Source organism: Hibiscus syriacus, unplaced genomic scaffold, assembly GCF_006381635.1.
Source record: "Hibiscus syriacus cultivar Baekdansim isolate YM2019G1 unplaced genomic scaffold, ASM638163v2 tig00110418_pilon, whole genome shotgun sequence".
Taxonomy (NCBI): domain Eukaryota; kingdom Viridiplantae; phylum Streptophyta; class Magnoliopsida; order Malvales; family Malvaceae; genus Hibiscus; species Hibiscus syriacus.
Genome location: NW_024062730.1, coordinates 1 through 144,179, shown reverse-complemented (window position 1 = coordinate 144,179; position 144,179 = coordinate 1). Strand labels below are relative to the sequence as shown.

Here is a 144,179-nt window from a genome sequence, read left to right as displayed (position 1 = left end):
CTAGGATGAAAATCGCAATCTCACACAATTCCGACAGTGAATCGACGACAACTACGGTGACATATAAGTAGGATGATGGCAAGGACTACGTTGGTCGCGGTGGTCGTGGACGAAGAGGGAACCAATGAAGGATTAAAGTTAGGATTTGGGATTTTGGAGATGTTTTATAATATAGGAAAAGTTAGGGATCTTTTTTATAAATATAATAATATTTTTAAAAAAAATAAATTTCAAAATTACCAAGTTGTGACACGTGTTACTTAATGGGGAAAACTAACGGCGTTGACGCCCGGGCACCTAAAAGGTAACGTTTGTAACGTTAGACACCTGGATAGGCCAAAAAATGTAGGCACTTATTTGACAGTAAAGATATAGTTTAGACATTTATTTAGGCATTAACCCCCTTTTTTAAAATAAAATCCATGTTCACGTACCAAATTCAGAAACATTACCCAATTCCAGTATCAGTTTAAATGAAGTGCTTAATAATTTTCTCTAACATTTGATTTTTTTTAAAAAGAAAATGACTTTTTTCAAAACTATTGGTACTCTAAACTTTGAAAACCTTCATTTTAACCCCTATACCCCTATAAACACGTTACAAATCTTTTTTTCAACTTAAGTGCTTAATAATTTTCTTTTCTTTTTTTAATTAATTTTACTTTTATTTTCACCCACGTTTGAGCCAACTGTATTCATGAGTAAGTGAAGACAAAGTAACATTTGGGCCGAGATTTAAGAATTTATTGGAATGTAATGCTTGAGATATATTCTCATATTAAACTTAACCATGACATGGGCTTGTACCATCTTCTTTAGTGGGTAAAATAGACACAATAGATCATGCTGGTAAAAAATTGATCCATTAAATCATCTCCAAAATTAATTTGAGATCCATGACAAATTCTACAATGTTGTGTAAACTCGTGACGCCCATACGATGAATTTTTCAAAATAATTTTTTTTTATTCAAACTCATCATATTGATGTGATAAGTTCTCAAAAAGATATTTTTATTAAAATATTGTCATATCAAAGTGACAAATTCCAATAAAAAATATATTTTATTGAAACTCGTCATGCGAGTCATGTTCACATGAAGAGTTCTAAGTCAGTGTAATAAATATCGTAATTCTCGAAATAAAATATTTGATACTTTATTGAAGTGAATGATTAAACCGCCTACGTTATTGGGCCGGAATTGCCTTCTTTAGTGCGCTACAATTCAAACCATTATTTGTTGATGTTGTTTTAACTGGATTTTGATTCAACATCATCATTCAATTGTTTAATCTATACTTTATACTAATAAATTCAACCCTAAACAGTCCATGGAAAGTTAGAGAACTGAAAAAGATAAAGTTCCTAATGAGGCAGCAGCACTAAATCCATGGTTTTCAGAACCAAACCGGCCGTGTTACCGGTTCACTGGTTCAACCGACGAACCGGTCAGATCGGTCGGAAGAATCGGACGACGTGATAATTAATTAATTATTTAAAAAATTAAATAAAAATACCAAAAATATTTAATAAAAAACAATTTTTATATCACAGGTCATATTCAAAGCAAGTTATAACATATATAAGTTAAAAACCATAAAATCAAATGAAACAAAATGATTCAAATCAACTACAACATAATATTTAAGGTAAAACATATTAAATAATAAATATAATTATATAACTATAATCAAAAAATAAATTTGGGGCTAAAAAAATCATAACAAACGATGTCGTTTGGTTTAATTTTAGAAAAAAAATCTCACATGGTTAAGAAATATAGAAGAGCGTCATAAAAGTCTAAAGAGTAAAAATATGAAAACAAAACAATCTCACATGGTTAAGAAATATAGAAGAGCATCATAAAAGTCTAAAGAGTAAAAATATGAAAACAAAACAATCTCACATGGTTAAGAAACATAGAAGAGCATCCCAACTGACTTCTATAAATAATAGAGGTAATTTGACATTCAAAATCATGGAGCTTTTTGGTGAGCATAGAGCGAACTATTTTTTCGCGTCAATCGAGCTCGAATTTCAGGCTTCAATCGAGCTTATAATTTTTTTTTGAGTTTGAGTCTTTTTGAGTTCAAGTTTCAATATTATATTTCGAGTTCGAGTTGAACTTGATAATTTTTAGCTCGTGAGTTTTTGAGTCGAGTTGAGCTTACTTTTAAAGTTTTCGAGTTCGAGTCGAGCTCAGCAATACTCGAATTCGACTTGTCTATCAGTTTTCAATCGGTTCACGGTCCGGTCCTGTTTGAACGATTCATAGCCGGTTCAGCGGTTCCTTCCGGATCATTAGTAGCGTTTTAACCGGTGTAAAATGAACCGATCCAGGCAATAATTCTCAGTTAATCCGGCCGGTCCGATTTTTAAAACACGGACTAAATCAACAATTAGTAGTCAAGTTGATAAGCGAAACAGCAGTGGTGGTCTGCCGAAAAATCTAGTATGATCCGAAAGGTGCACACTATAAAGGACACCCGTTATCCATTTTAAAATTAATTTTTTTAATAATCTCCATTATTATAAAATAATATTTATTTAAAATTTTTATAATTTATTGACAACTTAAATAATTAAATTATTTGAATTTATAATACCTAAGAATTCAGATAGAGAAAATACCTCCATATACATATATAAAACTCAGGTCAGTCAAGCATAAAAGCTAAACAAAGAAAAAAAGGTACATAAAGGAAGCAAGACCCTAAAAACAAAAACAACTCCCTCCTGGGAATTATTATTCTTTGTCAGTCCACTTCACCTATTCAAAGTAAAAAGTAAAAAATAAAAAATAAAAAATAAAAATTACCCCACCCCCACCACCTGTAATTCTTATCTATGAGCTCATTCCATGCCAAATATTGGCGTCTGCAACACTGAGAGACTTGGCTTTGCAGTCTGATAAGAATGCAATGGTTGTGCAATGTTCCACCTATGGTTGATGCCACTGCCATCGTTGTTTATTACGAGCGGTGTAGCGAATGGAATCGATGGAGTCGAAGTACTAACATTGTAATCACCTCTGTTGTTGATGCTCTCGGTGACTGCCGAATTCAATCCGAAATCAAAACCGAAGCCGGCCGGACTTTGTTGTACCGTTGTTGTATCCGAAGATATTGGACCAATAATCGGAATGGTCTTGCTTGATGGGAACTGCTAAGCTGCTGAGATCGGAGCCTGCAGCAGAAGAGAGACCTCGGTTGTCGTTTCCGTGACCGTGGTGATCTTAGCATCTGAACCCTTGGATTTGACGCTAAGGCCACCGATGGGAAGATTACTGTTGGGAATGTTTTTTACGTCGTACCGGCTCATGTCGAAGTTCGTCACCGCATTTAACCTCCGGAACTTGATTGCAGCGATATCATAGGCCTCAGCTGCTTCTTCTTGGGTGGCTGCAAAACAAATTCTTGAGAAAATAACATAAATCAGTTAATAAATAAATAAAAGGAAATAAGAAATCACTCACTAAATGTGCCCAGGTAGAGATCTTTGTTGCCTGCAACTCTTCCAATTCTTGCCTGCCGCCTCCCATGTTGATGATGCCTGAAATATAAGAGCAAGACATATTAAAATCTCCTTTAAAATGAATAATAATTCAGTATATATAATAAATGAAGAACCTTGTGACCCCTGTGTAGATCGAGGCACCCCTAGAAAATCCACTGCTTTTCCTGGGAAAATAAAATTTAACCAAAAAGAAAGTTCAGTCTTTGCTAATGCAAAATCATTATTTAAATTCGTCTGTATACACGGTTAACATTTACCTTCGTAGTGAAGCAACAAACTCTTGCCTGGCCATGTTCTTCATCTCTTCTAGTTCCTTCTCGTAGTTAGAAATCTGAAGAAACAGGATAAAGTTTTCGATATAAGATCGAATAAGTGAACGATGAAGTTCGAGTCGAGATCCGAGAAACGGTAGTGTTTACCAGGAAGTTTGTAGTGGTGGTCGGACCCTAGTCCTTTAGAGCTGCAAGATCATAAGCTCTTGCTGCTTTCTCTTCCTTGTCATACCCCCCTAATTATATATAAAAAAAGGGAACCAAAGTGCTTATGATGAGAATCTATGTTATCCATGCAAACCAACAGAAGTTCAATCTCTCGAGTAATTATTGTCACAGTACGTGAAAAAACCAAAAAGGAAAACGATGATGTTTAATTATAGTGTGGTTAGAACTTGAAACTCACCCAGATAAACTAAAAGGAGACAATGATGAAACGATTCGAGTATCCATCGATGGCAGTAATCATTCGTTACTCGTCGTGTAAGATGCCAACATATTAGAATCCTCAACCATTCATAATATAACATATTCTCAAAGTATTTCAAGATTGATGATATCAAGAACTTGTTATCATTTACCTTGCCTTCCTTTCCTACTTTGGCCTTCTCTTCTGCAACTATTGTCCCACAGGTGAGCTTCATATCTTCCGGTCCATCTATGTCTAATAAATCAACCCAAACCACAAAAAACGGAAACGAAAATTAATAAATTCTATAGTTGCACTTTGTATCGTATGATTTGGTTATTTACCTGGTGACTCCTCGGTAGATAGATGTACGTTGACCGAAACTATCAGTAGTTTTTCTCGGTGCCGGCTCAGCCGTCGGCACCGTCTGTTTGTTGGAAATAAAACACTCACACAAACAACTTTTATTGAAACTCAAAGAAATATTACAAGAGTACTCTCACTCAAAAACAAGAACTACAACTCACTCTTATAAGACTTTGCTTCTTCACTCACTTAGAAGCTCTTAATTTTTTTCTTGATGCTTAAAACTAAAATGGGAAGGGGTATTTGTACTACTCAAGAACAATCCTACACCACACAAATAAACTAATTTAAACCATTACAAATTCAACAAATATCTAACTCTCACCTAACTAAATTGATGTAAGCAATGACATCATTAATTAAATGATGTAAGCAATGACATCTTTAATTAAATGATGTAAGTAATGACATCAATTTAGTTTGGGTTTGGGTTTAGGCTCCCATAATGGATCAAGTTTATGATCCAACACCCTCCCTTAAACTTGATCTCGTGACCCCTAGTAGGTTCCTTAATCTTAAGAAGTCTTCGCTGGTCAGTGGCTTGGTAAAAATATCAGCAACTTGATCTTGTGACTTCACATATTCAACTTCCACATCTTTTCTTGCAACACACTCTCTTATATAGTGGTAGCGAATATCAATGTGCTTGCTTCGATCATGGAATACTGGATTCTTCGCTAAGGCAATGGCTGACTTGTTGTCGACACAAAGCTTGGTAGGCTCTTCTTGTATCAAACCAATCTCCTTCAATAGATTTCTAAGCCAAATTGCATGACAAACACATGAGGTAGCAGCAACATATTCCGCTTCACAAGTGGACAATGTGACAATCGGTTGTTTCTTTGACATCCATGTGAATGCAATATCTCCCATGAAAAATACGAATCCAGTAGTGCTCCTTCGATTATCTATGTCTCCACCCCAATCACTGTCGCTATATCCAACAAGCTTGTAATCATTAGAAACTGAATAGAACAAGCCAAAGTCAATTGTACCTTTCAGATAGCGAAGAATTCTCTTTGCGGCTTTAAAATGGGTGGTTGTTGGGGATTCCATGTAGCGACTAACCAATCCAACTGCGTGAAGAATATCGGGTCTCGTGCAAGTTAGATAGCGTAGACTTCCTACCAAACTTTTGAAGAATGTTGGATCTACACTTTCGCCTTCTTCATATTTGGTCATCTTGATCCCGTATTCTGCCGGTGTGCTTATTGGCTTACAGTTCTCCATCTGAACTTCTTCAGTATCTCCTTTGCATAGCTTTCTGTGAAATGAAAATTCCATCATTTTGTTGCTTAACTTCAATGCCAAGGTAGTACGCCATGAGCCCCATGTCTGTCATCTCGAATTCTTTCATCATCACATCCTTGAATTCATTAAACATGCTTGGGTTGCTTCCAGTTAAGATCAAATCGTCCACGTAGAGGCACACGATCAAAATATCTTCATCTTTGATCTTGATATATAGAGCATGCTCGTAGGGACATTTGTTGAAGCCATTCTTTGGAAGTACTTGTCGATTCGGCTATTCCATGCCCTTGGTGCTTGTTTTAGCCCGTAAAGAGCCTTCTTCAACTTCAACACCTTGTCTTCATGCCCTTTGACTTCATAGCCTGATGGTTGCTGAATGTAAAGTTCCTCTTCAAGAACTCCATTTAGGAAGGCGGACTTTACATCCATCTGTTGTATCTTCCACTTGTTTTGAGCTGCCAAAGAAATGATTAGTCTGATAGTCTCCAATCGAGCAACAGGAGCAAATACCTCATCATAGTCAATTCCAGCCTTTTGACTATAGCCTTTAGCAACTAGCCTCGCCTTGTGCCTTTCAATCTCTCCTTTGGCGTTTTGCTTTGTTTTGTACACCCATTTGACACCTATCGCCTTATGTCCCTTGGGAAGTGAGGTAAGTTCCCATGTGTCATTCTTCTCGATGGCCTTGATTTCTTCGTCCATCGCATCTCTCCATTTCTTTTCTTGTACCGCTTCTTGAAAGCTCACTGGTTCACAATCGGCAAACAGACAAAATAATGTAAGATTATCTTGTCGTTCAGTTACCTCATAGAGATCTCTAAGGCTTCTTGTGCGTTGCACAACTCTTTCACTTTGACTCCCACTTGACGATGATGAAGGTGATGAGTCTCCTTGAGTGGTTGATGTTGGTGAAGTGGGTGGAGTTGCAAGCTCTTGTTGAGATTCATCTAGTTGCTCCCTCATTGTCTGCTCATCTTCTTCAAACTGAGGAAAGAAATTGAAGTCATCTGTATGAGAGTTAAAATCCCATTCTCCTTCTTCGTTGAAGACCACATCTCGACTAATCACAAACTTCTTATTGTCTGGATTGTACAACTTGTAGCCCTTCGAATTAGCATCATAGCCGATGAAGATAAAACTCTCGCTTTTATCATCAAGCTTCGTTCTTCTCTCGTCTGGTACGTGAACATGGGCTATACTTCCAAAGGTTCTCAAGTGGGGAAAGACACCGCAAGAGGCATGGAGTGGAAGTGTCGGAACTTGGAATGGTGCCATACCATTTGCCATATCTCTCAATATAATGAGATTTTGTAAAATCCGATTGCACGGATGAATCCGGAACGATGAAAAAAAAACTTTGGAGGGACTTGGACAACTCGGTCAAGGGCTCCAACTCGGCTGAATCGGCTCAACTCGGTGAGTCAACTCGATTTTCTGGCAGCAGTCTTCCGGCGGTGCGTGGCGGTGCGTCAGAACTCAGATTGAGAAAATTCTGGCGGCGTCGTATTCCTCTCGTCGAGACCTTCGATCTTTCCAACTCGCTCTGATGCCACTTTGTTGGAAATAAAACACTCACACAAACAACTTTTATTGAAACTCAAAGAAATATTACAAGAGTACTCTCACTCAAAAACAAGAACTACAACTCACTCTTATAAGACTTTGCTTCTTCACTCACTTAGAAGCTCTTAATTTTTTTCTTGATGCTTAAAACTAAAATGGGAAGGGGTATTTGTACTACTCAAGAACAATCCTACACCACACAAATAAACTAATTTAAACCATTACAAATTCAACAAATATCTAACTCTCACCTAACTAAATTGATGTAAGCAATGACATCATTAATTAAATGATGTAAGCAATGACATCTTTAATTAAATGATGTAAGTAATGACATCAATTTAGTTTGGGTTTGGGTTTAGGCTCCCATAATGGATCAAGTTTATGATCCAACACTGTTGTGGTTTATTTTGAGATGAAAACCCTCGAAGGAAGCTAGCAGCTATGGCTTTAAGCTCGGAGTCATATATCTCGTTGTTGGAGACAGTCACGGCCACGGGTGCAGTACCAGCGCCGGATACGGTGGAAGAACCGCAAAGAAAATCCTCGAGCCTCGGGCCTTTATCGAACACGGTCGTGCCTGTGCCTGCACCTGCACCTTGATGTTCTTCAAAGTTGGAAAGATAGAAAGCCAGCCAATTCTGAGTAGAAAAAGAATCGGTGTTGTTGTACTTGTGGTTCCCCATGTTCATATCCATAAAAAAATAAAACTTGGGGTTAGCTTAACCATACGGTGCCTGGTGAAGATGGAACAAACTACTGAGAGAAAGAGAATGAAGAGAGAAGTGAGAGGAACATGACACATATATAGGTGTTTTTGAATGAGATTGAGATTAATTAAAGCTAAAAAAACATGAAAATTATAATTTTACCTTATATATTTAGAGATAATTTTACCACATGAAAATTCAGATTTTATCTCAAAAATTTCGGTTGAATTCAACTAGGGTGGAAAGCCTATATTTTTCGGTCGGGTGGACCGATATTCTGACCCGACCCATGCCATCCCTAAACGTAACGCTCCAATCCTTTTCCTTTGATTTGTTGGGTCATAGTAACGGTCCAACTCGTTTTCTTTGGTTTGTTTGGTAATAGCAACGTTCCAATGAAGCGGTTTGTTTGGTAATAGTAACGCTCCAATTCTGGTTTTTGGGACGTGACAGCAAGGAATATTTTAATATGACCCTTACACTATTAATTTGTTACATATTTTTACGGAGTCGTTAACTCTCGTTTCATATATGATATGAAATGTTTACAACTAAGGTTAAATTTTAATATGACCCTTGAACTATAAATAAAATGTCAATTTAGTCAAAATGTTAAATGATAACGACATATATAATGACTGCACAATAAAATAGACAACTAAAATTTTACGTGGAAAATCATTTTAAAAAAATTATGAGTAGAAAAAGAGAGTTTTTACCAATATAAAAAATAGAAGAATAAAATAGGAATCCACATGAACAACTTGACATCTAACCCTAATATTCAATATCTTCTTTTATAGGCAATAACATGATTACAGATGAAATTTGCATAGCAAGAAATTTACCCTAACTATGTTTCTTACTCTCAATCAATAAAAAATAGAGTAGACTTTAAAATTTCAATCAAATTAGTTTTCTTTCACCCCAATTAATTCGAGTCAAATAGATTTCGAGTCAAATTCTAATAATCTCCACCTTGATTCTAAAAATTCAGTTTGAAACAATTCCAAATTTGATGAAACACCCAATTTAGCAAAAATCAATTCTTCATATCAACAAATAGATTTTCCATCTCGAGAATATATTCTTGACCTCTTTCACAAAATCACTTAACAAGGTATTATTCATCAATGATTGTCAATTGAATTCAAGTCTTGCCCAAACCTAGATTTAGAGTTTTACAATGGTAAGATCATCACAAGTGTCATTTTTTCTTACAACTGTATCATTATAATTCGTTATATTCACGAAATTGAATCATATTATGTTTCTTAATATTATTATATATATGACTATTTTGTTATATAAGAAATCATATTATGCTTGATTCAATTAAGATATTTTCTCTAGTAACTCTATTATTGAACACAAACGAGGAAACAACAGATGCACCATCTAAAATTGTTGAATATTGCATAATATAAAATCAACAATCTTTCCATGTCCTTTTAGAATGAAAGATTATTCACAAATTTTCATAGCTCCACCTTCATTGGAGAATTTGTACCTTTCATTGGAGAATTTGTACCCATTTGAATTTAGAGTATCTAACGAAATTAGATTCCTTTCAAATTTGTCCTAACTTGAATATGGTGTTGTGATCTACTATCGGGATTTCACACTTCAAGGAAGTTATTATTGTGATAAAGACAAACAACCTAGATGCCCTAATTCCAATTTATTAAATGATAACATATGCATAGTAACCATACAATAAAATAGACACACAAAAATTACGTGGAAATCCCTCTTAAAAAACGTCAAAAACATAGATTTTTCATTAATGTCAAAAATAGAAAAATACAAGAGGAATTTATGTGAAAAACTTGATTTCTAACCCTAATTTATTTTATATATTTAAAGGATAGTTGATTAATTACAAAGACAACTTGTATAATAAGAAATCTAGATTATGTTTTTAATCTCAATCAACACAATTACTTTCTCAATCAATTTGAGTTAGACTTAATTCAAGTTAAACTTTAGTACAAAAAGTCAAAGTATTAATTCTTTTTGTTCAGTTTCCTCGGTTTAAACTATGATGCTATTTCTAATGATAAAAAGCCTCTAAAATACTTTGCCCCTAATACTCCTCATGTTTCTATGTTCAATTTCCTCCTAATTTTTTAAATTTTAGATATTAAATTTTGATTATTTTTTATTTTCTAAGTTATGATCTAAAAATCTGATTACTTTCTTTGATCAAAATCAATATTTAAACTACGCCAATGGCCATTAAAAAAGTTATTTTGTTTCTCAAGTGAATTAGTTATATTTTTGGCTTAATACTAAAATAAGTGCCCAAGCTATATCACTTTTCCCAAATAGATGTCTAAACTATTTTTTGGCTCATGCAGGTGCCAAACGTTATAAACGTTACCCATTTAGATGTCTGGGCCGTAAATAGTATTAATTTTCCCCGTTAAGTGACACCTGTCACAACCTGATAATTTTCAAATTTTTATTTAACATTAAAAAATTAAAATTATATATATATAAAGGAAACACAAAATTTGAAATAAATCTAACACTTTGAAGACCTTCATTTCAACCTCTAAAACCACGTCAGTCGCCGCCTTCTATCATCGACGAAGCTCCACCCGACGACCAAACCCCTATGAAATCGTGATCGATCGAAGATGAATCAACGTTTTATAACTCACGAACCCTAGGATGAAAATAACAATCCCACACAATTTCGACGGCCAATCGACGAAAACTACGACTACATATGAGTAAGAGGATAGTAATGACTATGTCGGTGGCGGTGGTCGTAGCCAAAAAGGACGACGACAGAGGATTAAAGTTGGGATTTGAGATTTTGGTGTTGTTTTATAATACAAGAAAAGTTAGTTTTTTTATATATAAATATCATAATTGTAACACCCTACACTAGTACGACACACAGTCAACCCATGAGAGTGCCAGACGGAACCACTTGAGTGTCTAACCAAAATTTTTCTTTGATATTACTGAAAATAAAACATTCATTTATAATTACTGATAATAAAATAAATGATAATATTTATACAAAACAATTTACAATCGGGAGCTCCCATATATATAAATCAAAATATACAGACTTTGATTTTAAAACATGTTACGACTCGATATACAAAATAAGGGTTATAAATATACATGCCCTCTAAAGAACTTGAGACGTACTCTGCCTTGGATCAGGTCTGGATCAATGCTGGTAAAAAACTCCTCTACTGATCATCACCTAATTTGTTTAAGAAAAAAAAATTCCAAACACTGAACTAACTAGCCAGTGTCACACAAACAACTAAAATATACTAAAAGGGATTCATTATTAACATGCTTTACAACTGATAAAAGAATGTACAGTAAATCTATCCAATACAATCATTAGTGAGTATCCTCGTGATACTCACTCTCTATACTATGGTAGACATCATGGTGCGACTGAGGGATTTTTGCATCTCGGATCTCACGCACCCTCTAGTCTACCGAGGATGTGGCCATCAGAATCTCTGCATCAGATACCACACCCCCAACTAGCCCACCCCTTGCGAGTGTCAGACCTTGCGCCCTAACTAGTCGGTTTTAAGGGTTTTGCGCCCTACCTAAGGATATTGGGTCTGATTCTATACTTTGACACCCTGAACTAAAGGAACTCGGGTGTCCGAATCATTTCTTGATCATCAAGCAAGGCTAGTCTTATTTTTCCCTAATTATTTTCATTTCTATGTTTGATTATGCTTTATTAACGTTTCCACTTGTAGTTTTATTTGAGAATAATAATAAAGTTCTTGGGAACCTCATTTCCCTATAACAAACCCCTTAAAATCCATATATTAAAAATTACGATGGTACCGATACTGACATTTTAGTATATGTACTGACCCTTTAGTATCAATACTTTGCCTTAAGTATCGATACTTCACTCTATTATCACATGTTTTGAAAGGGGATGGTACCGATACTCACCGTATAGTATTGATACTTCATGGCTAGGGTACCGATACTAAATCAGGTATCGATACCAATTTTTGATTCGATGTTTTGAAAATAATATCAGTATCGATACTCCTATGGAGAGTATTGATACTCTATGTAATACCTTAGACCCGATTGGGCCCGAAGTTCCACTTTGGGCTACTGAGGCAACCCTTAGAATTTCTAAACTTGTTTATTTTCTTTTAAAACATACTTAATGATATCATACAACATATAAAATAATTATTAAAACATTTTACAAAATCAGAGCTCCATGACTTACAATTTAAAATCAAAATATACATCTCACTATTTGATAACACAAATACACAAGTAAGGTTCTTTGAATACACATGCCCATTAAATCTACATTATAATACTTTGATGAAGATGCCGAAAATCATTATGGGACAATGCTCCACGAGCTGCTCAACTACTAACCTGTCAAAAAAAATATCTGAAGGCTGAGCTTACAAAGCTCAACAATATAATCATTAATCTAGAACAATATTAAGGGTTACATAAACATAAGTGTGCTAATGACGAGGTACTAAGAAGTAAGTACATACATGATATAGCTCAGCAATATAATCGCTAATCTCGAGCAACATTAAGAGTTACATAAAGAAAAGCGTGCTAATGACGAGGTACTAAGCAGTAAGTACATGCATTATCTAGGTCACATGTTACTTACTTAAGGCTTAGATGTCCTAAGTCTGAGGTAAGAGTCTCGTACTTTCTTATATCCTCTATTAAGTGCTTATCTAGTAGTAAACTTCTAAAAAGTCTATAACTCTAATAACAGTGTCTACTATGCATTATCTAAATGAAAACATAACTCTATTGGGTATCACATAAACATATACATAGACATATAGACATATTTGAGGTAGGTATCATGGTGCGGATGAAGGGCTACATCTCGTAGCTCACGCACCCCTCTAGAATACCTACTATTGTGCACACACATAAACTGAAGTAAGAATCATAGTGTGGCTGAGGGGCTATATCTTGGAGCTCACACACCCCTCTAGCTTACTTACAGTACTATGCGACTCACGAGTTGGGGTAAGCATCAAGGTGCAGTTGAGGGGTTACCTCTCAGAGCTCACGCACCCCTATAGCTTACCTAAGAACCGTGTGTAATTGGGGTGACATCGAAAATTACATCGAAAACGTACACCCAGTCTACTTACTCGGTCAAGTCTTGAGGCATCTACGCCCAGCTGGCAAAGAAGTGTCGTAGCACTGACTAGTATACCTGGACATAATGACATACAAGACTATCGCTCTACTGCTAAAGTAGCTCGGGTGTCATGGTTGTTCCCCAAGTGTCATATAAAGGCTAGCTTATGATACTTATCTCTTTAGTTATCTAAGCTATTTCTGATTCTTGTTTACTGCTCTTTCTAGTGGATATTTCGCTCGTTCCCTTATCTATAATGTTATGTGAAGGCTTATTAGTCTATTATTGTTGTTATTAATAGGCATGCTCTATTTCAGTTATTTGATACTTAAGGGTATTTTAGTCAATCTCTGTCTTTAGCGAGGTCTCTACGCGTTCGCGGCTTGCAGCTCGTTGATTGTACTATTCGCTAGCCCGATACTTGACTCGGATTCAATTCTGAGTAGCGACACTCTGATTACTCATTTTAAACTTCCTTTCAATACCCTTGGATTAAAATGACGACTTACACCTCTTAGGTCCATTGACATTCAAGTTGCTCCTGTTACGTTTCCCTTTAACTTATATTGAAATAGTAGGCGAATGCATAACTACCATTCAAAGTGAGTAATATCGATAATCTACTTGTAGTATCAATACCCTCGGCTCAAGTATCGATACTCCTATGAGTATCAGTGCCAAAAATGCATTTTGTATATGAAATTGAGGCCCAATATCGATATTGCTACCTTGAGTAACGATACTAGAGGGGCAATATCGATACCCTCCTTAGCAGTATCAATACTCCCAGCTTGAAATCCCTACTTTAAGCCACAATTCATCTAGTATCGATATTGTTCATCCCAATATCGATACTCAACCTCGAAAATGGTTAGTTTAGGCTCAAAAATCACTTAAATTTTACCCTAAATGACTTGGTTTGGTTTCCAATCTTATTTTGAAGCTTTAGGAAGTTTGTTATGGTCTTAAAGTAGCAAAGAAACATCTTTTAAACATCTAAAACATAATTTAATTATAATATCAAATATAAATCCTACTTAAATACCTAAATCATAACAAAACTTTATACTTATGATAATCTTAATACTCCAAAGGATTATGTCGAGTTAATCGATTGACGGAATCGGCCAAGAGGGGGTAAATTGGCAATTAAAATTTTGGTGGAAGCTTTTGTAAAAAAATTGAAAGTAATTGCACATCGATTTAGAGTGGTTCGACTTTATCAACCAAAGTCTACGTCCACTACCTTAGCTATCCACACTAAGGTTTTTCCATAAATTCACTAATTTGTCTTTCTTTTGAGGACAAAGAGTAACCTTACAAACCCTCAAGAATTATACCCCAAATTCTTGAGAACACTCTCTCCCAAAGAGAACAATAAAAATTTGCAAACTTACAAGGAAATCCTCACAAGGTAGATTGTTTGCACAATTCTAGAACAAAGAGAAAAACACTCAAAAATGAATACAATTGAGTACAATAAGTGTTCTTGAAAGCAAAATGAATATTGAATGAAAAATAGGCTTGAAATGCTCAAACTTGAGGTTTGATGCTTTCTATTTGATTCTCTCTTGATTCTAGTTGCTTGATGTTTCTTGTTTTAGATCAATGGCTTCTAAGCTTGTTTAAATACACCTTGAATCTCTTCTGAACGTTGGGGATGATTAGTGAAGTCAATAGTGCCGTTTAAGTGTGAAAACAATTAATAAATTCAGCTGGGAGCGTCTCATGCATCATTGCATACCCTAGGTGCATCGGTGCATCAAGTGTAAAATTCAAATATTTTGACCGTTGGACTCTCAGTGCATCGGTGCACTAAGAGTGCATCGATGCATAAAATGCATTCGATGTTTTGAAAAAGCCTGAGTGTATCGATGCATGGTCTTGTGCATCGATGCATCAAATGCACTGAGTGCATCGATGCAAGGTATGTACATCGATGCATAAAATGCATTCGATGTTCAAGAAATTAATCGATGCATCGATGCATGGATTGGTGCATCGGTGCATGCCTTTGAAAAATTGATTTAAGGCTTGATTTTGGTTCAAAATATTTTGTGAAAATTGTTTCAAAAATAGTTTAAGTACAAATCACAATTTTACACATTTAGTAAGGATTAAAATTGATCTTGAAAGACTTGGAGTAATAATTTTGATATTCGATTAATTCAATCGAATATACTTAAAAAATCATTTGTAAAATCTTAAAATTCATTTAACTTAATTTGTTATATCGAAATATCAAAATGTTTTCAACAATCTCCCCCTTTTTGATATAACAAAACATTTGTGTTATTTTAAGATTTTCTAAAATTTGAAAACAATTTTGAAAAATTACTCCCCCTTACTATAACACTTCTCCCCTTTAAAAAAAACATTCAACACTTAACATTTCTCCCCCTTTTTGTTAAATCAAAAAGCTTCAAAACGTATTAATCAAGTTATTGAAAAACATAGTCAATTGATATTATATATATATATATATATATCTTAAGCTGCTAAGATCACAATCAAAAGAGAGATTAACCATTAGTTTCATAATCAATATTCATAATTATAAATGGATAATTGGTCATAATGCAACTAATATGATGATGATGTAAAAATTAATAAATATTAAGCTCAAAATGAAAATTCAAACCAAACTAATATATATTAAGTAAAAATCCATAAAACATCCAAATAATATATCCAAATAAAGTCAAGCAAGTCAAACAATAATCCCCAAAACAAAATATTTTAACAATAAACGTTCAAGACAATCCAAAAACCAAAACAAAATCTAGTCGTCCATAGAAGGATCAGGAGGAGGCGAAGGAAAACAGGCTTGCATCTCAAGCGAGAGATTATCCATGCGTGCAAGCATCTCCCGTTGAAACTCCATCTGTCGAACTTCCAAAGTGTCTAAACGTTGATTTACTGCTTCATGAGTAGCAGTCAAGTGTGATTCAATGGAAGCATATCGTAAATCAAATGTCTCCAAGAACGATCGAAAATATGGAGGCATTTGATCCTCTTGTGGAGTTGGTTCCGGTGCAGGCGCGTCATCGGGTACGTGATCATCGATGTCTTGCATAAGATGTTGAAATTCAGGATCATCTCGTGAGGAACTAGCTCCCAGAGTTTACTTACCGGGTCTAAAAACCCATTGACCGGTTACCCCGTCTTGTTTCCAATCAACTTTCTTCAAGGATGTGAGATTGATTGGGTTTTGGAGATGAATAGGATTGTCAAGAGAGACATCCAGACCGAGTTTGATAAAAAGATTGCTAAGAAGACAACCATAAACCAGTGTTTCAACGTGTTTGGACGGGATAATGTTTATGGTATCGACTAGCACACTAAAGATAATATGTGGAAGATTTATTTTGATCTTATTCTTAATACAATACATCCACCATAAATCCCTAGCCCGAAGAGTGGAGTACCTACCCGCGGATGGTCGAAACCACCACGAGATCATTAAGTGAAGAAAGCGATCGTGATGAGATCGGAGGGTACTAACACTAGCGTTTGGGAGATATGGATATTCCACAGTTTCTTTTTCGTCATAAACACTATCGTCATCTAACCCAAATTTGGAAGCTATAGTTGAGGAATCAACAAGAATATATTGTCCTAGAAGGTAGGATCTAATTCCTATAGTTCCACTTTGAGTTTCATTTTGAATACATACCGCATTAGAATAGAAAATGCGGACTAATTGATGGAAAACGACAGGTTGAAGACGAAACAAATTATCAAACTTCCAAGTTTGAAGAATTGGAAGGTATTCAAAATCAATGTCTATCATGGCTTGCAGTGAGGGAATACGTTCTTCCCGAATTCTATAGGATTGGAAAGAATTTTTGTACCTAGAGTACAGTTCGTCTCTACGACGCTCATGCATATTAAAACAAGATCCTAATAGACTAGTTGGTGGAGGAGGAACGGGATTTGGTGGTTGGTTTGAACGAGAACGACTAGACGAAGTTCTAGGACGTTTGGGATTAGACATGATTAAATGAAATCGGAATAAGGAATATCACCTGCAATTTGAAACACATGTATGCACAATCAATCCCAAAACTCAAACGAGTCCTCAATAATTCAAGGTTCTCTAAACCATATCCTAATGGCATGTTTTGAAACTATAATATTTGATAATCATAATATAGTTTTCATGAAAACAAAACAATAAAATAAAAAATATTTAAAAAATTCAAAATCAATTTTTTTTAATTTCGAAATTTAAAGAAAAAATTTTGAAAAAATTGTTTGTTTTTGACGAAATTGGTAGTAAAATATAGTTTAGAACCAACAAACAATCAATGCCCGATATAATGTACATTTTAGAACTAATTAAAACTAGTTCTAAAATCATAAATTTGTAAAATAGAGGTTTTTAGAAAAATACCTTGAAAATTCGGATTGAGATGGATGAGGAGTTGTTTTGCACGATTTAATGATTGAAGCAGGTTTGCAAGTTGAAAAGCTTGAAGATTCCAACGAGAAATCGTTGATTTTGAGTAAGAGGAGGATTTAGAGTGAGAGAGGGATGAACGGCGGGAGAGTTTTAGTTTTAGGTTTTGAGAAAATGAAGAAAATGAGGCATTTTAACCCAAAACCCGACGGATGCATCGATGCACATTCAAGGCGTGCATCAGTGCATCAATATGATGAATCGATGCACATTCAAAGGAATGCATCGATGCATTGTTAAGTGCATCGGTGCATGAAGCACAAAAATGTCAAAAATCCATTTTAATTACTCAAATTGTTAAATTAATTTTCTCTAGTGGTATTGGAAACTCATATATTGAAAATTAATCATGTTCAAACAATCAAATTAATCTTTAAACTATATTTGAACATAAAGTTAATTTTCATCAAGAATCATGAACTCCCCTTAACTAATAGCAATGAATGCAATCAAAAATTACCATTCTAAGCATTTTTCATTTAGTCTTAAAAGTGCTAAAATTATTTTAAACACTAAGTGAAGATAGGTTGGTCAAACCTAATTCTCTTCTAAGTGTCCAAAATCTTTCCTTGTCTAAAGGTTTTGTAAAGATATCCTCTAATTGGTGCAAAGTATCAACAAATTCTAGAACTACATCTTCCTTAGTGACATGGTCTCTAATGAAGTGATGTCTTATTTCAATGTGCTTAGTTCTAGAGTGTTGGATGGGATTTTTAGTGAGACAAATAACACTAGTATTGTCACACTTGATAGGAATAATACCTACTTCAATTCCATAATCAAAAAGTTGTTGTTTCATCCATAAAACTTGTGCACAACAACTACCGGCTGAAATGTATTCCGCTTCAGTAGTAGATAATGCAACACAATTTTGTTTCTTTGAAAACCAATGTAGTGTCAACCTTCCCTTTTGAAAAACCTTTTTCAATTAAAAAATTTGACAATCTTTCATACCAAGCTCTAGGAGATTGTTTTAAACCATAAAGAGCTTTTGTCAATTTAAGAACATGATCTAGAAATTTTGAATCTTCAAAACCTTGAGGTTGTTCCACATACACTTCTTCCTTTATAAAACCATTTAAAAATGCACTTTTAACATCCATTTGATATAATTTGAATTCATGAAAACATGCAAATGTTAATAACATTCTAATTGCTTCTATCCTAGCTACGGGAGCATATGTTTCATCATCGTCTATGCCTTCTTCTTGAGTATACCCTTGAGCAACAAGTCTAGCCTTGTTTCTCACTATATTACCACTCTCATCAAGCTTATTCCTAAATACCCATCTAGTACATACAATAGATTTATTACTAGGCCTTTCAACTAATGTCCATACTTTACTTCTCTCAAATTGATTTAACTCTTCTTGCATAGCCATAATCCAATGTTCATCATTTAATGCTTCTTTAATATTCTTAGGCTCTATGCATGAGATAAATGCAACATAATTACAAATATTTCTAAGAGAAGATCGAGTTGTTACCCCTTTGGATGGATCACCTATAATTTCACCATCCTTAACATAGTTGTACTCTCTTGGATAAGATGCTTCCCTTTCTTCAATGGTTGGATTTTCAAGAGGATCATGAGTTTCCTCATTTTTTGTTTCTTCCTTTGATGATGGTTCTCCAACGTCATGCCTAACGTCATTTGTATTTATAACACCTACATCATCATTCACACAAGAATCCTTCCTTGGAAGGGGATTATAATCGAAAACAACATGTATAGACTCTTCTACAACTAAAGTTCTTTTATTAAATACTCGATAAGCTTTAGAATTTAAGGAATAACCCAGAAAAATTCCTTCATCACTTTTAGCATCAAATTTGCCAAGGTTTTCTTTACCGTTGTTTAAAACAAAACATTTACATCCAAAAGGATGAAAATAGCTAATGTTAGGCTTTTTATTTTTGAAAATTTCATATGGAGTTTTCTTTAAAATTGGCCTAATCATTACTCGATTTACAACATAACAAGCGGTATTTGTGGCTTCCGCCCAAAAATATTTTGGCAAATTATTTTCACAAAGCATGGTTCTAGCCATTTCTTCTAAAGTTCGATTTTTCCTCTCAACAACTCTATTTTGTTGAGGGGTTCTAGGTGCTGAAAAATTATGGCTAATACCATTAGAATTACAAAACTCAATAAATCCAAAATTTTCAAATTTAGTGCCATGATCACTCCTAACACTAGTTATAGAGTAACCTCTTTCATTTTGGATTATTTTTGAAAATGTGATGAAATGTTCTAATGCTTCATCTTTAGTACTTAAAAATAGAACCCAAGTATATCTAGAATAGTCATCTACCAAGACAAATGCATATTGTTTTCCACCCAAGCTAGTAGTCCTAGTTGGCCAAAAAGATCTATATGGATCAATTGTAATACTCTACTAGTTGATACGTCATTAATGGATTTAAAAGAAACTCGGTTTTGTTTTCCTTTAGCACAAGCATCACAGATTTTATCATTATCAAATTTAAGCTTAGGCAACCCTCGAACTAAATCACCTTGAATTAGCCGTTGCAAAACACTCATACTAGCATGTCCTAGTCTCTATGCCATAACCAACTATCATGTTCATCTTTAGCAACTAGGCACAAATTAGTCATATCAATAGAATCTAAATGCACCATGTATATGTTTCCTATTCTATGACCAACAAGCATAATCTGATTAGATGCAATGTCAATGACTTTACAACCATTAATATCAAACATGACATTGAATCCTTTATCACAAAATTTACTAATACTCAATAAATTATGCTTTAATCCATTCACATATAAAACATTCTTAATTTGTATAGAAGAAGTATTACCAATAGTATCAATACCTTCAATGTGACCTTTTGAATCATCACCAAAAGTCACTTCTCCTCCATTTTTGGCGTTAAGCTCAATGAACCGGTTTTTGTCTCCGGTCATGTGTCTTGAGCATCCACTATCAAGGTACCATGAGTTTGAATTTGTTTCCCGTGCCTTGTAGCAATGCTCCTTTTTCTACAAACATAGATTAATTTCTAATTTTTGGTACCCAAATTCTTTTGGGTCCATATTCATTAGTTTCCAAAATCCTAGTCCCCTTAGGTATCCATTTGTGTAGGATATCCTTATCTTTATTAGTAATGAGCTCTTTAGAACCCATATACTTCTAACGAATTTTACATTAGAGGTTCATTGGGGACCTCTATGATTGTAGTTTTTAAAACATTTTCTAACAAAGTTGGATTTTGAATTTTCTCCATTTTCAAAACGTTTTGTTCCAACTTTATCAAAAGAAGCTTTGAGATCATCAATTTTCTTTTGATGATCATCATTGACATTTGAAAGTAAATTTTGCAAATCTAAATTTTTCTTTTCAAACTCTTCTAGTTTGATTTGCAAATCTTTGATTTTACTTTCAAGATCGTTGTTGGTTTTGGATATGAGTTTATTTTCATTTTTCAATTTTGAAACATCATTTTATATTTAAAAACAATTTTCATAATCTGAAGCCAACCCATTATATTCCTCTAGTAGCTCATCATAGGATAAATCATCAAAATCAGATGAGTTAGAGGTTACCTTAGAATCTTCCCCGAATGCCATCAAGCACAAGTTTGTTACTTCTTGTTCCTCTTCATCGGAACCTTCTTCATCGCTCCATGTAGCCACATGAGCCTTGCACTTATTCTTTGATTGACCATTTCTCTTCAATTGTGGGCAATCATATTTGACATGCCCCGGCTTTTTGCATTCATAGCAAATGATCGGGTCCTTCTCTTTTGGTTCATTTTTTAGACCTTCATTTCGTTTGAATTTTCTTCCTCGGTAAGGTCTCATCATTTTTCTGAACCATTTGGCAAACAATGTCATTTCCTCGTCATCATCATCGTCATCTTCATCCGAATCACTCTCATCTTTTGTGGATTTGAGAGCAACTCCAATGTTTTTCTTCTTCTCCTTCTCCTTTGGTGTCACTTAAATCTTATCAAGGTTCGCCTCATCTTCAAGCATCATTTCATGAGTGAGGAGTGAACCGATTAGCTCTTCAAGAGTTAAGGACGTTAGGTCCTTAGACTCGATGATTGTCGTCTTCTTTGATTGCCACGATTTTGGGAGGGAGTAGACTAACTTCCTCACAAGCTTTTCATTTGAAATGATCTCTCCATATGATTTGATACCATTGACAATCGTTGAAAATCTATCTGTCATAGCTTTGATATCTTCATTTGGTTTCATCCTGAAATTTTCATAGTTATGCGTTAGAATACTAATTTTAGATTTCTTTACCTCATCGGTACCTTCATGAGTGACTTGAAGTTTGTCCCATATTTCTTTGGTGGTTGTACAAGATGAAACTCTTCCGTATTCATCTGGTCCAAGAGCACAAAATATGATATGGATGGCTTTGGAGTTGAGCTGGAACATTTTGTCTCTCCTTCACTCCACAATCTTGGATGAGTGAGAGGCTTGATGTATCCTTCTACTACGACATTCCATGCTCCTATGTCACTTTCTTGAATGAAGTACATCATCATATTCTTCCAATAGGCATAGTTAGCTCCATTGAAGAAAAGAGGCTTATTGACGGGCATCGAATCGAGACCGGAGTCGAAATTTGAAGCGGAGGCCATTGATAACTTGATAATCGATGTAACTCTTCCGAATCGACTCAAGAGGTGATTAAACATTCAAATGAGTTAGGCTCTGATACCAATTATTGAGTTAATCGATTGACGGAATCGGCCAAGAAGGGGGTGAATTGGCAATTAAAATTTTGGTGGAAGCTTTTGCAGAAAATTGAAAGTAATTGCACAACGATTTAGAGTGGTTCGACTTTATCAACCAAATTCTACGTCCACTACCTTAGCTATCCACACTAAGGATTTTCCACAAATTCACTAATTTGTCTTTCTTTTGAGAACAAAGAGTAACCTTACAAACCCTCAAGAATTATACCCCAAATTCTTGAGAACACTCTCTCCCAAAGAGAACAAAACAAATTTGCAAACTTATAAGGAAATCCTCACAAGGTAGATTGTTTGCACAATTCTAGAACAAAGAGAATAATACTAAAAATGAATACAATTGAGCATAATAAGTGTTCTTGAAAGCAAAATGAATATTGAATGAAAAATAGGCTTGAAATGCTCAAACTTGAGGTTTGATGTTTTCTCTTTGATTATCTCTTGATTCTAGTTGCTTGATGTATCTTGTTTTAGATCAATGGCTTCTAAGCTTGTTTAAATACACCTTGAATCTCTTCTGAACGTTGGGGATGATTAGTGAAGTCAATAGAGCCGTTTAAGTGTGAAAACAATTAATAAATTTAGCTGGGAGCGTCTCATGCATCGATGCATACCCTAGGTGCATCGCTGCATCAAGTGTAAAATTCAAATATTTTGACCGTTGGACTCTTAGTGCATCGGTGCACTAAGAGTGCATAGATGCATAAAATGCATTCGATGTTTTGAAAAAGCCTGAGTGTATTGATGCATGGTCTTGTGCATCGATGCATCAAATGCACTGAGTGCATCGATGCATGGTATGTGCATCGATGCATAAAATGCATTCGATGTTCAAGAAATTAATCGATGCATCGATGCATGGATTGGTGCATCGGTGCATGCCTTTGAAAAATTGATTTAAGGCTTGATTTTGGTTCAAAATATTTTGTGAAAATGGTTTCAAAAATAGTTTAAGTACAAATCACAATTTTACACATTTAGTAAGGATTAAATTGATCTTGAAAGACTTGGAGTAATAATTTTGATATTCGATTAATTTAATCGAATATACTTAAAAAATCATTTGTAAAATCTTAAAATTCATTTAACTTAATTTGTTATATCGAAATATCAAAATGTTTTCAACAGATTAGAAACACACTACCTTAAAGCTAGGATCGCAAAATAAAGCTCTTTACTTAGTCAAGATTTTTCCTTGATGATTTTGGATGAAACCTACACATTTTCTCTAGCTATGAAGAATCCCATGACTTTAATTCAATAAAATAAGGTTACTGGAAGGATTTAGAATGAAACTGAATCTTTAAATAGGTTTAAAACTTACTTTTGAATCTTACTCTTTGAAAAAGAAGAAGAGAAAGCAAAGAAGAATAAATGAGAAATGAAAAAAGAGAAGATGAAATGGAAAACCACGTCCAAACACTCCTTAAAAGCCAAAAATATCTTTATATTTCTTTTAATGGTTTAACGACTCTTTTAGTCCCTCAACTTTTACTTTATAATTCAAAACCCTCTTTTGTTTATGGTCAATTATACCCAAAACCAACCCAATTAAACCCAACATCTTAAATTGGAAAATTCACGGGGTCCACTTACCTTTAGGTTAAACCCGAAACTATTAACCCGGACTTTGAGGTGTTACACTCTACCATGAGTATCAATACCAAATTTAGCTTCGATATTTTCAAAAATGCCTAGTACCGATACTTACATCTGACTATCGATACTGTAACATCCCAAAAGATGAGTCAGTGACTTAAATGCAAATTTTGAAAACTTAATGCTCAATTTCGAAATAAGTTAAAAGTTCAAAGATTTAATTGGATAATTTTGATGTTGTATTTAATAATGAAGTTTGAAAATAATAAGGGTAGTATGGTCATTTTGTAAGGAAGATTTTTATAATTCTTTTATAAGGAATTAACTCACGTGGAAGAGGAAATAAAGGCCAAGTTGATTCCAGAGTTTCCTTCTTCTCCCTCTTTCTTCCTGAGAGCTCAAAGAAAAGGTAAGTTTTATGGGTAATTGATTATTTGTTGATTTTAAGAGAAGGTTTTGAACCTTAGGTGATACTTAAGCTTAAGGAAAGCTTAAGTCATCTTAAAATCAAAGAATGAAGAAGTTATAAGAGATTAAGAAAAAGGAGTTTTTAAGTGAATTATTGAAATAGAAGGTTTAAATGAATTTGGAAGTTAAATTTGACTTGTCATCTATGAGAATAAGAAGTTATAAGAATTAGAATTAAGTTTAGATAACATGGAAAATGGGGTAAAATTCTTGGTTTTAAGGTTTTGAGAAATATATGGAAGAAAATAAGGTGTTGGAATGATAGAAGTTGGTTAAACTGATCATAGTTAAGTTTGGTAGCATAACTAGGGTTTAATACTGGAAAATTGGGTGAAGTGTTGATAATTTTTGGGTAAAAACAGCCGATTCTGGGAAGGTGCATCGATGCACTATGAATGTGTGCCGATGCACTAAGAATAATTTTGAATATGCATCGATGCACACTAGAATGCATCGATGCATGGTAATTTTGAAGCTATTTTGTATACCGATGCACGGTACACCCCTAAAAGAAAAAGTGAATATTGGTCTGTTAAATTCATTCAAGTTATTAGCATCAAATTACAAGGTGTATATATGATAATTACCTTAAAATGTATATTTATGTAGATATCGAGCACGAACAAGTTCCGGAATGATTATCAAGTTATGATTCGATCGAAAGAAAGGAAATTATAAAAGTGGATTGGAACTTAATGAGGCCAATGTGAGTGCATATTAGATAGCATATAATGTTTAATGGAAATAAGACTTGCAATAAGTCTATTTCTTATAGTGTTATGCATGAATTCATGAACCTGAGCATGTATTTGCTATGAGTGTCTGAGCTATATGTTATTGTATGTATGTGACATGATTTGAATGAATGATATAAATATGTGATATACACGTATAAAAGATTAAGTGAATGAACCTAGATGATAAACATGATAATATATATGTTTTGTAATCCATGCAAAGTAATATGAGCTATGTGATATGAGATATATGAAAGAGAAAGTACATATGATAGGTGAATCATATGAAAATGTTCTACATGTAAGTGAACCATGTGTCTATATATATATATGTGATATGTGAGTTATATGACAGTGAGCTATGTGAATGAACTATGAGGCTACGTGTTATGTGATAACATAACTATTACTGCCCATGTTATGTGACATGAGAGCTAGAGGTATAGTTGGCATGTTAAAGTCGAGGGTCTACGCGGTCCTTCGGGACATATATGTATTCTTTGGAACATGTGTGAGGTCTTTTGAGACACATACTTGATCATTGGTATATGTATATGGTTCTTAAGGAATTTTCTACGTGGTCCTTAGGGACAATCTTATATGGCACTTCGGTGCATTTCTACGCGGCACTACGGTGCAATTCTACGTGGCACTTTGATGCATTTATACGAGCTGTGTGACATCATTAGTGCACAACCTCAATAGACTCACATATCTATAGTTCTCACAGTGTGCATGGGCTAATCAAGAGATAATAACAAATACACTATATGTGATATGTATGTTTGGTAATGTTAAAAAAATCTCATGATGATACGTTTGTTAATTGGTATAGTTATATATGTGCTATATGATGTGTATGCATGGTGAGCAAAAGGTAATATGATTAAAGAAATCAATGATAATGATAAGAATTATAATAAAAATAAATAATTGATATGCATATGTCTGTAGTTATGTTTGATACATAATGCATTCCATAGTTTATGAAGTCTACATGAAGTATGCATAATAACAATTAGAAATGGTATGCTATAGTAAATTTAATTATGCCTCACTAAGTCATAGACTTAGCGTGTGATTGTTTCACACGTAGGTTACAGAAGCGAGAAGAGAATCTAAGAGGAGCAAGACAGGTCATCATCTTCCTTACAATGTTTCAGATCAGAAAAGAAATGTTTGATATGTATTTGATTCTTTTAGATATAGTTGGCATGTAATATAAATGATTTGAATAGTATATGCTCTGATAAGTTTGTAAACTTTTATGATGATAATATGAAGTTTTTTTTACGAGAAATTTTCATTCTTTTAAATAAGTAAAAGTTTTAAAAGTGATGTGACACCTCGGACTCAGATCCGGGTCGGATACGGGTTGGGGTGTTACAGATACTGGACCCCGATTATCGATACTTCTTTGATAAGTATCGATACTCCTTTGATACTTAATCAAATTCTACTCTGCTGAATAACAGTATCGGTACTGACTCATTTAGTACCGATACCCCTGCTCGAGAATGCCCTATTTAGGCTTGAAATATACTCTAAAACTCACCCATATTACTATTATGAGGTTCTTAAATGTTATCAATGTCTTATGTGATCAATAAGGGTCATAAATAATGTTTTATTGCATGCTATAACATTAAAATACATAAATCACCATGGAAATCATCTCATCATGCTTAACTAACTTTCAAGCAGTTACTTCTTCTCTAATAACCCACAATGAGTATGAAAGGGTTGTAAGCATGGATACCTTAAGGTTATTGGCTAAAAGCAAATCCCAACTCACTAGTTAGGAGCTTTCTCTTTCTCTTTAGCCTTTGAGATTTCACCAACTTCTTTCACTTGTCTTAACCAAACTAAGATTGGAGTGCTTGAAATTATTGATTTGGGGGTTTCAGTTCACATACAAATATATAAAATGAAGGGGAAATTTTAAACTTCAAAAAAAATGGGTAAAGTATACTTTAGGTCCCTACAATTTCAAACCCATAAAATATCATTACATTCCATAAATCTTTTGGGCCTAACTCGGGCCAATTTCCAAATAAACTTGTTCAAGCTAATTTAATAAATCTTTTGGGCTCTAAAATGGATCTCGAGTTGACCCAAACTACTGATCCGGGTTTCGGGGCGTTACAATAATATTTTTAATATTTTTTTAAAAATAAAATTCAAAATCACTAGATTGTGACACGTGTCACTTAACGGGGAAATTAACACCATTGACAGCCCAAGCACCTAAATGGGTAACGTTTGACTTGGATGAGTCAAAAATAGTTTAGGCACCTATTTGAAAAACAATATAGTTTGGGCACTTATTTTAGTATTAAACCTTATTTTTTATATTTTTTCTTTAGTACAATACTATTGGTTTTACTGATATTTCTTTTTTTTGCTTTCTCTTATTGAATGAAATTATTCATGATGTGGTTGATGTATTATCTTATGATAATAGAGTAAACTCTATTTTCAGTAACATCAATCAACATCGAGTTTATATTATTTCATTTCAACTATTCACCCCTCATCCACATTGTAACACCCCAACCCGTATCCGACCCGGATACGAGTCCGAAGTGTCACATTGACTTTTCAAACATTTATTCGTATAAAATAGTGAGTAATTTAAAAACTTTGATAACATTTAACTTATTCAAAACGTTTACAAAATATATCAGAGTTCATACAATTTATATATTTAAACTACATGCCAACTACACTCTATAAACAGTACATATATTTTCTGATATGACATTTGGTAAGGAGAACTGACCTGTCTTGCTCCGCATTACTCTTTACTCTTCCCGAAACCTACGTGTGAAACAATCACGCTAAGTCGAAGACTTAGTGAGGCATAACAACTTATAATGCACTTTAACATATATCAATACATGCATGTTATGTTCTATCATGGTATACCAATTCCATGCATTCTTCGTATTATATAAATCATATCAGATTAACTACAGTAAATACATATATACACATAATTCATCCTTAACAGTTTATCATGTAATCACATATTTTTATGGTTAACCTTTTCAATCAAACACTATACACACACAACATCATATCATTTCTATAACATTTATCATACCACTAACATATATTTGTTCATATCTCTGGATTAGCCCATGTACATATGTGAGAACTATCGATATGTGAGTCTATAGAGGTTGTGCACTAATGCTGTCACCACAGCTCGTATAAGTCCCACTGAGTGGCATATGAAATTTGTCCCGAAGGACCTGTGAATTTGTCCCGAAGGACCTATGAGTTGTCCCGAAGGACTTATGAAACCCTCGACTCTTGGCATGCCAACTATACCCCTAGCTCTCATGACACATAACATGGGCATTATCATTTATTTCATTTCAAATATTCACATAAACATGTAATTCACTTTCACATATCACGTATCATATAGCTTCTTTTCATATTATCACATAGTCACATAGTTCACTTGCACGTAGATCATTTCCATATAATTCACATGTCACATATCTCATGTTCTTGTATAATTTCTATCATTTCTCACCCAATCACATTTATTCATGTAAACATACTTATCATATCTTGTTCACATAAGATCATATACTTCATATAACATATAGAAACACCTAGAACACTTTTACGTAGCTTATATCAATTTTCAGAGTCCTTTCATATTATCTGATGACATATATCATATAGATATATAATAGCTGATATAATATTATCTACCTTATGCTCCATTTCTTTGTATCCCCTTTTTCATATCAGCATACATTTACATATTCTTATATGTCCTATCAATATCCTATAAACTTACTCATATTCTCATATATCATATTTTAATATAATTTGAATAGTAATACTCTATAATTGCATCATATAATGATTTTACCCAAGTAATCCTTTATAAAGTTTATATTACATGTTCAATTAGTCTCATGCTATCTTATAAATAATTTCCATTTATTTTATATCATTTACCTTTTCCACTCACATAAACCATCTATTTATTTAGTTCCATTTCTCATGACTTCCTCAATACTCTTTAATAAAACTTTGTAGTTCTTCACTATAATACATAAACCATAGTTTCCTTTAATTTATCAATCTTCCCTATATTACTTATGTATCCTTATTTATGCCCTCGAATTCATACTATTCTCTTAGAGTCTCCTAACATTTCTCGTATAATTACTTATACCATATCATATAACTTATACTTGATTATCTTATTCTCTCATATTCATTTCATTTCTTATGACTCTATCATAACTTATTTCATGTTCTTCCATTATTACATATTAAAGTCTTACATACATCATATAACATATACAAGCATATCCTTATCTTTAGTCATGCATACATACAATCAATGTAATACAGATAATCACATATAATTATAACTACACATAATCATGTCCATGACTTCATGCATATTACTCTAGGAAATAGACTCATCACAAGTCTTATTTCCATTAAACACTACATATCACTAGTATGCACTCACCTGGGCCTCGTTGTTTGAATCAATCCTAATCCTTAGTTTGTTCCGGAACAAGCTTTCATTCTATATCTACATAATAATACATTAATACTTATCAGTGTACTGATTGATATATTCTAAACTATCACTCCTTAGTCTCAAAGAAAAGCCAATTTCATCTTTTAATGAAGGTATGCATCGATGCACTACACCATGCATCGATGCATAAATCCTATTCGATGTTTGTATTTAATGGGGATGCATCGATGCACTCCTTATGCATCGATGCATAAATCATATTCGATGTTTTCTATTTAAATTCATGCATCGATGCACTGCATGTGCATCGATGCACCTTAAACAATTTTTGGTATTTATCATCGATGCATCGGTGCACAATGAATGTGCATCGATGCACATTGCCCAGAACTGACATTTTAGCACGTAAATCATCAACTCTTCCCTTAATTCTTCTATTTTAAGCCCCTCTTATGACATTAAACTTAACTACTATAACTTGAACCAACTTATATCCATGTAAATCATATTTAACCTCAAAATCCTATCTTCCTTATGAGATTCAAGAATCATACCAAATTTTCTATATGATCTACATACAATTCTATCACTCCAAATCTCTTAATTTAACCATTGACAAGTCAAATTTAACTTCCAATCTAAGAAATGAACTTTATTCCAAGATTTCATTTGTAAACTCTAAATCTTTAATCTCTCTTAACTCCACCATCCTTTGCTTTTAAGATGATTTAAGCTTTCCTTAAGCTTAGTTATCATCTAATAATTAAAACCCAACCTTAAAATCAACAATTCAATTATAAACAAAGAAACTTACCTTTGGCTCTTGTCTTCCACGTGAAGAAGAAGAAGAAGAAAGGAGAAGAGAAATCTGGAGAATTCTCTCCCTTTCCATGTGCCTTTATCCTACCAATCCCATATTTTTATTCATTTCTTGGTCAATTGACCCTTTTGCCCTTTATTTCCTTTACTAATTACTAAATAACAATCATCATATATATCCAATAATCATTGAACTATTTCATTCTTATACTTTAGTCACCAAATTCTGAAACTTTACAATTTGGTCACTAACCCGATATTGCGGATGTTACAAATCTCCCCTCCTTTTAAGAAAATTTGTCCTCGAATTTTCACTGGACATTTTGATAGAACATATCTTCTAAGGTTCTCATGTTGCTTCATTTAATTAATCTTTCTTGTCATCATCAGAAACTTACTTTTCAATCCTTTAGCTTTTCAATTACCTTTTTCCTTTATATATATATATATATATATATATATATATATATATATATATATATATATCATATCAGGTCACTTATCATTTAAACAACGAAGTAACTTTAATCCATTTATGTCTTCTCTCTCCTTCCTTTATGCATTTTTCCTTAACTTTTCTAAAATTCCATAAATGTCACTCATCACGTTGACAGTACATCCATCTCATAACTCTATATCATAAATCTATCTATTTATTCATAACTCTTTAATTACCTTATAACCATACCAAACTTGTATTTCGTCATCATTTGACCAAAACACAACTTTAAATCTTCTTCAATATGATTAAACATATACTTTAAGGAGTCAAACAATATTTTCACATCACCTTGCACACTTGTCTTATTTCTATATCAAAATTGTCCTCTGTACTTCCATATTTATCGTATCTGATCCTTTAAATCAATCCCTTTCATTTCTTTATTCCTTCTTCCTTATACATAAATCATATATTTCCTTTCGTATTCACATACTCTTGTCTTATCACTTATACTCATCTTTATGTACCAATCTTCATTGCATCCTCATTACTCTAATAACCCATTTCTTATACATAACTTCATTCTTTATCATTTCTTATACTTGTATTTTCTTCCTGAAGGTTCCATGCAAATACTTATCTCAGTTTCTACATCATAGCTATCTGCTCAGAATATACAACTATATTCAAATTCACATCATAATCAATTAATTCCACTTTATTTTTCCTCCAATCTTATAACTCTAGCACCTTTACTCTGACAGCTAGATAATAACTTTCGTTCAATCTAGGGCACAAGCCCTATTATACCAATCCTATACATCCTTTCCAATCTAAATTATCTCAACATTCGCTTACTCAACTTATCAATTTCACATCAATTCTCATACATCCTGAAATTTCTTTTGCTCAAACTCAACATTCTGACTTCCTGTGTCCTATAATCTGATCATCGATATACACATTCTCAAACTCTTCTTATCCATCCTCAGCTTTACTTAAATATACAAATTCTTACTTCCTTTTCCTTTACTATACCACATTACTATGATCCAAATATGCAACTATATCCAGATCCATTGCAGATCTGGTTATCATATCCTGACAATATCTTATAATCTTATAATTCCAATACATTTTTATCACATACTCTAGTTAGCCAATGCTAACTCTTTCCATCTTAACTGCAAACCCTTATCATAAACATACTCTTGTTTATGCGCAATATATCACTTGTTTCAAACTCATAAGCTCTGACTTTATACATCTTATACACTTGTCACTGATGCACTTATCCTTGAGTTCTTCTATACGTAGTCATCACGTCATTAGATCTTTTTAACATTCTTATGGTGACACATGTTCACCATATTCTATCTTATCCACATAATAACAAAACTACTCTATATCGTTTTTCCGATTCCAAACGATGAAAACTTTCTATCATTATTCAGATATGATTTCAGCTTTCTGAAATCAACTTTTGATCTTACTAGGCATTTCCTGAGATGTCCGCTCTTCCTCCTGCCTGGCCAGGGCAGGTGAATAGCTATCACAATCAGGAATATCACCTTTCACTTACTTCGAAATTATCACGATCGGATTTCTACTGTATTAAACTATTCTTATTCTATTAGCAAGACAACATACTCCTTACACAATCAGATCAGAAATTTTCAATCTAGGTTGGCATGTACACATTTATGACACTTTGGACTTCGGTTTATGCTGAGAATCGGCTAAACCTTAGCTCTGATACCATTAAATGTAACACCCCCAACCTATATCCGACCCGGATACGAGTCCGAAGTGTCACATGACTTTTCAAACATTTATTCGTATAAAATAGTGAGTAATTTAAAAACTTTGATAACATTTAACTTATTCAAAACGTTTACAAATATATCAGAGTTCATACAATTTATATCTTTAAACTACATGCCAACTACACTCTATAAACAGTACATATATTTTCTGATTGACATTTGGTAAGGAGAACTGACCTGTCTTGCTCCGCATTACTCTTTACTCTTCCCGAAACCTACGTGTGAAACAATCACACGCTAAGTCGAAGACTTAGTGAGGCATAACAACTTATAATGCACTTTATAACATATATCAATACATGCATGTTATGTTCTATCATGGTATATCAATTCCATGCATTCTTCGTATTATATAAAATCATATCAGATTAACTACAGTAAATACATATATACACATAATTCATCCTTAACAGTTTATCATGTAATCACATATTTTTATGGTTAACCTTTTCAATCAAACACTATACACACACAACATCATATCATTTCTATAACATTTATCATACCACTAACATATTTGTTCATATCTCTGGATTAGCCCATGTACATATGTGAGAACTATCGATATGTGAGTCTATAGAGGTTGTGCACTAATGCTGTCACCACAGCTCGTATAAGTCCCACTGAGTGGCATATGAAATTTGTCCCGAAGGACCTGTGAATTTGTCCCGAAGGACCTATGAGTTGTCCCGAAGGACCTATGAAACCCTCGACTCTTAGCATGCCAACTATACCCCTAGCTCTCATGACACATAACATGGGCATTATCATTTATTTCATTTCAAATATTCACATAAACATGTAATTCACTTTCACATATCACGTATCACATAGCTTCTTTTCATATTATCACATAGTCACATAGTTCACTTACACGTAGATCATTTCCATATAATTCACATGTCACATATCTCATGTTCTTGTATAATTTCTATCATTTCTCACCCAATCACATTTATTCATGTAAACATACTTATCATATCTTGTTCACATAAGATCATATACTTCATATAACATATAGAAACACCTAGAACACTTTTACGTAGCTTATCAATTTTCAGAGTCCTTTCATATTATCTGATAACATATATCATATAGATATAATAGCTGATATAATATTATCTACCTTATGCTCATTTTTTGTATCCCCTTTTTCATATCAGCATACATTTACATATTCTTATATGTCCTATCAATATCCTATAAACTTACTCATATTCTCATATATCATATTTTAATATAATTTGAATAGTAATACTCTATAATTGCATCATATAATGATTTTACCCAAGTACTCCTTTATAAAGTTTATATTACATGTTCAATTAGTCTCATGCTATCTTATAAATAATTTCCATTTATTTTATATCATTTACCTTTTCCACTCATATAAACCATCTATTTATTAGTTCCATTTCTCATGACTTCCTCAATACTCTTTAATAAAACTTTGTAGTTCTTCACTATAATACATAACCATAGTTTCCTTTAATTTATCAATCTTCCCTATATTACTTATGTATCCTTATTTATGCCCTCGAATTCATACTATTCTCTTAGAGTCTCCTAACATTTCTCGTATAATTACTTATACCATCATATAACTTATACTTGATTATCTTATTCTCTCATATCATTTCATTTCTTATGACTCTCAATAACTTATTTCATGTTCTTCCATATTACATATTAAAGTCTTACATACATCATAAACATATACAAAGCATATCCTTATCTTTAGTCATGCATACATACAATAATGTAATACAGATAATCACATATAATTATAACTACACATAATCATGTCCATGACTTCATGCATATTACTCTAGGAATAACTCATCACAGTTATTTCCATTAAACACTACATATCACTAGTATGCACTCACCTGGGCCTCGTTGTTTGAATCAATCCTAATCCTTAGTTTGTTCCGGAACAAGCTTTCATTCTATATCTACATAATAATACATTAATACTTATCAGTGTACTGATTGATATATTCGAAACTATCACTCCTTAGTCTCAAGAAAAGCCAATTTCATCTTTTAATGAAGGTATGCATCGATGCACTACACCATGCATCGATGCATAAATCCTATTCGATGTTTGTATTTAATGGGGATGCATCGATGCACTCCTTATGCATCGATGCATAAATCATATTCGATGTTTTCTATTTAAATTCATGCATCGATGCACCTTAAACAATTTCTGGTATTATCATCGATGCATCGGTGCACAATGAATGTGCATCGATGCACATTGCCCAGAACTGACATTTTAGCACGTAAATCATCAACTCTTCCTTAATTCTTCTATTTAAGCCCTCTTATGACATTAAACTTAACTACTATAACTTGAACCAACTTATATCCATGTAAATCATCTTTAACCTCAAAATCCTATCTTTATGAGATTCAAGAATCATACCAAATTTTCTATATGATCTACATAAATTCTATCACTCCAAATCTTAATTTAACCATTGACAAGTCAAATTTAACTTCCAATCTAAGAATAAACTTTATTCCAAGATTTCATTTGTAAACTCTAAATCTTTAATCTCTCTTAACTCCACCATCCTTTACTTTTAAGATGATTTAAATTTCCTTAAGCTTAGTTATCATCTAATAATTAAAACCCAACCTTAAAATCAACAATTCAATTATAACAAAGAAACTTACCTTTGGCTCTTGTCTTCCACGTGAGAGAAGAAGAGAAAGGAGAGAGAAATCTGGAGAATTCTCTCCCTTTACACGTGCCTTTATCCTACCAATCCCATTTTTTATTCATTTCTTGGTCAATTGACCCTTTGCCCTTTATTTCCTTTACTAATTACTAAATAACAATCATCATATATATCCAATAATCATTGAACTATTTCATTCTTATACTTTAGTCACCAAATTCTGAAACTTTACAATTTGGTCACTAACCCGATATTGCGGATGTTACACACATCCACCCACTCTAACATATACAGGAAATAATTTTTCTATTCAAGACTCTGATACAAAATTAATATCTTTCTATTCAAAACCCTAATATTATAAATTCATTAATCTTCCTTAACACATCTATGAATGATGTTGGTTTCTTTTGTTCGTCGTTCTTTTAACCTTAAGGTGGAGTTTGGTTCGCGAAAAATAACATTACTAAGGGGAATAATCTTTTCCAGAATTGCATTCCTATGTTTGGCTCACGGAAAAAATTATTACCAGGGAATAATTTTTCCCAATAGTAGCATTTTTTTGTTAAAATGGTGGAAATCTCATTACCTTCAAATTCTTAAGTATTTGACAATTCACACCACTTTATAATAATGCCCCTAGACTAACGAATTCTTTTTATAATGATCTTTTTCAATTCTTTTTTTGTACTTTACTCAAAATCATAAATATAATAATAATATACAAAGAGTTTAATTTAGTAAAATATAAATTTGAATATTTAAATTATTTTATATTTTTAATTTAGTATATTAATTATTTATAATTTTACGAGGTAAAAAAATATGATTGTAAAAGTATAATTATTTAAAATAATATGAAACTTTAAGTTGTTAAAAAATAGATTTTATACATTGAAAAATAATATCATTGTCATAATATTATCTTTTCATATTATATTTATTATATATAAATAAATATGATGCTTATAAGAAATATTTAAAAATATAAGTTTAATACACTAATTATATATTAAATATATTTTCTCAAAAGTTAAATAGTATAACGATTAAAATATTTCTATGAATTATCATTCAAATTGTAACCCCCTAGACCCGGCCTATGCGTTTCGACTAAGTCTAGTGGATCACATTATGATTATTAAAGACATTTTCCGAAATCGTTATTCTATCAATATAAAATCACATTAAATAACATGAAATTATAAACAAATTATACTATCAAAATCCAACTCGTAAATATAGTACCAATAAATAATAATTTAATTTAAAACATGTCTTCAAATTCAAAATCACAATAAACCGAGCAGTACTAGCAAAAGAGTCATCATTATAAAATCCGATATTTAAAATAAGGTCCATGTCACCAAAATAAAGTCAACTTGCAAGATAAAAACATTACAATCTGATTTACTTCAAGAGATATATTGATCCTCCAAGTGCTCGAACCGAGTATCTAACCAACAGTATCTGAAAGGGGGAAAACATTTTCAAAAGGTGAGCTAGGCTCAGTGTGTCCCAACATTTCCATAAAATGTCAATAGGTACAAATCATAGTCCAGTAATCTCACAAATTCGTAAAGAGTTTAACTTTTAAAATCATAGTTTAAACCATTTTCTGGTACACCATCAGTAGTTCTCAAAATTATTTTCCATATAGCTTACTTTATGCACATAGCAAAAAGAAAGCCGACTTAAGGATAGGCTCTGAAGCTTGTATCCTTAAGCCCAAGTCAATAAGTCCATATAGCTTACCCAAAGCACAGCAAAGGAAAGCCGACCTAATGAAACATCTTGGGGCCCTCAAGAGTCACATTAGGCCCATTTAGCTTGATCAGAGCTATTCCATCGTAATTCAATTCCAAAATTCAATTGCACCGTGACATAAATTCCATAAATCCAAAAGCATGGTAATCATATACCATTTCAAAACAAAAATTAGATAGCAGCCATATTCCATAAATTGTCACATTAAATTGGTGCATCCATAAAACAATACCAATGAATTCGGTGTACCATATATTAAAACCAATAAAACAGTTCAGTAATAAGTAGGGAACACACCTCGACAATAGGTTCAATAGCAAATCTACTGATTGCTGGTTTTCACCACGCTCTGCTACCGTTTTCGAACGCGTGAATAATGGCACACGTGGTTTAACTGATCTAGAAGAGCTGGGTCGATTTGTCGAACGATCCGGAGAGTCTCTTGTACCTTCAAACAATAATAATCTATCAGTCCCAAATCCTATTAATTGTTCAAAACTAGACTTCTTAAGTATATAAGCATTTTTCGGGTGTTTGACTAACAATTTGGGGTATTTCAAGTCTGAATTTGGCCAAACGAATTGCGGAATCGGAATCAGGACGTCAAAAAACATAAAGTATGACTTTTCAAAAATTCAGATTCTTGGTCAAAGTCAAAGTCAACTATTTTGACCGTCGATTTGGAGTCCTTCAGGTTCGAATTTGACAAAACGGACAGCGGAAACGGATTTGGCACGTCGAAAACTATCAGGATAGGTATACTCGGAAAAGATTAACGGTCGTTTAATGCTCGGTCAAAGCCATTTTAAGTTTTGGTCAAAGAAAGTCAACGGTCAACGGTCGGGTCGGGTCGGTCGGTCGGTCGGGTCAACGGTCGGGTCGGGTTGGTCGGTCGGTCGGGTCAGACCGGTCAAACCGGTTCGAACCGGTTTCCAGCAGCAACTCTCCCTGCGGCGGCGCGTGAGGCATTCTCCGGGGCCCTAAAAATCCCGGAAAAATTTCTAAAAATTATTTTGAGCGATTTCGAGATACTTACAATGATCGGTTCAAATTTTTGAATGGCGGAGAGCTCGATTTCAAATCGGCCGAATCTTTGACTGCACCACCTCCTCACGCGCCGCCGTCTACGGCGGACAAGGTTGCACCGGTGAACTCAGAACGACACAAGGAACACGATGGTACGGGAGGTGTCGTAAACGGAGAATTGATCAGCGGTGAATTTAAGATTTTCTCGGCGATAGAGCTAACAAAACCGTCGCTACTTTGACTGGAAATTCCCGACGTTTGGCCGCGTTTTGCTTCAATTAATTTGAAGGGTTTTGTTCCTCGCTCGATGATGAACACAACGGTGGTTTCAAAACAACGATCGGAATTCAGACGGCGTCAGAATCGAGTTTGGAAGTTGTGTGCGTGAGGAAGGATTTGTGAAATTGATTTCTGTTTTTCAAAACAGAAATCACGCATATAACAATTGCCTGCCGACACTCCAAGGTTAAATTCAGGGCTTGGTCCCTAAATTTTCTTTAACTTTAAAACAAGCTCCAAGTTTTAAAATCTTTCAAATCAGTCCCAAATTTTTGCCAAATTTTCACAATTAAACACTCCAATTTCAATTAAATATTATTTTGAAAATCGGGTTGTTACAATTCTCCCCCTCTACAAGAAATTTCGTCCTCGAAATTTACCTTATGAGAATAGTTGAGGAAACTGAGCCTCCATTGACTCCAATGTCTCCCAAGTAGCTTCTGAGGGGCCTCGATTACTCCACTGAACTTTAACCATTGGAATTCGCCTATTCCGAAAACTCGTTCATCTCTCTCTAAGATCTAATGGGCTCCTCTTCATATGACAAATCAGGTCTCAGCTCTACTTCTTCAACCTGAATAATGTGACCTGGATCTGGACGGTATCTCCTCAACATTGATACATGAAAGACATTATGAATACGATTTAGCTCAGAAGGCAACTCAAGCTGATATGCAACAGGTCCTACCCTCTTCAAGATACGAAATGGTCCAATAAATCTTGGACTCAATTTACCCTTACGCCCGAATCTCAATATTTTCTTCGAGGGTGAAACTTTCAAAAAGACCCGATCTCCCACTTCAAACTGTATATCATTCCTTCTTTGATCTGCATAAGATTTCTGCCTATCAAATGCCTCTTTCAGACGGTCACAGATTAATCTAATTGTGTCCTCCGTCTCTCGCACTAACTCAAGTCCCAACGTTTTCCTATCACGCAACTCAGTCCAACAGATCGGAGTGTGACATTTACGCCCATAGAGCGCTTCATAGGGTGCCATACGAATGCTGGTCTGATAACTATTATTGTAAGCAAATTCAATCAACGGTAAAAAGTTCTCCCAACTACCATGAAAATCGATTACGTAACCCCGCAACATATCCTCCAGAATCTGAATTACTCTCTCAGATTGACCATCAGTTTGTGGATGAAAGGATGTACTATAATCCAATCTTGTTCCCAAAGCCGTATGTAAAGCCTTCCAAAATCTCGAAGTAAATCTCGGATCTCGATCAGAAATAATAGACAATGGAACACCATGCAGTCTGACAATCTCTGAAATATACAATCTTGCCAGCTTATCCAAAGTATAATTTACTCGCACAGGAATGAAGTGAGCTGACTTTGTAAGTCTGTCAACAATCACCCAAACTGAATCTTTTTTCGAAGGAGTCATAGACAAGCCAGTAACAAAATCCATAGTAATACGCTCCCATTTCCATTCAGGAATCTTGATAGGCTGTAACAAACCTGATGGATGTTGATGTTCTGCCTTAACTTGCTGACAAGTCAAACACCTAGCCACAAAGTCAGATATGTCTTTCTTCATACCAATCCAATAATACCTCTCTCTCAAATTCTGGTACATCTTATCTCCTCCGGGGTGCATAGCATATGGACTACTATGAGCCTCAGTAAGGATAGTCTGCCTCAACTCAGCATCATCAGACACAATATCTACCTTTAAAGCATAAAACTTCATCCTGATCAATTGCGTAATCTGAGTTTGTCCCTTGCTCTACTTGCTCAAAGATGGAAAGCAAGGAGCTATCAAGGGGCTGCTTAGCTTTGATCTCATCAACCAAGGTCGGCTTAACTTGTAATTCTGCTAACAAAGTGCCATCGTCATATAAATTCATCTTGGCCATTAAAGACCTTAACTCCGATACTGTCTTTCACTCAAAGCATATGCTACAATGTTAGCTTTACCAAGGTGGTAATCAATCACGCAATCATAATCCTTTAGAAGCTCTAACCAGCGACGCTGTCTCAAATTAAGTTCCTTCTGGGTTAGAAGATACTTTAAGCTCTTATGATCTGTGAAAATGTAACACTTCTCTCCATAAAGATAGTGTCTCCAAATCTTCAAGGCAAAAATTACTGCTGCCAACTCTAAATCGTGAGTAGGATAGTTACTCTCATGCGGCCGCAGCTGACGGGATGCATAAGCCACCACCTTACTTTCCTGCATTAAAACACAACCAAGTCCTGAATGTGAAGCATCACTATACACTGTAAAATCCTTCCCGACTCTGGTTGAATCAACACCGGTGCTTGAGTCAAAAACGCCTTTAATTTCTCAAAGCTCTCCTGTTGTGCCTCGCCCCAGTCAAAAACACATTCTTCCTTAACAACTTTGTCAAAGGAGAAGCAATGATCGAGAAGCCCTAAACAAAACGTCGATAATAACCAACCAAGCCCAAGAAACTACGGATGTCAGATACGTTCTTAGGTCGTTTCCAATTCATAATAGCCTCTATCTTGCTGGGATCAACCTGAACACCTCGCGCAGAAATAATATGCCCCAGAAATGACACTTCTTGAAGCCAAAACTCACACTTGCTTAGTTTCGCATATAGACGATGCTCTCAAAGTCCGCAGAACGATCTTCAAATGCTCGTCATGCTCTGCCTCAGTACGAGAATAGATAAGAATATCGTCAATGAAGACCACCACAAATTGATCCAAATATGGTCAGAACACCCGATTCATCAAATCCATAAAAGTTGCAGGAGCGTTTGTCAAACCAAAAGGCATCACTAAAATTCATAATGACCATATCTAGTGCGAATGGCCGTTTTTGCAACATCAGATCCTTTAACTTTCAATTGATAATACCCCGAACGAAGATCAATCTTAGAGAATACAGTAGCTCCTCGCAATTAATCAAATAAGTCATCAATCCTGGTAATGGGTATTTATTCTTGACTGTCATCTTGTTCAATTTCCGATAGTCATACATAATCTTAGCGACCCATCCTTCTTTTTCATGAATAGAACTGGAGCTCCCCATGGTGAAGTACTATGTCGGATAAATCTCGATCGAATAATTCTTGCAATTGGACTTTCAACTCCTTAAGTTCCTTTGGAGCCATACGATAAGGTGCCATAGAAATAGGTGAAGATCCCGGATAAGTCTCAATCTCGAACTCTACCTCTCTATCAGGAGGTAACCCAGGCAACTCCTCCGGAAAAACATCAGGAAACTCGCTAACTGTACGAATCTCCTCGATCGTGGACAATGCACCTTTGGTGTTCAAAATACAAGCAATTAAGGTCTCATATCCCTTCCGGATCATATGATCAATTTCCATCGCTGAAACTATATTGAGAGATAACCACGCCGTTCACCAATTAACACAACAGTCCGCCATCTGAAGTCTTCAGAGTAGCCCGCTTGTATTCGTAATCCAGCTTTACCTTGTGTTTATTCAACCAATCCATTCCAAGAATTAGATCGAACTCCCCTAAAGGAAGTTCCATAAGATCAGCGAGAAAAATTTCTCCCTGAACCTCGAGAGGACAACGCCGAAATACTTTATTCACTAATACCGCTTGTCCTATTGGACTTGTAACTGTAACAGTATTTTCAGTGTTCTCGATCGGAATCTGAAGGTTTCGAGATACTGAGCTCGATACATAGGAGTGAGTGGAGCCATTGTCCAATAATGCAAAGTATGGGGTAGAATAAATAGTAAATGTACCTGCAATAACCTCAGGCTCATCTCTGTCATCACGACGTCTAGTTGCATAAACTAAAGCTGGCTGTCTAGCCTCAGAAGCTGTTGGCCCTCTATTTTGCTAAGGTCGGGCTCTACTGTCTGTCCTGGACGCTGATTCTTGAGTCTTTCCTTGACTACGATCTCTAATTGGGGTCTGTACTATAGTCTGCGAACGCACAGGAGTTTGGGTAGTGGTCTGCTCAAATGAAACTAACTGAGGACAATCCCTCCGATAATGACCACTAGATCCACACTGATAGCAAATACCCATCTTCTTACGACACTCTCCTGAGTGCTGTTTACCACAATACTCACAAAGGGGCCCATTATAATACGACGAGGAACCGCCTCGACTGACAGCTAAAGGTGAGGATGTTGCAGGCCTGAAACGTGTATTGCTTCTCTGAGGGGCTGAAGTACGAGTCCTCTTCCCGGACTGTGCTGATGACTCCATGGGCCTGAAAATTTCTTAGATCGATCTTGATCAACACGCTCTCTACCAGAAGCTAAAACATCTACCTCTTCCGCATCTTTGGCTCTGCCCACCAGCACATCAAATATCATCCTGATGGGTTACAACTTGCCTACGCAGCTCGTATCTGAGTCCAAGGGCAAATTTACGACATCGATCTCTCTCCGTAGGTACCATAATGAATCCATACTTCAGTAACTTCAGGAACTCGATCTCATATTCAGAAACAGTCATGTCTCCCTGAACCAGGTCTTGAAACTGTTGTCGTCTCTGAGCTAAGTAGCGCTCTCCTAGAAAACGGCTCCGAAAGCGATCCTTAAAGAAATTCCAGGTCAAACGATCGGTAGGAACACTACTGGTCACTGACTCCCACCAAGTGTAGGCATTGCCATCTAACATCGCCACAGCACCCTGATATCTCTTAGTTCAGTCCAAACCCAATTGATCCATGCGTCTCTCTGTATCCTGGAGCCAATCCTCAGCTTCAGTAGGAGCTCCACCTATCTGTCCCCCAAAAGTTCTAACTCCATTGGCAATCAAAGTCTGTGAAATAGGAACCTCAGATACAACACCAGTAGCTCTGACTGCTCCTTGTATTAACTGCAGAAATTGTCTACCAAAATTCTCATCCAAAGCAACTCCATTAGACTCTGACTCAATATCGGTCGCTCCTATTATCGGTGTAGTCATGCCAATACCAACGGCAGGAGGCAGATCAGTTGGGGTCGTAGGAGCATGATCACCTATCGGAGGTGGGGATCTACCCGTATCTCATCGATCGGATTTGCGAATCTAGCCACTCGACCTCGTCCACGGCTAGTTTGACGACCACATCTAGCACTCATTTTGATGAATCTCAAGTTTACTACAGAAGATAAAACTTAGGGTTAGATAAGCACTTGGAGTCTCAAACATAGTTAAAATCTTAATAACTTTGTGACATGACCTTAGTAACTCGTTTTGTAAAATATTTCAAAACCGTATTTTCAATGTGGACTCATACACAGTCCGAGGGTTAAAAACCAAAAGCTCTGATACCAATAAATGTAACCCCCTAGACCCGACCTATGCGTTTCGACTAAGTCTAGTGGATCACATTATGATTATTAAAGACATTTTCCGAAATCGTTATTCTATCAATATAAAATCACATTATAAATAACATGAAATTATAAACAAATTATACTATCAAAATCCAACTCGTAAATATAGTACCAATAAATAATAATTTAATTTAAAACATGTCTTCAAATTCAAAATCACAATAAACCGAGCATTACTAGCAAAAGAGTCATCATTATAAAATCCGATATTTAAAATAAGGTCCATGTCACCAAAATAAAGTCAAATTGCAAGATAAAAACATTACAATCTGATTTACTTCAAGAGATATGTTGATCCTCCAAGTGCTCGAACCGAGGTATCTAACCAACAGTATCTGAAAGGGGGGAAACATTTTCAAAAGGTGAGCTAGGCTCAGTGTGTCCCAACATTTCCATAAAATGTCAATAGGTACAAATCATAGTCCAGTAATCTCACAAATTCGTAAAAGAGTTTAACTTTTAAAAATCATAGTTTAAACCATTTTCTGGTACACCATCAGTAGTTCTCAAAATTATTTTCCATATAGCTTACTTTATGCACATAGCAAAAGAAAGCGACTTAAGGATAGGCTCTGAAGCTTGTATCCTTAAGCCCAAGTCAATAAGTCCATATAGCTTACCCAAAGCACACAGCAAAGGAAAGCCGACCTAATGAAACATCTTGGGGCCCTCAAGAGTCACATTAGGCCCATTTAGCTTGATCAGAGCTATTCCATCGTAATTCAATTCCAAAATTCAATTACACCGTGACATAAATTCCATAAATCCAAAAACATGGTAATCATATACCATTTCAAAACAAAAATTAGATAGCAGCCATATTCCATAAATTCACATTAAATTAGTGCATCCATAAAACAATAACCAATGAATTCGGTGTACCATATATTAAAACCAATAAAACAGTTCAGTAATAAGTAGGGAATACACCTCGACAATAGGTTCAAATAGCAAATCTACTGATTGCTGGTTTCACCACGCTCTGCTACCGTTTTCGAACGCGTGAATAATGGCACACGTGGTTTAACTGATCTAGAAGAGCTGGGTCGAGTTTTCGAACGATCCGGAGAGTCTCTTGTACCTTCAAACAATAATAATCTATCAGTCCCAAATCCTATTTAATTGTTCAAAACTAGACTTCTTAAGTATATAAGTATTTTTTTGGGTTTGACTATCAATTTGGGGTATTTCGAGTCTGAATTTGGCCAAACGAATTGCGGAATCGGAATCAGGACGTCGAAAAACATAAAGTATGACTTTTCAAAAATTCAGATTCTTGGTCAAAGTCAAAGTCAACTACTTTGACCGTCGATTTGGAGTCCTTCGGTTCGAATTTGACAAAACGAACAGCGGAAACGGATTTGGCACGTCGAAAACTATCAGGATAGGTATACTCGGAAAAGATTAACGGTCGTTTAATGCTCGGTCAAAGCCATTTTAAGTTTTGGTCAAAGAAAGTCAACGGTCAACGGTCCGGTCGGGTCGGGTCGGTCGGTCGGGTCAGACCGGTCAAACCGGTTCAGACCGGTCAGAACCGGTTCGAACCGGTTGAAACCGGTCAAACCGGTCAGAACCGGTTGAAAACCGGTTAAACCGGTTTCCAGCCCACTCGCCCTACGACGGCGCGTGTGGCGCGTGAGGCGTTCTCCGGGGCCCTAAAAATCCCGGAAAAATTTCTAAAAATTATTTTGAGCGTTTCGAGATACTTACAACGATCGGTTCAAATTTTTGAACGGCGGAGAGCTCGATTTCAAATCGGCCGAATCTTTGACTGTACCACCTCCTCACGCGCCGCCGTCTACGGCGGACAAGGTTGACACCGGTGAACTCGGAACGGCACAAGGAACACGATGGTGCGGGAGGTGTCGTAAACGGAGCAACGATCAGCGGTGAATTTAAGATTTTCTCGGCGATAGAGCTAACAAAACCGTCGCTACTTTGACTGGAAATTCCCGACGTTTGGCCGTGTTTCGCTTCATTAATTTGAAGGGTTTGTTCCTCGCTCGATGATGAACACAACGGTGGTTTCAAAACAACGATCGGAATTCGGACGGCGTCGGAATCGAGTTTGGAAGTTGTGTGCGTGAGGAAGGATTTGTGAAATTGATTTCTGTTTTTCAAAACAGAAATCACACATATAACAATTGCCTGCCGACACTCCAAGGTTAAATTCAGGGCTTGGTCCCTGAATTTTCTTTAACTTTAAAACAAGCTCCAAATTTTAAAATCTTTCAAATCAGTCCCAAATTTTCGCCAAATTTTCACAATTAAACCCTCCAATTTCAATTAAATATTATTTTGAAAATCGGGTTGTTACACAAATATTTATAATTTAATATTAAAGTTTAACTTTTTATTAAAAAACATATACCACAAGGATGATTTGGTAAAATATAAAAATATAATTATTTAAAATAATATGTAACTTTAAGTTGTTAAAAAATAGATTTTATACATTGAAAAATAATATCATTGTTCGCTCGAGATCATAATATTATCTTTTCATATTATTATATATAAATAAATCTAATAATCACAAAAAATCAAACCTTCATAAAATTGAAAATCTTAAAATTATCATTGATCAATAATTTTTAAAGTAAATCTTCTAAATCAACTACAAAGAGAAAATAAAATATTTACACAAAATTTAGAGACCAAATTAAAAGAAATGGTAGAATAAATGTTTGTTTTTCCTCATATTTTATTACCGCATGCGTCGCCTATGATTTTTGGTTGTTTTTCCTCCATTATTTATTCTCTCTCTTACACAAAGCTTGCTGCTTTTTTGTTTTGTTATTAAAAGTATAGTTTTATTATTATTATTATTTTTGACTTGAGAGAGTTCACAGTTGACATACAGGAGAGCAGAGGAGAGAGTGCTGTAGGGTTTTGAACTTTACTCTTCTTTCTTTGCTTCTTTGTCTTCATCTGCAACTTTTTAATCTTTCTCAAATTTCACCCAGAGATTAAAAAACCAAACCCTAATATACCTTATCGCTTTTCTTCTTCTCCAGCTTCGTCTTCTTCATTTCAGTCTCAATCCCAGTTCGCTGCAAAATGACTTGTTTGCCTTAGCTGAACACCCACAATTCCATGTCCGAAACTCGCCCCTTTCACGTAAATTTGCCGTCATGCCACTGCCCATTACGTCTGCTTCACTTAAGTAGGTAAAAACCCTTTCTTCTTCACTGTTCTTTGTTATGGGTTACGACTTTTTTTCCCGTTAGTTGTTTATTCTAATGCTTTTTTCTAGTTATGTGCTTGAAATGTTAAAATGGGTTTTGCTTGTGGTTTGAAGGTGAGAGAAGGAAGCCATGGAAGGTGATGGGGTTGCGCTGGCGTGTTTGATTTCTGGGATTCTTTTTGCTGTTCTGGGTTTAGGTTCATTTTCCATTCTCTGGGCCGTCAATTGGCGCCCGTGGCGGATTTATAGGTATTGCATGATATTTTCAACCTTTAATTTTGCTACTGATATAGTTGCTAACATCATAACTATGCTTTAATGCAGCTGTTTTTTTAAGTTAGTTAAGTGAATTGTTAATAATGCATTGTGAATTTGATTATACACAACTGAGATCTTTGCTATAATTTCATTTTCATCAAATTGACAGTTTGTCTATGATGCGTATTACTAACCTGTGTTATGTTGACATCATTACTAATATGGTTTACACATTTTATCGGTACATGTGGTTTATGATCCAATTTTTTTAGTTGTTTCTGGCAATTCGAATAACTAATTATTGCCAATTACAGAATAAATGTCGTTTATGCAACTTTTTGTCCGTTACAATTTGGTCGGTACATGCCATTTGGGTAAAGACCGCTTTGGGGGTGCCAAGATGCTGGAACGGTTATATTGTAAACCATATTCTGTTTGGTGTTTTACTGGTTCTTCCAGAAACTGTTTCAGTGTATGTTTGTTGTTTCTCTTTGATTCTCTGGGTGGATCAATCCTCTAAAAACTATCTAATAAGAAAAATTGAATGTAATTGCTTCTTTGCATAGCCTGAATGGTTTTTTTACTTACCGTGTGAAATACATGTGCGCTCCATTCTTTTCCCTTGGTTGGTTGGGCGGGCTGGTGGGCGGGTTGAGTTAATGTCATTTTTCTTTCTAAACTTTTAATGATTGATATTCATTCTCTTTTCAGTGGATTTTGCACGAAAATGGCCGAGTATCTTACAGGGACCCCAGCTGGGTGTGCTATGTGCTCTTTTATCTCTATCTGCATGGGTGGTTGTTTTATCTCCAATTTTGGTTCTTATCATGTGGGGATGCTGGCTAATCATAATATTAGGCCGAGAGATTGTTGGGCTGGCTGTAATAATGGCTGGTATTGCTCTATTATTGGCATTCTATTCAATCATGCTGTGGTGGAGGACTCGATGGCAAAGCTCAAGTATGTGTCTTAATGACCTCTTTCCTTTTGTTTTTCTTACTTCTTGAACTATGTGATATACTTTTTTCCTTTTAGAAGGACAGAGAGATTTCTTCCCAGTCATTTTATTTCCGATTGACTGAAATTTATTTGAAGCCTCGTGGTGGTTCTATATTTGGAGATAGGGGATGGAATTTTAATCAATCACATCAAGTCCATGTGTTCACCTAGCTGTACAGAAGGAAAAGAAAGGGCTTACCTGTCTAGATTTTGAAGAACATATAAAGTCCAAGAGCTAAGAAGTGGAGATAAAATTCATTAGCAACAAAATCAGTATTGATAAAAGACATTGGCTCTGCTGAAGTATATTTTAAGATATTTTTTCTTTCCAAGGGAAGTAGTAGTTCTTAAACTAAACAAGTAATGACGAGTTAAGTAGATTGTACTGCAATTTCTAATTTTCGGAGGAAGTATTTCACAATTATACCTTTTCTCATGGCCCTTGATTGTGACCCTTACGGTCTTTGGTCGCCTTAGTTGCCCATTTCCCTTGTGACCCTGCCTCAACCTTTTTATTTTATGGGCTTGATCCCCTTTCCATAATGCTGCTTGAGTTGGCTTCTTCTAGGCTCATGAGTATACGGTTCAACTATATCAGCCCAAAGCTTATTTCTTGAAGGAAAAAAGAGCGTGTTAATGGTATTGAAAGACTGCTTTATGATTAAAACCATGAAGTTTTCACCTTTGCTTAGTTTTGATTAGAGTGGGATAGCTTTACTGTATGCATTTTTGAGTGTATCTAATGACAGAGATTGTAGCAGACTTTATTCATTTATGTTGGTGCAAGATCTTGTTAGCAGTGAGCGGGTGAAGATTTGTCTTGAAATATACATTTTCCATTGACACTGATTATGACATTTGCTACTTATGTGCACTAGGGTGACTTTTTGGACTAGAAAACTACTTAAACTTTTTCTGTGACTTTTTGGCCTACATTCTGGGTTGGCTACTTATGTGCACTAGGGTGATGAAGCTTAGTCAAACTTGGGCTTTCAACATAAACTTTAATTTTAGTAAAGCTGAAATTGAACCTTTGTAGGTTAAAACTGAAGCTTCAAATTAGGAAAGAACTGCAATGAGATGCCGATGTTTGTTTTAGTAATATTTTCTAATAGATAAAATACTTTTCTTCATTTTTGAAAGAGGTTTCTTCCAATAGAAGTTTCCGGAGAACATTTCTTCATTTTTGTTTACTTTAGTTCCAGTTGCACCAAATGGACATTAACTGAGCTGTGACTAATAAGTATTTATTTCTGGTAGAAGTTAACATAAAAATAGCTTGCAAAAGCTCTGGGAAAAGAAAATTATTGTGGTTTATTTGGAGGGAAATGGAGGGAGTATCTACCATAAGCAACATTTTAAGGAAAGAGGTGTTGGGATTCTTTGTTGTTGTTTAAGGATACCATGTTTTTGTTTAAATAGGTGCTCTTGATTTTAATTTAACTATATTCTGTGATTTCTTTCTATTAGTGATTATTTTATTTTCCTGTATCTCATACTTGTCTTCTTTCTGCTCTGATAGGGGCTGTTGCTTTTCTACTTCTGCTGGCTGTTGCTCTGCTTTGTGCATATGAACTTTGTGCTGTGTATGTTACGGCTGGTTCCAGTGCGTCTGAGCGCTATTCTCCTTCTGGATTCTTCTTTGGTGTATCAGCAATTGCCTTAGCAATCAATATGCTTTTTATCTGCCGCATGGTCTTCAATGGTAATCTTTGTTGTAATGCTATCTTGTCTCCTAATGTGTCATTTCATTTCTTCGTTACACAAGGAACTAGAGAGTGATGGTATCATCTGCAAGTTCCATGACATTAATCTTACTTCTATACTAGATCAGTTGATATGGAACTAATATGATATGGGTATCATGTGCAAGTTCCAGGACATTAATCTTGCTTCTGTATCAGATCAGTTGATGGTTTTATTTTTATATTTTCTGGTTTAGACATGTAAGTGACTGTACTTTGACTTTCCCTTCATCATCTTGCGTAGGAAATGGCTTGGATGTGGATGAGTATGTTCGGCGGGCATATAAATTTGCATACTCTGATAGTGTAGAAATGGGTACCATTTCTTGTTTACCAGAACCGCCAGATCCAAATGAGTTATATCCTCGGGAGTTCAGTAGGTAAAACCATTTTAGTGTGTTTGCTTTGGTACTCTGGTCTGAAATTCAGTAGGTAAAACCAGTTCATTTGACGTGTTTGCATTAATACTCGGGGTGACCATAGTTCTCTTCATACTTTTCCTTCAATGCTTGTTGGTAATTTTTACTGGCACCCGCCTACACCCATAACATGCATGGAAATAAGGTTATTCTTGAATACATTCAATCTTCATATTTGGCATTGTATGAAATGTTGCCAGATGGTAGGTTTTTATGTATGAGTGCAGAGTAATTATCATCTCTTGTTATATGCCATGCTTTGTGATAGTCTTGAATATCCATGATTCTAAATAATCCTTTTAGATATCTTTGTGTAGTAAAATATGTTTTCTATAGCGGGTTATACATACCTCCCAGTATGCTTATATGTTTCAATTTTTTAAAGTTTTTCTCCATTTCTCTTTTATCGGAATTTAGTGTGTAATTGTTCAAGTTCTCACTTTTTTCTTGGTAGACTAAGTGAATGCTTCACGAGCCTATTGCATATACAGTTCCAAATCGTAATATCATTTTGTGCCTCCTCAATCTGTTTATGGGAAAAGCTTTATATTCTTCAAGAACTTACTTTCGTACCGTACTATGTTCCTTGGATTTTTCTTTTTTCTTAGGGCTTCACATCTCGGACTTCTTTACCTTGGCTCCCTTCTTGTTCTTCTTGTCTACTCTATTCTATATTATCTGACAGCGAAGGATGCACATTGGCTTGGGGCTATCACTTCTGCTGCAGTTATAATTCTCGGTATGTTTGTGTCAATATTATTTTAGCTGTTTACTTTGATATCCTGGCACAACATTCATATATCTGTCATGAAAATTCAGTTTCTTTTAATTGTTTGCCCTGTAGATTGGAACATGGGAGCATGCTTGTATGGGTTTCAGCTTCTTAAAAGTCGTGTTGTTGCACTTTTTGTTGCTGGAACTTCACGGGTTTTTCTCATTTGCTTTGGAGTACATTATTGGTCTGTTCTAGATTCCCACATGATTCTAGTATTGCTAGTTTTGTTACTGTTGCATTGTGATAGTTGATCTCTCTCTCTTTTGGACCTTTTAAAATTTCTTCAGGTACTTGGGGCATTGTATTAGCTATGCAGTTGTAGCTTCTGTCTTATTAGGTGCTGCGGTTTCTCGCCATTTTTCAGCTACAAACCCATTAGCTGCTCGAAGAGATGCCTTGCAGAGCACAGTGATTCGTTTGAGAGAAGGTTTCCGTAGGAAGGAGCAAACTAGTTCTTCTGGTTCATCTGATGGTTGTGGCTCAAGTGTGAAACGCAGTAGTAGTGCCGAAGCTGGCCATTTTACTAATATTATTGAAGATAATAGCCAGAGTATGGTACATTGCCCTGCTGATGCTAATAATTGGAATAGTCTTGTTACGTATCCAACTTCTAGCTTTCAAGAGGGGATAAATAGTGATAAGAGTGTAGACAGTGGAAGACCAAGTTTAGCATTGCATAGCAGTTCTCATCGCTCGGTCCAAGAGCATGAAATGGTACCGTTAGAGAAAAATATTGACCCCAATAGCTCTTTTGTGGTTTGCTCCCGTAGTGGTCATGATAGCCAAGGTTGTGAGTCTAGTACATCAACTTCAGCTAATCAACAAATGTTAGATTTGAGTTTAGCTCTTGCATTTCAAGAAAGGTTGAGTGATCCTATGATTACATTAATGTTGAAAAAGAGAGCAAGACATGGCAATCGAGAATTGACTAGTTTATTGCAAGATAAAGGATTAGATCCTAATTTTGCCATGATGTTGAAAGAGAAGAGCTTGGATCCAAATATACTTGCATTACTGCAGAGGAGTAGCTTGGATGCAAATAGGGATCATCGAGACAATACTGATATCACAATTGTCGATTCCAATAGTATTGATAATGCTATGCCCAATCAAATCTCCCTGTCAGAAGAATTAAGACTCCAAGGGCTTGAAAAGTGGCTGAAGTTCTCCAGACTTGTTTTGCATCATATAGCAAGTACTCCGGAGCGTGCATGGGTGCTATTTAGTTTTGTCTTTATCATAGAAACAATCATTGTGGCAATTTTTCGTCCAAAGACAATCAAAATTATAAATGCTACACATCAGCAAGTAAGCGAGCCTTTCTTTTTCTGGGATGTTGCTTATTTTATTTGATGACACTTGGTAGTGCCCTTATTGATGTACACGTTTTTAGCAATTCAATAATTGTAAATAGACATTATGTTAAGAGTTATCATTGCCTTATATTTGCTAATGTGGAGTTTCTGTGTGTATCTCTTGCAGTTTGAATTTGGCTTTGCCGTACTGCTTTTATCTCCTGTTGTCTGTTCAATCATGGCGTTTATTCGTTCACTTCAAGGAGAAGAAACACCCTTGACACCGAAAACTCGCAGGGTATACTGTTTTTCTCAAGTTATACCGGATGTTCCTACATAAAATTGTGATTTGGTTTCGGGTTGAATTTGATAGTTAATACGAGTTTTTCCTTGATTTTATTTCTCTATTGTTTTCTGTGGAGGTTTCCTTTGAGAAGTTATTGCGATTTTTCTAACTTTTTAATGTGGTCTTTTGCATTTAGTTGCTCCAAAATGCCGGTTAATATTGTAGTTATTTTCGTAACAATTGGCTTATTTTAATGGTTCCATAGGTTCAAATTTTTGGCTTCTACTAGTGCTCCAAATATATCCTTAGTGTTTTCCTAAAATATATTAGTGTATGTTTCCTCCTATGCTTTCTTGGGGGAACATTTCAGTAGTTTCAGGAGGTCACAATCCCCAGGTGGATTTTCTGGTACTTTTATTGTCCAGAGTTGTCAATATCAGTAATGTACATTTCTAGAAAACGCTTATATGAAAAGAGGGTCCAATAGGCCTCCTACTTTCCACATCCAATGGTTTCATTTTACCATGCTTTCTAATTGAGTCAAAGCATTTAGGTGAACTCCCAAACCCCTGAAATCTCCTATTACTTATAATTGATAGCCTATTTATCTTTTTCGATGAGAGTTACATGTGTTCATAATTACACATATTAAGGTTAACAAAAGTAGATGTTTTTCACAGAACTTCAGTGCTGGTTGATAACCATATATCATGTTACAGAGCTGCACTTTTATATTTTATTTGTGCATCCTTCATTCCTTTTCTTGAGGGGGCATAAATGAAATCTTGAAACAGAGAGTTGTGGAACTTTTTTGTTCTAGTAATAAATGAATTTTATGCTGCAGCTGTCTTCAATTTAATCTTCTCCCTGTATCTTTTAATGTATTTCTTCCTTTGCAAGAACTAACAATAGATTCCTTTGGCTTAAGTGTTTTGTGGCCATTAATTTTGTAATGACATTCAATGTTTGATTACCATTTCTGGTATTTACTAGTGTTGTTTCCATTATTTTACATCATTCCTTTCTTTCTTTTAGTTATAATAATTTAGTGTCTGCTTTGCTTCCATCTTGCCACCCCCCCCCCCCTTACTTTGTTCAGTATGGCTTTGTTGCTTGCTGCTCAGCACTTCCGTAGGACTGCTGCTTTCTTTCCTGAGGTATGATCAATTTTAAGCATGCATTAATTAATTCTTGCCATTGCATTTTTCCCTGGTTCAACAGTTTTCATTTTTCTGTTAATGGCAATTTCTGTGGCATAAAACATGTCCAGTGATAATAATTTGACGTCTTATTCACGATTTTTTGATTTTGTTGAATGACTTTATTGTGGTTCCAAGCTTTCAGTTGTACTGTGCTAGAATTGTCATGTAATGTATGATTCTTTTTTAACTCATAAAAAACTATTTACTTTAGTTTCCTCTGCTTCAGTATCCTCTTCCATCTCCAATTCATTTGTCTATGTAAAGGCTGCTATAGTGTCAATGAGTAATTTAAAACTGCTGGGTTGTTTAATTTTTTATTTCTTTAGGATCATCCAAATGTGGGGTTCCTTCTTCCTATTATTCAATTTTTTTGTGTTTGCTCATATGTTAAAATGAAATACTAAGTTGTCAGATGTCTATATTTCCTTTAGAACCTTTATTTGTAATGTATTTGAATAGCCTTGGTTCATTCTGTCATTGGTACATTAGCCAGCCGGCCCAGCCCCCAATTTTGTATTTTTAGTTCATTGTGACATGGAGTTAAGAATGCGTACTGTTTGGGCTTCCTCGGGTTGATACTTTCTACTTCTTAAGTACTTAAACATGCTTGTTAAGAAAGTTCCCATTGTTGTTATCATCCTTTTTATCTATTACTTATTAACAATTTATTTTATACTATTGCTGCAATTATTACTGTGCTGTTAATTGCCTGTCAGGTACTAATATCTGTTTTCTTTCTGCAGCAAGTCATCTGTGCTTCTTGGATTGTCCTTGACGGTCCCCCTCATGGTAGCCTGTCTCTCTGTTGCAATTCCTATATGGATCCGCAATGGCTACCAATTTTGGGTTCTACAAGTTCAATGTACAAGTTTTGCTGGAAATCATCGACCTTCTGGGACAAAGGAGGTTTGTTCTGCCCCTTCTCTTTGGTTCTTTCCGACAACATTTAGTTCTTATCCTTAATTCAGACTCATCAGTCATCTTTCAACTCGCCTTCATGATTTTTGATTTTATGGATATAGCTCTTTTGTTCTTTCAAGTTTTGTAGCTTTTGGCATATGATAAGTCTATAGGTTTTCTGCTTGTAATTATTTTGGTGCTATTGTTAGGGAAATTATAGAAAAGCTATAAAGTTTAATGGGATAGCAGTAGTGCAGAAACACAAACAATGAAAGAAAACAAAAACTGTTGCTAGACACCATAATAATGGCTAAAATTGGTGTAAAATTGAAGTTGGAACAAGAACACTATACTGTTTGGGTATCCAGGCTAAAAAATAATAATGATTATAGTCGTGCTGCCTAATGCATTGAAAAGACTGTTAATACTAGGGTTATAGAAGCTTAATCCTGCGTGCAATTCAAAGTCATCAAGTGACTGCATGTTAATTATATGACAAATAAAAATATAATTGTTGAGCGTTTAACTAAATTACTGTCAGAAAAGGATGTATAATAATATATTTGGTATAATTTTGAGTTTGAGCAAGAGCACCATATTATGTTTTATATTACATTCAAGTTATATGTTTAATTATATGTATTTCTATTTTTATTTAAGTAAACATAAAATAAAATATAGTAATAAACATAGTAGAGTTTATGATGCTCTTGCATCAATGACTTCAAAAGGGAGAGAGACAACAGGCAGAAGTTTAGGTTACAGTTTTCTTTTAATAATAGAAAAGTGATTGCTTACTCAGTTTTCTAGTTACACATTTTTTCTCTGGCAGTAATTTGTAGAATTGTATTTTCTTTTCTGCTGTAACGTTCATTGCTGTCCTTGTCAGATGGTGGTTCTTATTCTTTGCGTAACAGTATTTACTGGTTCTGTACTGGCACTGGGTGCAATAGTGTCTTTTACCCCTCTAGAGGATTTAAGATACAAGGGATGGACTGGTGAACCAAATAATTTTACTTCTCCTTATGCATCATCTGATTACATTGGCTGGGCAATGGCATCTGCAGTTGCTTTAGCAGTTACTGGTGTGCTTCCCATCATGTCATGGTTTGCAACTTACCGATTCTCTCTCTTTTCTGCTATATGTGTCAGTATATTCTCAGGTACAGTTTCTTTATTCTCGTACTCTTTACTTTTGGCTTGTAATTGAAGCTGTTTTTTTGTGTTCCATTTAAGAACTATTTCATCCATTCCCTAGAGATCGTCATTTACTCTTTTACTTTTTGCTGCTTCTATCTTTTTAGCTGTACTCGTCACATTTAATGGTGCCTCCTATATGAAAATCGTGAAGTCTAGGGATGACCAGGTTCCTACAGTTGGTGATTTTCTTGCTGCTTTTCTTCCATTGGTGTGCATTCCAGCACTGTTATCTCTTTGCACTGGATTACTTAAATGGTTTGTGATCTTCCTGAATATAGCAAGTGGTTTACGTGATCCTTTTTAACTTATTGTTTACCATTTTTTTTCACTATGCAATTCATGCTACTATGCAGGAAAGATGATGGTTGGAGGCTTTCTCGAGGTGTATATGTATTTGTTACTATTGGTCTTCTCCTATTTCTTGCTGCAATTTCTGCTGTTATTGTTCTAATCAAACCATGGACGGTAAGTGAGGCTTATTTTGGTATCCTTGGTTTGGCTTACTGTTTTATAGCTATCTCCCTATCTAATCTGTTGTCTTTCTTGTCAAACAGATCGGGGCAGCATTTCTGCTAGTTCTTCTCTTGATTGTTCTTGCCATCGCTGTTATCCACCACTGGACATCAAACAGTTTCTATTTAACCAGGACCCAAATGTTCTTGGTTTGCCTCCTTGCTTTTCTTTTGGGTTTAGCAGCATTTTTTGTTGGGTGGTTTCAAGGTGAACATAACCACTGTCCTACCTATTTTACTTTTTGATGCTTTATCTGTAAAATTGCAGCTCTCATGCTAACTTACAACTTATACTATTGGCATCATTCCATTTCACCTTTACTTTTCAGATAAACCTTTTATTGGAGCATCAGTTGGTTATTTTACATTTCTGTTTCTGCTTGCTGGGAGAGCTCTAACGGTGTGTTATATTCTATCCTCTTGATAAAATTTTGTGTTGTTCTCTTGCTACTTCATTTTGTTTATAAAAATACTCCTTTTCTTTAGGTTCTTCTTTCCCCTCCAATTGTTGTTTATTCTCCACGAGTGCTTCCTGTATATGTTTATGATGCTCATGCAGATAGTGGAAAGAATGTCAGGTTTGTTAAGATAAGACTGTTCTCTTTGTCTGATGGTTTTCCAATTTATCTTCAGACACATCTGTTTATTAACTATATGTTTGCTAACTTCAATAATGAATCTAAACGTTTAGTGATACATTGACATGAAAATTTGGCAATCTGTTGTGTATAGTGCTGCATTTCTTGTCCTTTATGGGATTGCACTTGCAACTGAAGGATGGGGTGTTGTAGCTAGCTTGATAATCTATCCACCATATGCTGGTGCTGCTGTATCTGCTGTAACCCTTGTTGTAGCCTTTGGTTTTGCTGTTTCTCGTCCGTGCTTAACTCTTAAGGTATGTGTCCTGTCTGATATGTCAATGTGCTTACCACTGCAACTAGGAGCTACATTTTTTGGCATGTTGCCCAAAAGAAATGCCAATTGTTCTCTTTAAATCGACTTGCATGCAGCCTTTTAACTTTTTCATTTGTTATTACTGCCAGATGGTGGAAGATGCAGTTCATTTTCTGAGCAAAGATATCGTTGTCCAAGCAATTGCTAGATCTGCCACGAAGGTGTGTGAGCATGTTTCTACAAATAGGCTTCACGTCTCGAAGAGATGTTTTCTTTTTGATATCTTGTAAAATTTGGTGCTTTGCAGTTCTAGGAAGTTAAATATAATTTTCCTTGGATTCGTAGCCATTTTCTAAATGATTGTTAATGTTTCAGTTTTGATTTCATTTTCTTGTTTCTTCATCACTATTTGCTCCGCGTTCTTATCGGCTGTAGATGCATAGAACTACCTTATTATTTCTTTCTTGAATTTTTGCATTAAGGGGTTATTTATTTTTAATGGTCTTTAGTACTGATTCTGTTTCATTCACTCATTGTTTATTGCCTATTTCCTTTTAATGTCAGAGTAATCTTCCATGGAAGATGTTGTATTTTTGTTATTTTTCTTTTCTTGTTATTAAGGTATTGTTTTGTTTGCAATCAGACAAGAAATGCTTTGTCTGGAACCTATTCCGCTCCACAAAGGTCTGCAAGTTCAGCAGCGCTTTTGGTAGGAGACCCTGCTGTTACACTTGATAAGGGAGGGAATTTTGTACTTCCTAGAGACGATGTCATGAAATTAAGAGATCGTCTGAGAAATGAGGAACTAGTAACTGGATCATTTTTCCATAGAATGAGATATCATAGGGGGTTTAGACATGAATCAACCAATGATGTGGATTACAGAAGAGAAATGTGTGCTCATGCCCGAATTTTAGCTTTGGAAGAGGCTATTGATACTGAATGGGTGTACATGTGGGATAAGTTTGGAGGTTATTTATTACTCTTGCTTGGTTTAACTGCTCAGGCAGAACGAGTCCAGGTTTGTCATTGCCTTGTGTGCTTTTCATGTTTGATGATATTCAACTTAAAACTTTAATGATAGTTTCATAACTATGTGGCAGGATGAGGTGCGCTTGAACCTTTTTCTTGACAGTATAGGGTTTTCAGATCTAAGTGCCAAGAAAATCAAGAAATGGATGCCGGAAGACCGTAGACAGTTTGAAATCATACAGGACAGGTAGCAACCGTTTGACATTTTTCATGTTATTTTTACTCTACACCATTATTCAACATTTCTTCTGTGTTTTTAAATTCTCTTGTTACAAATTTATAGCTATATAAGAGAGAGAGAGATGGAAGAGGAAATCTTAATGCAGAGGCGTGAAGAGGAGGGGAGAGGTAAAGAGAGAAGGAAAGCCCTTTTGGAGAAGGAAGAACGTAAATGGAAGGAGATTGAAGCTTCCCTGATATCTTCTATTCCTAATGCTGGCAACCGGGAGGCAGCAGCCATGGCAGCTGCAGTGCGTGCTGTAGGAGGTGATTCTGTGCTCAAGGATTCTTTTGCACGCGAAAGAGTTTCAAGCATTGCTCGTAGGATTCGTACGGCTCAGTTAGCTCGTAGAGCAGTTCAGGTTGAGTTTATATATTTAACTTGTTTCCCTTTTGCATGTAAGCATGATTTGCTCTTGAAAGTTTACAATGAATAATTTCCTAGTAGTGAACATTAGTTGACAAATGATTATACTTAATATCTGCTAATTGCCAGTTCAAAAGGAAAAAAAAAACTATGCTAATTCTTAAATGAGTTAGTTTATTTTGAAGCGTAGGAGTTTAGAACATGTGATTGCATATGATTATGTTTGTTATGTTCTGGTAATTCTCTGCTACCTTCAAATTAAAAAAATAAACAATAAGTTGTTGTATTAAATCTTCTCTCTTCGAAGTATTTTCTGATGTTCTTCTCATGAATTTGACCATGATGAAGGTAATCATTAAATTTTGAGCTTGTTGATTTTTCCCCTCTATTGTTTTTTTCCCTTTCACTTTTCACTTTTGTTTGCATGATTCCTATATGCCATGCGTATACTATTTTGAGGAAATATTGTACTCGTAAAATGAAATATAAAATCGATAATCATTTATAAATTGTGAATATATAAGAAGTCTAATTGTCTGATATCTCATGCTTGTTTCGTCTTCTATTCTTTTTGTTTTCTTTTCTTGAAAAAGAATAGTTGAAAAGGTACTAAAACATACACCGTTTGAAGTATGTGCTGATGGTTAATATTACTGAATATTTTATGATATTATTATGTAAGTTAGGTTCCATCTTTCCGTCTTAAGATCTATAGTTCATGTGTGTATGTGCCTACTGTAATTTGTGATTTTCATTCTTTGAAAGACATAATTACAAGATTACAAGACGGTGCCTACTGTACTTGTCTCACTTTGGATTATACTGATTTTTGTAGTGCATCGTTAGTAATTGTAACATTAAGATCCTTGCTTTTGGATATAATTATTTCTCATTTTGTAGAAATATAAATGTTTTTAACAGACGGGAATTTCTGGTGCTGCTTGTATCCTTGATGATGAACCAACTACAAGTGGCAGACATTGCGGCCAAATTGATCCAAGCATGTGTCAAAGTCAAAAGGTCAGCTTTTCAATTGCTGTGATGATCCAACCAGAATCTGGTCCAGTTTGTCTATTAGGGACTGAATTCCAGAAAAAGGTCTGCTGGGAAATTCTGGTGGCGGGTTCGGAACAAGGTATTGAGGCTGGACAAGTTGGACTTAGATTGATTACTAAGAGTGACAGACAGACAATTGTTGCAAAGGAGTGGAGCATCAGTGCGACAAGTATTGCTGATGGAAGGTTTGACAGTTTTCTTTTAACAGATATTTTTTAATTAGTTTTTCCCTGCACAAATTTTCTTACACAATACATTACGATCTTTATTTATATAAGTTTATTTTTCATTATTTATGCTCTATTAGATTTCTGTTATGAAGTCATTCACTAATAGGTGTGCGGAGCTGGGAAAATATTTTGCTGTTTCCCTGTACTTTATCTACTGCCAAAGTATTTCCCCTTTGGCATTCAAGTTTACTTGGGTGATGATTGTTTTGCAGCTGGCATATTGTGACAATGACTGTTGATGCTGATATAGGGGAGGCAACTTGCTATTTAGATGGTGGTTTTGATGACTATCAAACTGGCTTACCATTGTCTGTCGGTAATGGCATTTGGGAACAAGGAACTGAAGTTTGGGTTGGTGTTAGGCCTCCTATTGATATGGATGCATTTGGAAGATCAGACAGTGAAGGAATAGAGTCTAAGATGCATATAATGGATGTTTTCTTATGGGGAAGATGCTTAAATGAAGATGAAGTTGCTTCTCTTCATGCTTCTATTTGTTCTACTGAGTTTAACTTGATTGATTTCCCTGAGGACAATTGGCATTGGGCAGATTCGCCCCCAAGGGTATAGTTCTATTATGGTTCCAGTGTGTGTGTCTGTCTTACAATTCTGTATTTGAGCAAAATATATACTTATAATCTTATATCTATTTTTATTGCTTCAGGTTGATGAGTGGGACAGTGACCCTGCAGATGTTGACCTATATGATAGGGATGATATAGATTGGGATGGTCAATATTCAAGTGGTAGGAAACGGAGGCCAGGACGGGAAGGTTTTGTTGTTCACGTGGATTCTTTTGCCCGAAGGTATAGGAAACCTAGGATTGAAACTCAAGACGAGATTAATCAGCGGATGCTCTCTGTGGAGATGGCTGTCAAAGAAGCCCTCTCCGCCCGAGGGGAAATGCATTTTACTGACAATGAGTTCCCTCCAAATGACCTGTCACTTTTTATGGATCCAAAAAATCCTCCTCAAAAGCTGCAGGTATTTCCCTAACTAATCTTTTGCTGTTTCTTATGTTTATTTTCATTATTAGTGCCTTATCTTTGCTTTCTGAATTCTGACCTAGGTTGTTTCGGAATGGATGAGACCTGCTGAAATTGTTAAAGTTCATTCAGAGTCTCTTCCATGCCTGTTTTCTGGAGCTGCAAATCCTTCTGATGTTTGCCAGGTTTATCCTTTTATGAGCCTAAGCTTCCATATTGCTGCCTTTTCCTTTTTTCTCCCATTATTTTCTTCTGAATTCTGTTAGAGTTAATTTAATGGTCCATCACTTTGTAATCTGTCTTTGCCTGCCAATTTAATAGGGTCGATTGGGTGATTGTTGGTTTTTGAGTGCTGTTGCTGTTTTGACGGAAGTTTCACAAATACCAGAAGTAATAATTACTCCGGAGTACAATGAGGAAGGAATCTACACTGTTCGCTTCTGTATTCAGGTAATGTTTATGCAGGTCATATTTCAATTGTTGAATTTGTGCACACAAGCAATGCTTGAGTAGTTGAAAGTTGGAGGAAAACTATTGGGATTGTGTCTTTCAAATAATTAAAGAACTTCAGCTTTATTGACAAAGCTGTTAGATGGTAAAGGAACTGGGGTGTCACTTGGGTACAATTGGTTTTAATCTGAAGAAGGAAGCAGAAAGAGAAGATAAACTAATCTTCATGCTTAAAGGTTATTGTTTTGTTAGTAGGTATTAACAACCCTGATAGAGAACTAGCAAAACTTGACCTGAAAGCGAAACTTACTAGGATAAGCAAAAAGAACAATAACAAAGCTTAATGCAATTGTAGAACAACAAAGATTTCCCTAGATCTGTTAAGTATTAGTATTGACCCCTGTAAATACAAGTGTAACAAAATAAATCCCTGATGAACGGATCAGCTTATCTTCATTCTGTACGTGGAAAAAAATATAGATCTCTTAACCAGATGTACACTATTTTTATTTGTACTTCCTGATTCTTTAATTTAGTTGCTGCCGATGTTATGTTGCTTGTTAACATATAATTAGCATATTGATCCTTGGGCATACTCTGGTTATGAACACACTACAGGGTGAGTGGGTCCCTGTTGTTGTTGATGACTGGATTCCATGTGAATCACCTGGCAAACCAGCATTTGCGACCAGCAAGAAGGCTAATGAATTATGGGTTTCTATATTGGAGAAGGCGTATGCAAAATTGCATGGTTCTTATGAGGCACTAGAAGGCGGGCTTGTTCAGGATGCACTTGTTGATCTTACTGGAGGTGCTGGTGAGGAGATCGACATGAGAAGTCCCCAGGCCCAGTTGGATCTTGCCAGTGGTAGATTATGGTCTCAGTTGTTGCGATTTAAACAAGAAGGATTTCTTCTTGGTGCTGGAAGTCCATCAGGCTCTGATGTGCAGGTTTCTTCCAGTGGCATTGTACAAGGACATGCATACTCGTTACTGCAGGTACACTGGAATGCTACCTCTTAATTTGCTCTGCATGGCAAAGTAACTGTTAAAGAACTGTCGAAAGGGGTTATGATTCATAATAATTTAATCCAGGTAAGAGAGGTGGATGGACACAAGCTTGTTCAAATTCGAAACCCTTGGGCTAATGAAGTTGAATGGAATGGTCCTGGTCTGATTCATCTTTGGAATGGACGGATAGGATGAGGCACAAGCTGAAGCATGTTCCTCAGGTTGGTTCCTTTTGCTTTGCATGAATTATTGGATAAATGCATTTATCTAGACCTTTTTTTTTCCAATTGTGTTTCAATTTTACTTCTATGATTCCCGTTGAACAGTCAAAAGATGGTATATTCTGGATGTCATGGCAACACTTCCAAATTCACTTCAGGTCAATATATGTATGTCGGGTTTACCCTCTTGAGATGCGATATTCTGTCCATGGACAATGGCGTGGTTACAGTGCCGGTGGCTGTCAAGATTATAATTCGTGGCATCAAAATCCCCAGTTCCGATTGAGGGCAACTGGTCCAGATGCTTCTTATCCAATTCATGTGTTCATCACCTTAACTCAGGTAACAATATAATAGATCTTCATCGAGTTTACTACCTTTTATCTACTTCCAAGAAATTTCTGACCTTCAGTGGCATCAACTGTTCAGGGTGTTAGCTTCTCAAGAACTGCAGCTGGTTTTAGGAATTATCAATCTAGTCATGACTCACAGATGTTCTATATTGGAATGAGGATACTCAAAACCCGTGGTCGTCGTGCTGCGTACAATATTTACCTACATGAATCAGTTGGTGGTACGGATTATGTTAATTCTAGAGAAATATCATGTGAAATGGTTTTAGAGCCTGAACCAAAAGGTTACACGATAGTGCCTACAACCATACATCCAGGGGAGGAGGCACCATTTGTTCTTTCGGTTTTCACAAAAGCATCAGTTATCTTGGAACCGTTGTAGTCATTGGCAGTGGCTTCTCCGGTCTGCTTTTCTTTTGGGTTGAGGGCATGCTGGTTAAACTTTTAGGTGCTCGTGTTGACCATGAAACTGTGCGCCTGTGGGGCGTCTTATTTTCGGATCCCTTGGTTTGTCGGTGTTTTTGAGGTCGAAAACTGATTGAAATGTCTCATGTAGCAGTTAAACGTGCCACAGGGGCGCTCAGCTGCAAGGATGGTTCAAAATGTTGACTCAATTCTCAAACCAGAATGCACATTTTATCCGTTCCTGCTGGAGAATGGGTCATGACAGATTGATTAACTGTACATTTGTAGGTAGCATGTGTGACTGGCCCATTCATGTAAATGAACAAAATAGAAAAAAAATTACTAATTAGGGAAATTAGAAAAGCATAGAGGTTGTGAAGAGGAGGTTTGACAGTTTCAGCCGCAGTTTTGAACTCCTTTTAATTTATTTATAATCTTCTTTTTTCAACTTAATGTGCATTCTTTTGTATGATTCTAATAGTAAGCACTAAGCAGGGATGACTATCCGATCCAACGAGTCAAAAAATTTTGAGTTGATCGAGTTATAGTCTTATTTTATAGTTCAAAACCTTTTTTTTTTTGAAAATTTTAAGTTGAGTTTATGAAATTTGAGTTAAGTTGTCAGAGTTTTTAATTAAACTCAATTTTCAAGTTTTTGTTTAGATTTAATTTTAAATAATGAATATTATAATATTATTTGATATTAGGATAAAGTATATAAATGATTCTCTAATTATAATATATTGTTTATTGAGTTCTTTGACTATTAAAAGTTATAAAATAGTCCTTCAACTATAGGGAGTAATTTTGTTGGGTCTTTTGACTATTAAAAGTTACAAAATTGTCACTTGACTATTCATTATGTTTCAATTTTTTTTTTGTTAAAAATTTGACGGCAATATGAGTTGTACTTTAACCTATTGATTGAGATATGATAAAATAGTATCTCATTATTTTAAACGATATATATCAGTTAGCATGTTAACGTCAAACTCAGATTATCATTAAATTTTAACATAGAATAATGAGTTTAAAACATAATGAATAGTCAAATAATCATTTTGTAATTTTTAATAGTTAAATGACCAACAAAACAACTCCTATAGTCGAGTGATCATTTTATAACTTTTAGTAGTTAATAGACTCAATAAAACAATATCGGATACTATTTTGCTTTTAACTCTTTGGTGATGACATTGATATGAAGAGAAACATAATCTATGCTTTTGGATTAGATAGTATAAGAACTGCAATGCAGCAATTAATTCCAAATCTGATCACAAATTTTGCCAAACGCCAGGAACAAACCCTAATTCCTCCCTCTTTTGTACAATGGCATCATATAAGAAAATCATTTTTTTAAATGAAAAATAAAAAACTATAATATCACTAATCATCTTTCTCCATACTCAGGCAGACCACCAGAAGAACGGAGTAGGATTCTTCATTCATTCATTCCTTTTGTGAATTGTATCAATCAATCAATCTCTCTCAAAATCACTTCCCATGGCCTTCAATCCTCTTGGATTCTGCATTATCCCAAACAAGATGACACCATGATCAAAACCCATAAACAATTTGATCAAAACATGTTTGTGAAAATGCCAAAACCAAATCATTTATACCTTCTTTGAAGTTTTTTTCTCCCTCACTTGATACCTCTATTGACACAGGTATGATAGCCATGTCCCTGGGCTCACCAACTGCACAAGACCAAACCCCATAAATCAAAAGAGATCAAAACCCCAGCAATTTTTTTAAAAAAGAAGGGTAGATTTGAACTCACGAGAATGCTTCTTTGAGTCAACTTAGCCCTTTTCCTAGGCCTTTGAGGAAGCTTACATCCCTTCATTGCCATGAAATCTGGTTCTTTTTCTTTGTTGGATAATGTGGTGAACAATCTAGGTAACAAAATCCTTTTGTCTTCCTTAACTCGTTGATCCATCAAAGCCTTTTTGTTGTTATTATGGTTATTGTCATCCAGCATCAAGGAACCCGATCCCCTTGTTTCATAGTACCCATCTTCCTTCTCCGGTGATGCCAATGCCGCTCTTGGCTTATTCGTTCCCAAACCCGAATTTCTGTCCCAAAACCCAAATCTCAGATCTATTCATTACACTTGAAAACTTATTTACTAGTTCTGGGTAATCAATAAACAAAACAGATAAACAAAAAAAAGTGAAAAAGAAATTGGATTTCTTCTTCTTTCTCTTACATTTTATGATGACTGACAACAGGAGAGGAGCCGATTTTTTTGTTGGGCAAAGGTAAAGACTGTGGCGTCGGGGAACTGCCGCCGCCTCTGGTGGTGGTGTTTTTTGAGTTTGTTGGGACATCTTAGCTTCTTTCTGCTTCCCCATTGCAACAGGAAATCTTTCTCCATTTTCGCTTCTTGCATTTTCATTTACTTTACTCTCAAATATCTGCCAACGAATGTAGGAGTTAACAATGGCTTCAACTCTCAACTCGAAAACTGTATCTAATACGCCGCTTGTGTTTTCTTCACCAACACCACTCATGCGGTCACCTCTCTTCCTCTTACACCCTATTTTAATTTTTAATCTTCTTTTCTATTTGTATAAATAATGTTATTGTTATTTTCAAGTTTCTATCTAGTTATAATTATAAAATTAGTATTTAAATTTAAATAGTTATTTTAACTCATATTATATATATTTTAGTATTTTAATATTTAATATTTTAAATTATTATATAAAAATTATTAATTGACTAACGGTAAACGTGTGTTACTTATATAATATTTTATATGTGTTTAATTGATGCGTGTTATATGTTATGCCACTCAAATTAATGATGTGTCATGTGTCACGACTAAAAAATATTGATATAACATGTGTCATGCATCAAAGTATTGACATGTCATATCATAAGTTAACCAAAGTGATGACATTGCGCATGTCACATCCCTAATTAAGCATATTTAAAAATTTTACGTCAGCAACATACGTCGATCGTTAGTTAAATGATGGTTTCCATCCAAATGAGGTTATTTTAATCAAAATTGATCGTGGAAGATAAAATATTTTAAAAATAAAATAGAGAACAAAATAATTATTTGAACAAACATTAGAGCTAATTTTGTTATTAGACTTTTTTTCTATTATTTGCTAGTAGAAATTATAAAATGAGATGATGAAAACTAAACTTAAGTTTTATTATATATATTACGTAATAACAAAATAATATCCCGAACAATTGACTAACTAGTTAGTTTGACTCTTAATTTTTAAAAGTATTTTGGAACAATTTTTTCCATAAATAGAAATTATTAATCAACAAAATGTAAACGTTCCAAAATATGAATTTTTTTTTACCCTAAAATAAAATATTATGAGCAAAATACTCTAAAATTTATAAGAGTTAAAGTGATTAATTAATCAAATGTAAGATTCCATCAATTATTTATACCCATAAAAAGAATGAACCCTACAGCACAACTATTAGACTTTAAATTATATTATCATGATCGAATCAAATAACTTCATAGATTAAAAAGCTATTATTATTTCTTGAGATTCCGAATTCAAACACTGTATATACTAAGAATATAAACACTAATTGTCAAATGAAAATCTTTAAACAAATAGTTATATAAAAAAAATTATACCACCATATGTCAACCGACTCCACTCCATCCAAATAAACTTGACAACTACCTCACCAACGATTTCCCTTTATATTTTATTGTTAATTAAATTAATACCTAACTAATATCATGAACGAGGTAATAATTTAAACTAATATCTAACTAAATTTAAAAAAAAGAGTACTGAATTACACCTTGAAACTAAATTCAAGTATCAAAATATAAATTAAAAAAATTGGATTTTTTACTTTCTAATCCCAGAAGCCAAAGGAGAAGGAAATCTGTCCCGTTCTTTAACAGAATATTGCACTAAACATGGAAAATGAAGTAAACAAAGAACCTGTGATCTTTTAACCTAATAATAGACTACTTCCATATACAGGTTTTCGGGGACACGGGTAATTATAATTATACAAGAGCAATAAGCATATGTTGATTAGAAGGTATCAAAAGCCTTATTAAACATTGGGTTGTTTAACGGTGTATTAAACTGAAAGGGCTGACTGTCATTGGATGATAAAATGTAATATTTTTTTTTAAAAAAAATTCTTAAGTTATTGATAACATATTTTTATAAATGTGAATGTTCAAATTCTCCAAGTGAAATAAGATTTTTTTATCGTTAAAATTATTTAATAAATTTAATATTTTTAACGCAATATATATGCATGCATGCATGCATGTTTTCTTTGTTTTTGGAATGTTGGTCGAAAAATGAATGTCTATGGGCAGTGGGCATGTGGTTTTGTTATCACTTTGATTCAGAGGCATGGTGTCTATGGGCAGTGGGCGTATTGCTTTGTTATTCCTATGGATGGTATTTGTGAGTGCTTGCTTTGTCCAACTGATTTGACGTTGGTGTTTGTGAAAGACCGGACAGGCACAATGTCAGAGACAATATTAGCTGTTTAGCGGCTCAAATCCATATCAACAACTTAGAATGGAGCAGCTTTAATTTTTTTTTCCATATCTAATTCTTTTATGTTGTGGATTTTAAAATTAATATTTTTATATATTAAAAGGATTAATGCCTAAATAAGTGCTTAAACTATAACTTTTGTATCAAATAGGTACCTACATTATTTTTTGACCTATCTAGATGGCTAACGTTACAAAACGATACCCCTTTAAGTTTCCGGGCCGTTAACAACGTTAGTTTTTTCGTTAAGTGACACATGTCACAACTTGATAATTTTAAAAATTTTATGGTAAATTTTAAAAAATAAAATTATATATTTTAAAAAAAGAAAAACATAAATTTTGAAATAACCCCTAAACTTTGAAAACCTTCATTTCAACCCCTATACTCACTCCGACTGTCATCTTTTGTCGTCGAAGAAGCTTCACCCAACCTCCTCTCCCCCCGACGACCAAAACCCCTATGAAATCGTGATTAGTTGACGATCGATCGACGACAAATCAACGTTTTAAATCCCACGAACCCAAGGATGAAAATCGCAATCCACACAATTTCGACAGTGAATCAGCTATAACTACGACGACATTTAACTAGGATGATGGCAATGACTACGTCAGCGGCAGTGGTCATGGCCGGAGAGGGCGTCGACGTCAAATTAAGGTTATAATTTGAGATTTGAGGTTGTTTCATAATATAAGAAAAGGCTCATTGTTACAAATATAATAATATTTTTAATATTTTTTAAATAAATAAATTTTAAAATTATCATATTATGACACGTGCCACTTAATGGGGAAAATTAACGGTGTTGACGGCCCGGGCACCTAAAGTGTTAACGTTTGTAACGTAAGGCACCCGGATGACCCAAAAAATGTAGGCACTTATTTGACAAAAAAAAAAACATAGTTTGGGCACTTATTTGGGCATCAAGCCTTATTAAAATTTGATAATTTATTTTTATAAACTTTTTTTTAAAAAATAACTAATTTGAAATATATGAATATAAACAATTTTAAATATTTTCATCAAAGTATGTATATGATATTTTATTTTATAAAAAATTCCTTTAATAATTTATTTTTAAAATTATCTGAATGTAACACGTGTCATTTAATATAAATTTTTAACGATAGTTATGGTCCAGAGACTTAAAATGATAACATTTGTAACATTAGTTACTTGAATTAACTTAAAAAAATTTAGACGTCTAAATGGGAAAAATACAAATAGCTTAGAAAGTTTTTTATTTAAGTCCAATCTTTCTTACTTATTGATAGAACGCGCATACACGCCAGACACATAATCTAAAAGTTTTTTATTATATTCATTTATTACATGTTTAATATTTAAACTATCAATTTTAATTCGTTTTAATTTTTTAATTTTTTAAAAATCACACTTAAAGTTTAATTTTTGTTATTTTAATACTCATGTTCAAAATTTAACGTGAAATTTTGATTTTTTTTTTAAATTTAAGTACTAAATGGATCAAAATTGATAGCTTAGGTAATAAACATGTTAAGTTTTTAACAGCGGGATACTAAAATGAAACAAAAACTAAATATTAGATAATATTTTGAAAAAATTGAAAGTTTAAGTATTAAAATAAAAATAATTTAAACATTTATTTTAACTAAACCTTATTAAAACATTAAATTTTATTAATTCTTTACATATAAATTATTAAACTATTAGTTTAAAAATTAGTGATTTTAACAATAGGACGTACAGTTTGTCTAATAGCGGTGTATAAAAAGATTAGATTCAATGGATTTGATCCGTTGAGCTATTGATCCGATACAAAAATTCATATACTCTACCTGTTTTTTATTTTCGGATAATTTGGATCGGATATATAATTTTTTTTTAATAATCGGATCGGATATGATCAAACAAATTTTAATTTTTAATTATCCGAAAATTCGAAAAAAAATTGAGCCCTTAGATTTTAGATACATTTAGTCCAATGAATGGGTAACTCACTACCCTATTAAAATTCTAACCCAGTAAAAATTAAGATATTTAATTATTTATTGTGGGTAAGTAACTAAGGGGTTGTTTGTTTGTCTCTTAATAGAATCATTCACGCGTTTTTTCGTATATCTGAATGATTCAGTGCTGACTGATTCAACAAAACAATGCTGAATGATTCAGCACAGAAGTACATTTTGAATCATTCAGAGCTAATTATCAAATAACATGTCACATTCAGAGCCAAACCATTCAGAGCCTCTGAATCATTCAACATTTTAATCATTCAGCATTTGAATCATTTAGATATGCGAAACAAACGTGTTGAATGGTTCTATTAAGAGACAAACAAACAGCCCCTTAGTTACTTACCCACAATAAATAATTAAATATCTTAATTTGAATTATTCAACATTTGAATCATTTAACGCTTAATCATTCTGAAATAAATAAAAAACCCCTAAGTTTATAAAAAAAATAGTAGAAGTATCGAAAAACTTACATTAAATCACAAAATTTATTTATTTTTTCAAATTAAATTTTAAATTAAAATTCAGATATTCGAATATCTGATCTAAAAATTTAAATATTTAATCTTTTTAAATCGAATACTGATCACTATTTTAAGTATTCAAAATTTTTAAATATATAAAAATAAAGAAAATTTTGGATATGTAACATTGCGTATACGGCGATATTGGCTTTTGGCTTCTGGAAATTCTAGTTGTCGGTTTTTTCAAGGGTCAGATAACAGTAACCTCCGAAATCTGCGAAGCTTGTCAAATCAAAATCAACAAATTCAAAAGTGTATCGCCAGAATGTTGTACGATTTTGATTTTTGAGAGGAACATGTTCTCTTCTGCCTTTCCATTGACCAGTGATTCCCGTCTTTCTTTCCTTTAATTTATTATTATTATTATTATTTTGTTTTGCACTAAATAAATACTCGTCTCCTCCCACCCTTCTGTACCGCTCTCATCTAAAGTTTCAGCCTTTACTCTGTTGAACAACCAAAAAAGATTTTTTTTTTTTTTTAAATGGATATGAATAACAATCATGAAGGAGTTCCCTTTGAAACGGAGAAGAAACCCAAGACGAAGATCGTATGCACGCTGGGTCCTGCATCTAGATCAATCCCCATGATCGAGAAGCTGTTGAAAACCGGCATGAACGTCGCCCGTTTCAACTTCTCCCATGGATCTCACGAATACCATCAGGAAACCCTCGATAATCTCAGGACCGCCATGCTCAACACCGGTATTCTCTGCGCCGTCATGCTCGACACCAAGGCTCGTATTTCTTCTAAACCCTCTTCTTTCTTTCTTTCTTTTAATCTCTTCTGTCTGCTTGTTTTCTTTCTTCTTTTCGTTTCTGATAACAGTATGATCGTAGATCTAAGCTTCAATCTGCATGCTTATATAGTTTGCTTAGCAGCAATCAAAGTGCTTGATGATATGCTCCAACTATTGTTCTGACCACTTCTTATTTGCTAGTTCTTGTGTTTATTGCTTGCTTTATAAGGATCATGTTTGATCTTGTTGCCATTAGTGATGATTACTGAATAATCGCTAATATTAGTATAATTGGTTCTCAAATCCAAGCTTATGTTCTCTGTTCTTTTAATAGTCATCCATGGTCCAAGCAGATGCTATCATCACTTCTGACATATATATGTTGATTCCTATAATATTGGAAGAATGTGTATTAGGAACGAGTAGATACTCTTATATTATTCCGAATCTTCATTTTCCTCGGCGACTTGCGTTTGACATACAGACATAGTATTAAATTACGGTCGCATATGTGGTTGCGGTGTCACGGTGATCTTGACCTGTGTATTAACACGAGCAATGTCCACAATCTTGTATAAAGGATTGGAGTTTTGTTTATTTTTGTCTTAAGTACGACCTGGAAAATCTGATTAATTGTAGCTGTTTCTTCATTTGTGAACTTCCAGGGTCCTGAGATCCGAACTGGTTTTCTGAAGGATGGAAAAATTCAGCTCAAACAGGGTCAAGAAATCACGATAACGACCGATTATACCATAAAGGGCGATGAGAAAATGATCAGTATGAGTTACAAAAAGTTGGCTGAGGATGTCAAACCGGGGATGGTCATACTTTGTGCGGACGGCACAATCTCGTTTACGGTCTTGTCTTGTGACAAAGAGAAGGGTTTGGTTCACTGTCGCTGCGAGAATTCCGCGATGCTCGGTGAGAGGAAGAATGTTAATCTTCCGGGGGTTGTGGTCGACCTTCCAACCTTGACTGAAAAGGACAAGGAAGATATCCTTCAATGGGGAGTTCCGAACCAAATTGACATGATTGCTCTTTCTTTTGTTCGGAAAGGCTCAGATCTCGTGGAGGTTCGCAAGCTGCTCGGAAAGCATGCTAAGAATATTCTTCTCATGTCAAAGGTCTGTTTGAAGTATTTCAGATATGATTTGTATTTTGTTCTACATGTTGTTAATAGGGTGTTTTAAAGAAGAAAATCATATGATAGTGTGATCCAATGATGATAATTTCTTGGGGAGGAAGAAATTGTTTAGTGCATGTATCTATGTGGGCAGGGTTAATGTTTTACTCTTTGAAATGATATTGCAGGTCGAAAATCAAGAAGGGGTAGCAAATTTTGATGACATCCTTGCAAACTCGGATGCGTTTATGGTGGCAAGAGGTGACCTCGGAATGGAGATTCCGATCGAAAAGATATTTCTCGCGCAGAAGGTGATGGTTTACAAGTGCAACATTCAAGGAAAACCAGTTGTCACTGCAACGCAAATGCTAGAATCCATGATAAAATCTCCCCGGCCAACAAGGGCCGAAGCAACCGACGTTGCCAATGCAGTTCTCGATGGCACAGACTGTGTGATGTTAAGTGGTGAGACTGCTGCTGGAGCCTACCCGGAACTTGCTGTTCGTACCATGGCCAAAATATGTGTAGAAGCGGAAAGCACTCTCGACTATGGAGATGTCTTCAAAAGGGTTATGGAACACTCACCAGTGCCAATGAGTCCGTTAGAAAGCCTGGCTTCTTCAGCTGTTAGAACAGCAAATTCAGCCAAAGCAGCTCTTATATTGGTCTTAACCAGGGGAGGAAGCACTGCAAAGCTGGTGGCTAAGTACCGGCCCGGAACGCCAATTTTATCCGTGGTCGTCCCTGAGATCATAACCGACTCGTTCGATTGGTCATGCAGCGACGAATCTCCAGCGAGACACAGCCTAGTGTATCGCGGTTTGATCCCGGTTTTATATGCAGGATCCGCCAGAGCTTCTGATGAAGAAACAACCGAGGAAGCTTTGGAGTTTGCTGTGCAGCATGCCAAGGCGAAGGGACTCTGCCGGAAAGGGGATTCCATCGTCGCTCTGCATCGGATCGGAACAGCATCTGTGATCAAGATCTTGACTGCAAAGTGAGGTTAAACATTTTGAATGTCATTTTTTGTGAAGGTTTTCCCTGGTGCAGAGGGGATTACACACACTGCTAGCATCTGTTTTTGTTTTTGTTTTAGTTTTGGATGCAGAACAAAGGGTTATAAAGATCACAAGTACAATGTCGTCATATGATATTTGGGACCTAAAACCACTTAATTTATTTTTACGGAACTATGATTCTTATGAACAGATGATGAGTTTGATTTCTACACTGCATTCCTTTGGATAGTGCCTTGAAGCTGTCTCTTGCATTGCATATCTCCCTGTGAAATTAATTGCTAATAGTGTATTTGGGGATGGCCATGCATTGTATCGGACTTGTTCGTTGACAAGGCCGGTTTGGAATTGTCTTTCATTCCAAGGCGTAACTTGTACCCACGAGCTTCATTATTTGCCCGGAGTTCGCCCCCCACGACCCTCTTATCCATTCTTATTCGATCATAGGGAGGAGCAAGGCAAAATAAAAAAATTCACATCGGGTTTAGGGATAATCAGGCTCGTATAGTAGGCCTCCTTCGCCACTCCACTAATGGCTCGGCTTCATCCTAGAAGCTACTGCTTCCGTCTCTCTAGGCTTCGCTCTCGCTCATGACTTGTATTGTAATCATAGTCTTGTAGTCGGCCCGGAATGCCTGTGTAGTCTTTCTAATGCTAATGTCTTCTTCCTTGCCGCCAACGTACGCATTTTATTCGAGTTCAATTTTTGAAATTTAATATTTTAAATTTAAGTTTAATTTAAAATAAACCATTTGCCAAATTCGTATTTATACGTGAAGTGCTTAGGAAGTCGTAAAATGTGTAGCGGATTAACAGATGAATAGATTGTATTATTGTTAAATAATCTTTAAAAATATGTTTTAAAATCATCATTTAAAAATTAATATAAAATTATTATATAAATATTTCGTTATTTCATGTTATTAAATAATTATTTTATAGAGAAGTGTTTTTGATAAATTTTAATATATAAAACGTTTATGATAAGATCCGGTCGGATATGATAATGAATGATTCAAATTTTCATCAATAATGTGGGCTAATAACCATTAGATAGAAGACCATCCAGCGTCGCTAGAAGGTAAAATTGGACCAGTAAGATTAATAGGGATGGCATGGGATCCGAATTCGACGGGTTCCGATCGAGTAGGATTTTTTTTTAAAAAATCGGGTTCTGGTTCGGGTCAGTTTTTTTAAGTGTGAAATTCGGGTCGGGTTCGGGTTTATGGTGAAAAATATCCGACCCGAAAAAATATATAATTTTACTTTATATATTTAGGAATAATTACAATAATACCCTTATATATATATTTTTTTTTCAATTAAATCACTGTTTTTATTGAATAAAAATAGTTTTTTTTTTTATTTCGGGTGGGATCGGGTCGGATTGAGTTTTTAAGTTATATATCAAGTCGGGTGAAATCTTATTTTGGTCGGGTCGGGTCGGGTCTCGAGTGGAGACTCTCTTGTTCTCGGGTCGGGTCGGGTGGACCAAAAAACCCGACCCATGCCCATCCCTCCCTAGTAACATATATGAGTTTTTTATTTAGCATAATAGGGCAAGTAAAAATTTATTTTGGGATTTATGATATTTTCTACATTGACATGGAACTCGTCACGTCGAGATGACGAATTTTAATAAAAATTATTTTTTATTCGAACTTTTTATTTCGATGTGATAAATTTTAATAAAAATAATTATATTTTATTAAAATTCATTACCTCGACGTGATGAGTTCAAATAAAAAATATTTTTTATTGAAATTCGTCACTTCAACATGACGAATTTCAATAACACTAAAAAATACCGTAGATCCCAAAATATAAACCGAGATTCCTAAAGGGCTAAAAGAAAAACCGCCTTAGCTGGCAAGAAGCAAGGGAGGATTCTGGAAGTTCAGTTCACCTATATTTATTGAGATGGGTTTACTTCACCATTAATTAATTAATTAATTAATCTATGGACAATTACAATTACATCTATGACCCTCAATTGAAAATCTCATCATGCTGACCATAGAAATATCAATCGAAGGTTAATCTCTTCCTTTCCCGTTTCAACAAACTTCATTTACGTTCACCTAAAAGTCAGCCTCGGATTACTTAATTAATAAAACATATTCATATTATAAATATAAAATTAAATATAAAATCATAATATAAAACGATACTGATTTATTATCAAACACATAATTGAACCAACGACCTTATTTTACCCTTAGATTTACAACATAATTGAATCATTCAACCAGACATCCGATCGGAACGAATGTCGGAAAATCGACAGATTTTATCCAAATGTCAGCAGAAACACTCAAACAAGATTACAAAAGTATCTCAGAATTTTGTGAAACAAGTGCTCCAAGGGGCAAGAATCTACAAGAATGCATAAATCCAATAATAAAAACCAAACCTTTTGCAAATAACTATTGTACACAGTAGACAAGGCCGAATAGAATGTTGAAGCATCATCAATCATAGTCGTATTGAACAACAAACAGGAATGCTGATACCATGTAAACTCAGTTTTCATCTGTTTGGGAACCATTTCCGGATGTCGAGCGCGAAGAATTCCCTCTGCTGGACTGAGATCCTGATGCGAACAAGCCGTTGAATGGCCATGGAAACGAGAACCTTCTCCGCTTCTCCCGTCCCCTTCACTTTCTTCCACATTACCGTGTTCGAGAACGTTGCTTTCACTTTCTCTCTCTCTTTCTCTCCGGTTGCTACTACTCCTTGGCCTATCGGAATCGAGTTTGGATTCATCAGCGGGGACTTGGTGTCTGCAAACTGGACATGAACTATGAAGTTCCAGCCATGGCAAAATGCACCCACTATGGAACTTATGCTTACATGGCATTTCCTTTGCTTCACCACCAACCTCGAAATCATCTAGGCACACAGAACATTGCAAATTCTCCTTGATTTTCACGGTTGGCATGGCCTCAATCGCCTCTTTTTGTGCTGGTGGCGTCCCGTATCTGTTGGGGTCATTTTCTGCCAAGTGCTGCAACAATAAATCTAAGCCAGGACCGCTGAAATAATCGCCTATAGACCCTATATGGTTGGTGTTCTGGTTTTGACCACCCTGGACAATGATAGTTTGATTGAAAGGATTGATCAAAATCAGACGCTCTCGTTCCCTGTCCCGATTCCGATTCCGATCGCTATCCCTATCCCTATCATTCTCGGAATTATCGGTTTCAGATGCCATTCCATCTCTAATACCTTGAAGCAACTGCAAAATCGTCGCAGAGCTTCTTCTTCTACTTCTCATGATGGATTCAAGCTCTCTGTCCAAGTCCATATCACCTCCATGGCGAGCTTCACCATCAGAATTCTCACCATCCTCTTCATCAAACTCAAAATGTCCAAGTCTTCTGCGGCGACGGGGATTACCCATCATACCCAACAAGATGGGCGCCCACAGAGAGGGCGCACGATCGGATTGGAAATTCGAGTCCATGTCTTGAGCACCGTCTCCGGTGCCACCGCTCATTTCTTCGACAAATCCACCTTGACAAAACGGGCATTTAATCTCAACTTCCATGATCGGAGTAATCACTTGAAAGCACTGGTGACACCAGTACCTTGCTGCCATTGCTTCCTCCATTATCTTCGACGCCTTTCCTCGGCACAGATTATTTTTCCTCTTTTACAATCTCTTTAGGGTTCTATCACAAGCAAAGAGCAAATAAACATTATTAAAACCAGTTACAGTTAACTAAAATGGAAAGCAAATCTGCCCACAGAGATCATAACTTCTTTTTAATGATTTAGCAGATCTACATATATAAATCCCCAAACTAAATTCCCAGCGTATGATTCCAAGAAAAACTAAATAAAAATTTCCAGAATACAAAATCTTCCCAAAGAACACTAGGTTCCAACACCTAAACAATTTGTTAAAGAAAAACCCTTCTTTAGCAAAATCAAACAGCAGCGATGAAGGATCTTTGATACTGAAACCAACAAACTTCAAATTCCCAAACCAAAACATAAATTCCCCCCCAATAATTATGAAAGAAACACAAATCAGTCCAATAATTAACACAAGCAAAAGAAAAAACAAAATACTTCAGATACAGAAACATACAACAGAGATGATTTTGAATTTATTTTCTTCTTACCTTTAATTACAGCAAAGAAACGAAAAGTTGAAGAAGCATGGAGCAAAAAGAATGGTATGAGTTGGAGGATTTTGATTGCGTCCAAAGAAGAAATGAAATGGTGATAGTTGTACTTTTTTCCTTTTATATATTATATTATATTATTTTGTAATAAGGGATATCCAAACGCGTTGTTGGTAGGAAAAGGCATGAAACTCGAATTCGACGAGTTTTGATTTAACCGTTGAGTTGTGGTTTTTTTTTTTTAATTTTGGGTTTGGTTTGCATTCGGGTTTATGATGAAAAATATTCGACTTAACTTGAAAAATATATAATTTTATTATATATTAAAAAATAATTAATAATACCCTCTATATATAACTTTTTTCAATTAATCACTGTTTTTATTGAATAAAAATAATATTTTATTATTATTTCGGATCGAGTCGGGTAAAATCTTGTTTTGTCGGGTCAATCTCGGTGGAAATCATTGTTCTCGGGTCGAGTAGACCAAAAACCCTACCCGTCCCATGCCCATCTGTAGTTGTATGTGTCTCTCTGGGGATTAATATGGGGGAAATGGTGAATAATAATAATCGAGAAATAAGATATTTTAAAGATTAATTGAGAAAAATATTTATTGATTATCTATTACCTTACCCATTTGGTCCTTTACCCTTGAAATGGTATTATATGATCATCTATTATTTTGTCTATAATCAATATTTGTATCCTTTTGAATCCATTTGGGTTAGCAAATGAACACAAAAACTTGTAAAACATTTGATCATCTTGTTAATTGGAGGACAATATAACAGATAATACAGACATGTCGACACTAAATCTAGAGTTTAGGTTAGAGATAAGAGATTTTTTCTCTCTCCAGAAATTGGTTTTCTTAAACGGGATGAGAAAATAAGTTTTCAAAAGTTCAGAAAGCAAATTGAAAATTAATTATTTTTAATGTGCCAATATTAGCAGTTCAATGATAAAAATACAATAAATTGATAACAAAACTGAAACGTAAGTGACCAATCTTGTTTACCCGAAAATAAAAAGATTGGAAATGGATTATATGACTCACATAAAATACACTTGGAACAAAGTGAAAGGAACATACCTCCCAAAACTTGTAGAAACCTTAAAGCTCATAAAGGAGGCAAAGAAACCAAACAATTAAAATAGAAATGGCCATCAACCTTGTAAGAACGCATACCTCCGACCATGGGGACCATTTTAATGGCAGTCTTCAAGATACAACACTACCTTGAACAGGACAAAGAAACGCGGCAGTAGCAGCCAGAAAGATGCCTACCAGCCACCAGGCAGACAAATAACAAAAGGAAACCACCCGAAGTTTCAAAAAGATGGCTCAAGGTCACCACACGATATCGAAAGACCCATGCCATTATGGCATTACCGGTGTCAACCTCCCTCCGGTCACGGAAAGAGGGGAAACGACGATGATTTTGGTATAGAATTTATCTAGATTTCTATTCTCACAAGTTTTTTTTTTTACATCAAAGTTTGTTCTTGCCGATTTTTCTTCAAACTTTCAGAATTTCGGATTTTGGTTTCGGCAATCCTAATCAACTAATCGTTCCATTCAATCACAAGTAAAAAATCCCCACAAATCTGTCAAAATGGGGAAAGCACAAACGAAAGGCGAATTATTATTTCTGCTTTCTAAAGGATGACACTTACAATAGAATCTAGAGATATCTCAAGGGCATCCCTCATATAGCATTCTGAATATCTCGATGTTAATCCCAAGCATGTTCAAGAGGGAGCTGTTACCACACCCATGTGGTTCTGATCTACACTTTAGAGCTAAAAAAGTAACAATGCCCTGCTAACTATAAACCTACAAATCGTGAAATCCCTTTCGAGTTTATTTCTTACAAGATAAACTGAACATCTAACTCTACTAGCTCCACCTACATCCTGGGAAAAGAATGACAGAGCAGGAAGTTCTACAAATCCCACACCCGCCAATTTCTCAGGCTGTGCCGAACAAATTTAAGAAACTTCAAAAGTAGGAATACCAAGCTGAACCTCTTACAGTTGTGGTTGAATTCAATGAGTCTGGGTCACTTTTGTAGTATTCTCCACCTGCAATTATTGAGTATGGGTTAAAGGCGCTAAGCAAAGTGATGGACTGGCAAAAAGGAAAATACTGTAACCAGTAATTAGCAGAGCTATATATTGTTGTGCAATGTTCAACATTTAAAATAAAAAGAACCAAATTAACGTATTATGCTCAGCCTCATTAATTGATGAACTATGCCACGAATCACCACTAAATTAAAAGCTTCCAGAACCAAGTAGATGAAGAAGGAGCTTTATGGATCATCAAAGAAATAGACAACAAATTTAACTAAACATGAGAGAAGATACTGCAAATTGTATTGCCGAATCCATGTAGAAAAATAGAAGAAAAGCAGCAAAAGCAATGCAGGACAAGTACTGCATTATAAACTGATAAGAACTAGTTTTTTAACAGTTAACTAAGTTGGTTCGATTATTTCAGTATGATATCCCATAATGTTTAGAAAGGCAATTTCTTCAAACGAGCCGGTGCACGTTCAGAACAGAGAGAAGGTACAATGTTTAGGAACTGCATGAATAAACAAGACAAAGAGGATAAAAGAAACCGATAGAGGAATGGCAGCGACCAGTGAATTCTTATCGAATATTGGTCAGAATCTTAGATAGTATTTCTTTCACATTGTTGTGGCTAATAGAATATAATTCTGTTTTCGAGCTGACAATCAAGTGGGGCAATGTCAGTAACTTTCAACAATCAAACCAAATAAGCAGGAAGCTTTAAACCAAAAGCATGTCAATCTTCAAAGTTAGAACACTTGGTCGACAAGAAAGGAGGTAACATTCCTAGCAGAAAAATATTGCATGACAACTTGGGACAATGAAATGCAACTTCCAGATAGTATTATTACCATCAAAATATAACTCTATATACAGAAAGTCCAAGGGAAAACAAGATGCTTACATGATTAGCCAGAAAGAGTCCTACCAAGCGATGGCTTTAGCTAAGAACTTTCGGGTTGCTGACGGTCGTCAAGAAGAGAAGAGTAATGAGATCCTACGGCGTCATCGGAATCACTGTTGGAGCGCTGTCTGGAATTGAGAAAACTATTTCTCACATCGGGTTCTCGCAGATTAGAACAACTATCTACATACGAAGCTCCCAGTCTATATATTTGAATCCATAACAGGGACGAAAAGAATCTTACGCAAGACCCCAAGATCTCCATGGCAAGCGTTAATCTGAGCGAGAAGACCAACAACATCTCATTACTTTGGTTGGACGTGTTCCAAATATCGCGGGAAAAGAGGATGAACCAAGAGATGTCGAGGAGAATGGCGCAGAATAGCAAAATGGCGTAGGTTCGGCCCAAGCTTTGACTGCTGCTCGCGATGGCAACCAAAGTGAATAATGCGATCTCCAAATTCATCAGCGACGCACCGTTGTATAATGCGCCGAGGGATCCGATCAAGGAACAACCAATCTGATCAATCAAATAACAACTCATTCTTTTCAACAAACGCAAAACGAAACCCCAGATTCTAATTCCAGTAAGGAAAGAAAACAAAGAGCGAAAGAAAGGGAGAGATTACTTGGATGTAAATGAGGATGACAGCGACATTGATGAGCCTATCGTAATCGTGAAGACAAGCGTTAATCCCTTCTCTCGCATTCTGAGACCAAAAACAAATCATCATCTGCTGCGATTCATCCAATTTTGATTGATTGATTCTTCAAAGCAATCAAATCAAAACCAACTCTTCTTCTTTTATCTTTGTTTTTCCACTCTCTTTTTTCTGTTTATTCGCCACAAAAGTTAACTTTGATTCAAGAACTGCAACACGAGATTATCAACTACTCACAAAATCATCAAATCAAAGTACTGAAGAGGAAAAAAGATTATCTTTTCCTTTTTGAAACAAGAAAGGGCAGGAACAGTACCTCTTTCTCTTCCCCTCTCCTTTTATTTGATATTCTCAAACTTTTCCCTCTTCCTCCTAGTGACAGCAAACCGATTTCTCGACCGGTTCAATTAGTTTCTTCCATCAAATCCATTTATCCAATTATGATATATAAACAATTAATTAGAAAATAAATAATTTAACTATAAATATCTTTATTTCTTAAAAATATTCAACCTGTCGATTTGTCTACCAGAACCTAAGAAATGGGGGGCAATTCTCTAAAAAAAATACCTGATAGGGCCGATACCCGACCCATGATTTTTTCCAGGATAGTTGGATCAGGTTTGGGTCGATATGTTTTTTTAACAGGTACCTGACCTGACCCGGTAATATATATATATATATAGTTTAAATTATATTTTTATTTTAGGTTACTTAATATTTTTATTTTCGAATTAAATTTAAATCCTTAATTGTTTTCTTATATTTGTATTATGTACTTTTAAGTATTAAATTTTACAAAAAAAAATTTGTTAATTTGTCTAAGATTAAAAAAATCACAATCGATATTAATAACGTTATTTTTTTCTTTTGGAAATAAACTTTATTATATATATATATATATATATATATATCCAAATATTTATCTTTAAAACTAACTTCAAATCACTAATTTTTGTGTATGAATTGTGTATAACGAACTTTTAAATTTTTATATATTTTTTTAAATAAATAAAAAAATGTGAATACCCAGATTTTACAGGTACCCGACTACTAGTTATCCGAACTTAACGAATCGATCACGGGTCGAGAAATATACTACTCGAAGAATAGGGTATCCGACACTTCATATATTTGAAAATGCGGGTACCATGTTTTGAACTCCCCTAATTATAAGATAATATTTATTCAAATATAATTCTTAACTATTTGACATTAAATGTTTATACTCATGATATTAAATTTGGGACCTTGAAAAAAAAAACTCCTTCACCGTCGAGATCGCTTAATTCGTACTAAATATTTATTTTAACAAATAAACTATAAATAGTATCTGACATTCCAGTTCTCTATTATCATAAGATCAATTTGTTAATCTAAGTTAAAAAAATTCTTTTTCTAATACAAAAAATGACAGATAATATTTAAAAAATAAAATATTTAATTTCAAACTAATTTCTAAAATTCTTAAAATTTGTTAATAAAAATTAATATTTGGGGAATATCTAAAATCTTTAATTTTTAAAAATAATATTTCTTGATTTTTTTATCATTATATGTACCAAGTGTTTCTTTACTTATTTAATAATGGCAGGTATAAAAATATATTTTAATGTTAATATTAAATCTAAAAGTTTTATTTTAGTTTTTCTATTGTAGAGAAATAGTTTAGTCCCTGTACCTTTAAAAAGTAAAAATTTTAGTTCAAAATATTACACTTATTGTTAACTGGTTTAAATATTTTGATTTAAATACATTTTGGTCCTCCCAATTTTGAACTCACGTGAACTAATCTCTCTTAAAATTTTGTTGAAATTAATTCATATTCTAACTTTAAATATTAAAGTTTAATCATCGTACGTTTAAAAAGTTAACATTTTAGTTCAAAACATTAAACTTATAGTTAATTGATTTTAATATTTTTTATTAATACATTGTAGGTCCTCTCAATTTTGAACTCGCGTTAAATAATATCTCTCAAAGATGACATTGAACGCTGCTCGGCTCGGGACCTTAAGGAATAACAACGATTACTTTACCACTGAGATTAAAATAATTTTTTTTAAATATAATACATGTACCTGTAATAGATTTTAACCATAATAATTATAATTAAATTAAGATTTGAGTATTTGATCAATAGAATTAATTAATTTTAATGGTGTGTTTTAAATCATATTTGATTAAGGGATCATAATCATGAATCTTAGATTGGCAGGCTTTATGCCTTATGTTTTCCCATTTGCTAGTTTTTGTTAGGTGGTAGCATCAACTGCCCAGATAGTCTCACCCATGTTGGAGCCTACTCATCACTCATCATAGGCTTGGCATTTTATTATTGAGAAAATAATGTCAGTGACCGAAAATTCCTTATAATATACGATTTTGACCAACTTTTTTTCGATTTGCCAAAATGACCAACAAAATCGCAATGCGATCTCTAAATCACAACGCGATCTCCAGTAAATCAAATCAGTTTCCAGATTCGTAACGCGATTTTGACTATCGCAATGCGAATATGTAAATCGCAACTCGATAATACATAATCGCAACGCGATAATACAAAATCGCAATGCGATAATACAAAATCGCAATGCGATTTTCAAAGCGCCATTAGTATCACAACGTGTATTTTATTTTCAAATTCCAAACACGAATGTTAATACATCCCGTAATCGTAACTCTTAACCTAAAACCCTAAATCACAACTCAGCCCCATCTCCATTCTCACTCTTTTTACGGCGACATCCGTCCCTATCTCCGGCGAAATCCGTCTATCTCCATCTCTCAGAGCCACCCTCACAATCATTCACGATCAGAAATGGAAAATCAACCAAATCAACCACCGATGGTTAGTTTTTTTTAATTATTTTTATTTTGAAATTTTTGCATTATTATTAGGTTTTTCATATTGAAATTAATGATAAGTTTACTGGTAATTTTAATAATAAATTAACCATTTCACTTAGATTGCTTATTAAATTCATTCGATTGATGTCAATACTGCTAAACTGTTTAGTCTTTAACCTTGTAAAGTTAGTATTTGTCTTTGTTTTGTCTTTTGGTTGAAGTAATGCAATTCATTCAAGTTATAATTTTAGACAATGACTATTTGAAACCGAGGATCGCAACGCGAAATGAAAATCGTAACGATAGTCAAATTCGCGTTACGATAGTCATTTTCGTGTTGCGATTTTCATTTCGCGTTGCGATAGTCATTTTCGTGTTGCGATTTTAAGTTTCAGAAACTATTATTCTTCTGCAAATTGAAACTTGAATGAATTGCATTACTTCAACCAAAAAACAAAGACAAATACGAAATTTACAGGTTGCAAATTTAAGTTTGAAGAATAAACTACTACTACTCTTTATGTTTATTATTGTTTTTGGTATATCTTCACAGTGTAATTTTTAATCTAACTTGGTATGTTTATTGTTTTTATAGAACTTTTTTTTGGCTCAATTGACCTTAAGGAATAAAATAAGCCTAGTCACTACAATTGCGTCGAAGCTTTCACTTGTACAAAGAACATTGTTTGAGGATACTTGCTTCGGGCCATGGCTGAAAGTACAACATCCGGGTGGAGATGTTATGTTGACCCATTTGTGGCTTCAGACCATGACTAGCGATCTACCCGAGAGTATAAAATGTGGTAATGAAGAGATATGGTTTCATTTTCCACCGGCGTATACGTGTTTTAGGCTGGAGGAGTTTTGCTTAATCACTGGTCTACGCTTCGGACACGATGATGTAGGACGATACACTAGTCATATTACCCGCCCATCATGGTTATCCCAGGTTTTTCCTGAGCTGTCAATGGAGAAGCCGAATTTACACGTCGACGACTTGACGAGATTATTGAATAAGAAATATGGTTTTACTAGGATGGATGACGTCGATGTTGTCCGAGTATGCCTTTTAATACTTTTGCATGCCGGCTTTTTAGACAGAGAGGCCAAACAACCTATTCCTAAGGACCTAATATTATTGGTAGAGGACCTAAATGCATGGAACTGTTTCGTGGGGTTCGTATCTATGGAAAGCTACCTAGAATAAGTTGTCGTCTGCCTTTGATGACCGCAAAAGTTTGCGTGGCGATGGTTCAAAATACACTTTGTCAGGCTTTATTTGGGCCTTTAAGGTAAGAATTTCTATATAATGTTTCCAAAATTATAATTAATTATTTAACAATTACTAATGTTTGTGTATTATATTGTTTTTGTAGATTTGGATATTTGAGGCTTTTCCCGACATGCAAACATATGCATTAAAAACTTCAAATGATATTCCTAAAGCTATTTCCTGGAAGAGGAAACGACGGCTGTTGATTTGGGAAGAGTTACTACGGTATACGACAATAAATGATGTAAGTTAACACAAATACTACCATATATATAAACAAGTTATTACTAGTACACGTTTAACTTTGTTTGAGCTTTTATATTGTTAGGAGGTCAACACTCCATTACAGAGGCTGACACCCACGGAGGCTGAGCTTGCCACTGATTGGTGGCAAGCTAGTAAGCGTTTTTTTGATGGCACGGATGATGAGCAGCCTCCACTTCGAGAGCCATCACCTCACCCAGAGCCATCACCTGATCGACCACACTATATACCTCTACAACGAGAGCCATCACCTATTCCGTCACATCATCGAGCCTCTTCTCCACCATCACCTCATGATAGGTGAGCGACAAAGATGCCACGACATTTATCTCCCTATTCTCCACCTCCACCTCCAAGGGATGAGTTAGGGGAGTTACGTGATGATGTCAATGCCTTGCGTGAGGAAGTCGGTACTTTACGCGATGACAATGGTGCATGGCGTGACGAGGTATCTACTTTACGTGGTGAGGTAGCGGCTCTACGTGAGATGGTAGTATCGTTGCAGAATGAGGTTCATACTCTACGCAACGAGGTAAGTTTAAGATTTTTCATATTTAACTTGATTTACTCTCGATTTCACTTAGATTGCTTAGTAAATTCATTCGGTTGCTGTCAATACTGCTAAACAGTTCTAAAATAACCATGTGAAGTTAGTATTTGTCTTTGTTTTGTCTTTTGGTTGAAGTAATGCAATCCATTCAAGTTTCAATTTGCAGAAGAAGAATAGTCGCAACACGAAACTTAAATCGCAACGCGAAAATGACTATCGTAACGCGGAAATGACTATCACAACGCGAATTTGACTATCGCAACGGGATAATCGCAATGCAAAATAAAAATCGCAACGTAAAAATTGCAATGAGAAAATGACTATCGCAACGCGAATTTAGTTTCACGTTGCGATTTTCTCGTTGCAATTTTTATTTCGCATTGCGATTATCCCGTTGCGATAGTCATTTTCGCGTTGCGATTTAAGTTTCGTGTTGCGATTTTAAGTTTCAGAAACTATTATTCTTCTGTAAATTGAAACTTGAATGGATTAGATTACTTCAACCAAAAGACAAAGACAAATACTAACTTCACAGTGTTGCAAATTTAAGTTTCAAGAATAAACTACTACTCTTTATGTTGTCCTTGAACAAGCACTAAACCTATATGATGTCCTTTTAAATGTTTATAAGTGCTTACTTTCGGAATGTTAAATGATGCATTTTGTGAACTATGATGGAATAATGACTTGGGTGAATACCGTGCAAGTTTGAAACATATTTGTATTTGTTTTCACTGTTTAATATCATATTTGTTATTTACTGATTTATGTATTAATAATTATTTTTAGCGGCCCGATAAGGTGGATGCTTTACGTCAGGTTTTTCTTGTACGACGGGGTTCACGCATCATACGACATGCACGTGCCATTATGTCTTCGTTCACCCCAATAGTGCGAAGACTCCGTAAGAAGAAGCCCGACTCACTGTCATCGTTCAAGAGGCCTCTCCTATCGTTCAAAAGGCCCCTATCATCCCTCAAGAGTCCCTTCCCACCATTCAAGAGCCCGATTCATACAGCGTAATATGTCGAATTATTGAGAAACCCCCTCACGTGCCGGACATGATGGATGATTGTTGGCTTTCGTATGAGTTACCGACCAGTACCATTCCGGTAAATGAAGTGGAGAGGAAACAACTACCAGAAACAATTCTGGATAATACCCTTTGGGCTAAAACCGCAGTTGATTTTTATCTACATGAGCGGAGCCAAGTTTGTTACGCTGACATATACAAACTCAACGATGATATGCATTGTTGATTGATCGATCTTGGTGTGGTGTGTTATTAGGGGTTGAAGACAAAGGCTATTTCGATGGGGGGATAAGTCTTATATTTCTTCTTATATTTCATTTTGATTAATTTTTTAAAATTTATGTAATTCACTAATATATGTCTTTTTTGTAAAACAACATATTAATGCATGGGTGTCACGTCTTCTAATAGTAAGGAAATTGAAGAAAAAAAATACGCGATATACAATTATGCTGACGTCTTTTCACGTAGTTCACTTGAAGAATCAACGACAGAAATCATATGTGTTGGCTAACGGACAAGCTAAACTTTATCCTGCATGGTGGGAGGTCGATAAGGTTATTTATTTTTTAAAATATTTTAAAGGTGTTCATAAATAAGTGCACAATTTGAATTATTACTTATGATTGCAGGTGTTTATCCCTGTTTTGGAACATACTCATTGGCTTCTCGTCGAGCTTCAGCTCCCATCACTGAAGACAATAGTATGACACATGATAAATTACATATCATTGTCTGATTTGAGAGATATTATTAAGGGATGGAGCTCTCATTTGGCTAAATTCTTGGATGCGATTAATTATTGGACTTATTCTGGAAACAAGAAGTCAAATAAGTTCAATGTTACAGTTATCAGAGACGAGATCGCCACAACAAACGCAGGAAGTCAGAGGGGATTGTGGTCCTCTCGTATGCATGTGCTTGGAGCGTTTGACGACAGGAAGTACACAGTTTCTACCTCCCACCGATAGAGATAGAGGTGCAGTAGGCTTGTGGTTTTGGTTTTTATGGCTAGAGCGATATATGCGAGACGCTGCCTACCTGCATCCGCGTTATGAAAATGTCCATAAACAATTTGTAAGTCAAATGCAAGTGTTGTTAAGTACATAGAATTCAATAATAATTTGTTGTTTGTTGGTTTTAGATGTGTAGAAAGTGTTGTTTGAGCAAATGTTTGGTTTCTGCAGGTTAATCCTGAAGTGAGCTGCGTGAAATTGATGTATGAGTGCATAAACAACTGTCTGGGGTACACTTTTTTTGATTGTTTAATTGATTCTTAAAAGTCTGATTTGTTTAATTGATTCTTAAAAGTCTGATTTGTTTAATTGATGAGGAAAATAAGAATTATTAGCATTTTTTGCTTGTTTAATTGATTTGTAAAAGTTGATTTGTTTAATATTGATGTGTAAATAATTCTTATTTGTGCTTGTTTAATTGATTTGTAAAAGTTGATTTGTTTAATTGATGTGTAAATAATTCTTATTTGTGCTTATTTAATTGATTGAAATGTAAAAGTTGATTTGTTGATTTCAATATGTATCATATTGAAGGCAAAAGACATATTGAAGGTACACTTTCGCAACGCTAAACTCAAAATCGCAATACGAAAGCCAAAATCGCAACGCGAAAGTCAATTTGCATTGCGATAGTCTAATACGCTTTGCGATTTTCTCGTTGCGATAGTCAAATACCCGTTGCGATAATCAAATTCGCGTTGAGATAGTCAAATTCGCGTTGCGATTTTTGAGTTGCGATAATCAAATTCGTGTTGCGATATTCAAATGAATGTGTAATAAGTGATAACAAATGAACATATCATAGCAATGTTCAAACTCAAGTTACTAATATATGCCTAACTGAAAATGTTAAAAGTTTACACATAAAATACACATAATACAAAGTTTGCATTTAAAAATCACCTAAGTTAATAGTCCCAAAAGGCGAAGCCGGTCGTGATTGGGATTTTGATTTTGATTGCAATTTTGATTGCCTTTTTCTTGACACCATATGAGGCTTTGGATTTTGATGAGGGTCCATATTTTGGTAGAGGATCCATATTTTGGTAGAGGAAAAGATGATTGTGATGGCACTGGTGATCCATATGTCAACCTTGTATGACCACTTTCCTTGCACCGACTACATGTTGATCTCTTCTTCTCTTCACCCTTAGACGGTATACGATCGTAACTTTTTGGTCGGCCAGGTAGCCTTCTGTCCATGGCTGGTGGTAAAACTGTTTGTAAGTCATTTGGTATGTCTCACTCAGAATGATGTGGAATAGGGTAAATAATCTCAGCATAAGTCTGTCGATATACTTCTGTAGTGTAGCAATCCATAGCGTATGCGCTTGAATCATCTTGGTTTAGAGATGAAGAGCAACTTTTATAACATGGCCACATGGATAACCAGATGTTTTCCATTTCATACAACTACACGTCTTTGCATTTAGATCAACAAGCCCATTTAAGTTATTATCCAGTACTTCAAACAAAGTGTTTGAACATGGTTCAACTCTCCATGACGTTGACTTCACAACACGTTTCGTTATCTTTTTTTCAGTCCATGGTGTAACACGATGTTCCAATGTTCCTGTAAATTTAAATAAATAATACTTAGTAAAATATATATAAGTTACGAATTTAAAAATAATACCTACATGGTTTCTTTTCTTGTAGTACCACTGTTGAATAGAGGCTCGAAAAAACTCCATTAACATAGTAATGGGTAATTTTCGGGAATGACGACTTAGAGCGTTAATTGATTCTGTACTATTAGACGTCATGAAACCATATCTTGCTCCAAGTTGATGTACTTTTGACCATCTTTCAAACCCGACATCTTCTAGTGTTTGAGCACACTGAGGCAAAACACGTCTTAAACAATTTATATGCTTATTAAAATCCACTTCCCGATAAGCTTTTACAGCCTTCCAGTATGTCTATTTGTGATTTTTTATACAAGCAGACATTGATTTTAGATTTCTATACAAATGAACACCACAAAGTCCATGAAAAGCATTTGGGAAACACCTTCTAACAGCGTTGTCAATTGAGTTTGCCCTATCAGATATGATTGCTAGATTGCTAATAGGACCTATGCAATCCCTAAGATGCCCCATAAACCATGTTCATGAATCAGAGGTTTCAAATTTGCCAACCCCGTAAGCTATTGGCAGTATCCCATTGTTAGCATCCATGGCTACTGCTAATAGTTTACTCCAAGGTATCGACCTTTTAAATGTGCTCCGTCAACTATAATAAATGGGCGCATACAAGTAATAAACGAACGAATCTACAAAATCATATACACAAGAAATATAATCATTTAAATGTGAAATGCATGTAACTAACAAAAATGAGTCAACAAAATTATATTGATTTACTAACCGCAGCACAAATGGCAATAAACAGAAACTCAAAGCGTCCATCTCTATTTGTTTTGATATGAGTTACCAACCCAGGATTTTTCAGCTTTAAATTGTGACAATAAGCCGGCAGTTGGGCAAACGATGCTTCTGGCGACCCCCTCAACAATTTCAAGGCATAACATTTGGCTCTACAAGCTTGAGAATATGAGATACTAATCTTGAACCGAGCATTCATTTCAGTCATAATTTCATGTCCCCAATATACCCTGTCATTCAAAAACATTAACTCAGCCAGAAAACCACCCAACACCTTTTTGTTTGCCTGTCTATGGTGAGGAAAAACTTGGGTTATTGAGCATGTATGTTTATCAATAAAAGTCCTAACTTGAAACATTTCGCAATCTTTTATCCTCTTTGCAATCATACGCCACGTACAGTTTTTGTCAATCACACACCTTGTTTCGAAACGATCTTTGTTTGATTTGTTAACTTTTAGTTGACAGCCATCTTCCACACATTTCGTATACAAATCTATCTTCAAGTCTTCCTTTGTATCAAAATAATCATCTTTCTTGATACAAATAATTTTGTGTAACAATCAACTGCTATTTTTACCAACTCTTCTTCCGGTATCTGAAGTAATTCTGGCATATTCCAGTTATACTCCCGTGGCATTTTCTTCGGGGACTTTTCTTCGGGGATTTCTTCTTATTCTTTTTCTTCTTCAGGGTTATATGAATTACAGAATGGATGTTCAATATGTTCATTCACAGTCGTAACTTCCTCCTCATTATCATCAACAACATCTTCCTCGACAGCGGCTGTTTCATCATCAAAATTTGGGTATTGACCAATATCAAAATCATTACACGCAGAGTCTGTTTCTTCTTCTGAAACATCATCAAAATTCGAGTATTAACCAAGATCAAAGACCGGGTATTGACTAAGATCAAATTTCGAATACCGACTAGTACTCACAATTTTTCTGTTGGCTCATCATCGTCCAACTATTAATACGAAAACCGGAATTTGGTGCTGAAAGTTGATTGAGATTTGGATAAGGGAAAGGTTGTGGGTTTTGAGATTGTGTTTAGTATTGGAAATGTGGTGAAACAAAATTTGCTTGGTGATGAAATTGTGGTGGAACCATTAAATTTTGAGCACCATAAACTGGGGTTGAAAAACTTAGTTGATTACTACCCGCTATTGACCCAACTTCACTACTTCTAGGTTCAACAACATACAATGTAACATCATCTTGCGAAACACTAATGTAAGCAATGAATCGTTCAACATCTTCATTGTCGGTTAACAAATAAACTTTACATTTTTTTGATAAGATAACCTAAATCCACTTAAGGGCTCTAAATTCAATTTATTGGCAACACGTAACATTAGAGTTTCATAAGTTAACTTTTTTAATGACAGTTTTAGTTGAAGATTCATGGGTAAAGGCATATATTGTAAAACACTATAAACATTCTCCCATGACCCTCCAAAACACAAATGTATCCAAACATGATCAACATTAGATGATTTCATTATTGTAAATTAATTTACTAAACAAACGAGTGCGAAACTAAAACCTGTTGCCGGATAGGGAAGTATGTCGTTGGATATAGGAACGGATGTCACCGGAGAGAGTGATAGATGGAGATGTAATGAGTTGCGATTTAAGGATTTAGGTTATGAGTTGTTTATGCTGCGTAGTTATATACCCAAAACATTTGTATTGCGAAACTAAAACCTGTTGCGAATTTGAAATTCAGTGTTGCGACAGTCAGAATCGCGTTACGATTTACATATTCGCATTGCGATTTTACAAAATCGTAACGCGAATTTGGAAAATCGCAATGTGATAGTCAAAATCGAGTTACGAATCTGAAAACTGATTTATGATATTAGAGATCGCGTTGCGATTTAGAGATCATATTACGATTTTATTGGTCATTTTGACAAATCAAAAAAAAATTGATCAAAATCGTATATTATAAGAAATTTTCGGTCACAAAAAGTGATATGGAAGGGAGCTCTGGAGGCGGCGGTGGCGGAGCAGACAGAGGAGGCGGAGGAGAAAGGGGAGGAAACGATGTGGAGCTGCTTTGCAAAACACTCCAGGTAGAACACAAGCTGTTCTACTTCGATCTCAAGCAGAACCCACGTGGACGTTATCTGAAAATCTCGGAAAAGACATCGGCCACCAGGTCAACCATCATCGTACCTTCCTCCGGCATCTCCTGGTTCCTCGATCTCTTCAATTATTACGTCAACTCCGACGAGCAAGACCTCTTCAGCAAGGAATTGTAGCTCGACAGCAAAGTCTTTTACTTCGACATTGGCGAGAACCGGAGGGGTCGTTTCTTGAAGGTACTATCCTTATTATTAGTATTATCGTCACTCTACCACTTCCATTTCTCTTCTTCCTTTTGCAGTTTTGTTTCCTGTATGTCGAGCTTTAGAAGAATTGGTTTAGGGGATCGGATCTCTTTGTGAATTGGATGATGCTGTAGAATGACATTTTTTTTTGGTTATGAATTATGATATCAGTAAATAACCAAGTCTTCGCTGTACATCACTTCGAATGTTAGGTTTTTTTTCTTATTGGTCTTCAATCAGATATTGTAAGCATTGACCATTCCGGCTATCAAGAACCCTAACCATCTTGTAATTTATAGTGGTGACTAGTATATCTTGTCTTTTGTCATCGGAGGTTTCCGCTGATTTTTTTTTTCTTCCTGAAGTAATTGACGAAGAGCAACTTTGTCTTCCCTTAAATTCAATTTTCCTGTTCTTATTAGCTCGAAAAAGGTGGTGTATGAACAAGACCTCTTTACAATAACTGGTCTTGGACTAGGAGAATGAAAAGACCATGAATTAGGAAGTTTGACTTGATTAGAGTGACTTGCTTAAAGCGGGTTTTTATAGGATATCGGCACCCAACATTCAAATGCACATCGATAATATTCTGAGAGCAGATTCTTTAAACATTTTTCGTGTTTGAACTGGAGCCATAGCATTGGATTCATTAATTGTCCAATGGTGGAAAACCTTTTACCTTGATGAATTAATTTTAATATTCCTTGAGACATTGAATATTCTAAATGCTTTTTGCATGAGATCTACCTTGTTTCTTTCTAATGAAGCTTCTTTTTCATACCTTCAGTTTAATGGAGTGTTGCTGCTCCCAGGGTTCCTTTATGAGAATGATACCTGCTCCTCCAATTCAATATTCTTTGTCTGAAATGTCATGTTTTATTCTGCCAGTCATCTAGCATCAATTGATGCTTTTATTTCCTGGCAACAATAATGCTTCCTTGAGACTCCCAAAATCTATTTTCAATCACCAGAAATTTGGTCTATATTTACTTCGTTGTAAATGCGTCTGTTTGAACCTTGGATCAGCTTCTTTTCTGTTCTTCCAAGTAAATTGCATGTTCAATTGAGAATTTTCCTTCCTTAGAAACGGTATTAGCTTCTCCAATTCAACACTCATCTCCAAAGCCTGATCTCTGGTGCTTGGTTCTCTCACCCTTTTCTGCTAGCATATATAGCTTTATTTCAGAGCATCACAATGCTGTGATGAAAGTTCAGATATCTTGTATCTATCTCTCTAGCTTTGGTTTTAGTTCCTTTGCAGTATTCTGGCTGCTTGATTGGGCGAAATGGAAAGCAAACTTTACTTGCTTGAACTTTGCAAATCAACTTGTAGATTGTTGATTATATTTTATCAAATTTGAGTTTTTTATTTTCCAAGCTTTATTCCTTCCAAAACTCTGCTAATCTTATCTTAATTAGAGGATACAGTTGGATGGGTTGGGTTAGGTTTGCATTTAGTTGGCTTGGTTTTTCGATTCTTGTTCTTTGAGGTTTTAAGTTGGTAAAGTTCTGGCTGTTGCCTTTGAGTCAATTCTTTCTGGGTTCTGAAGGCCTTATTTTTAGAGGATTGATCTGCACGTTGATATATGTTGGATATGTATGAAACACAGATTCTTAGAGGGCAATGAAGAACAGAGGTTTCTCGTTTCAGAATTTGAACATTCATAATTAGTGGAGAAATAAATAAATATCCAGCAAATCTCCTGAAAGAGAGAAGAAACTGAACGAAAGAGTAATCAGATCATTCTGATAATTTCTTGTTGAAACTAACCTGGTGATTATATATTTTTTTCTTTCAATTAATGCCGTAAATAGCGGTGTATTTAAACATATCCAGACATACACACAAACACTGACGTACATGCATCCTTGTGAGCACAAACATATTGAAAACAATTTGACTATTTAGAGCTATGGTTTATGAGAAGGAAGCCTCTTCTTTACCAATCTTTTTCCTTTCTATTTTTAAGATGCTGTCTTCTATTTGTCAAAGATTAAACTCCTTGTTGTCGGATTTCCTATGGGGAGAGGGGTTGACAAGAAGAGAATGCATTGGGTGAGTTGGGAAATATTTAGGCCGTTGAATGGTGGAGGCTTGAGAGTTGCTGATTTGAGACTCACTAATCGAGCGTTGCTGGGTAAGTGGATCTAGAAATTTGCTAATGATAAAACTCGGTGTGGAAGAAGTTCTTATGCAGCAAACACAAAGTGAGTTGCAATTCCATGGATATCAATAAGGTTATCTCCCAAAAGACTCATGGATTTGGAGGGGAATTGTGAACAATTATACGAAGAATGATGCCATTGGAGGTTGTCTTAGGTCTCATGCAAAACTTCAAATAGGTAATGGTAAATCTATTTCTTTTTGGAGTGATACTTGGCTTGGGGTGTTCCCTTTGAAACTGCTGTACCCGAGAATTTTTGCCCTTTCTACTAATAAAATGGGTCACGTAGCTGATTTTGGGAGTTTTGAATCGACTGGATGGGAATGAAATGTTATGACTAGGAGGAATCTTTGTGATTGGGAGGTGGAGCAGTTGGTAGAGTTACTTGATAGACTGAAATTCATTAAGCTTCTCGAGCCATTGGATGATTGTTTGTTGTAGGATGGTTCAGAGAACGGATTGTTTTCGGTGAAAGCTTGTAGGAAAGCTCTTTCTCCTTCTCATGATGATACTTTTCAGTGGAACAAATGTGTATGGCAGGGTTTGGTTCCTCCTAGAGTGGAGACTTTCCTGTGGCAATTATCACATCAAAAAGTTGCTGTGAGAGTGGAACTGTTGAGAAAGGGGGTCCATATAGGGGACAACTATCTCTGCCCTTTATGTAACAGAGAGGATGAATCTGTTCAGCATCTTTTTATTTCTTGTCAGGTTTCTTGGGATTTATGGACGAATCTTATAGGGTTTTGGGGTGTTCGGTTAGTGCTTCCAGCTCACCCTCATAATCTTCTCAGTTCATGGGTGGATTTGAGGCCTAATTCTGCGATTTGGCAGTTTATTCCAGGGGTAGTCTTTTGGACTATTTGGAAAAAAAGAAATGAGATTATCTTTGAATAAGGAAAGTTGGACAGAATTTCTTTGTTTTTCACTGTTCGTTTCAGATTAGCAAAATGGTTTTTAGCTAAGTATCCTCTTATTTCCATTCAGGTTGATTCGTTAATTGGAGATCCTTCCCTGGCTGACTTTTTATCTACTTCTAAGAATCCAAACAGCATTACTGGAATCCTCCTCCAGTGGACTTTTTTAAGATGAATGTGGATGGGGCGGTTAGTAGTGTTGGGAGGTTGACGGGTATAGGGGGTATTCTCAGGGATTGAAATCGGGTTACCCTTACTTCTTTTTCAGAGAATGTCGGTCCTGCAACTCCCATTCTAGCAGAATTGATGGCTATTAAAAAAGGCATTGATATCTTTGTTTCTTCAAAATGTGCTTCGAAGGGTAGGCTCATAATCGAAAGTGATTCGAAGACAGCAGTGGATTGGATCAAAGATCATATTTCAGCTCCTGGTTGTATGTATAATTTTGTTAAGGACATTGTGTCTACTGTTTTTGTAAATCAGGTTATTGTTAGGTGGATTCCTAGGTGTTGTAATAACGAGGCTGATAAGCTAGCTAAGGAGGGAATTGGGTGATTGTTGATGTTGTTTTGGTTGGTGCGTTTGTATTAGAGGGGAGCTAGCATAGGAGTGTTTTAAGTCTTATGTTTTCTGTAGGAGTGCTATGTCTTTAGTCCTTTGTATCGGTAATAGTGTGGTTATGTCTTTTGTAAACTGATTCTTCTATAATAAATTGATGCACTCTTTTCCTCCTTCCGCTAGTGGGTTCATGCCTTACGGCAGTGAAATACTAAGGGGGAGGTTTTTAACGAGGCATCCTATTCCTATCAAAAAAAAAATGAGAAGGAAGCATAATTTCTATTTGTGAGCTCAACAGCTCGTAGTGCCTTTGATTTCTTTTATTGCAAGTAGAACTGTATCTTGTTTTTGATTCTTTGCATTAACTTTCGAGTTTTTCAAAGATGGAAAAATGTAAAAGTTTTGCGTTTGCCATCTTCTTTTAAAAGAACTATTTCTCTAAAGAAAGTATCTTTGAAGGTGTCTGAAGCATTTGTCAGCAGAAACCGCAGCACCATTATTGTGCCAGCAGGAAGTACCAGGGATGAAGGGTGGGCAGCCTTCAGGAACATATTGGCAGATATCAATGAGGCATCAAGGCTTTTCACATTGCCAGATCAGGTCTCTTCGTGTTACATTCCTGTGCTCCTCCCTTTCCAGTTTTCTGCTGTTATACATGAATTGCATATTTAGTTTCATTTAATCTTTCAATCTGATAGTTTTTTGTGTTTATATGGATTTTATGAAGCAGCAAAGTTCTGAACCTTCAGAACACCTTGTTGGGCTTTCAGATGATGTTGGAGCTGGCTTCATATCTGGACACAACCAGCCTACCTCAAATTCTGATTTGAATGTAGATAGATCAGTTGAATTGCCTACACAGGACGAAATCGGTAACATGGCGGTTTCAAAGGTTATCAGAGTTGATCAGAAGAGGTTTTTCTTTGATCTGGGGAGCAACAACAGAGGACATTTTTGAGGATATCTGAAGTAGTCTCTCCATTCAACGTTCTTTCTTTTCCTTCCATTTTAAAATAATGTGTGCGGGTGTCTGTGTATACACATATGAGAAATGAGATGAAAGTGCAGGTATGGAGTATATTGGTTGATAATAGGATGGTTCAACATTGCAGGTTGCAGGTTCTGACCGGTCTTCCATCATTCTCCCACTGTCGGGATTAAAGCAATTCCACGAAATAGTGGTTCGTGGAGATAACAAAGGATTGCATCGAAGGAATGATCGGTGCAAATGTTCGAACGGTGGATCCACCTCAAAGGTGAATGCCTGCCGGTTTAACACGGGGAAATTGGTAAAATAAATAATCGTGATTCTGTCGAGTTTGGTTTAAAGCCTTCTGTTAGTTGTTTGATAAGAGATGCAATTGTGCTGTTGTTGCTTGTGCTCTGCTCTGTTATTTTCATCCCACCTGCTCTCATTCAAGGCTTGGAAATAATCCCATTTTTATCTGTTTGATTAACAGAGAAATATTGGAGATATAAGTTGTGAAGTTTAGTTTCATAGGAAATAATGGATATAAAGCTTTTGGATAAATTGTAAATTGACCCTCTCAATAATGTTTAACTTGTTTCATGTTTTTTTTTTGAGTTTTAGAATCAAACACTGCTTGAATGTATTAATATTAATTAATTACTTAATTTCTTTTTGAAGGTAAAAAAAAGGATTCTTGAAACTGTTGCATTGTAGTTTTCTTTTTGTTCATTTTTGTTTGTGATTCCTGTATTTGTTTACGAAGCCGAATCACAACTATAATTGAACTTCGGAATGAAATGTCATTAGTTGCAACCTTATCAACTGTACTGTTTCTCCGGCCTTGGCAAGTTTGCCACGACGCCACAAACCATCACAGAATACGGCATGTTGTACTCGTCTCTGATGGATTTTTTCAGGGGAAAGAATACCCATATCTCGGACCCAATGTTCCACATTCCACAGTTGTCGGTCGTCATAAGGACAGCAGCCCAAGAACGGGGGAATATTTGGATCGTGTGTCGGCTCACCGCGTTGAGAAGGTTGTAATTCATCCTCTTCTCCGGACTCCATGTTCCGGTCTCAACGCTGCGAGTAATGGAGTGCCTAAAACATAGTATTAAAGTCTGAATAAATCAATATGAACATATTTAGGTAGATACTACACATACCCACAGCAAAAAATGAATAGCCGGACACATGCCAAGACTGAATGGTTTTTTCACGGTTCTCGAAGATGATCTCGATGAAGTTTTTGAACTTCATGTTGAGAACAATCGGTTCCTTACGGACTTGTGTGATCTCTTCCCGTGGATCGTCCTTAATGGTGTCATACTTGAAAACATTGACCGCAACTTATAGTACTCCGCGAGTTTCAGCTGAGTGGTTGGTTCGACAAAGGATGCCCCATTGATAGCATATCGAAGCTTGCCGTCTACTTTATTCGCAGTGTTAGCTAGCCTGATGGTACGGGTGATGTTAATGGCACCATATTTGTACGATCCTTGAGGGTTAGGCCTAGCAGCGCTAGCGGTAAGGTTCCAACGGAAGGTACGAAATTGGTTGAATGCCCAAGCCCAACCCCCGTGAGGTGGTGGAGGTACCTTAGCTGAGGCCACTTCCTTGCCATTTTTGTAGCGGATGACGCAGGTGACCGTAATCTCTCGTTTCATGAATCGGGTAGACGCCACGATATAATAATCCATCGGTTCTTGGTCCGCTGTTACAAGCACACCAAAGCACTGCCCAACATGCACATCAAGGGACTCATATTCATTTTGGATTGCGTGAGCACCTTCCATCTCAACTAGTTTCATTTTATGTCCTTGGAACCTAATATTAAGAGATGTCTTAAGCCCTGCATTGCAAATCCTGTACTTGTAAGTCTTGCCAGCCTCCATGGTGAAGAGAGGAGTGTCCTTGCCGTCGTCTTTTCCGCCATTCCCATTTAGGTGGACTCCTTCGCATCTTCCGAGATTGCGACTGCTATCTAATATTTTCTTGAGGGTCTTGTGTCCTTTTCCGAACCAATCCCCGTCTATGATAGTGAAATCATCCGTGGGATCATCATATGGAACAGGAATAAGACGACGACTGTTGATACGGAGGCCACCAAACCCCTGCCTCCTTATGCATACCGGTCACCGGAAAATACATGTAGGAACCAATTTGGTCCTTGACCTGGAAACGATATGTGTAATTAGTCCCAGGGAGGATAGGACAATTTGTTCCCATCACACCATCCTGCCATGAGTTCTTCCCATGTTGAATGCCATGCCTGCCATAAAATTAATCCCACTTCCAAGAATGAACTTAAGTCCTTCATTAAGTAATCGAATCCGAACACAGTGTCTACAGTTTACCATGTGAAAAGAAGCGGCTTGTCGAGGTTGTTGAAGACATTGATCAGGACGTTGTTGTTAGTAGTCAAGTTGATATTCGGTCCCGGAAATTCGCCGTTGATAAGAATGCCTCGTTGGGGTATACCGAGGGGAGAAATTGTGCCGTAGGAGACATTCCAAGAGAAAAACAGGTACGGATCTTCGCCGTGGACCAACCGACGTCGATACGGCTGAGAGACATATCAAAAACATCAACATCACTCCTCCCGTTGTTTCTCTTTGCTTTGCTTTGTTTATGGATCAGTTCATTTGTGAACTGCCGCAAATGACTCTCTACTCTTCCGTTTCTTACATCCTTATGTGGCGCCCTTCCTTTCCTTCGGCCATATGTTCTTCAATGCATGCTACTTTTGCACTCTTACCTTGCAAAACCCCTTTTTTTAATGATAACTCCACCCTTTCCTTTTGTATTACTTTAATTATTATTTCTTTATTTATTTAATAGTGTAAATAACTTAATATTAAATCTTTCAAATAATTGCTTTTATTTTTCTATTATTAAAGTTAAATTTGGTAAGAAAATATTTCAAATGAATTATATATATACATACATATTCAACTGATGCATAAAGATTACGATGCAAGAGAGTTCGTCGTCATTCGTCGGATGATGCAAGCTGTGGCATTTATGGAGCTCAGAATCATAGTACGAGACGAGTATGGCTATTTGCGGGATGCTAATGCTAAATGATGGTTCGAATATTCGAAAGCTATTCGAGTATGCTCTGTGTCGGAATCTGGATTATGTGATATATATAAAGGTTCGTCTACGATAATTCGAATGCAGCTCAAGCTATAGTAGAAATGGATTGCAAAAATGCCCGACTTCTCAGTTACACGCTTGTTTTATAATAACAGGTGACTAGAAACCACTTAAATAATTATGTGATTGTTTTGTCAAAATTGAAAATATGATGACCATATCAACACCGACCCCATAGTTAAGTGATCATTCGAGTAATTTACCAAAATAAATAACACAGAGAGAACAAATAGCTGAACGTGTTGAAAGTTGTGTTCAAAAGAAACTGTTGAAGGGAATGAATAATGGAAAATGTGAATATAATGCCTTTGAACTTAGATTGATATCTTAAGGTACACTTATTCTTAAATCAGAAGTATAAAGTTCCTTGTGAGCTTTAAAATCATAACTCCTAAAACTCCTGTTTTCAATCACACCCTACAAATTTGTATAATTGGCAATCAACCTACTCCATCGTTACTCCTCCGTCACCAACACACGAGAACACTCTACAACCCTATTTTCTTCTCAACCTTCTGAATCTGGTTGAGGAATATCCAAGTCATCTGCATAAGAGAACATCCGGTCACCGGAATATAATTAAACATTCAAGTTCAAGCTCGAGAAACTATATACGGCGAAGAATAAAGTAAATACCATGACATGGGGAGCAATTCTAACGCAATACACGGGGAATCCTGTGTAAAATTTGAATGGTCCTCCAGCCTTGAGGGTTTTCATAGCACAGTCCAAAGAGCCAGTGTATGGATACTTGCCCGTGGCATCAGGTTGCATTTTCTGGATTTGTGTTTTCACGTAATCAAAAGGCAAACTGCAAGCTGAGGCAAAGAAACCCGAAATGGTACTTGCACCTGCAACAATAACGAAAAAGGAACATTAAAAAAAGAGCAGTATGCTTGCTCAAAGATGTAAATTCCTGCTAATAGGTTTTAGAATTAGTAACGCATGCCAACCAATGGTCTTAAGAATTGGGAAACACATGATTATATAGTATTTCGTAATAGCCTCATTAGACTTTACATCTTTCGTAATAACTTCTAATGATTCTGCTACTTGACTATACCACATGATTATATAGTATTTCGTAATAGCCTCATTAGACTTTACATCTTTCGTAATAACTTCTAAAGATTCTGCTACTTGACTATACCAACAAAGTATCAGTGAGGAATAAGCCACGAATTGTTCATGCAACAAATTTAGAACATACGTGAGATCTGTGAAAGACATTTTCATAGTTAAACATCCATGGTGGTTGCTACTAAGAAAGACTCTTACCGACCACAGTAGCAGCTTCTCCTAAGCCAAGGTTATCCTTGAAAAACTCGACACTTTGATCGTATGAGGCAAGCATTCCCATGTTCAATGCCATGGCTCTGACTACCGTAGGGCCTGCACCTTTCCAAAGTGCCAAAACCCCAACAATACGATAGAGAGTATGGAATGCATTGGAGTAATTTCGGCGCTGAGCAGCAGGCAAAGTGGCATCAGCCTGCATACGGATAAGTGCCAAATCAGCTGGACTGCCAACACAGCCCCAATAGCACCAGCAGTCAGACCACACAAAGCCTTCTGGTATAAAGGTAAGGGCTTCCTGTAACCCCCCAGACCGATGCAAGTAGCCCGATCTGATCCGGGAAGTCACATTAGGGCCACCGGAGCGACCCATTATAAAAATAGCGGAAAATTTAAAACTTTTATTGAAACGTGTAACTTATAAAATTAGTTTTCACTATTTAAAAATAAAACATATTTCCAAACTCGTATATAAATCAAAATACAATTACATGCCCCCTAATCACATGTACCCTACTCTGCAACAACGCCGGACGAACTCCCTTACTGAAGTCGATAGATGCACTGGTACAATTCTTTCAACCTGAAAAGGTGAGTAATAGAGTGAGCTTTGGAAAGCTCAGTAATACAGAACTACCAGATGATGCTGATGAACGTGCAAATACAGATAAATATTTATTTCCTTATTGCTTCTGAGCATTTACATATTTTTATACTGAGCAGAGATTCTACTGATATTTCGGGTGGTAACGGACAATTAGCTTTCAGTTCAGAGAAATATTTCGGATGACTGAGTTGAGGAGATCAGAATAGGTTTTCTAGTGTATTCTCGAAAAATTCAGTAAAAAGATACAGATCTTTTAAAACATATATATATATATATACCCCCATCCGTTCACATCATAAATGTGTAGGTTCCCCAGAACCATACACCCAACCGCACATGCCATTTAGACCCTGAGCACAAAGCCGAGGAGTCTGCAGATAATCTTCCTCCAACAATAAACCCCCCAGATAAAACATTTATCCGTCGGTAAACGGAGATATCAGAAATCAAAACATAATTCAGATCAGATATCAGAACAGAATCTAGGTTAGGAATCAGAACAGATTTCAGATCAGATGTCAAAACAGAATTCAAATCAGAAATCAGATAAAATATTCATATAAGTAGGGAACACACCAGAGTTTACAAATATTATTCAAAGGTACTGGATAATCTTAGCAAGTAGAGAAATATGGATCTTCAGTATACCGATAGAATATCGGAATTCAGAATCACTATTGAAAGAGTTCAATAACTGACAGAATCATCAGTTATTCAGAAAGTGACTTGAGCTGATAAGGAAGAAATGAAGGTTCAGGACATTTATATTATCTATCGATTGATCGAATTATCGGACAACTCTTAGATGAATAGTTTCCAGAACTAATGCCTGTCGATTGGTCAATTCATTGTTCTTCCAGGGTATTTACTCTTTAATACCACAATTCTTGTCCATAGACCATTTTCGGAATCATCGTTGAATAGATCTTCCAATGTCTTTATTTCATTTCCACACTTCTACAATATCATGAAATGCTGACGTACTTGATTAATTTGTTCAAACTCATTGTAATTGTACACTACGTAAACTCATCAGAGTTTCCAGACTTATCCAAGTCACTTACTAATCCTCAGTCATTGAAGTTACCTATTTCATTTAGCAGTCATCTCTATTCCAGTTACTTCAGGATTTTCCAGAGTAATTCAAACGTTCCTGAATTTCAGATACATGTTGTACTTTCATTCCATTCAATTTGGTCTTCATGGTTGATTGTCGAACAAACGTCCAATTCTTAGTACTGAATACAATCTAAAGCTGAGTTGAATACTTCCAAAATTTATCATCGAGCCAAACTTGAGAAGATGAACACATGTTCCAGTAATATCTATGTCATTCAGGTATTGACATAGCTTTAGGGTTGATCTATTCACTTGAATTGTTTTCCATTACCTTTAAAGGTAGTCCAATACTTATCTTACTTGGATTCCTTAATTAATCCAAGACATTTACTTAATTTAGGCCATAAGGGTATTTTGGTAATTTTGATGTTCAGTTTTATTCCATTCATTTCAGAGCTCGAGGATATTCAATCATTCCTGAGCTTGGTAATATTCTTGGGTCATTTCTATTACAGGGGTATTTTGGTCATTTTACAGATTCACAGTATTTCAATCTTTTCCTTCCATCCGATCTTATTATTTAATTCAATCTTATCATTTACTTCAGTCCTTTCGAACAATTCTGACAGCAGAATACCCCCGATAAATTTCTCTTCCAGTATTTACTCATTATTCGAATATTTTCAGGTCAAGTGTCTTCTCAGACTTTACAAACGGAATATCATAAATTTTCCTGCACTAAGTGGGATCTTAACAATTAAATCCGTACTTAATCGAGTTAAGTACGAATCCTCTAAGTATTTTCTCATTCAGAGTCATCTCAGACTATTCTACCTCTTAAGGGCATTTCCGTAATTTCTTAACCAGATAAGTTCGATATTAGCTCTTAACGAAAATAATATAAATTAGAGATCCTATGATTAATTGCTTTCTTGAACAATCTCTGATCTTGAAATAATTCCCTTAACACACTTCTAGTATCTTGCATAAACCCTCTTGGGGTTAAAAACCGGTTATCCATAATGTCTACGTATAACTATCATTTCTTATGCACATCAATATTTTTATCAGATCAATATGTCTATAAAATCCTCTTATTTAACTTCCATATTCCAATCTTGTCTTTTTATAACACAAGGGTATTTTCGTAATTTTACCCTACCGGAGTATTTTCATAAATTCACATCCAAATGCCTTTAACATTTAACCTTTGATGAAATAAATTATAAGTTACAGATCCAGGTTGATTTCTTTACCACTAAGCACATAACTTGTAATTTAATTCTAGCAATCCCTTAATTTCTTATAAAAGTCATCTGAACCATAATCAATTACTGAACCTTTTTACCGTATTCAGATCGAGTGTAGAACTTCATTAATTACACATATGAGACCAAACATTTCCATTCATGCATTTACCAATACCAACATGTTCTATAAAGCATAAAGAGGTAGTAAAGTATTACCTCGATTTCCGTGCAATACTGATCGACCATAAAAATTCCATTCGAACGCCTTTGATCTTCAATTCAACTTCCAATAATTCCTCAGATACATATCGACATAAATTATATCAGAAACGGAGCTTAATTACGATAAACGGATCGAATCGGGTGATAAATCAGTGAAAGACGGCTTACCGAGTTCGAATTTGGCGAAACGGACTTCGGATTTGGATTCAGGACGTTGAAAGCATAAAATATGACTTTTCAGAAATTTGGAATTTTCGGTCAAAATCAAAGTCAACGGGTTTGACTGACAATTTCGAGGCCTTCGGGTTCGAATTTCGAAAAATGGACAGCGGAATCAGATTTGGAACGTCGAAAAATGTCAGGATAGGTATACTCGGTCGAAGTCAAAGGTCGTTTAATGCCCGATCAAAGCCAGTCAAAGTTTTGGTCAACAGTGGTCAACTCCGGTCAACGGGTCAACGGTCAACGGGTCGGGTCAACGGGTCGGGTCGGGTTGTGACCGGTCAAACCGGTCAAAACAGCTCCAAAACCGGTCAAACCGGTCACTTTTCCCTTCCCCACGCGCAGTGGCGGCGCGTGGGGGCGCGTGAACAGTGATAAAATCCCGGAAAAATTTCTAAAAATTATTTTGAGCGATTTCGAGATACTTACAAAGCTCGGTTCACAATTTTGAACGGCGGAGAGCTCGATTTCAACAAATCGAGAAGTTTGACCGGTTCACCTCCCAACGCGCCGCCGCCGCCGGAGAAAAATGAGAACACCGGTGGACTCGGAACGGCACAAGGAACACGATGGTGCGGGAGGTGTCGTAAACAGATGACCCGATCGTTGTGAATCGATGAAAAACCAACTAAAACTGAGTTATTACCGACGATACTTCCGACTGAAATTCACGACGAACGGCGATGATTCACGACGAAAGGTTTGAGGGGTTTTGTTCCTTGGTTGACAACGAACACGATGGTTGTTTCGGCTCGTCGTTTGGAGGTCGGACGGCGAGTAGATCGGAGTTGGAAGTTGGGTTGCTGGAGAAAGGAAATATGGAAAATTTCTGCTGCCTGCGCACGAATCAGATTTATAATTCAACATATTAAAAAAATGGTTAAATCATGGGTTTAGCCACTGAACTTTCTGCACTTCTGAAAACGGTCTGCCAACTTTAGAACTTTACAATTTAATCCCATGTTTCTTTCAAATACCAAATTAAATCCACCAATTTATATTTCTTAAATTTAGCCCCTAAATTGGGGTGTTACAATTCTCCCCTCCTTAAAAAAAATTTCGTCCTCGAAATTCATTCATTTTACATAATTGCATAAATGAAACTTCCATCAGTTCTTTCAAATCTATCAATAGCTTTTATAAAAGTACGATTCCTCCACTTATCCTTAACCAGCTGAGCATACATTCTTATCATAAATTTTTCCTTATTTCAATAAAAGAATTTAAAATTTTCTCGAGTAATCAATCTCTTCAGAATTCTCCCTCAGTCCAAGTAAATAATCAGAACAACTTTATTCTTGTGAAATCAATTCAGCATTGGATACGTGAATAGGCTCGTAGAGCAACAACATATCTCAATTTCATTTCCGGAGTCGAGTCAGAAATTCTCAGATGAATAACTCTCACATGACTCATGAGATACTTTACAGCGTTTAGACAGATGTTACTGGTATTCCTTTTTGTACAAGTATAGCCTTAGCAGATAGAAACTTTGGTTTACTCAATACAGATAGGGACTCAGCCCTGGAGTTCCGGCTCAGAGAGGTACGATTGCAGTCTAGGGGCATGTACTGATCAGACATATTTTGACATTCGACCGGCCGGTCTAACTTGAAAATTTTTGACTCAAACCATAGCTCTGATACCACTAAATGTAACCCCCCAGACCGATGCAGGTAGCCCGATCTGATCCGGGAAGTCACATTAGGGCCACCGGAGCGACCCATTATAAAAATAGCGGAAAATTTAAAACTTTTATTGAAACGTGTAACTTATAAAATTAGTTTTCACTATTTAAAAATAAAACATATTTCCAAACTCGTATATAAATCAAAATACAATTACATGCCCCCTAATCACATGTACCCTACTCTGCAACAACGCCGGACGAACTCCCTTACTGAAGTCGATAGATGCACTGGTACAATTCTTTCAACCTGAAAAGGTGAGTAATAGAGTGAGCTTTGGAAAGCTCAGTAATACAGAACTACCAGATGATGCTGATGAACGTGCAAATACAGATAAATATTTATTTCCTTATTGCTTCTGAGCATTTACATATTTTTATGCTGAGCAGAGATTCTACTGATATTTCGGGTGGTAACGGACAATGAGCTTTCAGTTCAGAGAAATATTTCGGATGACTGAGTTGAGGAGATCAGAATAGGTTTTCTAGTGTCTTCTCGAAAAATTCAGTAAAAAGATACAGATCTTTTAAAACATATATATATATATACCCCCATCCGTTCACATCATAAATGTGTAGGTTCCCCAGAACCATACACCCAACCGCACATGCCATTTAGACCCTGAGCACAAAGCCGAGGAGTCTGCAGATAATCTTCCTCCAACAATAAACCCCCCAGATAAAACATTTATCCGTCGGTAAACGGAGATATCAGAAATCAAAACATAATTCAGATCAGATATCAGAACAGAATCCAGGTTAGGAATCAGAACAGATTTCAGATCAGATGTCAAAACAGAATTCAAATCAGAAATCAGATAAAATATTCATATAAGTAGAGAACACACCAGAGTTTACAAATATTATTCAAAGGTACTGAATAATCTTAGCAAGTAGAGAAATATGGATCTTCAGTATACCGATAGAATATCGGAATTTAGAATCACTATTGAAAGAGTTCAATAACTGACAGAATCATCAGTTATTCAGAAAGTGACTTGAGCTGATAAGGAAGAAATGAAGGTTCAGGACATTTATATTATCTATCGATTGATCGAATTATCGGACAACTCTTAGATGAATAGTTTCCAGAACTAATGCCTGTCGATTGGTCAATTCATTGTTCTTCCAGGGTATTTACTCTTTAATACCACAATTCTTGTCCATAGACCATTTTCGGAATCATCGTTGAATAGATCTTCCAATGTCTTTATTTCATTTCCACACTTCTACAATATCATGAAATGCTGACGTACTTGATTAATTTGTTCAAACTCATTGTAATTGTACACTACGTAAACTCATCAGAGTTTCCAGACTTATCCAAGTCACTTACTAAATCCTCAGTCATTGAAGTTACCTATTTCATTTAGCAGTCATCTCTATTCCAGTTACTTCAGGATTTTCCAGAGTAATTCAAACGTTCCTGAATTTCAGATACATGTTGTACTTTCATTCCATTCAATTTGGTCTTCATGGTTGATTGTCGAACAAACGTCCAATTCTTAGTACTGAATACAATCTAAAGCTGAGTTGAATACTTCCAAAATTTATCATCGAGCCAAACTTGAGAAGATGAACACATGTTCCAGTAATATCTATGTCATTCAGGTATTGACATAGCTTTAGGGTTGATCTATTCACTTGAATTGTTTTCCATTACCTTTAAAGGTAGTCCAATACTTATCTTACTTGGATTCCTTAATTAATCCAAGACATTTACTTAATTTAGGCCATAAGGGTATTTTGGTAATTTTGATGTTCAGTTTTATTCCATTCATTTCAGAGCTCGAGGATATTCAATCATTCCTGAGCTTGGTGATATTCTTGGGTCATTTCTATTACAGGGGTATTTTGGTCATTTTACAGATTCACAGTATTTCAATCTTTTCCTTCCATCCGATCTTATTATTTAATTCAATCTTATCATTTACTTCAGTCCTTTCGAACAATTCTGACAGCAGAATACCCCCGATAAATTTCTCTTCCAGTATTTACTCATTATTCGAATATTTTCAGGTCAAGTGTCTTCTCAGACTTTACAAACGGAATATCATAAATTTTCCTGCACTAAGTCGGGATCTTAACAATTAAATCCGTACTTAATCGAGTTAAGTACGAATCCTCTAAGTATTTTCTCATTCAGAGTCATCTCAGACTATTCTACCTCTTAAGGGCATTTCCGTAATTTCTTAACCAGATAAGTTCGATATTAGCTCTTAACGAAAATAATATAATTAGAGATCCTATGATTAATTGCTTTCTTGAACAATCTCTGATCTTGAAATAATTCCCTTAACACACTTCTAGTATCTTGCATAAACCCTCTTGGGGTTAAAAACCGGTTATCCATAATGTCTACGTATAACTATCATTTCTTATGCACATCAATATTTTTATCAGATCAATATGTCTATAAAATCCTCTTATTTAACTTCTATATTCCAATCTTGTCTTTTTATAACACAAGGGTATTTTCGTAATTTTACCCTACCGGAGTATTTTCATAAATTCACATCCAAATGCCTTTAACATTTAACCTTTGATGAAATAAATTATAAGTTACAGATCCAGGTTGATTTCTTTACCACTAAGCACATAACTTGTAATTTAATTCTAGCAATCCCTTAATTTCTTATAAAAGTCATCTGAACCATAATCAATTACTGAACCTTTTTACCGTATTCAGATCGAGTGTAGAACTTCATTAATTACACATATGAGACCAAACATTTCCATTCATGCATTTATCAATACCAACATGTTCTATAAAGCATAAAGAGGTAGTAAAGTATTACCTCGATTTCCGTGCAATACTGATCGACCATAAAAATTCCATTCGAACGCCTTTGATCTTCAATTCAACTTCCAATAATTCCTCAGATACATATCAACATAAATTATATCAGAAACGGAGCTTAATTACGATAAACGGATCGAATCGGGTGATAAATCAGTGAAAGACGGCTTACCGAGTTCGAATTTGGCGAAACGGACTTCGGATTTGGATTCAGGACGTTGAAAGCATAAAATATGACTTTTCAGAAATTTGAAATTTTCGGTCAAAATCAAAGTCAACGGGTTTGAGTGACAATTTCGAGGCCTTCGGGTTCGAATTTCGAAAAACGGACAGCGGAATCGGATTTGGAACGTCGAAAAATGTCAGAATAGGTATACTCGGTCGAAGTCAAAAGTCGTTTAATGCCCGATCAAAGCCAGTCAAAGTTTTGGTCAACAGTGGTCAACTCCGGTCAACGGGTCAACGGTCAACGGGTCGGGTCAACGGGTCGGGTCGGGGTAAACGGGTCGGGTCGTGTCAACGGGTCGGGTCGGGTTGTGACCGGTCAAACCGGTCAAAACAGCACCAAAACCGGTCAAACCGGTCACTTTTCCCTTCCCCACGCGCAGTGGCGGCGCGTGGGGGCGCGTGAACAGTGATAAAATCCCGGAAAAATTTCTAAAAATTATTTTGAGCGATTTCGAGATACTTACAAAGCTCTGTTCACAATTTTGAACGGCGGAGAGCTCGATTTCAACAAATCGAGAAGTTTGACCGGTTCACCTCCCAACGCGCCGCCGCCGCCGGAGAAAAATGAGAACACCGGTGGACTCGGAACGGCACAAGGAACACGATGGTGCGGGAGGTGTCGTAAACAGATGACCCGATCGTTGTGAATCGATGAAAAACCAACTAAAACCGAGTTATTACCGACGATACTTCCGACTGAAATTCACGACGAACGGCGATGATTCACGGCGAGTAGATCGGAGTTGGAAGTTGGGTTGTTGGAGAAGGGAAATATGAAAAATTTCTGCTGCCTGCGCACGAGAATCAGATTTATAATTCAACATATTAAAAAAATGGTTAAATCATGGGTTTAGCCACTGAACTTTCTGCACTTCTGAAAACGGTCTGCCAACTTTAGAACTTTACAATTTAATCCCATGTTTCTTTCAAAATACCAAATTAAATCCACCAATTTATATTTTCTTAAATTTAGCCCCTAAATTGGGGTGTTACACTTCCCATCATTGGCTTCAATTGCTTTGTTTGTCAGTATCCTATAGAAAAAAATGGAAATAATTCAAAAGCTGAACCAGAACTGAATAGATTATCCAAGTTTAGATTCAAAAGCAAACCAAATCACACATAAGCAGCGAAAAAAGCAAATGTTAACAAGGCCAAGATTCAGAATCAAAATATTAATCATCCTAACAAAAAAAAGGAAGTATCTCGAAATGTATAACAAAGTCACACAAAGGATTGCAATGGCACTCACCTGAATGATCCCAGTCGAGCAGTAGTGTATGTAGCTTGCCTGAGAAGTCCGGCTGATAGCCCCTGTCCAACAATTTACAAGTGAGACAAACGACTTGTAGGAAAACTGAAACATCTTAATTCCAATTAGAACATCAAGCCGGTTCTTTTTTTTCGTCTTTCGAAAATCTGAAGTACAAATTCAACAAGATAAAGCCACTATATCTATGAATGGGCTATTCTATGTCCAAGGCCTGAAATTGAAATAATTTCAGAGTTTTCCCTATTTAGTCCTTGTCAGCAAACAATTAGAATTATTTTGCCTCTTTTGGAACAGATCCAGATCAAATAGCAATTATTTGAAACACTTCTTTTTACTCTATTCCAGAAACCAAAGGACTCAATCGAATAAATATCAGAATTCCCAATCCTACAAATGAGCAAATTTCAGTTTCAAGTTATGGAAACCTTGTGCTGAGATCGTATTTCTTGCATGCTATTAACAATTAAGCAGTAACCAAAATCAACAAGCACATCTCATCCAATGAAACAGCACTAAATTCCAATATTTCGGGAACTGGAATCAATAAATAATTTAATATATACCATAACAAAAAATGTAGAAAATCTCGAAACTATTTTAAAAGTAAAGATCCAGCATCTATAAAATAGGTCTCAGAAACCAGTAACAGATCTATAATCAGAAAAGTTAGATCAAGGGGGGGATCAAAACTTGAACGGAGTTACAGAAAAAGAACCTTGTAAAAGGCACGAACACCCTCCTCCTTAAGCATGTTCTTGGTGATAGTTCCAGCCGATCCCTGACCCAGTTACCCAAAATCCAAACCAACAAAAGACCATTACCCAAAAAGAACACAAATCCCAAATAAATCCCAGATCTAAAAAACCATAAAAACTCGAAGGGATAATTACTTGAAGACCATATCTACTCAAGGATGAGTGAAGAGAAAAACCTTGACCATATCGATGGGTTGGATGACACAGGTAGCAAGCATACCAGAGGCACCGCCATTGACAAAAGGCTTGACCTTCCGCCAAGCCCCAGAAGATTGGGCTTTCTCTCTCCTCCGTCATTTTATAATGTTTACGAGGTAATTGAAATTTGTGAAGAGATTAGAATCTCTTTAATTGAAATCTGAATCTAAAATTTATTTGGATATTAAAAAATTGATTTAGAATCTAATTTTATATTATGTTTAGTTCTTAGATATATTTGATGAATTTGATTTCAGTAATTTAATATGATAGAATTGTTAATCTTATATTTTTACTTTATTTTAGTTTATTTTATAATTTTTATGTAGTAATAAATTATAAAATTTTAAAAAATATTAAATTTTTATTTTATTAATTAATTAATTATTTTAATAAATTATAAAAATTATATAAATAAATATCATAAGTTAAAATCATCGTAATTAGAGATGATCATGAGTCGGGTTAGGTCAAGTTTTTGGTCCACCCGACCCGACTCGAGAACAAGTGAACCTCCACCCGAGACCTGACACTAAATAATAAAAAAATTATTTTTATTCAATAAAAATAGTAACTTAAAAAAAACCCTAATCCCGACCCAAAAAAATATGACCCGACCCGAACTCGATTTTTTTTAAAAAAAAATCGACCCGGTCCCATTTTTTTTAAAAAAAAACCGACCCGACCTGAATATCAAACTTAAAAAACACCGAACCGAACTCAATTTTTTTTCTAAAAAAATCCGACCTGAATACTAAAAGATTAATTAGGATATTATGGTCAAATTTCGTATTCCCTTCTCTAAAAGATTTCAATTCCATCATGTTATAGATGAAATTTATTTTCTCTCATTTGATTGAATTGAATTCCAATTCACCATTTAAAAACTTGAACCAAATATGAAAAATAGTAGAATTAAATTTCAATTCTTCCTAATTCTAAGTGATTTCAACAAACTAAATGCACAGTAGAATATTGAAACAGTGAAGGGGAAAGGCGAAAAGAGCTCGAATGAAATCGGAAGGGGGCAAAATGAGAGGCTTTCCCTACTTGTTTTTCTTCCTTGTAAATATACAAACACAAACCCTCCTTCCTTGTTGGCTACAAAAATTAAATACTAAATCTATTTGGTTGCAATTTGCTTGTCTTTCTTTCTTTGTTTGTTTAACTGTAGAAGTTTGTACTTTTTTTCCTTTTTACTTTCTAACTAATATTTAATTATTGATCATTTAATTTATACAATCACGATGAAAATAATAAGATTTTTATATGTTTGTAAATAATATTAATAATTAATTTTATTAAATAATATTTATATATATATATATATATATATATATTATCTAAAATTACATAAAAATTGTATTTTTAAAATAAAATTTAGTGATTATAAAGTAGTATTTGTTTATATGTTTTTTTAGTCTATTGAAAACGCAAAAATACTATGGACACGATTTTTTCGAACTCGATTTTTAAAAAAAAAATATCATTCTTTTATCACGAAAACTACTCAATGAATGTAAAAATACATGAAAATGTTATAAAAATGAGAATAAATTAATCACATAGGTTAGATATATTAGAACTAAATCATTTTAAACATAAAAATAAGCATGATCTAATCATTCCAAATCATCAAGAATAAAATATTATATGCGGAACCGTACCTTAATTAATTGATGAGTTGAAATCCTTGAGTTTTCTCTGGTTGTGATCTTACAAGAAAAATACTATTCTCTTGAATATAAATTCTCTGACGGAATAAGAGAAAATACGAGATTATATATTTATTGGGGATCATAACCCCTTTATATATCTGATTTAAGAATTAATTATTATTGTATTTTTAACTCTTTCAATCATTAAACTGTAAATACAACTTTAACAATATTTGCACTTTTATTATTATCATACTTTTAATACCTTATAACTTATAATCACGATTGATCGCTTAATTTTATGTTATATTTTACGGTAATAATATGTATTAAATATGTGCACGTAATTATATATTTTAATCTAATAAAACTTATACTAAAATAATTAAAGTGCACAAACTACTCACCCACAAGTCAGAAAATTATATAAATAGAGAATTAAAAACTCCATTAAATAACTCAAATAAATAATAAATACAAATAAATATCATTATTATTAATAATGAAAGATAACATTAGTGTTCTTTGTAATGATAAAAGAATTACCGTCATATTTGAAACATGAGATTAAGTTTTCTTTAGCAACTATCAGTCAATCATAGTCACTGGCATATAAAAAAATTATTAAAATAAAATTATTTTAATACAGTATTTTTTTTGAAAATATATTTTAATACAGTAGATTAAAATAAATGAGTCCAGTGACTTGTAATAACTATCATAATTAATAAAGTTATTAAATTTATTAAAAAAAAGTCAAAATGTAGATATCTACGCTTGAAGGCATCGCTCGTTTCTTTGTTTTAACTTCTTAGTGATGTTGATGAACTTATACACCAAACATGACTTTTGGACTAAATTAATATTTACTAGAACTTGTGGACCAAATCTGACTTTTCACATGAATATATTGATAGTAAAAGATTGGGAAAAATAGTTACATAAATTATTGTTTTAAAAATAAATCATATTAAATAAAATATATTGATTTTTTTATTTTTTTTCTTTAATCTTGGTACTCATCGTCCACCGCTAATATTTATTGTTTTTTCTTTACTTTATTATAGTATATCTTTATTTTTCTCTTGTTTTTTTTATTTGTAATAATTTTATCTTTATGACACTTCTTCTACCTTTACGACACATTTTCGATCGTTTTGTTGTTATTTTCATGTATCATTTTTCCAGGGTTGGTTTTAATTGACATTGTCATGACTGATCAAAATGACATTTTATTTGTTATCATGATGATCTTCTTTGTTTTGGACCATTGGATTGGATTTAAATACATAATTTTGCGATTGTTGATAGTATTTTTACGTTGCTTAATTTTTGTTTGCAATTTTTCAATCGTCTTTCAATAGTTTCATCCTCTTTTATGGCTCGTTTGCCAATGCGATTAGATCTGTTTGTATCTATCTTTTATATGAGTTTATACTGATCAAGATGACACATTATTTGTTATCATGTTGTTCTTCTTTGCTTTGGACTATTATATTGGATTTGAATACGCGATTTTGTGATCGTTGATAGTATTTTCACGTTGCTTAATTTTGGTTTGCAATTTTTTAATCGCCTTTCAATAGTTTCATTCCCTTTCGTGGTTCGTTTCCCGATGCGATTAGATCTGATCGTATCTATCTTTTATTCGAGTTTATTTGGTTAGATTTTTTAACATTTTCCTTGTAATATTAAATGGCTAATTTTTTCATGTTTAGAAAAATATCTTTATTATGTGTTTAGTCTAGGGATGTGCATGGGTCGGGTTTCGGCCAACCCGACCCGACCAAAAAATTTTACACCATTCACCGACCCGACCCGAAAAATATATACCCTCCACCTAACCCGAACCCAACCTAATTTTTTGAGATAAAATCCAAACTCGATCTGACTCAACCCGTAATAATAAAAAATATTATTTTTATTCAATAAAAACAATGATTTAAATTAAAAAATAATATATAGATGGATATTATTGTAATTATTCTTAAATATATAAGGTAAAATTATATTTTTTTCGTGTCGGGTCGGGTATTTTTCACCATAAACTCGAATCCGACCTGACTCAAATATCACCTTTAAAAAACCTTACCATGCCCGAACCTGAATTTTTTTAAAAAATACAACCCGATCGAGTCGGAACCCGTCATGTTTGGGTCTCGTGCTCATCCCTAATTTAGTTTATGATTGTGGCTTCAAACCTTATTTGTAATTTAATTATTTTCTATTTTTTTAATAAAATTAGCGATTTCTATAAAAAACTAATATTTATTGAAAGGGTAAAGTACAAAAATGATCACCGACTACAAAATAATCTCTAGACTATAGGATGTTGTTTTGTTGAGTCACTCGACTATTAAAAATTATAAAATGATCACCCAACTATTCATTATGTTCCAAACTCGTATTTTTTAATAAAAAAAATTAACGACCGTCTGACTCTGATGTTAACTTATTAATTAGGATATGATAAAATCTAACCTCAGAATCTCAAACGACTATCATATCTTCGCTAGCATATGAACGTCCATCTTAGACGACTGTCAAAATTGTTTATCAGAAAATGATAAGTTTGAAACATAATGAATAGTCAAGTGATCATTTTATAACTTTTAATAGTCGAGGGACTCAATAAAATAATATATTATAATCGAAGAATTATTTTATAAATTTTAATATTTGTAAAACTCAACAAAACAACATCCTACCAGAACTATGTGTACCTTACCTCTATGAAAAAAATAATTTTAAAAAAGGATATAATGGTAAAATGTGAAGATCGTATCCAAATTATTTATATAAAAAAGATAAATATTTTGTGTTTTTTTAAAGGTTTAATACAAAAATAATTACCTAAACTTTACATCGAAAAATAATTACCTAAACTTTGCATTGAAAAACGTTTAATACAAAAATATAAATATAGCATAATTTAAGGAACACACATGAATTAACTATTTCATTTAATGGCTAAAATTAAAAATTTACAAAACATGTGAGGATCAAAACGACTATTTTCCTTCCTTTTTTTATTTCACTCTTTTTCTTTTCCTCTCTCTCTCTTTTCCTTTCGAGCCTTGATTACACCGGTGGCTTTATTTCGAGGCCCTGAGCACGGATCTGCGCTTGGTGGGTGTCTTTTTCCCGCCGAAATTTTCCATTTTTTCCTAGGAAAATTACAAACTGGGCACAAGCGCACACCCGAGAGTGTTTGGAGAAGGTTCAATTCATGGGACTTTGTTGGGCCGGAAGATATTGAAGATTGAAGCAAGAGGGAAAATGGGAAGGAGTGAATTAGAAGTAAAGAGGTTCGTTTCTTAATGAGAAAACTGAAAAGAAAGAGAGAAGAGACGAAAGCTTTTAATTATTTTCTTTGTTTCCAATCAGCATCTCTCTCTCTCTTCTCTTCCTGCGGGTTGATAGCGAGCTAACTTCACTCTGATCCTTCACACACAAATTATAAGATCAAATTAGTAGAGTACATAAATCTTATTTTTTTTAATTAGATCAAATTATTTAATTATAATTATTTGTAGTATTATGATATAATTTGATTCTAATTTAAGCAGCTCATATGCATATAATTTTTTTTAATATTTGATATACATATATTATATAGAGTTGAAGGACTCGAATCAGATTTAAAAACTAATATATTAATTATTAAAAAAATTGAATTATTCAAGTTTTTATTTTATAACTCGATTCGAATTTATAATTCTTTTGAGTTTCAAGTCAAAATAAGGTTTCTAATGTCGAGTTGAAAAATTAATTTTTTTCGAGTTAAGTTTTGATTACTCTTAAGAACATAAGGTATTTTTAAGTAAAAATCAAACATTAACTGGGAAAAAATATAAAAACTTAATTAACTATAAAAAATATTGCTTGAACAAAATGTATTAGAATATGGACCGTTTTAAAATATACAAATATTGGGTAGTAATATTATTAAAAGGTCCCTACACATCTGATAGGTGAATTGAAGAAGGAATCAGACTATCAGAGCAATGTTATTTGCCAAGACGGAGAGTTCTACAAGGACTATCACCTCTATCTTTGATATTAAAGCCTTAACATCTTGATGTTAAAGCGTAGCTTACTCTATTATGTCTATAGCATCTGTATAGTTACATTCTTAACCAGGTTTTCTGGACCGTAAAAAACGAAATAAATCGAGTTTCGATGGCGGACTTCGCCTCCTTGTATCGGAATTCTTCCGTGGCTTTATCTAGTTCAGTAGGACCAGTCTTTGATATCACTTGCTGTGGTGGAAACTTGGCTGTTGTTTGGTGAAGTCCCTGCACTGCTGCAATTCGTGACGGAAGACATGTTTCCTTCGGCAAGGGTTCTCAATCGGTCAAGCTCGGGCAACACGACCCGACCTAGGTCGGGTCTGTCTTTCCGTCTCATCTCCGAACACTTAAGGGCTAACCTGGCAAAGGCCAGGGTCTCTTCCATTGGCCAGTCAGCCACAGCCGAGTCGAGTACATCAGTGAATGTTCCATTTTCGATAGCGTTCTCGACCTGATGAGTCAAGCCCATAGGTGACTTAGCGGTTATTATTTGAAGTAGCATGATCCCAAGTGAGTATACATCAGATTTATCCCTAGCATTCCGGTTTGCTGATATTCTGGATCTATGTAACAGAATGTTCCAACTGCTGCCGTCATACGGTACTGAGTTATGGAGTCGGAAACCGATGGAGGAACAAGCCTAGCCAATCCGACATCACTGATCTTGCCGACGTAGTTGCGATCGAGCAAAATATTGCCAGGTTTCAGGTCACGGTGCACAATTGGCTCCGGTTTGGTTTGGTGTAGGAAAAGAAGACCTGTTGCGATCTCTGCTGCCATTCGGAACCTTACTTGCCATGGAAGTACCGGAGTGTTATTGCGCCTAAACAGTCGATCTTCCAAGCTTCCGTTATCCATGTATTCGTAGACTAGGCAGCAATACTCCGGGCAGGCTCCAAGAAGAAGAACCATGTTCGGATGCCTTATGCAGCTCAACACTTCGACCTATACGAGTCACCGAAATGTATAATCAGTAAATTTCTTTCAAGTATTTCAGAATAGCAAGTTATTATGTGCCTGCAGGCCCTGCACACCTCTCGCTGAAATTGTAGCTCCCCTTGGGTTGCATCCGAACGTAGAACTTTTATCGCGACAGGTGTGTGGTCTAGGTAGCAGCGGTACACCGGCCCGTAACCTCCTTCTCCGATTTTGAGAGACGGCGAGAAGAGATCGGTTGCCGCTTCGATATCTTGAATCGTATATTTCCGATATCTGACATCATGTGAAGCAGCAACCAATTTCCCCTCGTCCTCGACTCTGCTAACATTCTTTTCTGCAATCATTCTCTTTTGTGCTTCAAGTTCAGCAATCATTTGAGCTGCTTGGGCTGCCTCAACGGCAACCTTACACTTTTCTTTCTCCTTCTCCACGAGTGAAAGCGCAGCTTCCTCAGCTAGTCGCGCCTCTTCGATCTTCTGTTCTTCTTGTAACTTCCAGCATTGAAGTTCTTTTGCCTGTAATGAGAATTTTAACAAAAATTACGTTAAATACATTCTCAAGTTTGTAGATCATTCTCGGAAATGATACCGGCTTTTCAAATAATTACCCTCTTCTTCGCCAAGAGTGCTTCCTTGCAGGCTGCACTATACATCTCCATTGTCTGCTGGAGCTCCCGTTTGAGTCGTTTCATCTCGGCTTCCACATCATCCTGCGTGCATCTAATCAGTTAAGTTCCATTCTATACCTTGTTTGTGCTCGAAATTAATACGAATACGATCGAATTTATTGTTTAGTATAACGTATAACGGTTGATTATGCTCGTTTTCATGGCAGAAAAAGGCCTTACCATGTTCTGAGATGACATATTCAGAGATGACCATGATGCCCTACTACCACTTTCGAGTGATGTTGAGGAGAAATCATGTTGTGAACTGAAATCCATGGACCTATTTCCTGATAATGAAGATTCGAGGCTTATGTTTTCGAACTCAGAGCTGACAGAAAACCGTTGGCTACCGGATTCTGGGCGGTCGCCAAGATAGAACACGTTATCAGTACTCGGCCTCCCACTGCTTACGAATGATATGTCGGATTCAGGAATTGAAGGCTCGAATCTGTTTCTTGTTCTCGAAAATGGTGACCTGTTCTCAGGAATTCAAAATTTTGAGTTACAGAGTTACATATATGTTGGCAATCTTATAACAACTTACTTTATCATTTCCGTGTCTTCATACAGGTGGGGTAGTGGAAGTTGAGGCCTACCAGAACCTCTATATCTGAGGCAAGGTGAACGAGCCGAAGGGGTTTCTGGTGCTTCGGGGATGGTACCGGGTGGAGGCAGCAGCACTTGAGCCGGAGGAGGCATGTCGAGTCTTGACGGAGGGGAAGCTGTAGCAGACCGCACCGACGAAATCTTCCCTTTGCCGATCACGTACACGGTGCAGTAATCGGGAGCCGCTTTCGAGACCATAGTCGTAAGCTCCGCGCTCCTGAATCTTCTGTCAGACAATTAACAAAGGCAAATGCAGAGTAAGATCAATGAGCCGAATCAATGTCTTATATAGGTGTTTGGGCGGAGAAAGATGAAACAATCATTCACCTAACAAATCCGCCTTTCGACGGCGTGCCGAGTACCATGATCTCGATCGGAGCGGACAAAATATAATCGACCAAGGCTCTAGCTATATCGGTGTCCTCCAGTATGACCTCATTACCGGTGATCTGTTACAACCATCATACACCCAACACAATAAATTCACCATCAAACGATAACGAAAATGAGACCGAGAACCAAAAAAAACGTACATCCTTCCGCGAGCAGAAGCATCGGAAAGGAAGAAAGATCTCCCTGGCCTGATGTTCCAGTTGTTGCTTATACGCTTTTGAAAACTCCTCGTTGACATTAGAAATGTTCGTGTAGTTCCCAGCTGCATGCATGCATTCATTCATCAGATCAACAAGTTCACGTACCAAACCAGCCTTACACACACAAACATACACATGATGTAATTGAATGAAACATACATGATGATGGGATGGAAGAAGGCCTGGTTTTAACATGGACGAGGGTGATGGTTTGACCCTTGGACATGAGATGATCGACGGCCCATTTCAAAGCATATTGGCTGCCCTTGTCCTTGTCTACTGCAACTGCAACTCTAGCACCTGGATCTTTCCTTTCTACATTTCTTCTGGGCATGTTTTGAGTTCTTAATCAACCCTTTGCCTCGATCTCCCTGTGGTTTGAATTCAGACCAATCTATGGCTGCTGTGTGTCTCTAATTCTATCGTTTTTTTATATATCAAGGGTGTTGGCTAATTAAGAGAAACGATTAAAACTAATTACATGGTTTGTTTGTTTGATCGACTGTTGTTGTCGTTTGAAACAATTTTAACATTAATCCCTGGTTGCTGCTCTTAGCTTAAGCCTTCGTTTCTTGTTATTTTGGTGGGTTTTGATCCACCTCTGGCCGAAAAAAACAATTGTTCATTAAAACTTCAATTTTGTTCTAAAAGTAAAGAAAGTAAAAATAAGGAAAAACTAAAATAATTTGTTTAACAAAAACAATGAAAATATCGGCCCGAACTATTTTGTGGCGTTTGGAATGGAAACGCCGCTATATGTTTAAAATTAGTAATGTTTACTCTCAAAACGTCGCTAAAAATGCCGTTATATTATTGTATTTTAGAAATAAAATATTTTTTAATACAAAGGATAGCAATTCAGCTACTTCTCATTTTAGAAAAAAAATATTTTAATTTTTTTTTCAAATGAGAATCATATGGTTTTATTCAAAATTTTCGTTATGAATATCAAGGGACACGACATCAAATATATATTAAATGATAAAAACATCAAAATGGTTTTGAAAATCTACGATATTTTTAATATAAAATTGATAATATTTTCATTTTTTTAGTATTTTTATTACTTCTGAAAAGTGTAAAAACTAGAATAAAAAAAATTAAATATTACAATGATAATAACATATGATTTCAAAAAATTAAAAAAAAATACTATTTAACTCAGAAAACTATGTGGTAGTTATAAAATAAACAAATGGGGGTTTCGCCTTCCCAAAATGCTGAAATTATAGTTTGATTGCTTGATAAATTAAATGAATTAAATAAATATTAATAATTAATTGGTCGAGTAGGATGAGACACTAAATTTTTTAAGTAAGATTAAGGATTTAAATTTTAATGTTTATTTTATTAATTTAATTAATCAAATTATCTTTTCTCAAATATTATTAGTAAGCTTATGTTTAAGCTGCTTAAATTATTGCCAATTAATTTTAAAAAATTTAAATAATATATAGATAATTATTTGATACATAGATATAATATATAAATATCTAATGCAGGTAAAAGATGGAGAAAAATAGTTTATAAATGCAAATGCAGGCTAGAGGAAATCTTGAGGTACACAAGTAAAGCATTGAAACATCAAAATCTCTAAGATTTCAACAAATCTCCACACAAAATAAGACATCATACACGGACAATGTTCATGGGACATCACCACTTCCTGTCTTCCTCACTGTCACCCATCGCCGAGTAGAATTCGTCGTCTCGGCTAGCGTTCCGGGGCTTCAATCGTTCGATTCTCGCCACGGCTTCTTTCAAATCCAATCTCTTCTGCACGTCGCCTTCGCAGCAACTCAACCCAATCTTCAACAGCTGCATCATCGTTTTTCCATCGCCGTAACTTATGGCTCCCATCTCTTTGTCGAACACCTCCATGTTCGTCAACAACGTTTCTTCGACGTCGTCGCCGACTTTAGATCTCACCCACATTGCTATGTCGTCTTCGTCGCTTCCCTTTCCCTTTAGCAGGAAGTTTGAGGGGAATTTTCCGGTCAGAATCTCTAGGATTAGTACACCGAGAGCCCATACGTCCGTCTTCTTTGTGACTCGACCGTGTTGGATGTATTCGGGTGATTTATAGACCACCATGAATGTTTGAGCACTCTCCGGATTGACGACCGGGATCAGAGCGTAATCGGTGAGGAGGGGTTCGAAGGATTCGTTGAGGAGAACGTTGGAGGATTTGAGGTGACCGTGTGGTGCGACCAAGCTAGGCAACTCCTTGTATAGGTACGCTAGCCCCTTGGCTACTCCTTTCACAATCTTCAACCGAGTTGGCCAATCAAGGGCTGGTTGTCCCAGAGTTTGATGAGCTGCAGGAAAGAACAGAGTAAAAAAAAACACAATATTTGAACATGACTTGTTAGTCAAGCAACTGAATAATTCGCAGACTAACCATGAAGATGAATAGCTAAGCTGCCATTTTCGGCGAAATCGCAAACAAGAAGCTTCTCATCCCTCCTGTAATAATAAGCGACAAGAGTAAGCACGTTGTTATGTCTCAGTCTCCCAATCCTCCTCATATGCTCTTGGAAATCTTCTTTCTCAGCGCTGTTCATCTGTTTATACCTCTTCACCACCATGGTGGTCCCATTTGGTAGAGCAGTCTTGTAAGATGAACCGAAACAACCGCTCCCCAATATCTCAGCCGAGGCTTTCAGCAAGTCCGGCAAATCGAACTTTTCTCCATCATCATCTCTCAAGAAAGTAAGCTTCGGTGCAGCCTCCAATGCCTTCCTTCCGCTTCTCGAACGTGGCGACAAGACGGAAGAAGCAGGGGTTCCTGCCTTGAGACCTGTTTTCCTTTTGCGATATGATGGCGGCGACGGTGAACCCTCCATTTTGAAGCTTGTTGCTGCCTTTTGGGGAGACTGATTATGATGAGTACAACCAGGGCTAGTAGTATAAGGACCCCGACTATGATGTGAGTCACAATAACCCATAATGAGATCGTCTTCTTGAAATTGGGAGCAACGTTATGCTTTGGACCAGCACGGGTTGATACACATGCCTTCAATGGTGCTCCACAAACATTTTTATTGCCTGCATTTGCAAACATAATAACACATTTAGACTTAATTCGAGTCGTAAAATCGGGAAAAAAATTGAGCCGAGTCAAATTTTATTCACCTGCAAACATGTCTGCATTCATCTTACTAAGGCTTGCTGGTATAGGACCCTCCAGTTGATTATTAGAGAGATCAACTACATGCAACGTTTTCTGCTTGAAGTCTGGTATTCTTCCGGAAAACCAGTTTCCGTCGAGTTTAAGCTCCAAAAGCTTGGTCAGGGTGGCCACCGATGCCGGAATCTGACCGGAGAACCGGTTTCTCGATAGATACAGCTTGCTGAGCCGGACCATTCCTTGGAATGCATTGCCGGGAATATGTCCAGAAAAACGATTGTAGGATAAATAAACGAATCTCAACCTAGTAAGATTACTGAACTCGGGGATCGGACCATTAAAATTATTGTTCATGAAGCTTAAGGTTCTCAATCTGGACAAGGCGGACAAGGTGGCCGCATCAATGGTGCCCGTTAGTCCCATGTTCTCGAGTTTCAAACCCCAAACGGTGCCGTTTTCACAAAAGACGCCGATCCAACTGGAACGTCTGCCGTTGCATACAGGTCCGGAATCGTTTCGCCAGCTCTTCAAAGCAGTGTTGTTCGTCAACGAGGATTTGAACTCTAGAAGGATCTCAGAATCCGACAGTGCGCATGAAACGGAAACCATGGAAAAAAGAAGTAGGATTTGAAGTTGACGGCGAAAAGCCATGGCTGCGGCGGCTATTGCGGCTGTTGTGGGGTGGCGTTCCGCCGTGTCAGGAGAGGAAGATTAGATGCGGGATGCATGGAATTTGCGATAATAAATAGGGTGCTGGTGCAATTGACAAAACGTTTCTTGTTTTCATTTTCTCTGTTACGCTGAAAAACAGGTACATGTACAGGTACGACTGTTTAATTAACCCTAAACTAATTTCTCAAAAACCTCATTTATTTTAGAATAAATGCATAATTCGGTACCTGAATTTAGTTTTTCAAATTAGTTCAGATAAATTATTTATTGTAAATATTAATTCAAATTAAATATACGAGTTTAGGTATCGATTTTAGAAAAATAAGTTTGTGCACTTATTTGAAAAAATATATACTGAATTGAACCTTAAAATAATATCAGATACCGAATTAAATAAAAATAAAATACTAAATTAAATTTTACAGGCTAATTCAAATACTAAAATATATATTTACCTCCAATTTAATATTTGACTCCATAATTTTAATTTTGCATGCTTTAATTTTATTCGTTTTTAGAATTTTTTACATAATTAATATCTATTCAGACTTTTATTATATTTAATTGATGCGAGAACTTACAACTGCAAAATATGTACAAAAAAATTGGATTTATGCAGTCTATTCTTTTTATGTTTATTTGATGATTTATTGATCCATTTAATGATTTAATTAAACTTTTTAAATTAAAAATAAAAAATTTAACAATTCAAATTCAAAACAATATAATGTTAATATTTAGGCGGAGGAATACCCAGCATTGAAAACTTTGACCATAAAAGATATTTTTTGTCACAAAAAATGTCTCTTATTAAATTTTTAAAAGTCAAAATATAAAATAATTGAAAATATAAATAGTAAATTACACTGACTCTCTCTTTTATTTGTCGACCTCCGTTGATGGTGATCGTTCAATCTCAAATTTTATGGGTAGCTCCGCCTCGACACCTTGAGTTTGAATCCAACCTTCATTTTGTCGAAACTTGCTCCGAAGTCCATAAATTGGAGATTGAAAGTGAGGAAGCCGAAACGTTTCAGTCGAGATTCACAGATTTTGGGATATTTTCCAGTGAAACAACCATTAGATTTGGACTAAGAGGGTCGAGACGAGCTGACCCATAAATTTTGAGATTGAACGACCACTATCTACTGCAATTGACTGTGGTCGGCGATGGGGTGAAGAAGAGGATTAAAAACGATATCGTTTTGGTGTATATTTGAGTTTTTCAACACCGTTAAAAAGTTAATGGTAGAGAAAGAAAAATGATTCAATCTATAAAATTCACTGAGCAAAATAGAAAAATTAAAAGTACAATAAGTAGAATAAGAGAGAGGATAAAGTTTAATGAGGAACGATATAATTTACCCAATATGTATTTGAAAACTACTTGATTAAAGGTTTTTACGATATATTTTTAATAATTATAAATATTAAATAATAACTAATTAAAGTTTAAAAAATTGACCAAAAAAATCAATAATAGGCATATTTTAGAGGTCAGAGAAAGATATTGTGTGTTTCCTTTCTTTAATATATTTATATCTAACAGCATGTACGAGTTCATAACTCAATAACATACATTAAAAGTTAATAATAAAATCACTAGTGTTATTGTTTAATAACAAATCGATTATTTATCATTAAAACATTATCTTAATAATGAAATATTGTTACGACACATTAAAAGTTTGTAATAAAATCACTAGTGCTATTGTTCAAGCTGGATTCTTACACGTTTTCCTGCTTTCCTGCTGCTATGACCGATCGTGTCTTCTTTTCAGGCCTTGATTTCGGCCAAAATTCGAAAGTGAACGTCATTTACTGCAAAGGATTTGCAGAATATATATACCATATCGAAAGCGATCAATCGAATATCGTACAAACTGTATAAGCTCCGAACCAATAATCGGTCATTAGGTGTTTCTAATGTACTAGTTTATGCATTCCCATTGTCAGAGCTGCTACAGGCTTGATTAGGCTGGACGGAGTTTCCGAAATCTCCCTCGACGCTCATCTGCTGGACTTCATGAGGGGAGAGGATTTGATGCTTCGGACACAGTTGACGAACTCCCTGAAATGAAACAGATGAAGAAAAAAAAAAACTATCAGGAAAAGGACATCGTCATTTTCATGGGGCAAACAACGTAGAGAATATTTGGTGAGCGCTGTATTTATGAGAAAAAGAGCAACAGGGCTTACTCCCAAGGGTCATCTCCGACTAGAAGAACATCATTCTCGTGATCCAGGTAGACTAGTTTCCAGCCTATTCTCCCTCGGTCTTCCAGTTGACCCTCAATGCCAAACCTACGAGCCAAGTCTTGTTTGAGCTCATCATAACCTGAATAACGAGTTATATCTATGGATCTTCCGACAGCCCGCGTTTGTAAACCTAGAAAGGTAAATATGTGAATTAGTGACAAGAAGTATTTGTGATGTGTGCAAGTGGTCAAGGATGCGTGCAACAAGTACATAGATTGACTCAAACCTTGGTATACGTCCGCATTCTCTGAAGTTGTGGCGGTGGGGTCCATGCACCACGGCTTGTGAAGCTGTTATGATTTATGTTGGAATCAATGGAGTTAAATGTCATATCTGGAACCCCAAATGACTGAGAAACTATTGACGATGAAAGTTCTTGCTGAGAGTCTTTATGGTTTTCATAGCTAGCAAACATTCCTCCTGAAGAGTGGTTATTTGAAAAACCTTCCCCAGCCCCATCATGCCTTCCGTAAGCGACGGGTCAGAATTCATGGGTATCCCAATTTGGCTATCCATATTGTTTCCATATGCAACACTGTTCCTTGGATCTGCCTGAACTTCGCTATCTTGACATGTGTCTCTCAACAATATTGTCTGAGGGTTGTAAGTCAACGAGTTTTGCTGCAAATTAACATCATTCTGAGAAAGGCAAACTGAAGTCGTAGAAGAGGATGTATCCAGGTAATCTGCATGTGCAGTAGAACCATTGATAAGGTTTTGTGGGGTATAAAGGCCTTGGTTTTGACTCTTGGAGATATTCAATAAGGGTTTAAAATCAGACTTCTGCTGAAGTTCTTTAACTATATTAGCAGTAGGTGACATGGTCTCCATCGTATTAGGATTCAAGACCGTGGCAGCAGACTGTATGATGACATCCCCTAATCCAGTACTCTTATGGACTCCGCCGTTTATCTTTGGTTGAAGAACACTTGGACAATTTGTAGATGGAGAAGTGGAATGTGATGGATTATCATCAGTAATCACAGAATGTGCAGCTGCAGCAGCACATGTCATTACACTGCTAACAGCATTGGACAGTTGATTTGTTGCGGTGGTCCGGAAGGGATCTACATGGCCAGGCACTTCAGGTAACACTCCGGGTGGTTGTTGCTGAAGCTTCGACTGCAGAGGTGGCTGAGAGAACTGAACGTTCACCTGGCTGTTACTTTTAGGTATCTGTTGTGGGGCAACATTAGATTGAGGTAGCAAGGTGGGTGAGTTTTGAGGCATCTCTAACACTTGACCAGCTGACATGGACTTAGAGGTCTGAAACGCATCTAACAGCTGCCTTTGTTGATCTTGGGGTTGAGCAAGTTGACCAGGCTGCTGAAGTGCTGATTGCTGTGCCAAAAGCAACTGTTGCTGCTGCTGAAGCTTCTGCAACAGCTGAAACTGAACCCGGTTGTCAGGTACTTGTAAATGTTGGTTAAGTGGATCGGGCGGCTGGGAATGCACTAGGTTCTGTAGTTGACTTGGGACCATATGCTGCTGCTGCTGATGCAGGTTTTGAGGAAGATTTTGAGGGAGTTGAGGAGTTTGATTAGAAGTTTGCTGCTGCTGAACTATACTGTTACTTTGGGAAAGGGTTTGAGGCGGAAGAATTTGAGCGTGAACTTGACTAGAGGGTAGAGTCTGAGCAATCAAATTTTGCCTCAACTGCTGAGTCATGTCATTAAGCTGTTGCGGCTGCATAATCGATCCCAATGAGTTCATTGTAGATGGTAGCTTCGGCAGCTGATCAAGTTGCTGCACTTGCTGAGGTAGCCTATGAGCATTGAACTGCGAGTTGTTTGGCTGAGGCATTTGTGGTGTCGACAGACCCATTTGGTGTGAATGATCTGCTGCATCAAAGTTTTGCATACTGGATCCAGCCAGAGACTGCATGAAATTTGGCTGCATTGGGTTTGAAAGCACATGATTTTGTTGCATATTCATCCATTGGATCAGGCTAAGCCCTGGAACTGAATGCGAATCCTTCATGCTTATATCATTTCCCAGCCAAGCCGTTGTCCTCTTGAACATATTATCTAAGTCGGAGTATTCATCATCTGCAAAATTCTCAGGCAAGGTATGCGGTCAAACCATGTCAATACAGGAAGGATTGAAAAGTGTTGAAGAATTCAAGCATCAGCAAGGGTACTGCCAAGGAACAAGATCCCTAAGTGACATCTAATAAACGTTCTTGTGCCAAATTGATACTGATTATGCAATAATTTAGAGGCTATAGGATCTGCTACCTGGCATTCCGGGTTGTCTAGGACGCTTTGATCTGAAGAATGGAGGTGGGCAGATGAAAAATGGAGCTATAACTGGTTCAATTTCCCAAATGGATACTCGACTACGTCTTTCCCGGAAGTTGACTCATCCCAACCAACCTATTGAAGAAAATGAGCTAGTTAAACAAGAAAAGCCCCATCTTGCTATAATAAATATAACGAAAACATAAACTAAAAATAGTTAAACTTACCTGCAAATTGCGCCATTGTGAGCTTTTCCATCTTACAGGATCAATGTCCATGATTCCCGTAATTGTGCCCATATACCTGAAGGGGGAAAAAGTACTTTATTTCGACCAGTTTTTTGGACAAATAGCCAAATCAAAATTTTCTGGTTCAAGAAAGCAATCATCTATATATGGCTAATTTGGATGTATTAATCAATTATCAAAAACAGACAGAGACTTGACATAAAGCTACCTTCTTGTTCCTGACTCTTCAGTTTCAAACATCATTCGGAAGCGCATGCCAGGTGATATTTGATTGTTGTACACAGCTTTGTAATACTGGGCTAAAGGAATAACAAATTCGGAAGGGCTGGCCCTGCAAAACAAAGAATGTTTTGGAATGAATGCTTACAGGGAAAGAAAGTCTCCGTAATAGCATATACTAATCTACGGTTTTAACGTGGCTGAACTTAATTTAAAAGTCAGAAAGTTATCCTTTGGACCTTGGATTATAGAACACGGTAAAGGGGCTGTTGTTTTCTGCTGCATGAGCAGCTGCAGCGAGGATGCCGATATGCATGCTATCACTCGACAATACTGAAGATGATATATTGGTGGGTTGCCTGTTAGCACGTCTTGTGCCCAAGAGAAGCTGCTGCCTTTCATTTCTGCCCAAAAATTTTGAAGACGAGAGTGATAAAATTGCCTTAGTTTCTCCCTATAGAAGAGAGTGGTAAAACAATAAAAGTAGGCCTGTAAATGAACTGAACGTTCAACGAACCGTTCATAAACCGTGCGGCGGAAAGTTCGTTTATGTTTGTTTATTTATTAAATGAACGAACATGAACAAGATTTTGCGTTCGTTTAATTAAATGAACGAACATGAACAAAGGGCTCGTTCGTTCATTTAAGTTCGTGAACGTTCGATTATATGTTCGTTTATGTTCGTTCATTTATGTTCGAACAGAGGGCAAAATGAATATGTTACGAAGATTATTGAAGTTGTTTAGATTTCAAGAAGATTGTTTTGTTGAACAAATTAACTTTAAGACTTTATTATGTTCATATAGCTTATTTATGATTTATGTATGTTTTTGTCGTATTCGAACAAATTAATTCTAAAGTTGCAGGTTATATTAATGAATTTTAAGTTGTTATTCTTGTTGTTAACTTTTTTTTACATTCGTTTGTTGTGTTCGAATAAGTTTTTTTTTGTGTTTGTGTTGTTCGTTTATGTTCGTTTGTTCATGTTCGTTTATTATTTAAATGAACGAACATGAACAAACTATATTCCTTAATGAACGAACATGAACAAAAAAAAATTGTTCGTTCATGTTCGTTTATATTCGTTTATTTATTAAATGAACGAACATGAATATATCTCCGTTCGTGTGCGTTCGGTTCGTTTACAGGCCTAAATAAAAGTTATGCGACATGACAATGCTTATGTAAGTGAAGAGACATGAAACATTGTGAAATCGGTAACCGAAAATACGTACTCCAAGCAAAACCATTATTATTACCTAATGAATAAAACTGAATCACCAGCTAAGAGTCTCTTTCCACTAACAAATAGACTCCACCCCGATGTAAGTAAGTGGCGCTTTGGTTGCCCTGAAATTAAAGACCAGATTTTGGAATTAAACAAATGAAGTGCATACAACGCAAGCAAAACAATTTCTAGTAATAGTGTAATGGCAATCTGTAAATCCAACAAGTGAAAGTTTAAGGACACGAAAAGACCATACCACGATAGATATGGCGAAAGCTCCAGACATTTTCATGCAGATCCCTGGCCACAAGTTCTTGTGCCGGTGGTTGCATCGAGAAATCCTGCCAAAAGAATCAGGAAAGGGATTAACATCTGAAGTTAAAACAACCAACCTTCTAGATTACACAAAGCTGCTTACAAGAGGAGGGAAGATTTTTTCAGCAGCACGGCGAGGCACAGAAAAACCTCCATGAGTGCTCGTATCACTTGCTGTCAACGTCTTACAGAAGAATTCTGGTAGTGGCTTATTTGACTTGAGAGAAAGATCCGACCTCAGTAATTCCTCCTTATCGAACTGCAAAAGATGTCAATAGGTTCAGTTCTAATATCCACTTACATATTCAAAACTCTGTAAAACACGATGTTAGATTCTTCTAGGCATATGGGGTAAGCTCTTTACAGACGAAACGGGTTGGAGGGTCATCTGAGCATAGACTTCATCCGTCTCCGGATCTGCCTGCAAATTCAAACAAGAGAGAGGTGAGAAAAATGGATTTGAAAGCACAAATAAATTAAAGATAGTCGGCATTCCTAAAGTCAGGTAGCAGTACATGCAACGTGACATTGTGAAGGAGACAAAATAGCTTAGAGGGAAGATTCGGGTAGTTCGGAACTTGAGCATCCACATCTTTCCTCATTGAGGCTGCTACCTGAGATTGGAAATTTTATTCAGGTCAGAACACATATTTAACCAAGATAGAAGATGAAATCTATCACCATGTAAATATATCCGAATAAAGCGACTATACCATGGCAAAATGTCTGAATAAAACAAAGTTCAACATCCTTTGTTTTCATGGGAAATCATTTAATTCATTGATTATAAATTATGCACTCCTACCGCATCAAATACAAACAATTAATAAAACCCAAAAACACATAGATCAAACCAATTTATTTTAAAAATTCATTCTCAGCAGCAGCAAAAGAATCTATAGTAAATGTCGACAAGAGTTGGCAATTTAGTTCACCTGTTCGCTGTGTCCTTGAGGGAAGTAGACAACGTGGGTCCCGGCAGCCGGAAGGTTTACCAGAGGTCCGGCGCACGCCTGCCATAGTTCCGGGTTGATTGTCTTCTTCTCCGGCAAAACACCTGCATCGCCGCTCAAGCAACCATAAGTCAATTCACGCTTTTAAATAAAAAGAAAAGAAGAATAAACTTAATGTATCTAGCTAGAGATTTTAGTTCAACGGAAATGAAAAAGTAGAAATAAAGCAGAGCTTAGAGCTTTTTTAGTAGAGATTGATTGGAAGAGAGAAGAAAAATCAAACCTTTTATAGGATAATCTAAGTAAATCAAAAGAGAAAGAGCGGACCTTCACCCGAATTCGAAGCTGCAGCGTTCGATGTAGATCCAGCTCCGGCGGCCGGCGCTTTCATTGCTTTCATTTTTCCCCTTGAACTTCAAGACAAAAAAAAATCTAAACTTTTGATCTGTTCATTTCTGATTAGCTTGAAAAAGACAAAGCAATTACACTACTCGAAAGCGTGCTGGATAGCTCAGATCAGCTCAGTTGACAATATTCAAACAGTAGTCAAAGTAAAGGTAAAATCCCAATTTCCCGGGGGAAAGGAAATAAAATTACACGAAACGGACTCCGGGCGGAAAAGGGAGGGAAAGTGGCCGGCGCCGGGAAAACAGACGACGAGTAAACGGAGAAAGCAAACAGTGATAAAAAAGGGAAAGAAAAAGAATGGGTTACGAAGATTGGAGGAAGATATAGAATTTGGTTAAGTTTGTCAAAGAACAAAATGATGTAATCATCTTCCCCAACAGAGCATGAGAATTAAAAAAACCCAGACGTTTCCCATCCTACAACTTTGTTTTCTTCTTTCCCTTCTCACTTTTCCCAGCTCTATCCCTCTCCCTATCTATCTGTACACTGTACCTTTCCATGTGTATAAATGGATAATTATTTGGTGAACTGGTGTTTTTCGTCTAATTGTTCATTTATGAATATAGATTAAATTAAGTTATTTACAAAATAATTTAACTTATTGAATACTTAAATGGTCACTTAAATATAGGGTTATCATCATACTTTTAATTTTGGCAATATGATCATATAACTATTTAAGTGGTTTCAACGTAAGCAATTGGTGTTACAAATAGATTGTGTAACTGATGTGGACCTCTGACTCGTGGTTAGTCAATAACAACCACATCAACTACACCGCTTAATTTTCACGATGGGCGGCTACATTGAAATCACTTAAATAATTATATGATCATATTATCAAAATTAAAAGTATAATGATCATATCAACACTAACCCCATAATTAAGAAGTCATTTAAATAATTTACCCATTATATATAGATATAAGGGTTAGCTACACAGGTGACCACTAAATTGTTGCCCATTTTCATTTTGATCACTGATGTTTTGATTCGACCAATCAAACCACCCAACTATTTAAATGTTTCAATCAAGTCACTGTCCATTAATTTTTAACGGAGGTGGTGACATGACAGTTAATAAAATTGGTATAATTATATAGATTTGGTCCCTAATATTTACACATTCCATCAATTAGTCAATATTTTAATTCAATTAAATAAATTTAACCCTTCAATCAGAAGGTGCCACATGTTACCACCTGATTGGTGGCAAAATTTTATTTAAATAAAATATTAAAATTAATTAAATTAACCCTCCAATCATGTAGTGACACGTGGCACCTTCGGATTGGAGGGTTAAATTTATTCAATTGAATTAAAATAGTGACTAAATTGATAGAATGTATAAATATTAAAGACCAAATATATAATTATGCCAATTTTATTAACTTCCATGTTACCACCTCCATTAAAAATTAACGGCCAAGGGCTTGATCGAAGCATTCAAATAGTCAGGTGGTTTGATTGATCGAATCGAAACGTCAGTGATCAAAATTAAAATGGACAATAGTTTAGTGGTCACCCGTATAGTTTACCCTATATATAATATGGAGTTATGAAGGAAGAATTAACCGATAACTGATAATTTCTTAAATAATGTTATAAATTTAAGGTAAAGCATATAAATGATACATTAATTATAAGTTGTTGTTTTGTTAAGTTATCGTAGAGAACGAAGTGAGTTGTGAACCATTTGATTTGAGTGTTATGGGTGAGTTCAATTTAATTTGATAGAGTCAACTTTTATATTGTTTCTTAATCGTGTTTTTTTATTAATTAATATTTTATATTTCGATAATCATTTGTTAGTTGAGGTAATTTTCAGATTTGTTACAAAGCTTACACATTGATTGTTATTCATAGTTGAAAATTATCGTTTTAAAACATTTTCTTTTGATTTTTCTCTATTATTATAGTTATGTGTCTTATTTACTGTTATGCACTTCTTTGTGCATAGTACAAGTTATTCTTACAATCAAACAGTTTTTTTCCAAAAAAAATATAATAATATTAAATAATTAAAATTTCATTAACTTGTAAAACTTATAACATAAAATCGATCTTCTCATAGAAAAGACTCAAAGTAAATTTAAAATTGATCTCCACAACTTTTCTGATTTTTTGCTCCTTTTTGTAATAGAATTAAACACGTAAAGCTTTTATTATAAATTTGCATATTATTGAGGGTAAAGTATAAATAGTCCATGAACTTTTAGGGTGGTTGCATTTTGGTCACCCAGCTTTTGAAATTTGCAATACGGTCATCAAAATTTTTAGTTTGTTTTCATTTTGGTTCCTACTGTTACCTCCCGTTAGTTTTTGCTGACGTGGCACTTAGCCCCGTTAACTTTTTTGACGTGGCTTTATCTTCCTCCTCCTCCTTTTATGCTTTCTATTCTTCTTCTTATTCCTTCTTTATTCTTCTTCTTCAAAGCAATCATCTTTAGCTTCAAAACCCGATTTCAAAACCGACCCAACACGCAGGAGGTATGGGAGATAGTAAGTACCAAGTTGCAAAGACTTCGTAGTTGGGTTTGAAGCACGACAATGGTGGCGGAGGAGCCATTGGTTGTTGTTTCAAGTATTCATTGTTTGTTGAAATTGGCATGTGTTTTATTTGATTATTCTGGGATGAATGGGTGATATACATGGTCTTTCAGAAGTGTGGCACTGACAATGGTGGCAGAGGAGCCAAGAGAACCACCATGAATGTCGCGTCCATGCTGCTCTACCAAGAACCGAGCTCTCATTCCTCGGTCTCCCTTCCATCGCTCCTAGATCCCACAACTGCAACATGTGTCATTTTCCTCATTGACCATGACAGCTGCTCTTACGACATCCATAACCAATCCAAGCATGTGTCCTACCTCTCCACCAATGCTGCCACCCTTCCTACTTGCCACGACAGTTTCAACCTTGCGTTGCCACCATCGGTACCACCTTCAACCTCTTTCAACGATCTCACCCCTACCGTGCTTCAAACCCAACCACGACGTCTTTGCAGCTTGGTAATTGTTATCTCCCATCCCTCTTGCATGTTGGGTCATTTTTGGAATCGGATTTTGAAGCTGAAGATGATTGCTTTGAAGAAGAAGGAGGAAGAATAAGAAAAAAAGCAGAGGAGGAATAAGAAGAAAGCAGAATAGAATGAAGAAGAAGAAAAAGCCACGTCAGAAAAGCTAAGAAGGTTAAGTTCCACGTCAGCAAAAACTAACTAGAGGTAACGGTAGGGACCAAAATGAAAATGAGCTAAAAGTTTGATGATTGTATTGTAAGTTTCAAAAGTTAGATGGCCAAAATGTAAATGCCCTAAAAGTTTAGAGACTATTTATAGACTTTACCCTATTATTAATTATGCTAAAACTATTCGCGGAACAAAGCGCAGACAACATCATGTGTTTTATTGACTCAATGCATTAACCTTCATAATTACACCCATTATCATGTCATCATCCGCACCATTCAATACCCCCTTTGACTCCTTTTTGCTGTAATTAATTACATGGAAAACAACATCATTGGTCATTTAACTATTAGCATGTTTGCATTTTGATCACAAACTTATAATTTTCTAATTACATTATTAACGATGCCCATTGCTTGTGTTTTCTTCACCCTCCATTTATTTTAACAAAAATGAAAATGGGACTTTTCTAGTTACATTGTTGTCAAGTTAATTTTTTTATATTAAAATGTCACATTAAGACATTTAAGAAAATAATTTAACAGTATTATTAAATGTACTTATTCTTAATTTTAGAAAGTAGAGGAACTAAATTTCTAGAAATAAGAATCGATGGTTCAAATTTCTAATATACAAAAAGTACATGAAGTTGAAGTATGTTTTAACTTAAATAAGAGATATATAATTAGATGGTATAAACTTTAATATACTTTCAACGGATTAAGAGTTGAAAATCTATTTCTAATATATAATAACATGCATTCAACAAGGCATGAGAGAAAATTCTCGAATTCGTTTCGTGTTATTCACGTAACAAGGTGGATTTAGTTTAGCAGATTCTCATGAAGCAAACAATGGAAGTGATGCATGGCCTTCTCGACATTCGGAGCATATCTTCCACCGTTATATGCCGGTGACTCGATACCCCTTTGAACACCTTCACACAGTACAATGTCTTCCATCTGCATATCTTCCTTGTTACAGAAGGCAGGATTTTGGAGGTTGAATGATTTTAACAGTAACTAGAGATTTGTTTTGCTGGTACCTGAACCTTTTCACTATCCTTTAGACTTCTCTCGATGAAAGCTTTGTCACCCTGAGGCCAAAAGAATAGCTCGGTTAAATAGGAACCACGTCACGAATACAAAGTTTCCATTAAAGGCTAGATATGCAGAATCTTTCACAGTTTAAACAAACATTTAAATTTTTTGTCACAAATACAGTCAAATATTAGATATAATGAAAGGAGACAACTTTATGTCCATGCATGTGTAACTGAGGGCAGTTGAACAGAATGGTTGATGCAGACATGCAGACATGCAGTCATCATTCTCCTAGTACATATTATGCATGCAGAGGCACATAGAAATGGTTACAGACATATACTCGGAATCCATTAATCAAATTGCTTTTCTTTCTCATCCTAAATAATATGGTGCATGCATTAGATGATTGTTTTCCTCCGTAACTAATACAGTATCCTTCCTTTCATTCGTGAACAGATGACAAAGATATCAGGAACGATGTCATCCTCCCCTTCCATTGGAACATGGCAACCGACATTCTGTCTCAAACAGACAGGCTCCCATAGATAATAAAAGAAATACCCAATGTTGTTTCTGATAGAAGAATTTTAAGTGGAAAGGTTTTTCTGTCTTTCTAAACTTAGCAGTCTCAAATCCCAAGTCTTCAACAAGGAAAATCAATCCAGTCCAAGTCTGAAATTTTTCTGCCAATGTGAATCCTGTATTCTTCAGGAGCTACAACAGGTTTTTGGTTTTCAACCTGGTAGTTGCCTGTAAGTATTCGGGAATTCCTCAAATTTATGGTAGGCTCACTGTTCGCAATGTATGTGATGCTTTAATCCACAAATTACTGAAAGGATTAATGGTTGGACATCTAAGAGGCTATTCTAGGCAGATCATTTACAGCTCATCCAATCTGTCTTCAGTTTACAAAGTCTTTTCCATTCCTGCGGTATGTTTTCCTTTGGAAGAAAAGGCATTGCTCTTCAAGAAATTTCTTTTGTCCAATTCCTTTTGTCCAATGTATTTGACTTGCAACACTGGAAGAATCCAAAAATAAGGCTTAAATGAGAAATTTCCGCATTTTGTAGGATGTGATTATCCTTTCTTTAATCGCAGTTAGCATAGTAATTTACCATGCTCAAAGTATCTAGGTTTAGGTTACTAAATGAAATTTATTTACCTGCTTATAACTATGCGTTGTAAACAATATGTCCTCACGTATTCTGTATATTTAAAACTACGATGAGTATTTCGTAACATATACGATAAATAAAGTTACCTCAAGGGAAGCTTCAAGAAAATAGTCAAACACTACCAAACATTTCCTTGGTCCAATGGGATTGCCAGATTGGTGTCCATCCAAGGTCCATACCTTCTGTTGGATATATGAACTGCAAAACACGTTAGCACTGACTGAAAATATAAACAGTAATTAAGAAGAACAGATTCGTAAACCGTGTCATGGTAAGAACCACTGCCTTAGAAACGAATTCGCCTCGATGTGTGTAATCGCTGCAGTAGGCGGACCGTCCCCCGAGGTTAACACGGTCGCTCCAAATTCCGTACACCCGAAACGGAGTGGACTGCTGGTGGTATTGTACTTCTGATCGGAAAGCACTCAGAGAGAACACGGAGAGAACTTTAGAAAACACTTTGTAAGTGAATTGTAAAATGTTTTGGAGTGAGTTGAGAAGCTGAATATAGCTCTCTATTTATAGGCTAGAAATAGGGTTAAAATCGTCCATAAAATTTCAGGATTAAACCTCTTATTTGTAACAGCTGAAACGTCTAGATGAACCTGACTCAGAAATAGTCCAGGTTCATTGTATCATTATTCAGCTGTTATAACTCCCGAAATTATCATGTAACCCCTGGAATTAAATCAAATAACTCCTGTAACTCCTGATATTAACAGCTTGTCTCCTCTGTACAAAGCTGTAAATCAGTCCAGGTACATCTTAACGTTTCTGATTTAATTTAGGAATAAACTGTTTAATTTCTGATAAAAAATAATAATTCAGCTGTTATTATTTGAAATTCAAACAGTCCTCAGCAGCCTATAAATATCAGTTGATATCTTTCACATTTTCCATTTGTTTCTTTCAAAGAGAAATTCCTCAAGAATTTTCTCTAAAAAGATAGTATCCGCGCGGACGTGTCGAAGACACGTATTACCACGACCACGACCACGACCACGACCACACCACGACCACGACTCGACCTCGACCTCGACCACGACCACGACCACGACCACGACCACGACCACGACCACGAGCCGAGCCGTGCCGAGCCGAGACGAGACGAGACGGACGGACGCGGCGGCGGTGCGCGAGAGCCCCCCTTGTTCTCTATCACTCAACAAGGAAGTGGAATGTCAAGCCTTAAATACCATTCCCAATAGTGTTTCCAACACTGTGGGATTGAGCATTACCAACATTCCCCCACTAATGCGAAAGAAATCTTCTGAAACTCGAAAACAAGCTTTCCAGAAGAGTAATAGCGAGATTAGTTGCTTAAGCACTAGTGAACATATCTGGAACTAGTACATAGTGATGATGAGCAATCCTTCTCTTAGATAAGTGAAACTAGTCTGGAACTTTCTAAGATCAGGGTAAACTCATAACACACAACTAACCCCTTCATCCACCTGAGTCCTCGATGTGTATATATATACAAACGTATATATTTGGCCATCTTACCTCAGGATTCTAGTAAGTGTGCTAGAAAAAAAGTCCAACATTTTTCATAGAAGGCGGCTAACCCTTCTCACTTCATAGGTTATTTCATCAAGTTTATCTCAACATAAACCACCCTTTAAAAAGGAATATGAAATAATTAAGAGCTTATAATAGCTCAACCTCACAAAGGGTTTGGTGACTTTTTCAAGTTCATTATAAATGAACCACCCAAACTCTGGGCTAAGAAGTCATTAAGAATAAATATTCAACTCATTTATCGGTAATTCAATAAGTCCTTCTCACTAGAACCATCCAAATACTTGGATTTGAATTTATTAAGAGTTTAACAAACTCAACCTTTCTGTCGGTAAGTTCATCATTTCCTACCCTCGGTCTGGGTTATGAACTTATTAAGATAGATATTCAGCCAAAATCGGTAAATTCATCAAGTCTTTCTCACTAAGACCACCCAAAGCCTGGGCTAGAATTTATTAAGAGCAATTAAGCTCATCCTGGGCATGCACATTATTCATAGGGATAGGCAGTAGGAATGTGCACTATGAGTCTTTCCATGGTTTCGTTTGACCACATGGAACTTAGATAACTAAGTTGGGTATCCACCATGAATTCCTCAACCAATGGGCTTTAGACCCATCCCCCTCGATGAATCTAGGACCAGCTTCCGACTTAACCCTTTGGTAAGTGGATCTGCTAGGTTCCTTTCCGACTTCACATACTCTAAAGAGAGCACTCCATTCTTTATCAAGTGTCTAACTGATTCATGTCTTATGCGAACGTGTCTTTTCTTACCATTGTAAGCTTGGTTCTTAGCCACATATTGCAGCTTGTGAATCACACAACAATGAAACTGGAGGAGTCGGTCTTCCCCACAACGGAATATCTGCTAACAAGCTTCTGAGCCACTCGGCTTCTTGCCCAGCTAGGTCAAGAGCTATAAACTCTGACTCCATGGTAGAACGAGCAATACAAGTCTGCTTTGATGATTTCCACGAGATCGCTGCTCCACCCAAAGTAAAAACATACCCGCTTGTAGAGCTTACCTCATCATTATCAGAAACCCAGTTGGCATCACAATATCCTTCCAATACCGCAGGAAAGCCAACAAACTCAAGTTTCCAATTCACAGTACCCTTAAGATACTTTAGTAAGCGTTTAAGCGCAATCCAGTGCTCACCACTCGGATTATGAGTATATCTACTTAGTCTACTCACGGCATAAGCAATATCAGGCCGAGTATAGTTCATTAAGAACATTAACTTCCGATTAATTTAGCATATTCAGTTTGGGAAACACTACTTCCTTTATTCTTAACTAGATGTATGCTAGGGTCATAAGGAGTTCGAACAGGGACGACATCAAAACTGTCAAATTTCTTTAGCACTTCTATATAAGTGCTTGACATAAAGAAATCCCTTCTCAGTTTTGGTAACTTTGACTCCTAAGATTACATCTACTTCTCCCAAATTTGTCATCTCAAACTTAGTGGACAAGAAATTTTTAACTTTGTTAATGGACTCAATGTAGAACTGAAAATCAACATGTCATCAACATAAAGACTTATGATAACACATTCAGTTTCAAACATCTTCGAATACACACAAGCATCCGAACCATTCACAACAAAACCAAAACTAAGAATAGTTTTATGAAATTTCTCATACCATGTTTAGGAGCCTGCTTAAGTCCATAGAGTGACTTTTTGAGTCTACAAACTTTGCCTTCCATACCAGGTGCCTCAAAACCTAGTGGTTGCTCCATGTAAATCTCCTCATCTAGATCCCCATTCAAGAAAGCAGTCTTAACATCCATTTGATGTACCTGCAACTTATGAATAGAGGCTAGTGCAAATAATGCACGAATCGTTGAGATTTTTGTAACGGGAGAGTATGTATCAAAGTAGTCTAACCAAACCTTTGAGTGAACCCTTTGACGACTAACCTTGCCTTGTACCGCTGAATCGAACTATCTGGCCTTAGTTTCTTCCGGAAGACCCATTTGTTGGAGATTGGTTTGAATCCCTTAGGCAAGTCAACTAATTCCCAAGTATGATTAGACATTATCGATTCTAGTCATCATTAACAGCTTTTCCAAAAACTAGCATCGATAGATCTTATAGCTTCTTCAAAAGTTTTAGGATCCTCATCTAATAGAAAAATTTGAGCTATAGGATCTGAAATGAAGTCTAAATTTTTATCTCAGAAATAAAGGAAGTAATAAGTCTGGTCCAAAAGAGGTTTCAACTCTTTGCCTTTTCTTCTTCTAGGCTCAAAATCAATTTGTTCAAAAGACCTAGCAGGATTACTAGAAGAAGTTGATGGAATATATTCTATTTGTGTTTCAATATTTATTCTCGGTTCCTTTAAAGGAAAAGTATTTTCAAAGAAAACAGCATCTCTTGATTCACAAATAGAATAATCTTGTAAAAGCATGAATCTGTATGCAGCACTATTCGTAGCATACCCTATAAACACTGCATCAACGGTTTTAGGTCCGATGGTGGACTTCTTAAAATCTGGCAAGCCACTTTAGCCAGACACCCCCACACTTTCAGGTATTGTAAATTAGGAGCGTATCCTTTCCACAATTCATATGGGGTAGAATCTAATTTCTTATGAGGAACTCGGTTCAAGATATGAGTTGCTGATAGAATGGCCTCCCCCCATATGTTATCAGATAACCCGGAACTTATTAGTAAAGAATTCATCATCTCTTTAAAGTTCTATTTTTCCTTTCGGCTATACCATTCTGTTGAGGAAAATAGGGGGCTGATGTTTCATGAATTATGCCATTCTTTTCACAAATATCTTTTAAGAAATTAGATCCATATTCACCACCTCTATCAGATCTAACCCGTTTGATTCTCCTTCTAACTGATTTTCAACTTCTGCCTTATAAATAAGAAAGAAGTTTTCAGCTTCATCTTTAGTTCTTAGGAGATAAACTTTTGTATATCTTGAATAATCATCTACAAAAGTTATGTAGTAGTGTTTTCCTCCTTTACTTTCAGTGTTTCTAAAATCTGCTAGATCAGTATGAATAAGTTCTAACAGTTCAGTCTTTCTATTAGAAACAGTCTTAAAGTGAGGTCTAGTATGTTTAGCTTCTACACAAATCTCACATTTGTTAAAGCTAGTTGTGTCTAGTTTAGGCAGAACATTCATATTCATTAATTTCTTTAAAGCATGAATATTCACGTGTCCTAATCTAGCATGCCACATATCAATGGTCAACAATATAAGCAGAAGTGGTAGCTTTATTTTCATTAAATTGAGTTTCTATGACAAATAAACCATTGCTTAAAAACCCTTCCCACATATCACCATTTCGGGAAAGTACAAGTTTATCTGCCTCAAAAACTAACTTAATGCCTGCCTTATTCAGAAGCCCACCACTTATCAAATTTCTACGCAAGGCAGGTACATACAGAACATTATTTAAAGCCAGAGTTTTACCAGAAGTCAGCTTGAGTAAAACCTTGCCTTTGCCTAGCACTTCAGAGCTGCTAGAGTTCCCCATGTACACGTTCACCAGTGTTTCCATCCTCGAACTCGGTGAAAAACTCCTTCCTTGCGCAGAAATGCTTCGAAGCGCCAGTGTCAACTACCCATTCTGAACTGTTCTCCACCAGATTAACTTCTGAGACCACCGCAGCAATGATATCTCATCTTCTTCTACAACGTGCATCTGTGGCTTGTTGTCATTTTGGCGGTCTGAGCGGTGTTGGCATTGGTAAGCTTTGTGGCCAGGTAAACCGCAGACATACACTTGACGTCTTTCCTTCCGGTTTGGCCTTTCCTGACTTCTTGAAGTTGGTAGCCTTCTGTGGTTTCGTCTTTTTGTCTTGATTCCCACGTTTCATGATCTTCTTAAATTTAGACTCAACCAAGTTAGCTCTAAAAGATAAATTACTCATAGAATTAGTAAGCTTATCTTTTAAACGGTTGGCTTCTTCAATCTTCATATGGCCCACAAGTTCTTCAAGCGAAATGTCTCTCTTCTTATGCTTAAGAGAGTTGCGGTAATCGGACCAGGACTTGGGCAGCTTCTCAATGAGTACATTGGCTTGCAGCACCTCACACATTTGCATCCCTTCAGCGATGATGTCAGCGACTAAGTTCTCATAGTCATGGACTTGATCCATTATTGGTTTGTCGTCTGTCATCTGGAATTTGAGCCATTCACCGACAACGTACTTCTTTATCCCCGCATCATCCGCACCATACTTCTTGTCGAGAGTGTCCCATATTGTCTTGGCACTCCTTTCTCTAAGGAACATATCAAATAGTTTATTTGACATGTGGCTGAGCAAATGTCCTCGTACCGTCTTGTTATCCTTCGTATTTCTCGTAGGTAG

General features: G+C 35.6%; 3 protein-coding genes, 1 long non-coding RNA gene and 9 pseudogenes across 6 annotated transcripts; 3 read left to right on the top strand and 10 right to left on the bottom strand.

The window, feature by feature from the left end:
- Window positions 1–2,853: 2,853 nt before the first annotated feature.
- LOC120124394 lies at window positions 2,854–8,093 on the bottom strand (annotated as a pseudogene).
- Window positions 8,094–46,785: 38,692 nt separating this feature from the next.
- On the top strand, window positions 46,786–64,316 carry LOC120124465 (annotated as a pseudogene).
- Window positions 64,317–65,395: 1,079 nt separating this feature from the next.
- Window positions 65,396–66,434, bottom strand: LOC120124393 (annotated as a pseudogene).
- A 5,000-nt stretch (window positions 66,435–71,434) lies between these two features.
- On the top strand, window positions 71,435–73,856 carry LOC120124461 (pyruvate kinase, cytosolic isozyme-like). The gene is made up of 3 exons (XM_039143125.1): window positions 71,435–71,701; window positions 72,370–72,828; window positions 73,016–73,856. Exons 1-3 carry the CDS (start codon window positions 71,450–71,452, stop codon window positions 73,826–73,828), a joined length of 1,524 nt encoding a protein of 507 aa, XP_038999056.1. The 5' UTR covers window positions 71,435–71,449; the 3' UTR covers window positions 73,829–73,856.
- A 2,414-nt stretch (window positions 73,857–76,270) lies between these two features.
- Window positions 76,271–78,065, bottom strand: LOC120124462 (annotated as a pseudogene).
- A 1,541-nt stretch (window positions 78,066–79,606) lies between these two features.
- On the bottom strand, window positions 79,607–82,030 carry LOC120124464. Of its 3 annotated transcripts, XM_039143127.1 has the most exons (4): window positions 81,941–82,030; window positions 81,592–81,795; window positions 80,963–81,482; window positions 79,607–80,064 (listed from the first exon to the last, which is right to left on the bottom strand). In XM_039143127.1, the coding sequence occupies exons 2-3, from the start codon at window positions 81,694–81,696 to the stop codon at window positions 81,003–81,005; spliced, it is 585 nt and encodes a 194-aa protein (XP_038999058.1). In that variant the 5' UTR covers window positions 81,697–81,795; window positions 81,941–82,030; the 3' UTR covers window positions 79,607–80,064; window positions 80,963–81,002. The 3 variants fall into 3 exon arrangements, with proteins under 3 accessions (XP_038999058.1, XP_038999057.1, XP_038999059.1); XM_039143126.1 differs by lacking the exon at window positions 81,941–82,030 and having other exon boundaries at window positions 81,592–81,897; XM_039143128.1 differs by lacking the exons at window positions 79,607–80,064; window positions 81,941–82,030 and having other exon boundaries at window positions 81,012–81,090; window positions 81,207–81,482; window positions 81,592–81,881.
- A 10,946-nt stretch (window positions 82,031–92,976) lies between these two features.
- On the top strand, window positions 92,977–98,525 carry LOC120124459 (annotated as a pseudogene).
- A 237-nt stretch (window positions 98,526–98,762) lies between these two features.
- LOC120124392 lies at window positions 98,763–100,670 on the bottom strand (annotated as a pseudogene).
- Window positions 100,671–101,430: 760 nt separating this feature from the next.
- Window positions 101,431–102,776, bottom strand: LOC120124460 (mitochondrial dicarboxylate/tricarboxylate transporter DTC-like). The gene is made up of 3 exons (XM_039143124.1): window positions 102,385–102,776; window positions 101,743–101,957; window positions 101,431–101,651 (listed from the first exon to the last, which is right to left on the bottom strand). Exons 1-3 carry the CDS (start codon window positions 102,773–102,775, stop codon window positions 101,595–101,597), a joined length of 663 nt encoding a protein of 220 aa, XP_038999055.1. The 5' UTR covers window position 102,776; the 3' UTR covers window positions 101,431–101,594.
- An 8,621-nt stretch (window positions 102,777–111,397) lies between these two features.
- Window positions 111,398–121,573, bottom strand: LOC120124391 (annotated as a pseudogene).
- Window positions 121,574–122,895: 1,322 nt separating this feature from the next.
- On the bottom strand, window positions 122,896–125,020 carry LOC120124390 (annotated as a pseudogene).
- Window positions 125,021–126,719: 1,699 nt separating this feature from the next.
- LOC120124458 lies at window positions 126,720–133,385 on the bottom strand (annotated as a pseudogene).
- Window positions 133,386–136,902: 3,517 nt separating this feature from the next.
- LOC120124379 lies at window positions 136,903–138,458 on the bottom strand. Its single transcript, XR_005516270.1, has 3 exons — window positions 138,406–138,458; window positions 137,144–137,194; window positions 136,903–137,060 (listed from the first exon to the last, which is right to left on the bottom strand). It is a non-coding gene; the product is annotated as an uncharacterized LOC120124379 (long non-coding RNA).
- Between the last annotated feature and the right edge of the window lie 5,721 nt (window positions 138,459–144,179).

Bases quoted from the DNA above. Each gene is read 5' to 3' on its own strand.
- LOC120124461 (XM_039143125.1), top strand. From the start codon at position 71,450: ATGGATATGAATAACAATCATGAAGGAGTTCCCTTTGAAACGGAGAAG. The intron at 71,702-72,369 runs GCTCGTATTTCT...GTGAACTTCCAG, and splicing joins CCGTCATGCTCGACACCAAG to GGTCCTGAGATCCGAACTGG. The intron at 72,829-73,015 runs GTCTGTTTGAAG...ATGATATTGCAG, and splicing joins ATATTCTTCTCATGTCAAAG to GTCGAAAATCAAGAAGGGGT.
- LOC120124464 (XM_039143127.1), bottom strand. From the start codon at position 81,696: ATGATGATTTGTTTTTGGTCTCAGAATGCGAGAGAAGGGATTAACGCT. The intron at 81,483-81,591 runs GTAATCTCTCCC...TTGATTGATCAG, and splicing joins TCATCCTCATTTACATCCAA to ATTGGTTGTTCCTTGATCGG.
- LOC120124460 (XM_039143124.1), bottom strand. From the start codon at position 102,775: ATGGGTCGCTCCGGTGGCCCTAATGTGACTTCCCGGATCAGATCGGGC. The intron at 101,958-102,384 runs GTAAGAGTCTTT...TTATTGTTGCAG, and splicing joins AGAAGCTGCTACTGTGGTCG to GTGCAAGTACCATTTCGGGT. The intron at 101,652-101,742 runs GTATTTACTTTA...TCTCTTATGCAG, and splicing joins GAATTGCTCCCCATGTCATG to ATGACTTGGATATTCCTCAA.